Genomic DNA, 138,842 nt, shown 5'->3' on the forward strand with positions numbered 1-138,842 from the left:
TCTTCTTGCTGATCCAAGCATCCCTTGCAAGCTCTCGAGTCAGCCGGAGCTGTTCTCCAGCTTGTAGGGAAGGCAGAAAACGCTGGGAGGGGGCACTGCAGATTGCCCAGGAAAGGGAGTCTGGAAACCTATTGGAGAAGGAATGGCTGAGGGCATGTTTGATAGAGGAGGACTGACTTCTGGGGGCTTCCATGGGCCCAGTCACTGCACTCAGAGGTAGATGAGGGAGTTGAAATACAGGATTTTGATACTGGAGGATACAGGAGGGCATGTCTAGGTTAGGCCAAGGCACCTGCCCAGCTGGAAGACCTGGGATGGGTTAAATAGCATTGCTTGCTGCCCTCTGGTTGGGGCTCAGGGGCATACCTGGCTGGGCTCGGCCTCTATAGCTACTCACTGGTGTTGGAACAGGAGGTGGGCCATGTCAGGCTGGGCTGCAGCACCTACCATAATGCAAGAGAACCAGATCTGGGAGCAGATTCTGTAGAGGACTTATGGGCTTGTCTGTTGAACTATAGCACCTGCCAATTTGCACAGAGAGGTGCGATGGTGACAGGCTGATCCAGGCCGGATCATGGAACTTACCTGAAAGGAACCCAACTCGCAGCCAGGGCTGGGAGAAGGCTGGACTGGACCAGGCTTCACCATCTGCTGACACACATAATAGCCAGGACAGGGCGTAGGCTGTGCCTGGCTGGACTTGGCTGAAACACCTACCAGTGAGAATTGAGACTGTGGTAGGCTGTGCCAGGCTGGGTTGAACGCCCACCAGCATGCACAAGATCTGGGACTGGGAATGGGCCTGGTAGGAGACTTTTGGGAGCTCCCCTTCTGAGCTGCAGCTCCCACTGGTGAGTGCAAGAGCCAGGGCTGCAGTGGATCAGGCTGGGCAAGGCTGTAGCACCCATTGGCATATGTGTGGACTGGGTTTAGGGGAGGGCCAGATTGGGTTGGGGTAGGCTCTAGTCCTGCTGGCATTCTTTTCTTTTTTTTTTTTTAATATTTATTCATTTTATTACAGCCAGATATACACAGAGGAGGAGAGACAGAGAGGAAGATCTTCCATCCCATGATTCACTCCCCAAGTGAGCCGCAACGGGCCGATGCGCGCCTATCCGAAGCCGGGAACCTGGAACCTCTTCCGGGTCTCCCACATGGGTGCAGTGTCCCAAGGCATTGGGCTGTCCTCGACTGCTTTCCCAGGCCACAAGCAGGGAGCTGGATGGGAAGTGGAGCTGGTAAGATTAGAACTGGCGCCCATATGGCATCCCGCGGCTTTCAAGGCGAGGACTTTAGCCGCTAGGCCACGCCGCCGGGCCCCCTGCTGGCATTCTTGAGAGCCAGGATAGGGACAGGCTGGACTAGGCTGCAGCATCTACCAATGGCCCAGATGGATGTAGGCCAGTCGGGCTAGGCCATGGTACCTACCAGTGAGTGCTAAGACTGGGGGCTGGCCATGTCAGGCTGGGATGCAGCACCATCAAAACATGTGTGAGCTGAGCCTGGGGTGGGCTAGGTGGGTCAGTCCACAACTCACACTAGCACACCTTAGTGCCAGGGCAGGGTATAGCCCAGTTGGAATGACCCTCCGGTAACCCTATCAGGCCTGTCCCCCTCCCCCCCCGCCTATGTTCCTGAACATGTTGGTATGATATGCATCACACACTGATCTGGTCTGTTCTGCATCCCATTTGGGATTAAAAAAAATGGGAATAAATTTTTTAAAAGTTTGGTTGTCTGACACTCAGGAGCAGCTATTGGGGTGGTTAACGGTACAGACTCCAGCAGTCAGCATGGTGTGAGGATAAAACTGCCTCTTGCAGCACTGGCATCCCACTTGGGCTCCAGTTCTTGATCTGGCTGGTCTACTTGCGAACTGCCTCCATGCTAATGGCCTGGTAAAGCGGGGAAGAGGAGCCAAGGGTTTGGGCCCCTGCACCCAAGCTATGGACCCGGATGAAGCTCCTGGATCCTGGCTGTTGCAGCCATATAAGAAGTGAACTAGTGTATCAGGCAGCTTTCTCTGTGTCTCGGTCACTCTGACTTTCAAAAAAATAATAATAAATCTTAAAATAAAAAGGTGTGGATTCAGGACTCCAGCGTTTGTCCTAGGGGTTAAGTCCTTGCCTGGGAGGCCACAGCCCACATTAGAGTGCCTGGGTTTGAGTCCAGACTGCTTTGGATCCCAGCTTCCTGATAAAGCACTCCCTTGGGGGCAGAAGATGACAATTTAAAAATTTGTGTTCAGGCCCAGCCACATGGCCTAGCGGCTAAAGTCCTCGCCTTGAATGCGCCAGGATTCCATATGGGTGCCGGTTCTAATCCCGGCAGCTCCACTTCCCATCCAGCTCCCTGCTTGTGGCCTGGGAAAGCAGCCGAGGACGGCCCAAAGCTTTGGGATCCTGCATCCATGTGGGAGACCTGGAGGAAGTTCCTGGCTCCTGGCTCCGGATCGGCGCAGCACCAGCCATTGCGGTCATTTGGGGAGTGAATCATCAGATGGAGGATCTTTCTATCTCTCCTCCTCTCTATCTGACTTTGTAATAAAAATAAATAAATCTTTAAAACAATAAATAAATAAAAATTTGTGTTCTTGGGAGCTGGTGTGTTGGCTCAACCGGTTAATCCCCTACCTCCAAGTGCGGACATCCCATGGAGGTGCCAGTTGTGTCCCGGCAGCTCCACTTCCCTTCCAGCTCCCTGTTTGTGGCCTAGGAAAGCATTACGGGATGACACAAAGTCTTGAGCCCCAGAGCCCATGTGGGAGACCCGGAAGAAGCTCCTGGCTTCGAACTGGCTCAGCTCCAGCCGTTGAAGCCACTTGGGGAGTGAACCAGTCTGCAGAATCTCTCTCTGTCCCTCCTTCTCCCTTTAAATCTGCCTTTTCAATATGAATAAAAGAAGAAGAAGAGTAAGAGGAGGAGGAGGAAGTAGTTGTGTCCTGGCACACATGTGAGAAACATGGTGTTCCCAGCCCCTGGTTTCATGCTGGCCCAGCCTTTGCTTCTTTTTTTTTTTTTTTTCTTAAAATTTATTTATTTTTTATTGGAAAGTCGGACATACAGAGAAGAGGAGAGACAGAGAGGAAGATCTTCCGTCCATTGATTCACTCCCCAAGTGACCACAACGGCCGGAGTTGAGCCAATCCGGAGCCAGGAGCCTGGAGCCTCTTCCTGGTCTCCCACCCAGGTACCGGGTCCCAAGGCTTTGGGCCATCCTCGACTGCTTTCCCAGGCCACAAGCAGGGAGCTGGATAGAAACCGACGCCCATATGGGATCCCAGAGCATGCAAGGTGAGGACTTCAGCAACTAGACTACCACGCCGGTTCCCCAGCCTTCACTTCCGCTGTGGACATCTGGGAAGATAACCAGCAAGTTGTTGTCTCTTTCTCTCAAATTAGAAAAAAAAAAAATAGAGTATGAGCCTGGGTGTGGGCTGGTGTGTGTGGGGATGCTGGCTCTCATCCCTATCAGCTGCTAGCCATGCCTTTGGTTAAGCTATGGACTTTCGGGCCCGGCAGCGTGGCCTAGCGGCTAAAGTCCTCGCCTTGAAAGCCCCTGGATCCCATATGGGCGCCGGTTCTAATCTTACCAGCTCCACTTCCCATCCAGCTCCCTGCTTGTGGCCTGGGAAAGCAGTCGAGGACTGCCCAAGGCTTTGGGACCCTGCACCCGCGTGGGAGACCCGGAAAGAGGTTCCGGGTTCCCGGCTTCGGATCGGCGCGCACCAGCCCGTTGCGGCTCACTTGGGGAGTGAATCATCGGACGGAAGATCTTCCTCTCTGTCTCTCCTCCTCTGTGTATATCTGGCTGTAATAAAATGAATAAATCTTTTTAAAAAAAAAAAGCTATGGACTTTCTCTGGGCCTCAGTTTTCCCCCCTATACAATGGGAATGATGCTGATCATTCTTTGTATAGATGGTTTATTTATTTGAGAGATGGATTTACAGAGAAAGGGGTAGATAGAGAGAAATCTTCCATCTGCTGGTTCATTCCCCCAGATGGCTGGAACAGCTAGGGCTAGGCCAGTCCGCAGCTAGGATCCTGGAACTCCATTCGAGTCTCCCCCATGGGTGCAGGGCTCCAAGCACGTGGGCCATCTTCCAGTGCTTTCTCAGGCGCCGGTTAGAAGTGGAGCAGCTGGGATTCAACCCAGTTCCTGCAAGGATGCTGGTGCTGCAGACAGTGCCCACTGTGTCACAACAGCAACCCATGACACTGCTTATAGTTCTTACCTCTTGGAATTGGCTCAAGCTTTCCCCCTCCATGGCACGTTTACTCCCATTTTTCAGAGCAAGACTTCATTCCTTACCCACAGGCTCAGATTTGAGCAGCATAGCTTATGTGCAAACGTGGAAAATGGGGTAAAAAACAGCAACCATAAGCAAAAAAAAAAAAAAAGCAAAACGGGTAGACAGAGAGCCTTGGGCCCCAGCTGTCTGTGACGAGACGGGGATGCAGGGAGCATTTTCTGCTTCATTTCAATGGGGAGCGGCTGCGTCAGCGTTTCTGAATGTTGTTGTTTCCATCAAGCCTCCCTGTTGAGCCAGGCTGTGATAAACAACGCAGTTCTGCTGCTGGAGAGACCCTCGGGGTCTGCAGGAATCAGCTCCATCCTTTCCCACCACCGTTCCTCCCCCACCTCCCTCGGAGTGGTGAGAGCAGAAAGAGCCATCTTCCTGCAGCTCATCTGCCCTGGACACCCCGCTGCCCAGCCTGCCAGGCCAGAGCAGAGGCCCCTGGTGAAGCCAGCTGCTTCAGGGACCTTTCTGGTTCCAACTGACACTCAACCACTTACCCTTTCATGGCCACCGGCGTCCCCTGTCACCGTCAGGTTTTCTCCTCAGCTAAGATGAAGTTATTCAAGTGTGCCTTGCCGTCCTCTGTTCTAAATCAATCACAAGGTGCCCTGTAAATAGCCTCCCCGAAGATAAATTTTATGTTTCCACAAGGGAAAAGAACGTATTTGGCTTGCAAACACTCACTGGAGAACACACTCTCTCGCTCGCTCTATCTGCGCTTGCTGACAGATAACCTGCCCAGAGCGCCAGCCTCAGCAGGGATGGTGATGATGATGCGGTTGGGACTGGATGTCACCAGCTCCCATCACTTCTCCCTGGAGAAGTCACAGGAGCAAGAAGAAATGGCCCTGTTTACCCCCCGTGCCCCATTCCAGGGTCTTTGCTGGGGGCTGTGGACACACTTTTTTTTGGGGGGGGGACAAAATAACTTCATTTATTGTTTTTTGGAGGAAGAAGAGCAAAAGTTAAGCCTCTGAATTATAGCCAGCTCACCACTGTTCACCAAGAAGAGACTGAGCCACCAATGATCTTTCTAGTACACACCAGAGGGGCAATTGTAAAGTTCACAAATTTGGACCCAGAAAAATAAACATTTTTTTTTAAAAGATTTATTCAGTTTATTACAAAGTCAGATATACAGAGAGGAGGAGAGACAGAGAGGAAGATCTTCCGTCCGATGATTCACTCCCTAAGTGAGCCGCAACGGCCAGTGCGCCTATCCGAAGCCGGGAACCTGGAACCTCTTCCGGGTCTCCCACGCGGGTGCAGGGTCCCAATGCATTTGGGCTGTGCTCGACTGCTTTCCCAGGCCACAAGCAGGGAGCTGGATGGGAAGTGGAGCTGCCGGGATTAGAACCGGGGCCCATATGGGATCCCGGGGCTTTCAAGGCAAGGACTTTAGCCGCTAGGCCACGCCGCCGGGCCCAAATAAATAATCTTTTAAAAAGTAAATATTTGCTTGTTTGGTAGACAGAGCTTCCATCAATTGATTCATTCCCCAAATGCCTTCAGTGGCTGGGGCTGGACCAGCCTGCCTTGGGAACACCCACGAGCTCAATCCAGGAATCCAACTGCATGGGCCATCACTTGCTTTCTCCCGGGGTTTGCTTTAGCAGGATGCTGGAACTGGGAGGCAAAACTGATTCCAGGCCTGGTGCGGTAGCCTAGCAGCTAAAGTCCTCACCTTGAACACTCCAGGAACCCATATGGGTGCCAGTTGTAATCCCAGCAGTTCCACTTCCCATCCAGCTCCCTGACTGTGGCCTGGGAAAGCAGTGGAGGATGGCCTAAAGCCTTGGGACCCTGTACCTGGGTGGGAGACCGGAAAGAGGCTCTGGGCTCCTTGCTTTGGATCAACCTTCCATATGCGGTTCACTCCCAGAGTGGCCAAACAGCCGGATCTAAGCCAATCCAAACCCAGAAGCCATCCATGTTGGGGTTCTCAGCTCCCAGCTTTGACCTGACCCAACTGGACTGTTGTGGGCATTTGGGCAGTAAACCAGCCAATGAAAAGTCTCTATTCCTCTGCCTCTCTGTTTCTCTCTCTCTCTGCCTTTCAAATACAATGCAAATATTTAAATACAAGTTTTAAAAGCCATCCATACCAACCTGGGCAGGGATAAAGCACCCTTTAGCTGACATTTTGGCTGGTTTTGGGGCAGGTCAGGCTGGACTAGGCTGCTGTACCCATTAGCATGAGAGAGAGCCAAAACAGGTATAGGCCAGTCAGGCTTAGCCATAGCACTAGCTGGCAGGTACCAGGACTGAGTGCATGGACCATAATACCCCCTGGCAGGCACAAGATCTGGGGGTGGAAGTGGGCCTAGTGGGGGAACTGTGGGCACTCCCCACTGGGCTGTAGTTCCCACTGGTGAACGTGAAAGCCAGGGCTGGGAACGGGCTAGATTAGTCAAGGTGATAGTACCCTGGTCTGGTGTGGACCAGATCTAGGGGGAAGGGTCGGAATGAGCTAAGCTGCAGCACCCGTAGGTGTGCATGAGAAGCACATGGGATGTGTGACAGATGGCAAAAACCGGGGCTGGGGTGGGTCTGCTGGGGATTATTGGGGGTCACCGTGACTAGGTCATGACACCTGATGATGTGTGCGAGGGCCTGGCTTGTGGCAGGTGGGCTGGGCTAGGCTAGGCTGCAGTACCTGTCCGTTTGTGTGAGAGATGGGGCTGCAGGTAAACTGACTAGGCAGCTGCATCCACTCATATGTGTGTTGGCTGGGGCATATAATGGGCCAAACCTGACCTTGTACTAGCTGGTGCACAAAAGAGTCAAGTCTGAGGTCATCCCAGGTGAGGTTTCTTGGGCGACTCCCCAACTAAATGATTGGACTTAAAATCCTGGCCACAGGGAAAATCACAATGTATGTGGTCTGACTTTGAAGTACACATATTGGGACTGAGCCTCCTCAGTTGCTGATGCCTGTGCAGTGCACAGCATGCCCAGATGCACACGGGGACATGACAGCCAGCTCATCTAGGCCAACAGGGGATGTCAACTGCCTCATCAGCTGTTGGAAAGCAGAACAAGGTAGACCACTCTCCTGGCCAAGCTTTGCAGCAAGTGTCTGGGTGTGTGGATGGACACTGAGGTGGACTGGGTCAGCTAACAGACCTTGGAAAGATTTTCTCAACCCTGGTGCAATGAAGCCAACAATGTCTCAGAACTGTCAAAGCCACTCAAGTAACAACAGCCTCAGAACACTCTTCCCCACGTCGGGATCTCCAAGGCATCATCAAAGGACCATCCCCCATCCCTGGGTGTTAATGTAGTTTGACAGCAGAAAGCAGTCCCCTCCTCATTCCCCCCCCAGGAAGATCAGGAGAATAAAAAGAAAATAATGGAAATACTTGTTGCACCCACCTTCCTCCGTGCCTCAACCCTCTCCACCCTAATGGGAGGCCCACATGATGTGTATTCCTCTCAATTATGTAAATAATATGAAAAAATAATTTTTTTAAAGACAGTACTGTGTAATGCCCCTGTATGAGGTACTTGCAATCATCAAACTCGTAGACACAGAAAACAGATGGTGCTGGGAGGAGTTGCTGGGTAACAGGTGGAAAAGTCTGGACTCTGTCACACAGCAATGCGAATACACTGAACACCACCCAACGACACCTGAGACATTTCAAGTTATTTTTTAAAAAAGATTTATTTATTTTTATTAAAAGATTTACAGAGAGAAAGATCTTCTATCTACTGGTTCACTCCCCAAGTGACTGAGCCAAAACAAAGCCAGGAGTCAGGAGCTCTTCCAGGTCTCCCACATGGGTGCAGGGTCTCAAGGCTTTGGGCCATTCTCCAAGGCATTTCCAGGCCACCAGCAGGGAGCTGGATGGGAAGTGAAGTAGCCAGGACAAACTGGCTCCCATATGTGATATGATACCAGTTGCTGTAAAGTGAGGTTTTAACCATTGGGCTATTGTGCTGGGCCCTGTGTCATGTGTTTTAACTGGAATTGAAACATAAAGGAAACTGTTGTTGAGTTTGGCTTGGGGAAGTCACTGTAGAAGTTGGTGTGTGTGTGTGTAAGGGTGAATCTACTTAGTGGTGCTGCAAGGCTCCTGAATATCTCCCTCCTTCGCAAGACCTGGGCTGGGAGCCTTACGTTTGTGGAATTCCTGTCAGCTGACCCAGGCAGGAGCTCCATTCCCCGTGGCTGGCCTTGGAGAGATGCTAGGATAATTTGCCCCCTCCCCCAGTGTAGGGTGGGCTGGGGTGCAGTGAACTAGTCAGAGCCAACCCAGAGCTTTGTGAGTGCCCTGTACCTCAGCTGAAGGCTTATGGGGCAAGGCTGCCAGGCAGAGGAGGAAGGTGGGGGCTCGGAGTGAAAATAAGAACTGCTCGGTCACCTGTCCAGCAGGGCCGGCAGGGGAGATGGGCAGTCTCCTGTGGATTGTCACCCCTTGGCTGGTGCTGGGAGTTACTGCTCATCAGGGCTAGGGTCAGGCTGGTGCTAGGGAGAACATATCTTTCTTCAGGGCACTTGGCAGGAGCATGCTCAGATGGGCGTTGCTGGCTGCGCTATTCCTGTTCTAACTCAGCAAGTGGGCAGTGGTCAGTGTTCTGGATTCTGTGCTCAGAGCTGTGGGATAAACTGCAAAGCAGCGCTGAGGAAGATGGCTGTGTATAGGCCAGTCGCTTGCCCAGTGCCCAGCTCTCCTAGCCATGCAGCTGGCAGAGTGACCTCTGCAGGTCTGTGGAGGCTGGCGTGTGGGTGCCCCTGAAGTGGGCCATCGGAGGCACTTCCACTGTGGAAGGGAAGAACAAGAAGGTGGGGTGGGGACTTGTTGCCTAGACTCAAGCCACACAGGGACCAGCATTTGAAAAGATGCTATCTGGGGGCCCGGCGCAGTGGCCTAGTGGCTAAAGTCTTTTCCTTGAATGTGCCAGGATCCCATGTGGGCTCTGGTTCTAATCCTGGAAGCTCCACTTCCCATCCAGCTCCCTGCTTGTGGCCTGGGAGGGCGGTTGAGGACGACTCAAAGCCTTTGGACCCTGCACCCATGTAGGAGACCTGGAGGAATTTCCTGACTCCTGGCAGTGAATTGGTTCAGCTCTGGCCGTTGTGGTCACTTGGGGAGTGAACAATCAGATGGAAGATCTTCCTCTCTGTCTCTCCTCCTCTCTGTATATCTGACTTTGCAATAAAAATAAATAAATCTTAAAAAGAAAAAAGATACGCAAGGAATCAATCATATTAAAAAAATGCTATCTGTACTTCGTTGAGGAAGAGTTTACATACAATAAAAGGCACATCGCCTTCATTCCACATGTCCTCTCAGGCCCTTTTCAGTGGGTCTGCCTCCCCAGTGGGCAGCCCACCCTGACTTCTGTCTCGAGTTTCCTGTTCTGGAGTGGCTCATCGGTGGAATCCCATTGTGTGGGGTTTTGGTCTGGCCTTTTGCGATCTACACAGTGATTCTGAGATTCACCCATTCCCAGGAGGGTGCAACCTGTTCATTCATTTGTGTGGCTGAACCTTACCCCTGTGGGATCATAGTCTTTGGCTGCCGTGATTAAAGCTGCAACTCAGATTCTCTGGGCGACTACGTTTTTATGTCTCTTGCACACGTCGGGGAGGAATAGGTCAATTGATTGCTCGGTTTAGATTTTGAAGGAACGGCCCAACTCTTTTCCCTCCTCCCAAAGTCCGTTGCCATTTTGCAGCGTGCAGATCAGCCGCATTATCCCCGAGAGCCACCTCGTGGTGCGAAGTGGTACTCCCTGGGCCTTCGTGGTGCATTTCTTTGAGGTCTAATGACACTTGGCAGGGGGCCGTTTGTACACCTTCCCTGGAGAAATTTCTATTCAGCTCCTCTACCCAGTTCAAGATTTATTTGGGGTCTGTCATTGTGGTACAGTTAAACTGCCAACTGCAGCACTGGCATCCCCTATGAGCACTGGCTTATCCTGGCTGCACCACTTTCAATCCAGCTCCTTGCTAATGCACTCAGGAAAGCAGCAGAAGACGGCTCAATAGCTCGGGCCTCTGCATCTGCTTTTCAAGTAAATAAATAAACGTATATATTTTAAAAAATATATTTGTTTTATTTGTCTGAAAGAAAAGGGACAGAAAGACAGGGAGAGATAGATTTTATATTCCCTATTATGACCACAATGGCCAGGCCCGAACCAGGCTGAAGCCAGGAGACCAGAACTCCATCTGGGCCTCCCACTAGGCTGGCAGGGACCCAGTTACTTGGGTCAGCACCGTTGCTTTCCCAGGCACATCAGCAGGGAGCCGGATGCTAACCAGTGCTCTGATGAGGGATGCTGGCAATATAAGTAGAGGCTTTGCCTGTTTTGCCGCATTGCCTGTCCCCTCTTGCCCAGTTTTGGGTTCTATTTGTCTTAAGTCTCCACATGTTTTCTTTTTGTTTTTTCTTTTTAAGACTTATTTATTTTTATTACAAAGTCAGATATACAGAGAGGAGGGGAGACAGAGAGGAAGGTCTTCTGTCTGATGATTCACTAACCAAGTGAGCCGCAACGGCCGGAGCTGAACTGATTCACTGCCAGGAGCCAGGAACCTCCTCCAGGTCTCCCATACCGGTGCAGGATCCCAAGGCTTTGGGCCTTCCTCGACTGCTTTCCCAGGCCACAAGCAGGGAGCTGGATGGAAGTGGAGCTGCTGGGATTAGAACCAGAGCCCATATGGAATCCTGGTGCGTTCAAGGCAAGGACTTTAGCTACTAGGCCACTGCGCCGGGCCCTCCTCATGCTTTCTATGTGACTCTCCTATCAGGCGATTCCTGAGTACTTTTGTGCTCTGGCCAGCAGAGCCAGTAACGTGGACTGGGAGAGGGTCTGGGGATGAAACACTAACAGGAGACCAGCGATGGTGGAAGTCTGTGCGAAGTCTCACTTTATGCTCCTTCACCTCTCCTTATATACTCTTCCCCCCCACATTCTCATTTAGCAGGATATTGGATACAGATGAGTCCAATTAGTCTAGGTGTTTTTATCCAAGCCCAGTTCCTGTTCCTGCCCAGGTTAACCAGCACTAATCAACTCCTTAGCCAACAACACTTTTGCACTTTCAGTGGGTTGTCTCAGAAAGGATAAGCATAGGGCAGCATGGGGGCAGTGCGGAAGGAGGTCCTCTCTTCCCAGGAGCCCCAGAGCTGCCCACTTGGGCAGCTGCATGTACTATACTGACATATCCACGGCTCCAGCATCCATGCCAGGGGGGACAGGTGTGTCACAAGAGCAGAAGCTCCAAGGGGGCTGAGGGATGCAGGAAGCCCTAGCCTCGCAAAGGACACTCCGGATTGCAAACTTCTGCAGGACCAGTATTGGGGTTTCCCTGAGGCAGTTCGCTATGGCTCAGGAGCCGCATAGTCCTGGTTTCTGACCCAGGCTGTGGTGGATGCTCCTGCCCAGTGCTCTGCCAGCCCTCCTGATTACTCTGTCGTGCCAGGCCCTAGGACCTCAAAAAGCGCATGAGGCAGGCTGGTGGGGCCGGGGCAGCCCTCCACTGACCAAGACCCCTTCAGTACATTCCTCCTGAAGTGTGCCTGCGCTGTCATCTGCACTGCCCGCCAGGTGCCCAGCAGGATCAAGCCCTGGCTGTCCACAGTGTACCCTGCTCACTGTTACACCCTGTATTGGCTACCTTCTTCTTTATTAAGACTTATTTATTGTTTGAAAGGTGTATTTGCAGAGAGGAAAACAGAGAGAGAGGAACAGAGGGAGAATCTTCAATCTACTGGTTCACTTCACAAATGACCACAGAGGTAAGCTGATCTGAAGCCAGGAGCCAGGAGCTTCCTCCAGGATTTCCACATGGGTGCAGACACCCAGGAATTTGAGTCATCCTGCGCTGTTTTCCCAGGCCATAATCAGGGAGTTGAATCAGAAGTAGACTAGAACTGGCGCCCAGATGGGGTGTCGGCTCTGCAAGGCGGAGGGTTTGTCTGCCTGGCCACTGCGCTGGTCCCACTTTCCTTCCTTTCTTTGTTTCACCTTCGCAGCTCTTCTACGGGTAATTCCTGGCCTCCTCCCCCAAAGTGAATGTCCATACTCTCATCTCCTTCTCAGAGGTCACCTCTGGGGACGGCTGGCTGACAAATGGGGGAGGCAGGAGGATTCTTCCACTTCTCAGATGCACCTGTTCTGTGTCCTTGGGCAGATCAGAGCCCGTGAGCTTCTGGAACCTCACTTGGCTGGTGTATAAAATTGGGGGTGGAGGGGACACTGCCACTTATGTGACCGGTTGTCCCTAGTGTAACATCTCACTCTAGCACTCACAGGTTCCGTGCTGGCTGGAAACCCCACTGTTTCCCCAGAGACCCCTGCATAGGCACACCTTCCTTGGAAAGGCCTGGTGGCCAGCAGCCTCCTTCCAGGTCGGCCATTGGCTGGATTCCACGGGACAATGTTCCGTGGTATACTGCAGGGGGAGCCTGTCTGTCCCCTGTAAGCTTTGGGTTTAACCCAGGGCAGGCTCTGCCTGATGGCCGATGCAGGATCACTGCATCTGAGAAGGCCCTTGGGATGCAGAATTCACACAGTTTGGCACAAGCTGGCCCACCCTGCCCTGTGTCTGAAGAACGTGTCCCCAGTGCCTGGCACATGGGAACGGGGAGCCCTCACTGAACCCTGACTGTGTACCAGGCACCGTCCCGACTGTTACAGGGGTTCATTCACCTCAGAAACCCTTGGTGCATGTGGAAAACTGGTTGGGTGAGGACTTTGCTTCAATTGCACTGCCAGCACGCACAGGCATCCATGGTTCAGCTCATTTCCTAACCACAGAGTTAGGCTGGCCACGGCCCGTGGTAGGCAGATGACAAAGACCTCAAATAAAAGTGTAGGACTTTCCCTACCCTTAGTGTTGTTCTCTTCCATTAGCTAAATGCAGACGGCCATGCTTGTTTGTTGTTCATCCCAACGCTTCCCCTGCAGGGCCCACAGGAATCCCAAGATGTCTCCGGTAAATCCCGTGTGTGGAATCCAGATAGCTCTCCTGCAGGCGGCAGCATGGAGCTCAGACCCCGACCTGAAGGACTACGCAGTATCGCCTTCCAAAGGGGCCTTGCTTCACCAACCTCTGCAGCCTCCAGTTTGGCACCTCTCCGGTCCCTCTACTCTGTCTTTACCCTGTTGCTGTGGGGCAGCCAGGCATGTAGGAGCAGGAGCAGTCGTGCCCATAGCCCAGGCCTCCCGTCTCTTGGCTGCCCTATAGGGTCAGCTGTTACTGCCCACTGGGCCCTTTTCTGCCCCTGTGGCTCCCTCCCTTTTCTCTCCAGCCAGCCCTAGTCCTTTTTTTTTTTTTTTGCTCCCACCCCTCTCCTTCCCAGCTGTGGGAGGAAGGCCCCCTCTCCTGGCAGGCTGCAGCTGGACAATGGGCCCTTGTTTTGGGCAAAGAATCTCCACAGTGTCTGCCACCCCGCTGAAGGTCCCTTTGAGGCCAGGATGAAGGGCTGGTGTGGGTGGGGGCAGTGCCCAGGGTGGCCCTGCCGTGGAGATCCCACATGGGGGCTGTCATTCAAGGTCAAAGTCTGCCAGCCTTCTACTGCCAGCCTCCTGTGCGCAAGAGCGCACCTCTCACCCCTCCAAACTTCTGGGGTTGTAAAATTCTGTCTCTTTCATTTTGAAAAGCAAAGAGAATCTTCCATCCAGGACTGCCCAAATGCCTGCAACGACCAGGGATGGGCCAGGCTGAAGCCAGAAATAGAGTAAGGACTCTAATTGGGGGGGGGGGGGTGCAGGCTGCTGCTCCAAATTCCCACCCTGCCCCCCTTTCACTTTACTGGCAGGTGCGGGAGGCCCCCGGCCTCGGTCTAGGAGGTGACTGTCCCCCGTGCCCCACACCCAGGGGCTCCGATCGCTGCGCCCTGACAGCTCTCCGATGGACTCCGCTCGTCCTGCGGCTCCGGCCGGGCCTGGGCACCAGCACCGTGGACAGCTCCCGGTCCCAGGCTGCGGGGGTGGCCGCGCCAAGGCTCTCGCGAGTGCGGGCATTGCATTCAGTGGGAGTCTCGCGAGAGAGGCAGCCCGGCAGGACGCGCGCGTGTGCGCGCCACGGAGCCAGCCGCGGACGCGCTCCCGCTCCGCCCCGCCCCGGAGCGGCTCGCGGCCGGTCCCGCGCCGCATTCTCCGTGCCTCGCAGCTCAGCGCAGCGCGGCGGCCTCTCCGCACAGCCGGCCGGCCGCGGCGGGTAAGTGTCCGCACCTTGGGGTGCGAGCGGGGAGCCGGGGGCTGCAGGCTTCTCGCCGCGACGCCCGCGCCACCGGAGCTGGGGTGACCTTCCCTGCTCGGGCGGGGGAAGGGCGCCCCGAAGCCCCCCTCCCCCTGTCCCCCCACGAGGTGACGTCAGACCAGGATCCGGAGCTGAAGCCCGGGTTGGGGGGCAGGGGAGGCGGGGGGAAGGGACCTGCTGGGGTGAGGGCGGCTGCTGGCAGGTGCGGCTGCACCTCTGTGGGTGCCCTCCCTCGTCCGGTGCCTGCAGGTGCACCGGGCCCTGGTGACCCCCAGCTGCAGAGAAAAGGGTGCCTCGGTGCGGGGGCGGTCCTGGCGGCCGCGACTCTCTCCTGGAGCGAGGGGTGTGTGGGGGGAGTTGTGATGGCAAGGCCTTAGCGGACCTTCTTCCCGCCGGTGCTAGGAGGGGTTGCCAGGAAAGAGGCGAGGGTCTGGGTTGGGAGAGGGTTTGGCCACCGGGGTCCCGCCTTCCCTGTCTCACCGGGCAGGGCTTGGGAAGGGGCCGGGCTAGGCGAGCCAGTGGAGGGTGGGGGGCGCGCACGTGCCGTTGGCTTAGGCCTCTTCCGGGCGCGGTGAGCTGGAGGGCAAAGTCCCCCCGGAGCTGGGTCACGGCGCAGCAAGACTGGGAGCCCTGGAAGGAGCGCCGGCTCTGATCCTATTAACTCTTCCTCTCGCTGCCCCCTCTGAGCCAGGTGATGCCCGGAGGCCAGGTGTCTCCGCACCTCCTCCGCTGCTCCAGGGCCAGGCCGCGCGCCTTCTGGATCCCTTCTGGCTACCCCGCTCCCCACTGCCTCTCCTTCTGGGGGCTGCACTTCCTTCCTCGGCCGCCAGCTTGGAGTCTGAGTTTCCTGGAGGAAGTGGACTCAGCAGGCTTGACGGGCAGGCGCGCGTGCGCGACTTTGGCTTAGCCTAAAGAGAGAGAACATCCTTTTGCCCCATTTCCACCCGAACATAGGGATTGGGTGTGCCCTGCGTCAGACCCCTCCCGGAAGCCCTCCAATCCCCACCCTGCTAGGAAACCGAGGAAGTAGATCCGGTGATGATGAGCACTTGATGCTCAGAATGGATGCCGCGGGGGTGTGAGAGAATAGTGGGACTGAGAGGCGCTGGGTGTTCAGGGGCGCTGCAGACAGTGGGGGTAGCTACCCAGGACCTCCTGCGCGCAGCAGCTGGGCAGGCAGCAAGCAGGTGAGTGCCTGGGATGGGAGAACGGGAGTTGGCAGGCAGCGCATCCGTGGGAGTCTGCTGCTGAGGAGTCACGGTGACTTCTGAGAGAGTGCTGTTTTCTGAGGATGATTCATAGCTCTCAGGCTTGAGGGCTGGGGTAAGGGAAGGCTCTGGACCAGCAAAAAGGAAGTGTTCATTTCGGTGCCAAGGATGAGAGTAGAGGGAATACCCTCTCCCTCCATTATGGAAGATTCTCAGTTGAGGAGCAGATTGCTGTTTGCCTTGTACACCCGCCCCATCCCACATTTCCCCTCCACAAGCGTCAAGGCTGTTCGGGAGACAAGGGGCTGGATCCTTCTGTCTGTGTAAGCCAGCCTCCCACAGCCCTCCCTAAGTGCTCTCTGCTACTGACCTAGATACACAGCGGCGGTGTCCCACACACTCTGCGTCCCCCATACTGTCGTCCTGCCCTGACTTTCTGAGACTGTGGACACTCCTTTGGTGTGGAAGCCTCAGTGTAGGGATGGGTCAGGCTGGAGCCAGAGCTCAGAGTCTCGCTTGTTGAGGTGTCCGTCTTTGTCCCTGCTCCTCTTCCTGGCTTTCCTGGGGGGCTTTGGTGCTGGTCCCAGCTTCCCACCCCTGCCCTTGTCTGGCAGGAGGTTGTGCCTGTCTGTTCCCTATCATCCCTGAGTGTGGCCATCCCTGGCCTGCAGCCACCTCGGAAACCCTAAACCCCGGCATCCTTCTCTGACCTTGGTCCAACTTCAGTTTTACATGCTGGGTGACCACAAGGAGATTTGTATGTCCCTGACAGCTAAAGGAGTATTTATTTATTTATTTGAAAGGATATAAGACAGGCATGGGGCAGAGGGGAAGAGAGAGGTCCTGTAGGTGTTGCTTCACTCCTCCCACTCTTTCTTTTTGGAAAGCTATGAAATATATTTCTAGGGAATATACATTTTATGATTACTTCTTGTACTAGGCAACTTGAAAAGTGCATTCTTTTAAGATTTATTTTATTTATTTATATTTGTAAAATCAGATATACAGAGAGGAGGAGAGACAGAGAGAAAGATCATCCATTCACTGGTTCACTCCCCAAGTGGCCATTATGGTCATAGCTGAGCCAATCCGAAGCCAGGAGCCTGGAGCTTCTTCTGGGTATCCCTTGTGGGTGCAGGGTCCCAAGGCTTTGGGTTGTCCTCAACTGCTTTCCCAGGCCACAAGCAGGGAGCTGGATGGGAAGTGGGGCTGCCAGGATTAGAACTGGCACCCAGGTGGGATCCTGGCGCACTCAAGACGAGGACTTTGGCTGCTAGGCTACTGGGCCTGGCCCAAAAATGTATTTTTATAAAAATTTTGAATTTTGTATACAATTCCATAGGGTCTGGGATTTCCCTACCCCCTTCCCAAATTCCCCCGACTGATTTTCGCCATATTATTACAGTATTATAGTCCTCTATAAGTAGTCATAAGTCCATCAGTCTGTTATTTAAGTGTGCCCTGACGTTGCTGGTACAGATGATGTCAGACGGTCTGGCATCCCATTGTCCAGATATGCCCAACAGTTTCATTGGACGTCCATCTTTGATTTGGAAGTAGGGATGCATACTGCACTGTATCTTTACATCTGGATGTGATAGTCTCTATTGTGCCGTCACTGTACCTTCCCTTAATGTATAAGCTCCATTCCCTTAAATGAAAAGCCACAAAACAAAGTCAACAACAGGTATGAAGTTAAAACAGAAAATTTACAGCACTGTGGAGTCAAAAAATGCACCACTGAATAACCAGCATATTCCTCCCACTCTCTTAAATAGCCATCACAACTGGGGCGGGACCAGGCTAAAATTGGCAGCAAGGAATAACTGGGACTGGAAGCAGTGTTCTCCTGCAGGGTGCTGGTGGTACAGGCTTAGCCCATGTTGCCACCCACCAGCCTCTGATGTCCCCCATCTTATCTGTCCTGTGTCACCCTTGGACTCCATGTTCTTATCTGCTATGCTGCTTGGCCTGCGTGTCCCACCCCAGCAGCAGGGTCCCCCTGTCCTGGGCTCTGTTCTGCATCTAGCAGACCTGGGCATTCGGTTCTGCCTCTTTGCACAGTCTATAGTCACCCCGTCCCCTGGCCCCGCCAGCTACCCACCCCTCCCATCCTGCATACTTGCTTTCTTTTTTTTTTAAGATTTATTCATTTTTATTGGAAAGGCAGATATAGAGAGGAGGAGAGACAGAGGAAGATCTTCCATCCGAAGGTTCACTCCCCAAGTGGCCGCAACGGCTGGAGCTGAGCCAGTTTGAAGCCAGGAGCCAGGAGCTTTTTCCGGGTCTCCCACATGGGCACAGGATCCCAAAGCCTTGGGCTGTCCTTGACTGCTTTCCCAGGCCACAGGCAGGGATTTGGATAGGAAGCGGGGCTGCCAGGGTACGAACTGGCACCCATATGGGATCCTGGTGTGTTCAAGGCAAGGACTTTAGCCACTATGCTATCTCGCCGGGCCCTGCATACTCACTTTCTTTTCCATGGGAGTTTTCCAGCCTAGCCAGCCCCCAGAGTCCTTCACTCCAGAGAGTGGTTGGGAGTGTTGAGGGGGAAGGAGGTTCCTCATCTTGAGCCACCTATGCGGTGCCCCAGATGCCTCTCCTGTGTCCCGAGGTGCCCCTGTCCATCAAGTATTACCCACCTTTGCTTCTGTGTTCATTCTCCCAACCCACCCCCAGCTCTTCCTTTAATTCAGGACTCTGCCCTGGAACAGCCTCCCTTTCCCTGTGTCAGCCTCTACCTGATGCCATTTTGAATTTTTTGTTTTTTTTTATTTTAAGATTTATTTTATTGTTTTGTTGGAAAGTCAGATATACAGAGAGGAGGGAAGACAGAGAGGAAGATCTTCCATCAATAATTCATTCTCCAAGTGGCTGCAACGGCCAGAACTGAGCCAGTCCGAAGCCAGGAGTCAGGAACTTCCTCCAGGTCTCCCACACAGGTTCAGGGTCCCAAGGCTTTGGGCCGTCCTCTACTGCTTTCCCAGGCCACAAGCAGGGAGCTGGATGGGAAGCAGGGCTGCCGGGATTAGAAGCGGCGCCCATATGGGATCCCGGGGCGTTCAAGGCGAGGCCTTTAGCCACTAGGCCACCACACCGGGCCCCCCCCCCCCTTTTTTAAGATTTATTTGAAAGGCAGGTTTTACAGACAGGAGAGACAGAGAGAAATATCTTCTTCTACTGGTTTACTCCCCAAATGCCTGCGACAGCTGATCGAAGCCTGGAAATAAACTCACAAGGGGCCAAGGCTGTTATTTTCTCGTGTGCACATTTCGGTATGGTCGCTGAGCCTCGCACATGGTGTGTGTGTCTGTGTGTACACATCTCAGCCGAGCTCCGTGAGTGACTAGTCTGCCGGACTTCCCCCTCTTCCCCCCAACCCATTTTCCCAGTACTCTGGCATCTTGGCTTCTACCCAGCTACCTCCCGGAAGCTGTGGCCTCCTGGTCCAGTCTGTTCAGCCACACCTGACTGACTGCTCCATGGTCACGGCCATGGTTGGCCCAACTGCCTGGTGATGACAAAGATGACATCTCTGTTCATTGAAGTGAGAAATGGTTGAGTGGAAAGAACATGTTATCAAAATAGCGCCCATGGAGTGATCTCATGTTTGCCACACACGCTTGTATATATGTTGGAAATGATAAATAACAACAAAGCCCCAAATCAAACATTGATAGGTGGCTTCTGAGAGGGTTAATTCTAGAAAAGCTTTCTACTTCATGCACTTCAGTTTCTTTAAACAAAAATTATTTGGAAAGCAGTTACAGAGTGGGGGGAGGAAGAGAGAGAGACCTTCCATCGACTGGTTCACTCCTCAGATGGTGACACAAGCCAGGGCAGGCCCAGCTGAAGCCAGCAGCCTGAAACTCCATCCACGTCTCCCACATGGATGGCAGGGGACCAAGCACTTTGGTCCTCCTCACTGCTTTCCCAGGCATATTGTGAGGGAGCTGGCTCAGAAGTGGAGCAGCCAGGACTCAAACTGGTGCTCCTATGGGATGCCTATGTTGCCCTTGATGGCTTAACCCACTGTGCCACAAAGCTAGTCCATTTTCAGATATTTTTCATGCATAGCTGAAAGACAGTATATTGTAGGCTATGTAGTTTGAAAACATTTTCATTGAAAAATTTGAAATTTATTTTCATTTTATTTGGAAGACAGAGAGATCCTCTATCTACTGACGTTGCCCCCAAATACTGGCAACAGCCAGGCCTCAGCAAGGCTGAAGCCAGGAGCCCAAGATCCAACCTTAACCTCCCACGTGGCAGGGGCCCAAGCTCCTGAGCCACTGCTGCTGCTTGGGGTGTGCGTCACAGGAAGCTGGTCTGAAGGCCAGTAGCCAGGACTTAAGCCAGGCAGTGGGCTGTGGGGTGCAGGTGTCCTGAGCCACGTTTCAACATCGCACCAAATGCCTGCCTTGTTTTTATTTTATTTGAAAGGCTGAGAGAGAGAGAGAACACTAGCTTCCATCTCCAAATTCCAGCAGCAGCCTGAAGCCAAGAGCTGGAAATTCAGTCCATTCCTTCAGTGGCTGCCATGTTCTGAGATGAAGTCCTCCAAGGCCAGAGGGATCTAGACCACCCACTTGGCAATCTGATTTTTGTCTTCCCTTCAATCCCTCTACTGCCTAACTCTCTGCCTGTTTGTATTCCTTGAATATGCCATGCTGTGGCTCTCCTCTGCACGCCTGCTCTCCTGATTCTCTCCTTGGCTGACCCCTGTTTATCCATAAGGACTCAGGCTGATTACTGCCTCCTCTAGGAAGCCCTCCCTGAGTTCTCCGTGGCTGACAAGGGCACAGCAATCAACAGATGGAAAATGTGATGATCTCTCTCAGCACTTTAATTGCCTGTTGATGGAGCTGGATCATCTTTTCTTTCGTGTCCTCCTCCTCAATCCCAGGGTTGTGTCCTGGATCACAGAGAGAGACTGGAACTACATAGGTGAGACTGTCACTGTGTGTTCTGAGGCCTCACACCGGCCCCGCGTCTCTGCCCTGCGGGTTAGGCTTGTCACGGCTTGCCTAATTTCCTGCCTCTCCCCTTCTCAGGGGCCTTTCTCTCTCAGTTTGCTTCTGTCTCATAATCGCAGCTTCACCCTGGAGCCATCAGGTCTCTAACATATGCCTACCAGCTGCAGCCCTGCCTGGACCCCTGTCCCACCCTGTAGTCTTCTCTCTCTCTAGTGTCTTAGCAGCAACTGCTGCTGCCTGTTAAGCTTTATTTTATTGGGAACTAGCACTGTGGCATAGAGGTTCTGCGCCATCACCTGCGATGCCAGCATCCCATACTGGTTGCTTCACTTCCGACCCAGTTCACTGCCAATGTGCCTGGTAAAGCAGCAGAGGCTGACCCAAGTGTTTGGGGTCTTGTACCTATGTGGGACACTCGGAGGGAGCTCCTGGCTTCAGAGCCCAGCTGTTGTGGCTATTTAGGGAGAGAAGCAGTAGATGGAAGATCTCTCTCTTTTTGTCTTCTGTCTGTGTAAGTTGCCTTTCACATATATAAATAAAAGTAAATCTTAAAAAAAGGAAAAAAAGGAACTTAATCTGAAAGGCAGAGAGATTTTTTTCTTTCTGTTGGTTCCCTCCCCCAATGGTGATAAGGGCTGGGGCAGGGCCAGGCTGAAGACAGGAGGCAGAAGCTGAGAGGAGGAAAGACAGAGATTCTGCATGTTGATTCACTCCCCATGCAGCTGCAGTGGCCGGAGCTGAGCCAATCTGAAGCCAGGAGCCAGAAGCCTCTTCTGGGACTCCCACATGGGTGCAGGGACCCAAAGCTTTGGGCCGTCCTCGACTACTTTCCCAGGCCACAAACGGAGCTGGATGGGAAGCGGGTCTGCTGGGATTAGAACCTGTGTCCATATGGGATCCTGGCACATTCAAGGCGAGGACTTTAGCTGCTGGGCTATTGTGCCGGGCCCGTCAGATTTCTTAAATGAGCTGTCAACACCAGCTCTGCATCCCAGCCAGCTAGCTTGCCTTTGGCTGCGGCTCCTACCGCCCCTCCTTGGGGCCGTGTCTGGCTCACTGCTGCTGTGTGTGGTGAGAACTCTCCAGCCCTGGCTGCCTCTGGGTGCACGGTAGTGGCCTCTGTAATGTTTGTCCTCTACTGCTGCCTTTGCAGACTCCAGGCTGCCCCACTGACCTGCTGCCTCCTTGGCTGCTCCTTTTCAGTTTTTGTGAGCCTGTCCTCCTCTGCCCAATTTCTATTTAACAGGTTAAGTACATTGACATGATTCGTGATTCAGAATGATGTCCCCAGTGTCGTTGATTCTAAGGTGGATGTTTTGATATTTTGTGTGTGACATTTTAATGTCTGTGTGTCAGATTTGCTTGCATCTCACAAGCTGGCAGTGTTTTTTCTCTCACCGACTAAATAACGATCTGTCTCAGAAAGGAGGGGATCCTGGGTTGTAAGAGCGTGGCATAAAGGTGCCAGGTCGAAGTACTCCCTCTTGAGTCTGGCACTGTGGCATAGTGGGTTAAGTCTCAGCCTGTGATGCCAGCATCCCATATGGGAACTAGTTCAAGTCTCAGGTGTTCCACTTCTTCTTCTTCTTCTTTTTTTTAAGATGTATTTATCTTTATTAGAAAGTCAGATACACAGAGAGGAGGAGAGACAGAGAGGAAGATCTTCCATCAATAATTCATTCTGCAAGTGGCTGCAATAGCCTGAGCTGAGCCAACCCAAAGTCAGGAGCCTGGAACTTCTTCCAGATCACCCATGAGGGTGCAGGGTCCCAGAGTTTGGGCTGTCCTCGACTGCTTTCCTAGGCCACAAGCAGGGAGCTAGATGGGAAGTGGAGCTGCTGGGATTAGAACCAGTGCCCACATGGGATCCCAGCGTGTCCTGGGCTAGACACCATGCCAGGCCCAGCTGCTCTACTTCTGATTCGCCTCCCTGTTAATACACCTGGGAAAGCAGCAGAGGGTGACTCAAGTGCTGGGGCCCTGCACCTACATGGAAGACCCAGAAAAATATCTGGCTTCTGGCTTCAGCCTGACCCAGCTGTGGCTATTTGGGCCATTTGGGGAGTAAACCAGCAAAGGGAAAATCTCTGTCTCTGTAAATAAATACATCTTAAAAAAACACAATGATGGGCCCGGCGGCGTGGTCTAGCGGCTAAAGTCCTCGCCTTGAAAGCCCCGGGATCCCATATGGGCGCCGGTTCTAATCCCGGCAGCTCCACTTCCTATCCAGCTCCCTGCTTGTGGCCTGGGAAAGCAGGAGAGGACGGCCCAAAGCTTTGGGACCCTGCACCCGCGTGGGAGACCCAGAAGAGGTTCCTGGTCCCGGCATCGGTTTGGCGCGTACCGGCCCGTTGCGGCTCACTTGGGGAGTGAAACATCGGATGGAAGATCTTCCTCTCTGTCTCTCCTCCTCTCTGTATATCCGGCTTTTCAGTAATAATAAAATCTTTAAAAAAAAAAAACACAATGATGAGTTAAGTTTTAAAAGGCTCCACACCTCTCCCTCCAGGAACCATAGCTATTATTTTCTCTTTCTCTCTCTTTGTAAGATGTATTTATTTATTCGAAAGATAGAGGTTGACACAAAATGAAAAAGACACACAGGGAGAATTTCCATCTGCTGGTTCACATCCCAGTGGCTGCAGTGGTGGGAGCTGGACCGGACTCATGCCAGGAGCCAGGAGCGTCTTCTGGGTGTTCCGTGTGGGTGGCAGGGATTCCCTCGCTTGGGTTAGCCTCTGCTACTTTCCCAGGCATGTTAGTAGGGAGTTGGATTGGAAGTGGGTCAGAATACCCAGATGCTGTGTATTCTTGATTCTCTGCCACAGGTCCCATTTGTTATTTCACTCCCCCAGTGCCTGTGTTGCTAGGGCTGAGCCAGGCCAAAGTCAGGAGCCCAGAACTCGATCCAGGTCTCCCAAGTGAAAGGCCCAGGTCCTGGAGCCTTCACCTGCTGCCTCCCACAGTGCACATGAGCCAGAGCCAGATGGGAAGTGGACCTGGGACTCATGCTGCGGAATGCAGCCATCCCCATCAGCTGAACGCTGTGCTGAACGCTGTGCTGAACGCTGTGCTGAAAGCCACACCTTTATCCATTTCTTTGGTAGTGACATTTACCTTTGTCTGGGACAACTCCTCACAGTCTGGTTTTGTCACATTGTTGTCCAGTCAGTATTTCAGGTCAAACTTCTCTGGCAACAGTGTTACAGAAGTGATGGGTGTCCTGCCACACCCACATCACTGAGAAGCACATAACATTCCTTCATCCCATTATCAGAAATGCTGTTGATCCAGTGGGTCTCCCAGAGCCTCTAGATATAGAAGTATGTCTCTCTATGGTGAGTTGGAAGTTTCTGAGGATGGGGCCAGCACAATGGAGGATGGTTAATCCTCGCCTGAGAATGCCAGTATCCCATATGGTGCTGGTTCAAATCCTGGCTGATCCTCTTTCCATCCAGCTTCCTGCTGATGTGCCCAAGAAAGCAGTGGAGGACGGCCCAAGTGTTTGGGCCCCTGTACCCATATGGAAGACACGGAGGAAGCTCCTGGCTCCTGGCTTTGGATCAGCTCAGCTCTGGCCATTGCAGCCTTTTGGGGAGTGAACCAACAGATGGAAGATCTTTCCCTCTGTTTCTCCCTTTGTAAAATTATTTATTTATTTATTTTTATTACGGAAGGTAGATAAAGAGAGGAGGAGAGACAGAAAGGAAGATCTTCTGTCCGATGATTCACTCCCCAAGCGGCCACAATGGCTGAAGCTGCACTAATCCGAAGCCAGGAGCCAGGAGCTTCTTCCGTGTCTCACATGTGGGTGCAGGGTCTCAAGGGTTTGGGCTGTTCCTGACTGCTTTTCCAGGCCACAAGCAGGGAGCTGGATGGAAAGTGGGGCTGCCAGAATTAGAACCAGCGCCCATATGGGATCCTGACATGTGCAAGGTGATGACTTTAGCCGCTAGGCTTCTGTGCCAGATCCCTACTTTAACATTTAATATATTAAGGCCCACAGTTAGGATGCCACTTGAGATATCCAAATTGCACACCAGAGGACCTGGGCTACAGAGCTGGACCCTGGCTCAACTCCCTGCTAATGCAGTGGCGAGCAGTTAGGTCTTTGCCACTCATGTGCCAAGACCTAGATTGAGTTCCCAACTCCTGGTTTTGGCCTGGCCCAGTCTTAGCCATTGCTAGTCTTTGGGAATTGAACCTGCAGGTGTGTGGTCTGTCTCCTTCTCACGCCCTGCTGTGCCCTGCTCCGCCCTGCTCCACCTCTAAAAGCAGTAAATCAGTGTGTGACAATACCCGGCTATCACTGACTTTTCATGCTCTGGTTGTTCCCGATTTGGCTGGTGGTGGTCCTTCAGCCTGGCTCCTGTACCCTGGCTGGTTATTTCATTGTCTGTGGCCATACAGGACAATGCAGATGCACCTTCTGTGTCCCTGTCCTGGCTTGGGGAGATGTCAGGAGCCGTGCACTATAGCCACACTGAAGCCATTTTGAATATAGACCTATGGGACAGTGGAAATCCCCGGTTGGCTAGATGCTTGGGAAAGAAGTTATGAAACTAATCACACGCTTAGCTTCAATTGTTCCTAGCAACTGTTTCAGAATGTGATTGATGCTGTACTTACCAACATCTTGTTACTGATTACCTACACTATTGTCGATATGTTGGTTACTGTTGTTGATATGGTGGCTGCTCAAGAACAATAGGTCTTGAGACCATGGCTTGCGTCCCAGTTTCTCTTTCCCTGAGCCTTAGTTACTGAAGAATATAAAAACCCTCAGTTGAAATCAATAAACTGACAGCTTGATCAGACCTACTGTCTTGCTGTCCATTCTTTTTGTCTCTTGTCCCTTCATTCTCTCCTAGGTGGCTGCGACCCCGTTGACTGTCCTGCTTGGGCCAAGCCACGTGTGTTTGCTCTGACGAGAGAGCTCCCAGCACGATCCACACATTTACTCCTGTGCTGTCACCCAGAAGGCCAAGTTCAGGATGGTCCCAGCAGTTCCAAGAAGCCAGCTGAAGCCCCAGCTTTCATTCTAGTTACTTTTGTCTTTGAAAGATATCTTTTTTGTTTTTGTTTTTTTTTTTTAAGATTTATTTTTTACTTGAAAGGCAGATTTACAGAGAGAAAGAGAGAGATCTTTCATCTGCTGGTTCACTCCCCAAGTGGTCTCAATGACTGGAGCTGGGCCAGTCTGAAGCTAGGAGCTTAGAGCCTCTTCTGGGCCTCCCGCATGGATAGCACTGGTTCAAACACTTGGACCCTCCTCTGCTGCTTTCCCAGGCACATTAGCAGGGAGCTGGATCAGTAGTGGAGCAGCTGGGACTCGAACCAGAGCCTGAATGCCTGCATTGCAGGCTGTAGCTTATGCTGGCTCCCTATTTTATTTTTTGAGGGGGAAAGGACAGGATAGAAACAGGGAAACATGCAGAGAGGAACTCCCTGTGCTGAATCACCCACCACATGCCCTCAGTGACCCCTGGAACTCAGTCCAGATCTTCCACTTGCGGGGAGGAACCCAATCACTAAAACCCTCGCCATCAGCACTAGCAGGAAGCCGGGGCTAGGGGCTGGCGTGAGGCGATGAATCCAGGCACTCCGATGTGGGCCGTGGAAATCTCAGCCGCTAGGCCAACCTCTTGTTGCCTTGCGAAGCCTGCTGCTGTCTCCATACTCTATAAACTGCTGCCTCTTGACCCTTGCTCGTTTTCGGTTGCTTAGCAAATCCTCCCTGCCTCTGTGTAAGCCAGACCTGCTGGTCCTGCCTTCCCTGGGCCCTGTGTCTCTTCTTCTATGTGTTTCTCGACACACTCACCAGTGTCATGGAAGAGCTGGTGGTGGTGTCTTCCCGACTGCTTCCCCGCCTCCTGCCCACGGGTGTTCGAGGCCCTGGCCAAGCCAGCTTCTTTTCCCAGGCTCCCTGTGTAGTTATTGCCCTGACAGCTCAGGTTGGGTCACCTTGACCCACACAGCACCTGCTTTCATGGTGGGGATTTCCAGTAGAGGGTATTGACCTGACCGTTTCATGCCGCCACAGGGACGGCCTGGGCCTTACCCATGTCCTCTGCGGGGGGCCTGGTAGTCAGCAAGTTCCAGTGAGTGAACAACCAGTGGAAGGCAAAAGGGCGGAGACCTTTCTTTGGGATTTTTCTGACACTTGGCTCTTTTTTTATTATTATTATTATATTTTTTACAATCCTTACATAGTTAATTAGGGTAAAAAGGTTCAACGGCTATAGGAAAGTGGGTAAGACTATTATTTCCATATTATTTCCTTCATATACCTGAGGTAAAGGGGGATATTGAGGGAGAAGCCCCACCCAGTTTCCTACCCACCCCAGGTCCCGGATGTGGGGCATGCTCCGAGGGTCTTGCTCCAGTGGTTGTGATAGTTCACCAGTTATGAATCACTGCCAATCTCGCCACTCCAAGCGTGATGAGGTCATTGAAGAATCCACTGATTAACATAATCCATCCTAGAGTCTCCGTTTGCCCAGTATTTCACTGCCAACATATAGCTGAGGTGGTTGATTGACCTGTTCTGTCTTCTGTCTTGGTTAGGGTTCTGAGTCTGGCATTTCGATTGGGGAGATCCCCAAAGAAACTTTGTCTGAGGTGTTCCCAGAGCAGATTCTTGTATGTACTAGCAAGCACAGGGTCTGGCACAGTCTATCGCCCCGATCAGCTGATGGTTGCAGTTGCTGGGTCGGTTCTGTTTTCAGCCCCGACTTCCACCGGAACCAATGGGTGTTGCAGTCCAGCCTGGTTGTGCCCAGCACCTGCTTGGCCCTCACATAAACCAGTGGGATCTGCAGCCTAGTCAGAGTGACCCACAATAACCCCCACCATGCCCGCAACCTACTCTGGTTTGCCAGTATGTGTAGCAGACTAGTCCAGTCTGTCCCACATCCCATTTGGCTCTCATACATGTCGAAGGGTATTAAAGCTTAGTTCCAGTAACCAGCTCCACTGTCTAGCCCACACACATGCTGTTGGGTGTCTCTCTGTCTAGCCACCCCAGTCCCTGTCCTAGTTTTCCTGCCCTCCCGTGGAAGTGGTAACCCAAGAGGGAGGAGCCCACTATTTCCCTCCCGGGTCTCTCCCACTCCCGGATTATGCACTCTCCAGGTAGTTCTGTGGTTTGACTTGACAATTATTTCCCAGTGCCAGCTTCTGCCAGCTGATGCTGTGGCTAAAGTCCAAACAACCCTCACCTACTCTAATTTTGTTTGCACCAGTAGGAATAATCAGCCAGCCTGGCTTTTCCCTGATCTAGTCCACATGAGGCGCACAGGTGTTGTAGCCTTGCTTAGTCTGGTCTGCCCACATCCCAGCTCACACTCTCCAGTGGGAGTAGCTGTCCAGCAAGGGAACCGCCCCATATTCCTCCTGCCGGCTCTGCCCCCTCCCTTCCTGGTTCTCATGCGTGCTGGTTGGGCGCTGTGATCACATCTGGTGCAGGCAGCCTCACCTTGGCATTCTGTATTGTGCACTGGTTTTTGTCGCGACCAATCTTGGTTTGACCCACACTCTGTTCTGGTGCTTGGATTTGCCAGTGGATGACGTGAACTGATTCAGCCTGGTCTGCCCCTGACCCATGCCAAATGTATGCCAGTGGGAAACTTTCCATGGCCTATTCTGGGCTGTTTCCTATCATGCTTCTTGTGCTTACCTCCCGGGTCTGTGTCCTGCCAGAGTGGGTGCCCAGGCTCCTCCATTAGAACCTCTTCTAATGCCAGATTTTGTGCATTCCAAGGGGTCCATGAGCCAGCCCTACTCAGTTTACCTCCTGTCCTAGTAGGAACAGTGGCTTTTCCTGACTGGCCTTCAACCCAAACTGGTTCTTGCTGTTGGACATTTCAGCCCAGCCACGGCTCGTCCATACCCACATACAGCTCACACATGGCTCAGTAGGGGTTGAGACCTAGCCTAGTCAGTCCCACGTCTACCCTGGTCCTCCAGGACACCAGATGGTGTTGGAGTCTGACCTGGCTCTGTGCGTCCATTCCCAGTCCACCTTGTGCCAAGGGAGACTACAACTGTTTCCTGATCAGAATGCAGCCCCCATTCCAGGCCACGTGCCCCTTGGTGGGAACCTCAACCCAGCTGAGATTGTCCCCTTAGCTCCCCAACTGGGCCTGTTCCCAGCCATAGATCACGCGCATGCCAGTGGTTGCTCTGACTCAGCTTGGCTCAGCCCCTCACCTGTCCTGACCTCTGCCTTAGACACTGTGGCTTAGCATCCCTGACTCACGTAGACCAGTAGGTGCAAGAGCCTAGCTCAGCATGACCTGTGCTCCATCTTGGTCTCTAGTTTCACTTGTGGGTTAAGGTTTGCTCAGTCCTGCTTGGTATACCCCGTTCCATTACCAATTCACACATTAGCCAGCTGTTGGAGCTACTCTGCCTAGCTTCTCCGACCCCCAGGTCTGGACCACACGTTCACCAGCAGGAGCTATGACTCGCCAGGGGAGTTTCCCAAGTTCCTCCACTTGACCCACTCCCAGGCCTAGCTCTCATACATGCCTTTGGGTTTTAGGCCAGTGCCCGGCAAAGTCTGGCCTTCCATTTGGCCTTGTATGAGCTGGTGAACGTTGCAGACTTGGCTCTTCTTGAATAGCGTTGCCTCCCAAACCTCTTTCCTACCCATAGTTGGGGTCTTCTGAGGACAAACTTGGTGCCTTGAGGCCAGCAGCAGGTGTGACTGGGGGACAGTGTCCCTGGTGGAACATGACTGGGCCAGTTGAGATGCCAGGGGTCCTGCCTCAGGGCCTTGGCCCAGCAGGGACTTCCAGAGGGGCTGGGTTAGGCAGGGCCCTGGTCCTCAACCTTTTCTGGCCTTCCTTTCCTTGCAGTTCGAGACGAAAGGCTTGGGTAGGCTGCTGGACCAGCTGGTGCCACCATGGCCGGTAAGGAGAGGGATGTGCATGGAGATGGGTAGAAAAGTGTACTTAGGGTGAATGGCTCTTTTCCTTGTCTGCCTGCCTCCCCGGTCTTTGCAGGTCATTTTTGATTCCCTCTTTTCTTCACATGTCTCCTGCCCCATCACCTCAAAGACTGGCCAAGAACCTCAGTCCATTCCGTGACCTCTGTCAGATGCCTGGCCCTGGGGTCAGCAATGGCCTTATCTCGCTGTCCCTCTGACTGAGTGACACTATGGGTGGCCCAGCTCCTCCCGTTGGTCACCCTTGCCATTCTTCCCTGTGGCTTTGAAAGGCTCAGAGGTTAGGAATGTGTATCCTAGTCCTTGCCTCCTGAATGAATGGGGATCGCATGGGGACAGTGGCTGGAATGAATGAATGAATGAATGAATGAATGTCAGGGTGGAGGCTGGCAGCCTCATCTCCAGACCCATCCATCCCGCTTGCTCTGCCTGGCCACCAAGGGAGCTTGTCCTCCACACGCAGCCTCCCTCGGTTCTTATTCTTGCCAGTGATGCTGTCTGGGGATCCTTAGTGACTCTGACATTCAGGGAAGTCCAGGTCGGCTGACGTAGGGCAGTCAGGACAGCTGAGAGGGGCTGCTGAGTGTCCAGGGGAAGAGTAGATGGGGTGGGTGGTGGGGAGGGGAGCCCATCGGTCATGTCACACATGTACCTCACTCATCCACAGAGAAAGTGAACAACTTCCCCCCGTTGCCCAAGTTCATCCCACTGAAGCCCTGTTTCTACCAAGACTTCGAGGCGGACATTCCACCCCAGCACCTCAACATGACCAAGCGCCTCTACTACCTCTGGATGCGTGAGTGGTGGGGGCTAAGGTGTGGCAGGAGTGAGGGTGTGGGGCAGCCCCCCTTCTAGCCCCTGCATGGGCCGGGAGGGGGTATCCTGTGTGGCTCCAGCAGCCTGTGGGTCCCCCTTCTCCGCCTCCCCCACTCCACTCACACATGTCTGGGTAGGGGTCTCTGCAGTGTGATTCTGTTTTTATTTGCTCCTCCCCTTCCTCTTAGAATCAGAGTTTCCAGGAAATGGCTGTGGCTGGTGACTGTCAACAACTGCTCAGCCCTCAGGATTCCAGGTTTCTAGGGAGGCTGCCTTCTCTCCAAGCCCTGTTTTTTTTCTTGCTTTCTCTAACTGATATTGTTCAAAGAGCCTTCTGGTGGGAGCTGGGGGGTGGTGCTGGGGCACACCCCAGCAGCAGAGGGGGCCACGGGCTGTGCCATGACTGGGGCTCCAGGTGGCCCCATGCTGTGTGGCCAGGCTCCAGGATGCTCAGGCTTCCAGGGTGAGAGTAGAAGGCTCCCAACCCCCACCATTTCCTGATAGTTGTTGCAGGTTGGTGGGAGTGGCATCCTCCTTGGGGTGAAGGTGAGGATGGGTAGGTGTTGGCTGTACTGGGGCTGGTGAGAAGGCACCTCATAGACATGGCGGGAAGTGGGCCCGAAAGCTGGCCATGCTGGGAGCCCTGGACACCCATGCCAACTGCATGAGAGCAGCTGGGAGCTGCATCGGGCATGGGAGCTGATGAGCTGGCATGCTTGATGTGTGACATGGCAGGAAGAGGGGCAGGCAGTCAGTCTAGGGACCTGGCTTGGCCTCTGGGTGCAGAAGGTGACGGGGTCTGTAGTTGCTTTGAAGAGGGGAGGAAGAGGAGGTTGTCTGTGATAGCAGCCAGTGTTTGCATCCTTTGTGATGTGGAAGTAGGGAGGTGGGAGTGGTTTTTTTTTCGGGGGGAGCATCCAGTGAGAGAGCTTATGCTGAGTGCAGAGAGGTTGTTGACAGGCTGGCACAGGGAATGGCCCTGGACACTTGGGAGCCACATCTCTGAATCTACAGCCAGCCAGGCTACTCACTGCGTGCCCAGCATGCTCAGGCTCTCCAAAGCTCCACTGCAGGTGGGAGTTGGTGAGGTATGGCATGAAGGCAAAGCAAGGACCAGCTGGTGGCAGAGGAAGAGGAGTCGGCAGTGAGCATGCCAGGGAGCCGTGGGACTGAGAGAGAGCTGCTAGCCAGGAACTCAGCAGGGTGGCGGGGGCTGGGTAAAGTCAGCAAGAGCCTGTTTGTAAGAAATGTTGGGTCAGTGAGTGAGAAGGGCAGATGGAAATATACAAGAAGTGATGCCCGGGTCTTTATGAGGCGTTTCAAGCTGGCGTTGGCGCAGGCAGCCAGGCCAGACTCTACTTGGGCAGCGTCTCCTCCAAAGGAGCTGGATTTAAGGGCTATAAATACCTCCATAAGTCCTCCGTGGGTGCCGCCAGGTGCTTCGGTTCCTGGGCAATGCGTGTAAACCCTTGAGAGGCTCACGGAGTGTTTCCAAAGACGGGACCATGGCAGCTGGCTGTCGGAGGCTGAACTCCAGCCCAGTGCTCAGGGCAGGGGTCGCCCTAATGTCAGACAGTGTCAGTGTTGTGGTATTGCCCTCTGCAAAACCAGGGATCGTGCACCCCGGGACACTGTGGTGCCTCGATTGAGTGAACTGGTATAGGGATAGAGGAAGGGGGCCTGGCCTCACAACCACCTCCAGGAGCTTCTGGTCTGACTGATGGGCTGGGATTTGTTTTGGGGGAGTTGTGAGTTCAGCCCAAGTCTGTAGGGGCCTGAGGTATAGGAGACTGAGTGAGACTACTGTATGCGGAGTGGAGGAAGACTTTCTGCAGGAGGTGGCTTGGTAGTAGCATGAGAAACAGAAAAGATAAAGACCAAGATCCCAGACACTGCTGCCTACCCACCCTAGTTAAATGTGGGGTACATGGCACCAGGGCCTTTTCCTATCCCCTTTCTGTGTCCCCATGCCTTGCAGAAAAGGGTCGAAGATGGGTTTCCTGTGTCTGACCCACGGCATTGGCAGGTGTGGGAGGGTGTGGGGACTGAGGCCGTTATCTGTCGTACGTAAAGAGCATTTCCACTACCCGAGGCTTTGGGACCCTTCAAAGGAGCTGGCTGGGCAGAGCCCTGGTCCCCCCCTATACACAAACACACACAGCGCCCTGGGGTCCCCAGCAGAGGGTGTGAGGAGGGAGCTTGCCCTGAATTCCCAGCTTTCTTTCTTACCATCTGTACTCCTTCTGTGTGTGTGTCTGTCTGTGTGGGGTGTGGGTCTTGTGGTCTGTATATGTGTGTGTTCACCCACACATGTCTTTTCGACATTGCTGGCCCGGGTGGGTATGTATGTGTCTGTCCGTGTGCAATGTGGGTCTTATGGTTTATATATGTGTGTGTCCATGTGTCTGGGCTTGGGTGTCTGCGTGTGCCTGTGCTCCCGGGTCTGCAGTGAACAGCGTCACGCTGGCCGTGAACCTGGTGGGCTGTCTCGCATGGCTGATCGGAGGCGGGGGAGCCACCAACTTTGGCCTCGCCTTTCTCTGGCTCGTCCTCTTCACACCCTGCTCCTACGTCTGCTGGTTTCGGCCCATTTACAAGGCCTTCAAGTAAGTGGTTGGCAATGGCCCCCAGCCCCTAGCCCTGCTGCTGCCCACTTGCTGCCCCGTCTTACCTCTGCACCTCGTCCCCCTCCGTCTCCCCGACTCCTCTGCTTTTGTAGCCCTCCTCTAAATGCACCTCTCATTCACCTGTGGTGTAGCTCCTTGGAAGCTCCAGGCTGGGAGTCAGAATCTTCCTGTCTACACTCTCCCTGCTGCTCCTGCTCCTGCGTGGGGGCAGCGTAGCAGCAGGCCTGCTGTTTCTGCCCTCACCTTCCCTAGGCAGCAGCAGATTTTGCCTGTGGGCTCCCCCGACCCCTGTCCTGGTGGTAGTACGCAGCTGATTCAATGCCAGGATGACCGTTCACCCGTGCGTGTGCCAGCCAAAGGAGCCAATAACCGGGCACCCCGACATCATGCAGGAGATGGCCCAGCCTGTGCCTGACGCACCGCCCTTCTGTCTGCCAGGGCAGGCTGGCCGTCTCACTCACTAGGGTCAGCCTAGTGCCAAATGGGGGTTTCTTTGTGCCAGTGGGACAAGGGCATGTGCCAGCAAGGCTGTCCCTCTCGGTGCCAGTGGAGCATACCTCACAGCCAGCCGGTGCCACTCAGCTGCTGCCTTGGTGTCAATAGGTGTCCTTCCAGAGCCTATGGGACCATGCCCCTACGGAGCTAGCTGGCTGGCTGTCCTGGCACCAGCAGGGGTTCCGTGCCTGAGGGGGTCCATCCTGACATCCGTGGCATGCCCAGCCCTGATGTACAGAAACTCACAAAAGATGTACAGGTGTACGCTGGACCGCTCTGGCCGTCTGGCTGAGGCCTTTTTGGCTTCTTCTGTCTGTGGTTCCCTGGCTCGAGCCTGGAGAGGAGTGGGTGCCTTCCAGGCAGGGAGACCCAGAGCTCAGAGCCTCTCCTGTGCCGCAGGACTGACAGCTCCTTCAGCTTCATGGCGTTCTTCTTTACCTTCATGGCCCAGCTGGTCATCAGCATCATCCAGGCCGTGGGCATTCCTGGTTGGGGAGTCTGGTAAGAGGCTGGGGCGTGCATGTGTGTGTGTGTGCAGAGCGAGGGTGACCCATGACTGCTGGGTGCTTGGCTCTTGGGGAGCTAAGTTATCTCCCTGCAGGCAACACTGAGGGAGGGGACCTAGGCATTGCAGCGAGGGAGGTCTCAGGGTCCTCTGAGGGCAAAGAGAGCTGGGCTGTGGCTTTGGGTTACCAGGGGTGTCACACATTGTGTCTCAGGAGTGGGTCTGAGTGGAAGGATGCACACGTGGAAGGGTCCTCTCCAGCTGCCTTCAGGGCTTGGGGATCAGTAAGAGGGTCTCTTGCTCTGCTGGAGTGAGAAAGGGGAGGGGGCGTTCCCAGGGCCCCTCCTCCCACCGGAGCACCCACAGGCAGCCTCTTCCTCCAGCGGCTGGATCGCCACCATCGCCTTCTTCGGGACAAACGTGGGCTCTGCGGTGGTGATGCTCATTCCCACCGTCATGTTCACAGCTGTGGCGGTCTTCTCCTTCATTGCCCTCAGCATGGTATGCAGTCCCCTGCTTGCACGGTGGTGGGGCTTTGGGAAGGGGCTGTGACCTGAAACGCCTGCATTCCCCCACCACCTCCTTGTGCAGGTTCATAAATTCTACCGGGGCAGCGGGGGCAGCTTCAGCAAAGCCCAAGAGGAGTGGACCACGGGGGCGTGGAAGAACCCCCACGTGCAGCAGGCGGCGCAGAACGCAGCGATGGGGGCAGCCCAGGGGGCCATGAGCCAGCCGCAGACTCAGTACCCCGCCACCCCGAGCTACACATATTCCAACGAGATGTGAGGTGGTTGCCGAGGCCGCTGCCGCTGGGCAGGGCTGCCCGCCGGCGGGGCAGGGGGCTCAAGCCACATTATGTGTTGTGGTGACAAAGCAGGGTTCCTCCCTTCCTTCTTCCTCCTCTTCCTCCCTCTTTGTACAGAGTTATATATCTATGTTGCACCTTGGCCTCTGTCCCCTGCCCCCTCCCCCTAGAGCTGGGGAAGGAAGGGGTTACAAGGGAACTTGCCCCTGGAGGGGCGCTAGCTGTGTCCATGTCCCTTTGTGAAATACCGTGCCGTGGAGGTCTCTTGTTGTGGTGCTAGATGTCTGTTTAGAACCAAACCAGCCCCACCCGTACCCTGTTCCAAACCACCCTCTCTGACATGGCCCCAAAGACTCCTCGTGGGGCTAGGGAGGTGTGACAGAAAGCCCAGCACCCTGTGTTCCCTGTGTCTGCAGCAGCCAGTGGCTGTGGCAGGGACCACCTCCACTTCGGATCTCACTGGGCAGTTCCCGGTGGTGGAGGTGGGACCGGCAGGGGCTCTGCCCTGGCTCTCCTCTCTGCTTGCCCACCTGCCTGCAGCCCCCTCCCCTGCTGCCAGCTCTCGCCCCATCCCTTCTGCAGAATTACCTAATCTGAGCAGAGGCCAGGCCCAGGAAGCTCACAGAGCCTGAGCCCTCTGTGGGTGGGGCAGGCAGCTACAGAGGCCCTATCCAGGGCAGGGCAGTACAGGATGGGCCTCTGCCCCTGCCATGCCCTCATCTCCCGAAGCCCCTCTGCCTCCTTCCTGTCCCTGTAGCTGCTGTGTCCTGTGTCCCCTGCAACACGCTGCCTTCCTCCCCGACCCCGGCCTTGCTGAGCGCTGGCTGGTGGGAGACAGGTGTCGGGCACGGGCCAAGCTGGAGTTCAGGGCACAGATGGAACTGTAGGTTCCTTCTTGGGGAGGCCTGGCTGGGTCCTGGGCGACTGTGTCTGGGCTTGGGGCTGGGCCTGGAGAGCGGCATGCAGAACCCAGGGCAGAGGGAAGCTCACCTGTCCCCGGCACAGTTGGCTCTTGGTCTCAGGTCCATTCTGAGCACCTGGACTCAGGTTCCAGGAGGAAGTGCAGGCCGATCTCAGTTGCTAGCAAGAGGCCCTGTGTGGGATGTCTGCTGAGGCACAGAAGCACAGGTACAGAGGGGAGGCTGGCTGCCTTCAGCTCCAGGTCACTTACTCCCCTCATCCCACAGGCCCTTGCGCACTGTCAGAGTCCCTCATGTTCCAGGAGACTGACTACTTGGGAGTGCCCCAGGCTGGTGGGGTCCCAGTGCCATGATCTAGAGGGGAGGGGTCCTTCCCAAAGATGTTGCCATTGTCCCGCCTCCAGCCCCCTCCTCCCAGGAGAAGCCCATGGACACCCCTCGCCCACTTGTGATGAGGCCCTGCCTCCCCATGTCCCTCTGCTCAGCCCGAGCTATAGCCTCCAGCCTGGTATCGGTGACCGAGCCGACGTCCCGTCCCACCTGGCTTTCCTCTTCCTTGCCTGGCACAGCCCTGTGTGACTGTACCCCAGCTCTTCCCTTGGCGATCCTGGGACCTGTGTGTAGCCCAGCTGGGCCCTGGAACACAGCATCTCTGGGCAACTCTGCACTTTTCCTGGGGAGGGGGCCTGGTGGGGGGAGAGGAAGGTAGGGGGTGGGGGTGAAGAAGGGCCCAGGCCAGGCCTAGGGGGGCTCCCCTGGGGTCTGCAGCCAGCCAGGGGTCACCTATGCACCCTCCTGGCACCCGGTGGGCCTCCTCGTCTCTGGGAGACAGGCTGTCCCCTGCTGGCAGTTGATCTGCCTGAGTCAGTGTGTCTGTGGTGACTGCGTGAGTCGTAATAAAGGAACATTTGGCCCTGTGCAGGCTGCCGTATTCTGTGTCTTTGTGGGGGACTGTGTGGAGCCTGGCTGTGGGCTATGGGTCGTGGGCTGTTGGGAGTAGGTGTACAGGTGAGCGGGATGGGTGGTTTGTTCTTTGCTACCCGTGTTCTTTGTAGCTCCTCTGGCACCCTGAAAAGGCCTTGGAGTGGCAGCAGAGACCTCTGCTTACAGATTCAGATGGTTCATTGTGGGTGTGAGGTAGGGACCCAACATAGAGGACCCTTTCACCCCAGCTGGCTGAGCAGCCTTAGTGACCCAGGTAAGTGGTCAGGGGGTTGGGGAATGAGGCAGTGAGAGAGCCATCGCATGTGCACGCGGCTGCTGCTGCCTTCCAGCTCCCAGTGCTGAGTCTTCACACAGCATGCAGTTCTGGCCCTGGTGTCCTTCAAAAACAATTATGTGGGGCCCGGCGTGATAGTGTAGTGGTTGGGGTCCTCCCCTTGAAAGCGCCGGGATCCCATGTGGACGCCAGTTCTAACCCTGGCAGCTCCACTTCCCATCCAGCTCCCTGCTTGTAGCCTGGGAAGGCAGACGAGGACGGCCCAAGGCCTTGGGATCCTGCACCTGCATGGGAGGCCAAGAAAGATGTTCTTGGCTCCTGGCTTCACAGGCCATTGCGGCCACTTGGGGACTGAATCATCGGATGGAGGATCTTCCTCTCTGTGTCTCCTCCTCTCTGTACCTCTGCTTTTCAAATAAATAAATCTTTAAAAAAAAAAAAATGTGTGCAAGGGCCAGTTTGTGGAGTAGTGGGTAAAACCACTGCCTATGACACCAGCATCCCATATGGGTGCTGGTTCAAGTCTCAGCAGATTCACTTCCCATCCAGCTCCCTGTTTATGGCCTGGGAAAGCAGCAGAGGGTGGCCCAAGTGTGTGGGCTCCTGCACCCACATGGAAGAAGCTCCTGGCTTCAGGTCAGTCCAGCTTTGGTCATTGTGGCCATTTGGGAAGTGAACCAGCAGGTGGAAGATATTTCTCTCTCTCTCTCTCTAATTTTGCCTTTCAAATAACACCAATAAATAAAAAATGAACACAAGACCTGGATGACAGAGAAATGAGCTTGAAGGCGCAGAAAGGGACTACAACTCCCAGAAGGCCTCGCGACGACGCTGCCTGCTCTCTTTACGTAAGGCTGCGTGTAGCTGGAAGAACGGTCCAGATAACGCGAGATTTGGGGCTGGTGCGGGTGAGCAGTGGAAGGGCGGACGGGAGGCGAGTGGGTGCAGGCGGGTCGGAGGGGAGGCCAGCGTCCCGGAGAACGCGGGCGTGTGTGGGCCGGGCAGCCGGTGCGGCCCCACCGGGCCGCCCTGGGGACCGCTGTGGACCGGAGTAGCCAGCGAGGGGGGCCCCAGGCCGAAAGCGGGTCCCGGAAGTGTTTGGAAGGTGGCCTGGGGCTCCACTGGCCAGTTTACAAGGGGAGCACGGGGTCCCTGCGGTCGGTCGGCTAACCAGGGCTGGGCAGCCGCTTGCCCTGCGTACTCTGGGTTTCCTTTGAGGGCGACACTTTGGGGGGCTGTGAGTTACTGTTTGGGGCAGAGTGTTGGCTGGTGGGGAATGGGCCTGGAGCTGGAGGACAGCTGCTACCCTGGGGTCTTGGAACTGGGGTCTCCAGCCCCCTAACCTACCTGAGGCTCAGGGTTTCCTGGGGTTGAAAACACACACACACTTGACCCCCGCTGAAATTTAACCTCTGGTTTTGGAAGGATTTACTCTTATCCCTGGCGAGTGGAACCCTGGACCACGGTGACCCCAGGGTCAGGAGCCCGACCTTGGCACTCTGGCTTCAAGGCCTGACTTTTGTTCTGTGCTTCCTGCGATGCCTGAGGGCCCAGGCCCGCTGGCCTTGTAGGAGACCTGTGTCCCCCTCTAGGTCCATCCCTTCCTGAGCTGTCACTTGCAGGGTGATACCCAGCTCCATCCACATTGACGCAGGCAGAACTCTTAGCTGGCCAGGGTTGCTCCTGGCCCCTCCGGCTACTCCCTTTGGTCGGACAGCCCAGCCCGCTGCAGGAGACACACTTCCTGTCCAGGCACTGACACCAGCACCCTCCTTACCATGCCTGGCCTTCGGGCCTCAACCTGATCCTGCAGCCAGACCTCTGGCCACGCACCCACCTCTCAATTTACCCCCCCCACCTTTAAAAAAATTTATATATTTGATAAGGCGGAGTTACAGAGAGAGATGTATCTTCTATCTGCTGGTTTGTTCTTACGCATGGCTGTAGCAGTTGGGCTGGGTCAGGCCACATTCGTTAGCCAGGAGCTCCAGCCAGGCCTCCTGTGTGGGTGGAAGGGGCCCAAGTGCATGGGCCATCCTCTGCTGCTTTTCCTGGCTGTGTCAGCAGGGAGCTGAAGTGGAAGTGGAGCAGGGTATAGGAGGGTATAGGATGCTGCCATCGGCGGTGGGCAGCCTAACCCGTGTGCTGTAACACCAGCCGCTGGCCCCATTTCTAAGCTACTTCCTGTTCCCAAGCCTATTCCCCAGTGGAGCGGAAACCTTCTGGTGGACTAACAGGTTTGGTGGGGCACTTTTTGTTCTGCTTTCAGATCCTAAATCCTGTCAGCCCCATGGAAGCGGCACCTGCCAGGCTGCCAGGGCCTGGAGCCCCCAGGCCCCACACGGAACCAGGGGAGCCCGCGGAGGAGAGGAAGTTCCGAGTGCTCGTGGGGGTCACAGGCAGCGTTGCGGCCTTGAAGCTCCCTCTCCTGGTATCTGGGCTGCTTGAGGTCCCTGGGGTGAGTGCTTGGGCTCAGTCCTGCTCCCAGTCAGCCCGCTTCCTGCCAGGCGTGGTGTATGAGTGGGGATGCCATATAGGAAACAGGTCCCATGGGTTACAGAGGCAAGTGCTAGGTTACACACAGCATAGGGTACGGGGCTCCCCACATTGACCCTGAGATTCCACAAGGTGCCATGTGGGAGGAGGGCTGGCTGGACAGATACCCCTTGCCCTCTGTGGTCAGCGTGTAGCTCTGGCCTCCCTCCTTGTCACCCGCATGCTGGGCAAGTACCGCGAAAACCTCTGCATGGGTGCCCCAGGAGCCACCTCTGAGCTCCCCACCCTTGGCCGGACCACCCCACCTTGGGCCAGTTTGACATCTATTGGGGGATAGAGCAGAAGTTCAAGGTTTCAGGCTGTGAAGTCCACAGGTCGTGGCCCCGCTGGCTCGTCCAGCCTCTTCCCACTGCCCGCTCCCTCTGCCCTGATGCCTTGCTGTAGCCAGGCCATGCTGCCTTCAGCACACTCTGATCCTGTCTGTGCCAGCTGTCCATTCGGGCCACCAATGTCAGTCCCAGCCTTGTGTGGGTTCTTTTTTTTTTTTTTGGTTCCTCTTTCTTTATTCATTTGCTATCTAATTTTAGGGTGCCTGAGACATGGCTGTTTGAAGTTTTGTTTTGGAAGTGGGGGAAAGAGAGCTTCCATCTGCTAATTCGGATTCACTCCTCAAATGCCCACACTAGCTGGGGCTGGTCCAGGCTGAAGTCAGAAGCCCAGGAAACTGAGCCATCACGGGCTGCTTCCTGGGGCACGCAGGAGCAGAGCTGGGACTGGGCTCCGCCTCCCCAGGCTGCTCTATATGAAGGCCAGGCATGTCCCTTAAGGCAGATGCTGGGCTCCCTGTGCTGGGCTCCCTGTGAGGTCTGGGCAGCTGTATATGGCTTGGCCAGCAGGGGGCTGTGTTCACTCACGGACAGCCTGGTTGGGAAGCCTCACAGAGGCTGGGAAAGCTTGTCTCACTTTTTTTTCCCTTTTTGCCCTTTGCCCCGCCCTCAGGCTGGGATAAGCTGGGAAGCTGCCAGTTGGGGATACCAGCCACGCCTGGGGTTGGGGATGCGGTGTGTGGAATGGGAGGAGAGTGAGAGCTGGGCTCTGTGCTCGTAGGGGTGAGCTGGCCAGCTAGGGTGGGATGCCTTAGCTGGGACGTCCCTGGAGAGAGGGCACCCCACAGCTCCCTGTTCCCATTGCCTGGAACAAGCGAGCTTCCGGCCTGGGGGAGGGCAGGGGCGGGGAGTCCTATCCCAGGAAACAGATGGGCACCTCCAAGCAGGGGAAAATGGCAGCTCCACCACTTCCTGCTGGGGCTGGAGGACAGTGCAGCCTGCATCAGGGTCAAGCCAGGCCAGGCCACCCCGGCCTTCTCGCCTGGGCCCTGTCCCGGGGGATAGGCTGAGCTTAGAACAGAGTTGGAACAGAGCTTGGCTCCTACCACTCCCCCCCCCAACCACCAGACCCCATGTCTGTGACTGGAGCAGCCAGGGGTTACTGAGCTGAGAGAGAGCTTCCCTGGCATGGTGTCTTAGGGTTTGCCTTTCTCGATTTAAGGTGGGAGTGAGCACCCTGTGTCATCCAGACTCCCGTGAGGCTCAGGAGGCGTTACTGAGGACATCCTAAAGGCCACCCTGCCTCGCTGCTGGTGCAGAGGCCTTGGGGTCAGCCTTCGTGGACTGGGGACACATGGGACGAGCCCACTCCTCACCCCCTGCATGTGGATAGCTCATTGGTCTGACTGTACCGCGGGGGCTTGTAGGAGATGATACTGTTGGCCGGGTGATCCCTGTATTACCTATGCTTGCACCCCGCTGCCCCCCCACCTGAGCGCTCCAAGCTCTCCCCATGTCCCTGACAGGTCCCTCCAGCTACCCACACTGTCTCCGAGTTGTGGGTTCCCTCTCTCAAGGGCTTTCCTGAGCTGCCTGGGGACACGCAGACTTTGACTGGCAAATGAACAAGTTGGGTGTGGACCGCAGGAGGCTGGCCTCCCCGCAGGCCTGGGTTCACTGGGATGTCCTGGCATCCCATAGCAGCTATGCTCCAGGAGTCGGTATGGGCAGGGGTGGCAGGGGTGGGCTTGACCACCAGCAGTGAAAGCCTGAGCCCGCAGGATGGGGCAGCAGATGAAAAGGGTCTTTTTTTTTTTTTTTTTGGTTAAGTGTGGCCACTTGGGGAGTGAACCAGCGAATGGAAGATCTTTCTGTGTCCTCCTCTTCTCTCTGTAAATCTGACTTTCCAAGAAAAATAAATGAATCTTAAAAAATAAGATTTATATTTGAAATTGCAGATATACAGAAAGAGAAGAGACTAAGAAAGAGATCTTCCATGGGCTGGTCTGAAGCCAGAAGCCAGGATTCATTTCTGTGTGCAGGCCCCAAGCACTTGGGCCATCTTCCACTGCTTTCCCAGGCACATGAGCAGGGAGCTGGATGGGAAGTGAAGCAGCAGGGACTCGAACCGCTGGCCATATGGGATGTCAGCAATGCAGGTGGAGAGATGATTTACTACACCATGGTGCCAGCCCAAGAGAGGTCTTTCTGGCCTCCATTTTCTTCTGACCATGAAAGAGGAGCAGCACATCAAGTGACCAGAAGATTCTAGCTGAAAGGGCTGGAATGCAAAGGCCATCTGTCTCCGGAGTTCTGGGCCCTGGCAGTTCCTTGTTCTCTGGCGGCGTCAGCTCTGTCAGCTTGTACCCTGGTTAATGTGGCTGAGGACAGGCACAAATGCTTTGCCGCGGCAGGGTCAGCAGGACGGAGGGCTAGAGGGAGGTCGGCCTGGAGCTGGGTGGAGTGTCCTGTCGGGTCATCAGGGGCTGTCAAGGGCAGGACAAGGTGAGTGCTGCTTTCCTAGAGGGCCATGTGCTAGTGCCTGCAGCCCGTTGATGCCCTCCAAATCCCCAGATGAAAATCCTATGGGAGTCTTTACAAAGCTCAGCATGTACACAGGTTGCTCACTGTAACATGGTTTATAATTTGGAACCGGAGCTGGAAACAAACAAGTTGTTCAACAAAAACCCCAGAGTGAGGGCCCAGCATGATGGCTTCACTGCCTAATCCTCCACCTCAAATCTGCGGGGATTCTCTATGGGCACTAGTGTGTGTCCCGGCTACTCTATTTCTCATCACGCTCCCTGCTTGTGACCTGGGAAAGCAGTTGAGGAAGGGCCAAAGGCTTGGGACCCTGCACCCACATGGGAGACCTGGAATAAGCTCTTGGCTCCTGGCTTCAGATCAGCTCAGCTCCTTGCAGCTACTTGGGAAGTAAACCAGTAAATGGAAGATCTTTTTCTCTACAAATCTGCCTTTCCAATAAAAATAAATATCTTTTTTTCTTTAAAAAGTAAAAGCATATTTATATGTATTTAGTTAGTTAAATTTGGGTTTGTTTTTGTCATATGAGAGGCAGAGGACTGCTTTCCTCTGGTTTACTTCCCAGCTGCCCACAGCAGGAGCAGGCAGCAGCTGAGGGTGGAGGGATTGCCATGTGGTCTGTGGCCCGTTTCCTACCACCCAGCAGGGGCTCCCTGTGCCAGGTGGAGATGCTTGTTGGTGCTTCAGCAGGGAGGGAGGGAAGTGGGGCTTGCCGACTGGTTTGGGGTTGATCGGTGGTGGGGGTAGGGAGGTGGTGGGGGTAGGGAGGTGGTAGATAAACCACAGGCAGCAGGTGTGCTAGGCTCTGGCCAGGTCCCTGTGGCTCACACACGGAAGTTCAGGGTGAATTGTTAGACACCATGGGGCGGGGGCAGGCAATTCCCTGCAGCAAAGTCAGCTTCCCCTTGCAGTGCCAACATCTCATTTGGTAGTCTGTTGCGATTCTGATGTGGCTCCTACTAACGTGCCTGGGAAAGCAGCAGATGATGGCCTGGACACTTGGGCCCCCTGCAGCCACGTGGAAGAACAGGATGGGGCTCCTGGCTCCCTGGCCTCGACCTGGCTCAGCTCCAGACGTCTGGGGAGTGAAGCAGCAGGTGGAAAATCTGTGTGTGTCTCCTCCCCAGTCCCTTCCGCCATGCTTTCGCATAAGTCAATCGTTTAAGAAAATATTAGATACAGAAACTGTTCCCAGGAACTTTAGCAGGGCACCAAGCACAGAACTGCTTTTCAGGAGTTCGGCAGTGTGTGGAAAACTGGTTTTGTTCGTTTTGTAATATATTTTAGAGATGCACACACACATACACCCTGCTCCCGTCTGCTGGTGCACTTCCCAAATGGCTGCAGTGGCCAGGTGAGGCTGGAACTTGGCAAGTTGAGACCCAAGTGCTTGAGCCATCACTGTATGCCATCAGCAGGAAGCTGCAGTTGGAAACCGCAGCTGGGACTGGAACGCTGGGCACTCTTCTGTGGGCTGCCCATGTCTTCAGGGGCATTTCTGCCCACCCTGGAGCTTCGATTCCAGCGCCCAACCCTGGTGCTGCCAGGACCCGAGGGGATGTGAGAGGACACAGGAGGGCTCCTGCCCTCAGGGAGTCTCCGCCTTTGCCAGGGCTCAGGATGGCATTTGCTGAAAAGGTCAGAGTGAACCAGCAGCTGCTCTGCATGGCTGGGTGCTTGGGACCCAAACACAGTATGCCTTTGTGTGTGGTGTGCACAGGCAGGCCCCAGCCCCTGGCTGCAGGCACCTCAGGAGGCAGTGAATGAAAATGAAAGAACAAAGCCCTGAGAGCTCCTGACTCAGGGCCAGTGGCTTCCCTGGAAACCAGAAAAACCAGCCCAGGCCTGCCAGGTTCCCCGGGACCTGCCTGTTGTCACACATGCTTCACGTCAGCACCCAGTGAACACATGGGCCCACGAGGCTCCCTGCCACGTGACTGGCACCTGCAAGGGAAGCTGGAGTGTATGTGTGTGTGGCGGGGAGAGGTCTGTCCAGCTGGGTCGCCGGAGGAGGCAGGATGGAGGGCCCGAAGGAGTGAGAGCCAGGCAGTCTGGAAGCAACTTTCCAAATTTCCCAGTGGACAGAAGATGGACCCAAGGAGTTCTGAGTAGCAGAGGGTGCAGCCCAATGAGGAATGGAAGAAAACCTGGGCAAGCAGTAAGGTGGACGGGAGGCCGGACAGGCATGACGAGGCAGCAGGAACAAACTGAGGCCTAGGCACAGGTTGAGGTTTGTTCCCAACCTGTTGAGTTCCCGCCTGGGCTGCTGGGGTGCATGGGGGTTGTGGCTGGTGACCTACAGGGTGTGGAGGGTCATTGGGGAGGGAGGGGGCAGAGGCTAGGAGTGGCTGAAGCTGTCCTCCTTAGAAGGTGGACATGGTGGACTCCACCTGACCGCAGGTCAAGTCCACGGGTGCCTCAGATTCTAGAGAGCCTCTGTCACTGAGCCAGATCCTCAGGCCCACCAGGAACAGACTGTTTATGTGTTAGGTGGAAATAAAGGTTTTTATTATTTATTTATTTTGGAAAGGCAGATTTACAGATAGTAGAGATAAGATCTATCAGCTGGTTCACTCCCCAAGTAGCCGCAACGGGCCAGAGCTGATCCAGAGCCAGGAGCTTCTTCCAGGTCTCCCACGCAAGTGCAGGGTCCCAGGGCACTGGGCCATCCTCAACTGCTTCCCCAGGCCACAAGCAGGGAGCTGGGTGGGAAGTGGAGCAGCCGGTATTAGAACCTGTGCCCATATAGGATCCCAGTGCTTGTAAGGGGAGTAGCCAATTGAGCCATTGTGCCAGGCCCTCTCGTTTTAAAGATTTAATTATCTGTATTTGAAAGGCGGAGTTACAGAGCGAGGAGGAGAGGCACAGAACCTCTCATCCACTGGTTCTATCCTCAAATGGCTACCACGGCTAGGGCTGGGCCCATCTGAAGCCAGGACCCAGGAGCTTTTTCTGGGTCTCCCATGTGGGTAATCACTTGGGCCATCCTCCTTTGCCTTCCCACGGGCATCGGCAGGGAGCTGAATCAGAAGGGGAGCAGCTGGGCTTTGAACTGGCATCCATGTGGGATGCCAACACTACAGGTGGAGGCTTAGCTTGCTACAACATGGTAGGCTTTTCTATTCCAAGATGCCTTTAACCTCTGTTTGCCAAGTTTGACTCCTGCTGGGGCAGGGAGGAGTACTAGGAAGGCTGCCTGGGCTGTAACTGTTCCTTCTACAGGTGGGGAACCCGTCTGGTGGGATGCCCACGCCATACATCAGAGGGCTCAAGTCCCGACGCCACCTCTAAGTCCAGCTCCCTGCTCATGCACACCCTGGCAGAGGAGGGCAACAGGTGTTGGATTTACACCACCAGTATAGGAGCCTGTGTGGAGTTCTAAGGTCCTGGCTAAGGCCTGGCCCAGCCCCAGCTATTTTGGGCTGGTTGTGGGGAGTGAACCAGCAGGTGCCTCTCAAACAAGAAAATGGTTGTCAAGGCGGAGGCCGCCTTGTCTGAGGTCGTCTGTCACCTCTGATCTCTCCTTCCTCCCCCCTTTTTTTTCACACCTACATGTCCTCTGTGGTTAGCCTAGGTGACCATGCCCCCCACTTGACCTTGGCCCTGTCCTGTAACACCCCCCCACGCACTCACAACTGCTCACGGAGACAGCTCTGCCCACTTCCTATCTCAGTCAGGACTGGACAAGGCCTGTGTGGGGCCGTGCTGGGGGATTGGGGGTGAATGGCAGCTCCCCTCAGAGAGGGGTCGAAAGCCCTTTCCTGCTGTCCCTGAAGGCTTGTGCAGTTCCTGGGGCTGGGGTGGGATGTAAGGGAGACCTTCAGGGGAGTGAGGTGGAAGATGACCTGAAAGTTGTGCTGCCTTACTCCCAGCTGCGCTCCCAGGTGCCGTCCACAGGGCCTGGGGCTGAGCTGGCATGGGCGTGGTACGCCCAAGACCAGCTGGGAAGGCAGCCCTCTCTCTGGGGCCTCCCCACCAAGGCCTGACAAGTTTGGGATGTGGAGCCAGCAGCACCCCAGCTCTCAAATTCCCACTTCCCCCATCCCCCCACGGGAAGCCAGGAAGTTGCCTTTTCCTCGTGGAACCTTCTAGTCTGTGTGTTGAGTCACCCCTGCACCTGCTCCTCCTGACTCCCTGGGTGGAGATACCATTTCCTTCTCCCTTCCCCTCCCAGTCACTTCCCGGGGGCGGGGGCACCTCTGCCAGCCTTGGTAGGCTGACCCTGTGTTTCACACACACAGCCACTGCCCGCTGCATGTTGAACGCCTCGTGCTACGTGGGTTATTTAGGAATAAGCGATGGGGTGTGTGGGCTCTGCTCTTCTACCCAGGAGCGCTTGTTCCTAGAAGCACCCAGAAGTTTCTGCTTTCTCACTGGAAGTGGGGGTGGTGCAGCTGCAGGGCCAAACCTAGCACCCTTTCCTGTAACCAGCCTTCTCTCCCCGGTTCTGCCCGCAGAGCGCTGCAGGTTCTACCACGAGTGGTTAGCCAATGACTCATGGTTCAGCAGCCCTGGGCACACCTGGGAGAGCCTGACCTCCAGGCCACTGACAGGAGCTGGATGAGGAGGAGCTGAGGAGGAAGTGCTGTCTCAAGCAAGCCCTCAGCCTCCTGGAAGGTCCCCTGGGCCTGTTGCTCTGTGACTGCTCCCCTCCCCCCAACTTCTTCTCCTTCCCCAGCTGGAAGTTGCGGTGGTCACGACTGAGAGAGCCAAGCACTTCTACAGCCCGCAGGATGTTGCTGTCACCCTGTACAGTGACGCTGACGAGTGGGAGGTCAGTGTGACACCCCACCCCACCCAGAGTCCCCCAGAACTTTGCAGCAGCGTGTTCCCACCAGCAGGGCAGCGAGAGCAGACGGGCTGGTTCCCGTCAAGGCCGTCTGGGCAGAGGCAGAGAGGAGAACATCTGTCAGGCTGCTGGCCTGCGGGCGGAGCTGCGCCATGGCCGGGTGCCCGGGGTCCAGCACCCTTGTGCTGTCCTGGCCTGCCGGAGCTGCCCAACAGGACTGTGTTCCCACCAGTCCCCGTCCACGTGGCTCCCAGCATCCGCGCCTTCCTTCCCACGGCCACAAGGCCCATTCACCGGACGCTGGGCGAGCGGGGGCCTCTCGGGGTCTGCCCTGCCGGGGCGATTTTTAAACATTCTCAGCCCAGAACATTTCTGGCTGGCCTACCACCCCAACCCCCACCTCCAGAGCCCTTCCTCTGGCTTGGACAGTCGGAGCATCCGCCTCCAACTGCTGGGGGAGGGGGAGGACTTGGGAGATTCCTGCCAGATGTCAGTACGCTCAAAAACCAGGCCATAAAGGAAGTGGCTCTGAGGACACTGGGGCATTTGTCTCTTTGGGCCTGGTTTCTCTCAGGCCCCCTGCTTAGCTGTTTGAGGGATGTGGGCCCCTGATATACCTGACTTGCCCCTTCCCGTCACACACACTGTGAGTGGCCAGCTCGGTGACCTGCCCTCTCCCCTCCTTGGCCAGATGTGGAAGCAGCGCTCCGACCCGGTGTTGCACATTGAGCTGCGGAGGTGGGCAGACCTCATGCTGGTGGCCCCGCTGGACGCCAACACCCTGGGCAAGGTGGCCAGCGGCCTCTGTGACAACCTGCTTGTGAGTGACCCCCAGCACCCCCTTCACTTCCCCCCGGGGGCTGACTCCGTGTTTGCTAAGCTGCAGAGTTCATTGTCAGTGCAAGGAAGCCTCTTAGATGGGCCCCTGGCCTACCTCACCATCTCTGTAGCAAGCGGCCAGGATACCTTGGCCCCAGGGCCCTGGCGGGCTGAGCCTCTTCCCTGCGCCTTGGCACTCAGCCTCTTGCTGCTGTCCTTGCCCAGCCGCATGGCCTCCTGGTCAGCTGTGGACGCGCACACAAAAGGCCGAGCTCAGAAGGGCGCTGACCTCCAGAGGGGTCTCCTACGTGCGCTTATGTCCTTTGGCAGCTGCAGCCTCGGCTGAGACACTGTGTTCCCGACAGATAGATAGGGGGAGCTGAACAGGGAGAGAAGAGGCCGAAGGGCTGGGGGCGTGGGAACTGTTGGAGGAGAGGTGCAGGGCACCGCCTGGGACCTGGGGAGACCTCCGGAGCTGTGACTATCCAGCGAGTATGGGTAGGAGGCAGGCAGACAGCAGTTTCCCTCTCACAAGCAGCTCTACGCCTCACCAGAGCAAGTGGTGAAGCTGAGACAGGGTCTGGGGTCAGACACAGGATTGGGTTCCTCTTGGGCCTGCCACTGGACTGTGTGGGTGCTCCCCACAACCCTCTCCCCAGAGGAACCCACCAGTGTCAGCCCCACCCAAGGAGGGGCGTGGGGTGAACAGAGGGGGCCATGCCTTGTCCGGCAGAGAGCTGACCTCACAGGGAACCCAGGTTAGGGGACCAGCATGTGAGACCCTGGCCACCATTCTTCAGAGGGGTCAATATGTGTGACCAGTTTGCCCCACAAAGTCCCATGCTCCCTGCTATCTGCCCAGCCCATGTGACAAAGCACACAGACCCCCAGGGGCCTCTTCCTGTGCCCTCCAGTGCTGTGCACCGTCCCCCAGCCCCCTTGTTCCAGAGCTATTGAGGAATCCCAGCAGTCATGCCATGGCTTCTCCTCCCCCTGCAGGCACCCTCTGCTGCCTTCCTCCCACCCCAACTCTTCCTTTCAGCCCAGACCCTGGGAAGCCTGCTAGGCAGGGGTGGGCTTGCTCTCCCCACCTCTGCGCCTGCCTTCTGACCCATGCAGTGGCCATGCAAACCCAGGACCTCTCCTGCCTCCTGCTTAGCTCTGAGGTGAGGTGGGAGGAGTCTGGGTGTCTGCTTGCTGGGTTGTGCTTTGAGGGGGACACCTAGCGACCCCCAAGCAGTGGCTGGGCTCTGCCAGGTGTTCTCCTGACTTTGGTGAAAGCAGCAGGTGGCCTGGGGTCAGGAGGAAGTGCAACTGAAACACCACTCACAGCCCAGCTGCTGTGCTGCCAGCCCAAGCCTGGGGTAACGCAGGCAGCAGGACTCAGGGCAGTGTGGGGACAGCGCTTCCCCCCTGTCCCCAGGGGAGAGGACAGGGTGCCCAGGGCCAGCAGCTGTGGTCCTAACCCCAGATGGCCTGCACTGTCGGGAGAGGGGGGTCACAGCCAGGGCAGGATGCTGCAGTGGGCAGTGCCCAGGGGAGCCTGTGCCTGGGGCATCCGCTGGAGCTGCTTGAGCCATGGGGTCTTGCACCAGGCCCTGGGTGTCTGCAGGCTGTGGTGCCACCCTGGGAAGGCCCCTGTGTGGGAAGGGGCTTTGTCCCAGCCAGTGAGAGACGCAAAGTCAGAGTTTGAAATCTGAGCCCCTTGAGCCTGGGAGGTACAGAGGTGCAGGTAGCCTGGCTTTGGGAGGCAGTGGGGTTTCACAAGGAGGCAGAAGTGAGCTCCTTTCTCAGGGTCAAAGTGACATTTGGGAGGGAGTGTCTGAGAAGGTGTGAGATGGCCCTGAGGCACAGCTGTGCAGAGACAGGTCCCACCTGCCTGGCAGTCAGCTCCAGAAGAGGTGTGAGCCCGCAGCTGAGGGAGACTTCCTGCTCGGAGCTGAGGCTTGCACGGAAGTGATAGGGCCGCCTCTTGGACAGTTGCCTGAACCCTTCCTAGGGGGAGGTCACGAGGGCCCCCAAGACAGCTCCCTGCAGATTGGCTGCAGCTGGTGCTCTTCCCAAGCTGGGGCCTGCGCTGCTGGCGGCAGGGCCCAGAGCACGGGTGGACAGGGTGGGTGGCCGGCAGAGCAGTAGGACCCCCATCCCCCGCCTTCTTCACAGACCTGTGTCATCCGGGCCTGGGACCGCAGCAAGCCCCTGCTCTTCTGTCCAGCCATGAACACAGCCATGTGGGAGCACCCAATCACCGCCCAGCAGGTGGGCCAACTCAAGGCCTTTGGTTACATTGAGATCCCCTGCGTGGCCAAGAAGCTGGTGTGTGGAGACCAAGGTGGGCATCTCACCAGGCTCACGGCCCTGGCCATAGAAGGGGTTCACAAGGGTGGGCAACCCCACTGTCCCTACTGGGGATGTGGTCAGAGTTGTGTTGGGTGGAGTCTCGGGGCCTGGGCTGTGCTATCCAGGAGCTGGGGGCAATCCTGGGGGACAGCTGAGGCAGGCACTGATCTGAACCCCGGGCTCTGGGTGGCATGCGTGGCAGAGCCCCAGGATGGGGTGCTACAGGACTTGTCTGGCAGACCCACGGCCACAAGAGAACTTTGCTGCCAGGTTTGGGAGCCATGGCGGAGGTGGAGACCATTGTGGACAAAGTGAGAGAAATCCTGTCCCAGCTCGGCAGCTCCCAGCACAGTTGAACTGCGCAGTTTCTGGGCCGTGTGGCCTCTGCACTTGGTCGAACATTCACGTGTGGTGAAGAGGCCTCCCCAGGACCCTGGCTGGCTCCTGGCTGTTCTGGGCTGAAGACTGCAGCCTGGCTTTTCTCTCCCAGGTTCACCTGCTGCCCCTCCCCACCTGTTCCCAGGAGCCCGAAGCAGGCCCCTGTACTGTCCCTGTGTGCCCCTGGCGTGAGGCCGAGTGACAGGAAACCTGGGGGCTGTACCTCAGCAAGCCGGGGGTCTCTTGGGGGCTGGGTCCCCTGGTGGTGTGCCCAAGTGCACCCACAGGACACAGTGTTCCACAGACTGGGCCGGGAGCCTGGGGGTGCTGGGACTACAGTAAAGTGGTGTTTTAGGAGGCTGCAGGTTTCCTTTGGTGGGGGGCAGGGACGGGACCAGGCTAGGCTGGGGGCGTGGTCAGTTGAGACTGGGGGTGGGGCCAAGTGTAGCTGGAATTGCTCTGAGGGCAGTCTCTCCTTCAAATCCCAGCCCTGCGGCTCAGCTGCAGAGGACCTTGCTGGCCCTGTGTTGGCTCATCTTCCTCCCCTACGCTCGTGGAGGTACGGAGCTCAGCGGCTCCCAGCCACAGGGCTGCGTCCCGCTGCCCCTGTGCCTGCCTGAAGCCCCCTACTGCACACTCTGCTGCCCCCACACACTCGGTCTCTGCATGGATGGCGGTGGCCCGCAGAGTCCACGGCTCTGTTTACTTCCTGGTTTCCACTGCCCTCCTCACCCTTGAGCTGTCCTACTCCAGGGACAGAGCAAGGATGTCTGGGCCCCCTCCCACAAGCACATAGAAACGGGGAGAAGACCCTGGCGAGATCACACTCTGCGTCCTTCCCAGAATTAACGACTTTTCCATGTGGCTGCCATCTGAGCTCCTGTTTGCAGCTGGGTTGGAGATGGCTTCCAGGGCAGGTGTAGGGGATACCCTGGAGTGCCCCAAGAACCCCAAAAGTCAAGGCCTCCATGGGCTGCCAACAGCTCTCTTCCAGCACCTGACTTATCCAGTGCTTTAGCATAAGATTACCTTCAGGCATTGAAGAAACTCTAACTGAAATGGCAGCAGCAATAGCCAGCTCTGGGGACCAGTGTGGTGGCACAGAGAGCTAGGCCACCACCTGGAATGCAGGCATCCCACATCAGAGCGCTGTTTGGGTCCCAGCTGTTGTGCTTCCAATCCAGCCCCCTGCTGATGTTCCTGGGAAGGCAGCAGAAGATGGACCGAGGGCCTGAGCCCCTATTACCCATGTGGACGCTCCAGATGGACCTCCGGACTCCTGGCCCAGCCCCAGCCATTGGTAGCCAGTTGGAAGTGAATCAGTGGATGGAATGTCTTTCTCTGTCACTCTGCCTTTCAAATAGATAATCTTAAACAACAATTAAAGAAAAAACTACTTTGGGGGCAAATGTTTAGTGCAGCGGTTAAGGCTTTGCTTGGGGGGCTGTGTTTCTTGCCTGGGTCCAACTCCTGGCTGTGCTTTTGCTTTCAGCTTCTTACTGATGCACACCCTGGGGATAGGAGGCAATGGCTGTAATGGTTGGGTGTCTGCTGCCTGTGTTGGAGACCTGGGCTGAGTCCCCAGTTCCCAGCTATTGGTGGCATTTGAGGGGTGAACCAGTTGATGAAAGATTCATCTCTTCCCCCCCCATCAAATAGATTAAAAAAGATATTAAAACCAGTATACTGACAGCCACCTGCTGGCTGGTTTGGGTGGGGCGGTGGCGATCAGAGAGAACTTAGGTAACAGAACTCCAAGACAGAGCCAGCATTCCGTTTGACTGGTTTCCACCTTCCTGCCTGCTGTCCACATCACTGGTCCTCTCCCTCTGCACCTGCTGCCCAGCAGTGCCTCCTCACTGCCCTCGGAGGCGGCTGGCAGTTACCTAGTGCTTACCATGCCCAGGGCTCCACAGGGAAGAGCAGTCCCTGAGAGACCAGCTGCCCATGGCTAGGGGCTGTGCTGTGCCTACCCAGCAGGACTCGGCCTTGTTGGCCAGAAGGAGAGTAATCTCCACAAAGGGGACTTGGGCCAGCTGGAGCCCCCACTCCCAGGAAGTTGTCACGCTGTCTCCTCCCCCTAGCAATTCCGCATCCTTGTTGCCACCCTTGCACACTCCTCTTAAATTTAAAATTTTAAAAATATGTATACATGAGAGATTTATGTATTTGAAAGGCAGGACAATGGAAAGGGGAGAGACAGAGCTTGTCTGTCGGCCGGCTCACCTAAATGGCTACAACGAGAATTCCTTCTTGGTCTCCCACGTAGAGAGTCAGGGCCTTAGCACTTGAGCCATCATTTACTGCCTTCCCAGCAGCTAGATCGGAAGTACAACAGCCAGGACTCTCTCTAGCACTCTGACCTGAGATGCTAGTGTCACAAGCCAGCAGCTTAACCTGCTGTATCACAATGCTGGTCCCTTACATTTTTATTTTTCTTAAAAAAAAAAAAAAAGAGAGATTTTCTATCTACTGAATCACTCCCTCAAATGCCTGCAACCAGGACTGGGCCAGTCAGAGGTGTGATGGGAACTCAAGACTAGAGCCATCACTGCCATATTGCAGGGTGAGAATCAACAGGAAGCTGGAATTTGGGTGCAGGAGGGAGCCGGGACTTGAACTCAATGGGATGTGGAGGTCCCAAGTGCATCTTTTCTTTATTATTTTATACATTTAATTTTTGGTGATGTTTACATCGTTGATATATGCCCATGTGGACCACTGATTAGGGTTGGAAAGGCCAACGTGTGGAGGAAAGTATATAAGACAATTGCTTCCTATTTTTTTTTCTTCCTTTATTTAGGGAAAGTGGGGAGAGAAGGGGAGAGGGCCACTCCCAGCAGCCCAACTGCGTCTGCACCCGGGGATGTGGGAGGGCCACTCAGTGTTATCCCAGGGTCCCCATGTGCTGAGAGTACTGCTCAAGTGATTTCAGTAGTTTTGAGATGTTGATTTTGTTGCTCCAAGACTGAGGAAATTCCTCCAATATTCTTTGGCTAACGTAATCCACCCTAGAATCTTCACCCAGATACTTGCTATCAAAGCTTGACCTGGAGAGTTGTTGTATTTGTTCTGCCTTCCATCCTCTGCCATGGTACTAGACGTGCTCTGCAGTCCTCCATGATCTGTTATGTCCTCCATGTTATGTCCTCCATGTGCATCAGGGCATGCAATTCACTGCCCAGCCTTCAGCAGCCAAGGCCTAGTTCTGACACATGTATTCCACAGTCAGACCACAGAGCCTGTGATTTTTTTTCCCCGTGGTTGGAATTCTGAGTCCAGCGGTCCAGCTTGGTGGGACTTCAAAAACCTGAGGTGACCCAAAACCTGACTCCTGTGTGTGCCAGCCAGTATGGAGATTCATTCAGCCAGTCACCACATCAGCCTATCACACACTGGTGGTTGCTATTGCCCAGTTAGTTCTGTCTCCATCCCCATCTCTTACGCAAACCAATGGATGTTCTGACCCAGTCCAAGCCTGCCCGTCACACACTCAGCCTTCATGTACACCAGTGGGAACTGCAGCCCAGTGAGAGCAACCTCCAGTAACTCCCCCCGCTCCAGGCCTGCTTCCTGCATGCTGGTATGTGTAGCACACTGGTCTGGTCTGTCCCTCATCCCATTTGGCTCTCATACACATCAGTGGGTGCTGCAGTCTAGCTTAGCCTGACCCACCCTACTATCCAGCCCACACTTAAACTGGCAGGAGCTACCACCCAGCCATGCCCGTCCTCAGCCCTAATTCTCATGCCCATCAGAAGTAGGGTCCACAGTTTTCCTACTAGGTCCACTCAGCCCCGATCTTGCACTTTCCAGGTGGTTCTGCTTTCTAGCCTGACAGGGTTTGCTCCCAGTTTTGGCACTTGTCAGCTGATGCTGGGGCAAAGCTCAAACACCCTGTACTTACTCTGGTTCATGCATGCATCAGTAGATACGGTTGCTTAGCCCAACTGGGCTCTCCTCCAAATCCAGCTCACAGGGTTTTGTAGCCCTGCCCAGTCTGGTCTGCCCCCAGTCTCAGCTCTCACAATCACCAGCTGGAGCAGTGACCCAGCAGGGGAGTCCCCACAACCCCACTACTGCCCACCCCACCAGGTCGTGTGTACTGATAGGTGCTGCAGTCCAGTCTGGCATGGCCCACCAGACCTTGGCATTCACCAACAGATGCAGAAGCCTGAATCCACCTGACCTGCCCCCTGGTTCCAACTCATGCTGGTGGTGCTGAAGCCTAGCTCAGCCTGAAGTGCCTCCAGTCCTGGCCCTTAGTGAACTGGCTGGTGTCGCAGCCCAACCTGACCTGACCCACACTCCTGGCTCCTGGCTTCAGATTGGCACAGCTCCTGCCATTGCGGCCGCTTGGGGAGTGAATCATCGAATGGAAGATATTCCTCTCTGTCTCTCCTCCTCTCCGTATCTCTGGCTTTGCAATAAAAATAAATCTTTAAAAGCAATTATTAAAAAGGAACAAAGGAAGCCAAGGGCTTCGCCCTGGCACTCTGATATGGCATGAGGACATCCCAGTGGGGGCCTAAGTCCCAGGGTCAAATGCCTGCTCCCTGGGCAGAACTTCTTAAGTGGGACTTGGTAGAGAATTTAATGTAATAAATAAGTAAATAAAGGCATGGCCAGGATATCAAGACTTTTAGCACAGGAATTTACCCTTTCCTTATCAGGGGGATGACTACTTACCCCTAGGCATGCCTCTAACCAGCCCTGGAGGTCTTATCTCCTGGGAAAGCACCATTTCTAAATGGCCCAAGTGGTGAGTGTATGCTCTTTTTTTTTTTTTAAGATTTATTTATTTATTGTGTCCGGCGGCATGGCCTAGTGGTTAAGGTCCTCTGCTTGAACGCCCCGGGATCCCATATGGGTGCTGGTTCTAATCCCGGCAGCTCCACTTCCCATCTAGCGCCCTGCTTGTGGCCTGGGAAGGCAGTTGAGGACGGCCCAAGGATTCGGGACCCTGCACCCGCGTGGGAGACCCGGAAGAGGTTCCAGGTTCCTGGCTTCAGGCTGGCTCAGCTCCAGCCGTTGTCCCCTCACTAGGGGAGTGAATCATTGGACAGAAGATCTTCCTCTCTGTCTCTCCTCTCTGTATATCTGCCTTTCCAATAATAAATAAATAAATCTTTTTTTTTTTTAAGATTTATTTATTTGTTTTACAAAGTCCGATATACAGAGCCTCCTCCAGGTGTCCCACCTCAAGTGCTACGCTATCGCATCAGGCCCAAGCCTCTTAGAGAAGCTCCTGGCTCGTGCCTTAGTCCTGTTCCAGCCTTAGTCTTTTTTTTTTTTTTTTTTTTTAAGATTTATTTTTATTGCAAAGTCAGAGATACGGAGAGGAGGAGAGACAGAGAGGAATATCTTCCATCCGATGATTCACTCCCCAAGTGACCGCAACGACTGGTGCTGTGCCGATCCGAAGCCAGGAGCCAGGAACTTCTTCCAGGTCTCCCATGTGGGTGCAGGATCCCAAGGCATTGGGCGTCCTTGACTGCTTTCCCAGGCCACAAGCAGGGAGCTGAGCGGGAAGTGGAGCTGCCGGGATTAGAACCGGCGCCCATATGGGATCCCGGCGTGTTCAAGGCGAGGACTTTAGCTGCTAGGCCACCGTGCTGGGCCCACCAGCCTTAGTCTCTCTGACCATTTGAGAGTTAACCAGTGAATAGAAGATTCTCTGTCTTCCTAACTTTGCTTCAATTTATTTATTTATTTATTGTTTTTCTTGGAAAGTCTGATTTACAGAAAGATCTACTGTCTGCTGTTTCAACCCCCAAATAGCCACAACAGCCAGAACCGAGCTGATCTGAAGCCAGCAGCCAGGAGCTTCTTCCAGGTCTCCCATGTAGGTGCAGGGTCTCAAAGCCTTGGGCCATCCTCTACTGCTTTCCCAGGTCATAGGCAGGGAGCTGGATGGCAGTAGAACAGCCAGGACAGAAACTGGCATCCACATGGGATCCCAACAAATGCAAATTGAGGATTCAACTACTAGACTATCATGTAAGGTCCAGAAATAAACACATCTTTAAAAAAAAAAAAAAGTTGAGGTGTTTCAGAACACCCCCTCCACATGTGACTCAGAGCGACCGCAGCATGGAGCTCTGTGGGGTTGTGTTCCACTCATGTGTGCCCGTCAGTGTGGGCTGTGTCTGTGGGTCGGATCTAAGTCATGTGGAGAGGTTAACTGTGGGTCATGTGCGTGTCAGTTTGGGTGGTGTGTAGGTGTCAGGTGGAGCATGTGGAGGTGTTGGGCGGCATATGTCCGTGGGGACCTGTGGGCACCCCCTGCGCCACACTGCACCACACTTCCTCTCCCCTTGCCTCCCAGCCCCATGTGCTATGATTTCTCAGGCAGCACAGCAACCCAAGGTGTTCACCTGCCGGGGAACAAAGCTCCAGTGACTGACAGCTGTCTACACCACCAGCCTCCTGGTGGAACCTGCCAGACTTGGCACTGCTGGGGGCAAGGCAGTGGGGAGAGGAGGGCTGGAGGAACTGCCAGGTGGCAAAGAGCAGAGCAGTGTGGGGCTTAGAGTGGTGTGAGGGCAGGGGGCAGAGGAGAGATTGAATTCACAGCAGCTCTGGGGGGGACTGGGGACATGCCAGGCCCTCACTGCAGTGGGCAGATCCCCTAATGGCTTTGTGGAGATTCCATGGCGGCTGGTCACCTGTGGGCCCAGGGATGCATCTGGGTGGCAGGAACCAAGGCCTCCGGTTTCATGTCCCTCAGTCAGAGAAGCACCCAGTCCCCTTCAGGGCGGCTTGGAGAGAGGAGCCTGGGAACACTCCTGACTGGTGTCCCAGGGGCCACCCTGTGGAGAGGGCACAAGGGGTGCAGCTCATGCAAGCTGGGGCGGGGCATTCTGTGTGAGGGATAAAGGCAGCACAGGGGGGCTGCTCTGTGTGTGTGTGTGTGTGTGTGTGTGTGTGTGTGTATGCGTGTGTGTTTTGTCCTCAAGGGCCAGGCACTGCTTGGAACTTTCACTTTCACTGAATAAACTTCCTTCCAGTTGCTCACACTTCCTCCTGGGTGAGTCCAAACCTTCCAGGACAAAGAACCCAGGGGGGAGGGGGAGGGGGCATTAACATCAAAGGGCTTTGGCATTTCTTCTGGGTCTCCCCTGAGAGTGCAGAAACTCAAGGACTTAGGGCATCCTCTGCTGCTTTCCCAGGCCGTCGGGAGGCAGCTGGAACAGAAATTGATCAGCTGAGACTCATACTGGTGCCCATATGGGATGCTGGCGCCACAGGGCAGAAGCTTAGTATGTTATGCCACAGCATACCTAAGAAGCCCTCGTAGCATCATCAATATGCCTTGGAATGCCCAGGTGGCTTAAGATGTCTGGCCGCTGGCCAGCATGGAAGGAGCAGTAGCCCCCTCCCCCCAGCCCAAGACTGTCAGAGAAGGGACCCAATTCTCAAAGCAACCCAGTACCCCAGTCCCTGGACTCTCTTTCCTCTAATTCCCCCCTCCAAGCTGTGGCAGGAACACAGCCCACAGCCAGACTGGTTGTTACCAGCCGGCACTAGTTCTAAGCTCTACTTGCACTACACAGCGGCAGGGAGCAGTGTGTAGAAGGTGGGTTTGGAGGTACAGACCTGGCTGTTACATGGACAGGGCTGGGCCATCTCTCAGTTGTCGCCATGGCTGTTGTACTGGCCCACTGGGGCTGCCCCCCAGTTGGAGCTGTGGTTTTGCAGGCCTTGCTGGGCTGCAGCAGGGTGCCAGGGACAAACCTCAGTGCCTGTGTGAGCCGCTCGTCTGCCCAGGCCAGGTTTTCTCTTTAGCGATCCCAACAAAGGGGAGGCAAAGGGGTACCTGGAGTGGGCTCTCAGTGGAGGTGGGGTTGGTATGGGGAGCTTCCCGCCCTGGGTGTGCTGTGAACAAATGCTGCCAGGGGACCTGGGGTGTGGAGAAGACCCCCAACTTGGCCTTACAGGTGACGGCCTCTGGTCAGTCCCCTGTGTTGCCCTCTCCCTCCCATCCTAAGTGGGAAACTCATGCCCGTGTCTCTAAAACTCAAGGTGGTTTGTGCTCGCTTCAGCAGCACATATACTAAAACTCAAGGTGGCCGGGCCAGGAACCTCCTCGTGCAAGTGCAGGGTCCCAAAGACTTAGGCCATCCTCTGCTGCTTTCCCAGGTCATAAGCAGGGCGCTATCTAGATGGGAAGTGGAGCAGCTGGGACCTGAACCAGTGTCAATAAGGGAGCCCGGCACTTGCAAGGTGAAGGTTTTAGCTATTGAGCCATCGCACCGGACCTAACCTTTTAACTGCTGAGTGACCGAAGAAGAAACCAGAGTCTTTTGCTCAAATGTTTGACCTTGGGGGCAGAAAACCACAAGGGGAGTAATGGAGATGGACGATGGATGAGGTTAGCCTGGTCCAAAAGTGCTCTGGGCTATAGTTCTCTGCTAGTGACCGTGCCTGCTCTAGACGCTCCCGAGGAGAGGCTGAGGAAGTTCAAATACCGAGGCAAGGATGCATCTATGAGGCGGCATCTATGCACCAGCGCCTGGTGGCTAGCCTGGAGCTCCGGAAGGCCAGGAAAGATGAGCAGGCCTTGAAGAGGAGGAATATCACCAATTTCCCTCCTGAGCCATCTTCGGAAAAACCTGCCAAAGAGGTCAGCCTCAATCTGGATGAAATCGTGAGAGGTGTGAACAGCTCAGACCCTGACCTTTGCTTCCAGGCCACCCTTGCAGTCAGGAAAATGCTGTCCCAGGAAAGGAACCCCCCTCTGAAGATGATTATTGACATGGGGCTCATCCCCAGGCTGGTGGCGTTCCTGAAGTCATCGTTGCCCTTCTTGCAGTTTGAGGCTGCCTGGGCTCTGACCAACATCGCTTCAGGGACCTCGGAGCAGACTCGGGCCATTGTGGAAGCAGGTGCCATCCAGCCCCTGATTGAGCTACTGGGCTCTACCAGTGCAGCCGTGTGTGAGCAGGCCGTGTGGGCTCTCGGCAACATAGCCGGTGATGGCCCCGAGTTCAGAGATGCCGTCATTTCAAGTAATGCCATCCCACATCTGCTGGCCCTGGTTTGCCCAACTATAACAGTCGCATTTCTGCGGAACATCACATGGACCTTGTCCAACCTGTGCCGGAACAAGAATCCATATCCTTGCGACGAGGTGGTGAGGCAGCTGCTGCCTGTTCTCTTCCACCTCCTGCAGCACCATGACAGAGAGATTGTCTCGGACACCTGCTGGGCCTTGTCCTACCTCACTGAGGGCTGCAACGAGCTCATTGACCGAGTGGTCAACATTGGGGTCTTGCCCAGGCTGGTAGAGCTCATGACCAGCCAGGAGCTCAGCATCCTGATTCCTCCTCTCCGCACGGTGGGGAACATTGTCACAGGAACTGAACACCAGACCCAGATGGCCATCAACGCAGGTCTGCTGAAGGTGCTGCCCCACCTCCTGAGGCACCCCAAAACCTCCATTCAGAAGGAGGCGGCCTGGGTCCTAAGCAATGTGGCTGCAGGATCTCAACAGCAAATCCAGCTGCTGATTGTGTACGACTTTTGCTGCCTCTCTTGGTGGCTCTGCTGAAAAATGGGGAGTTTCAAGTCCAGAAGGAGGCAGTCTGGACGGTGGCCAACTTCACAGTGGGGGCCACTGTGAGCCAGTTGTTCCAGCTGGTCTACTCGGGGGTCTTGGAGCCCCTGGTGAATCTGCTCACCGCCCCAGATCCTAAGATTGTCCTCATCATCCTTGATGTCATCTCTTACTTCCTCCAGGAGGCAGAGAAGCTGCGTGGGAAGGACAGACTATACTTTCTGATAGAAGGGCTTGGCGGGATTGAAAGAATTGAGACCTTGCAGCTGCACGTGAACCAGCAGACCGCGCAGACCGCCCTGAGCCTCATCGAGAAGCACTTTGGCGAGGAAGAAGACAAAGACGGCATTTTATCAATCCAGGACAAATGCTGAGCGTTCTTCATAAAATGATGGCAGAACACCCCAACTTCTCACCCTCAGGGACAACATGTTTATGAAGCAGCTCTCCTATGTCTTAGCGTCTCACTGATACAAAGCTTTTAAAATTCCACATTAATAAAAGGTTTAGCACATTAAAAACAAACAAACAAACAAAAAACCCACAAAAGTGCTCTGAAGGACTGGACCGGCCCAGATCCCTGCAGCTCCTAGGGGGGATGGCTCAGGCACAGCCACAGAAAAGGGGTGACCCAAGGCCTCCTGCAGGGTAACTGCAAGCTCTCCAAGGTAGCTAGTATCTAGGTAGCTGCCGCCCAAATGGGCAGAGGAGAAAGGGTAGGAAACAATGGGAGTTTCCAAGGGGTTGGACCGGGCAGGAGTCACAGGGGCTGATCTTTATTTACATATCAGAAGGTAGCTTAGTGGCTAAAGTCCTCACCTTGCAAGCGCCAGGATTCCAGATGGGTGCTGGTACCCACCCCGGCTGCTCCATTTTCCATCTAGATAACTCCCTGCTTGTGGCCTGGGAAAGCAGTAGAGCATGGCCTAGAGCCTTGGGACCCTGCACCCGTGTGGGAGACTTGGAATTAGCTCCTGGCTCCTGGCTTTGGATTGGCTCAGCTCCAGCAGTTGTGCAAACAGTTCCAGTGTCCATTGGCTGACACAGTTAACCTTAGTGTCTCCATTCGCCCAGATATCTTCTGTCATCGTTTGGCTGGGGTAGTTGTTCAACATGTTACATTCTCCGTTGTCTGCTGTGGTACCAGATGTTCTCTGCAGGCCACAGGGAGCTACCATATGCTCTATGTGCACCATGGCCTGCCGCCCAGTGACCCAGGCAGGCCAGACAACCCAGACCCTGCCAGATGCCCCACTCCTGGGGCTCACCTTGCAGGCGGGCAAAAAAAAAAAAAAAAAAAAATGGCCTCCTGTTCTGGTACCTGGCTGGGTGTGGCAAGGCGTCCTTCCAGGGGCCATCTCACCTGCCCCACCCACCATGCTCAAGAGGCAGCTATTGTGGAGTTCTGAGAAGGATGCCACACCCCAGAAGCCCTCCGCCTGGGAGGTGGGGGTGGGCGGGAAGGACCAGAGGCTCACACCTTAAATACCCCACTGTGGGCCACCTGAAGTGCTTTCGGTTTCTTATCGTTGCAGCTGGCTGGCAGGCTTACCGCTGCTCACTCGATGACGTCTGAATTCTTTTTTAGAAGTGTAGCTGGTTACAGGTGACCCCCCCTCCACAGTGGCCTGGGAATCTAAGAGAGGAGTGCAATGAGTTCTTCCCGTGACAAAAAACTCAGGAGTGAGACAGTGAGCAGCGCTAAGCACAGCGGCAGGTTTTTTTGCATTCTTTTGTTTTTAAAAGATTTATTTATTTTTATTGGATGGGCAGATTTACAGAGAGGAGATACAGAGAGACGTTGCCATCAGCTGGCTCACTCCCCAAATGTTTGCAATGGCCAGAACTGGGCAAATCTGAAGCCAGGAGCTTCTTTTGGGTCTCCCACATGGATGTAGGGTCCCGAGGCTTTGGGCTGGCCTCTACTGCTTTCCCAGGCCACAGGCAGGGAGCTGGATGGGAAATGGAACACCCAGGACACAATCTGGAACCCATGTGAAATTAGAGAATGAGGCAATTGAACTACTGCACTGACTGTGGCAAGGTTTAAGGAGCAGAGCATCTGTGAGGGCCCTCTGCAGAGGGTGCCCCATCACTCAGGCTGAGAATGTGGGGTGAGAATGGTTTCAGGGCCAGGCAGGCAGCCCAGGAAAGATGGGAGAGCATTGGGGCTGGGAGAGCTGTGAGGACTTTATCAGACTGGTTTACCAGTTTGGTGCTGAGTAGAGGATTCCCTCTGAAAGCTTTCCTAGGGGCATAGCCGGAGGGGGCTAAGGCCACCTGCAAAGTTAAGGCATCTACAGGCCCAGCCACGTGGCCTAGCGGCTAAAGTCCAAAGTCCTTGACTTGAACACGCTGGGATCCCGTGTAGGTGCCGGATCTAATCCCAGCAGCTCCACTTCCCATCCAGCTCCCTGCTTGTGGCCTGAGAAAGCAGTTGAGGACAGCCCAAAGATTTGGGACCCTGAACTCACGTGGGAGACCTGGAAGAGCTTTGGATCGGTGAGCACCGGCCGTTGTGGTCACTTGGGGAGTGAATCATCGGATGGAAGATCTTCCTCTCTGTCTCTCCTCTCTGTATATCTGACTTTGTAATAAAATAAATAAACCTTTAAAATGTATATATATGTTTGTTTCTTTGGGGATCCCTCCAACTGAACTGCTGAGCTCAGAACCCCAACCATGAAAAGAAGCGTAAGTTCCATGGTCTGACCGCGGAGTGCAAGTGTCAAAGCTGAGCCTCCTCAGTGGCTCAGACGGAGCAGTGGACAACATACCCAGGTGCACATGGAGGGTATGGCAGTCCATTGGAACCTGCAGAGGACACCTGGTGCCACAACCGAGAATGGAGAACAGAACAAATCGATCAACTACCCTGGCCATGTGTTGGCAGTGAAAATCTGGGCAGAAGGAGACTTTAAGGTGGACTGTGTCAGCCAGCGGATCCTGGAGAGATTTTATCATGCTTGGAATGGCGAGATTGGCAGCAATTCAGAACTGTATCAAAACCACTTGAGCAGTGCCCTCAGATCGTGCCCACGTTGAGGCCTCTGGGATGAGTGGGAGGTTGGGTGGCGCTTCTCCCTTTATCTTCCCCCTTACCCCAGATACAGAAAAAATGTTTATTGTTATTGGAAAGGCAGATTTACAGAGAGAAGGAGAGAATATTCCAATCGTTGGTTCACAAACGGCCAAAGTGGTCAGAGCCAAGCTAATCTGAAGCCTGGAGCTAGAAGCTTCTTCTGGGTCTCCCAAACAGTTGCAGAGTTCCAAGGACTTGGACCCATCTGCCATAACTTTCCCAGGCCATAAGCAGGGAGCTGGATGGGAAATGAAGCAGCCAGGACAGGAACCAGCATCCAGATGGGATACTGGCACTGCAAGGCTGAGGATTAACTTGCTGAGGCATCGTATCAGCCCCAACAAAAACTGTAACTAGGGCACAGTGTGGTGAGCGCAACGGCCGGTGCTGTGCCAATTGAAGCCAGGAACTTCTTCCGGGTCTCCCACGCGGGTTCAGGATCCCAGAGCTTTGGGCTTTCCCAGGCCACAAGCAGGGAGCTGGAAGGGAAGTAGAGCTTCCGGGATTAGAACCGGCACCCATATGGGATCCCGGCACGTTCAAGGTGAGGACTTTAGCCGCTAGGCCACGCCGCCGGGCCAGAAACAAATATTTTTCAAACAGCAGCTTTTGCTTTCTTCTGCTCTCCTCACTTGCCACCACCGCCCCAGACTGCTGTCTACTTGCCACCTAGTCCCCCACCTACTATCCGTGCTCAGACACACCCTCTGCCCCTCTGAGGAGGAGACTGATGACTTTTTCCTCTTCCGGGAACTCCAGATGCCCGTTGGCATTGAGGGGCTCCTTGGCGGTTGGGTTGCTCAGAGCCGCCAGCTCCTGTCCCGTGTCAGCTCTCTGACTTGGTAAGCAGGGAGTCCCATGCCAATCCTGAGATCATGGACTGCATCCCAGTTTTCCTGTTACCTTTTTCCTGGGCATAACGCCAGACTTTGGATCTCAGGTCCAGCTGACACTAACGACCTCTGTTGTGTAAGAGCCCCTTGGGGATGACTTGTCCCTGTGCCTAGGCTGGAAAGGGAGGGCAAGGGAAGGCGGCGCAGTGAGCAGCAGCGGTGGGTGCAGAAGGCTGGCATGCTGATGTTACACCACATGGCTTCATGCGGAAAGAATTCAGAGGCAGAGAGGAGTGGCAAGCCTGTCAGCCATTTTCAGTATTATTTTAATGGAAAGAGAGATTTCCAGAGAGAAAGATCTTCCATCTGCTGGTTCATTCCCCAAATGGCAACAGTTGCTGGAGCTGAGTCAATCCAAAGCCAGGAGCCAGGAGCTTCTTCCGGGTCTCCCACGCAGGTGCAGGGTCCTAAGGCCTTGGTCTGTCCTCTACTGCTTTCCCAGGTGTGTTAGCAGGGAAGTGAAAAGGAAGTGGAACAGCTGGGACACGAACTGGCACCTGCAAGGGATCCTGGCCTTTCAATGGAAGGATTAGCCAATTGAGCTGTCATGCAAGGCCCTGCCAGCCAGGGTTTAGTAAATACAAATATACCTGACAGGTAGGAGGTGGTGGTGATGGTGGAGGGATGGGGTGGGACATCTCAGTGAAGGACTGAGCAGCCAGTTGCATCCAGGCTGGGATAGTATGGAATTGGGTATGGGCCCTCCCCCTGGAATATCTTACACACAGAGGGCTTCCTGGTTGGGAAATTCTTCCTTGAACTTGATCATGGACTTAACCATCTCCACCTGTCCCCAGGATAGCCAACCCCCTGTGCAGCCACTTAATACGGTTATGGAACCAAAGCAAGACTTGAAATGTGTGAACTACTAGCTAGAAGAAGTGCCTCAGCCCAGTGTGGTAACCTAGTGGCTAAATCCTCGCCTTGCATGTGCCAGGATCCCATATGGGTGCCAGTTCATGTCCCAGCTGCTCCACTTCCCATCCAGCTCTCTGCCTGTAGCCTGGGAAAGCAGTCGAGGATGGCCTGAGGCCTTGGGACCCTGTACCCACATGGGAGACCCGGAAGAAGCTTTTGGTTCTTGGCTTTGGATTGGCTCAGTCCCAGCCATTGAGGGTGCTTGGGGAGTGAATCAGCAGACAAACGATCTTTCTCTCTGTCTCTGCTCTCTGTAAATTTGAATTTCCAATTTAAAAAAAAGTCTTAAAAAAGGAAGAAAGGAAGGAAGAAAGAAAAAGGAAGGAAGGAAGGGAGGGAGGGAGAGAGAGAGAGAGAGAGAGAAAGAAAGAAAGAAAGACCCCTAAGGTCCACCCAACCACCTGCACAGCGGGAGCCTCCATTGTGTGCTGGGCAATAACGCTCCTGTGGCCTGTGAGGAAATTGGTCCTCCCTTTCCTGAGCAGGAGCCTGATGCTCCAGTAGGTTACCCAGAGCCCAAAGAGCTGGAGAGCTGCAGGAGAGGCGGGGCCATACATCTTGTTCTGGCTCCTGCCTTCCACCGGAAGATGCATTTGAAGCGCAGGTGCATATATGACGCACCAAGCGGTGACGTTTACTTAAAAGATGAGAAAGCGCGCTCGCACACACACACACACACACACACACACACAGAGTTGAGCAGTGGAATAGACCAGGAAGGGGCAGGGAAGCAGATAGGTAGACAGTTGGAAGGGAATGGTCACGTTGATTCCAGTTAATGCAAGACGGCCAGGGAAAGCGGTTCTTTACAAGACAGGTAGGCGGAGGCGGCTACGAAGGCCGGGAGGTGTGACCTCCAGCTGCAGGCCTTCCTGGAGCTGCTTCCCTCATCCTCCATCAGACAGGCACGAAGCTGGGTCAGGGCCAGGTGTGCTTCCTCATCCTCCCTGGTGAGTGCTCCCTGGGCCTTGAGGAGCAGGGTCCCGACCCCTGCCGAAGAGCCCTTCCAGGGAAACCTCCTGCGGGCTAGAGAGCAGAAGACAGCCGCTTTGGTGGCCTCAGAGAGCAGGTAAAAGTCTTCACACGTGATAAAGTGGTGCCAAAAAAAAAAAAAAAAAAAAAAAAAGGCAGAGAACTCTCAGGAAGTGTAAAGGAATAAAGGAAAGACAGAGAGATGAATAATGGAGTAAGGGAGATAAGAGAATCAGATCCTTGCCACAGCCACCATCTGACTGGTTCCGTTTCCTTGAACGATAGGACCGAGATAACAGCTGGGAGAGTTGTTTTTGCAACACACAGGGGCCACTGCCTGCCCAGCACATGGTCCGCTCAGTACATGGTCCACTGCTTGTCCAGCACAGGGTCGCTGTGTGCCAGGTACAGGGTCGTTGTGTGCCCAGCACAGGGTCCCTGTGTGCCCAGCACTGGGCTTTCTTGTTGGGTTACACAACAAACCCAAACTAGCTGTATGAGGAGCTGTAGCCGCCCAGGCAATCATGAACTTGGGCTGGTAACAGACAGTGGAGTTTGCTGCAATGCAGAGCCAGGGACAACTTCCCTGGCTGCCCCAGGACAGTGGGCTGAGAGCCTTAGACTCCAAGGTCACCTCTGAGCACTGAGTAGTGGGCGATTCCCTTCTGCAAGTCACCTGATTGGTTCTCAGGGCACATGACCTGCTTTGGATTGGCCAGTGATAGGGCCAGCGTGTCACCATGGGAATGGCAGGGGGTATTATCTTCTTCCATTCAGGGTTTGAAGTTCATGGGAAATGTCTCCGTTTTCAGTCTAACAAGAGGATGTTATTTATGGGGATGATAAATGAGTTCTAAGGTTGCAAAGGCCACCTTGCAATTTAAAACAAAAAGAATGTTTTGAATGTATATGAAAGGCAGAGTTACAGAGAGAAAGGGAGAGAGATCTTCCATCTACTGGTTCACTCCCCAAAAGGCTAAAGAGTCAGGAGCTTCTTCTGGGTCTCCCACATGGGTGCAAGGGCTCAAGCCCTTGGACCAGCTTCCACTGCCTTCCTAGGTACATAGGCAAGGAGCTGGGTTAGAGATAGACCAGCCAGGTACAGTGATGGCAGGGGCTGCTGAACCCACTATGCCACAATGCCGGCCCCCAGCTTCGCGATGTTAATTATGTTCACCTAGAGCGAGCTGTGTTAACCACAGGACTCAATGAGCTAAGCATTACAGAGGAACTGCAGGCTAAGGAATTGATCAATCTATATCCAACACTCTAGGAATGGGGCTCAGTTACAAGGTAGACTCTGAAGATTTATTTTAGAGACAATGAGAGAGATCTCCTGCCTACTGGTTTATTGCCCAAAGGCCTGCAACAGACAGGGCTGGGCTGGTTCAGAACAGAGAGCTGGGAAATTAATCCAGGTCTCCTACCTAGCTTCCCAGGGGACTGTTTGAGTGGGAAGCTGGAGTTAGGAACCAGAGCTCTGACTGGAATCCGGATGCTCTGACTGGGGGTCACTAGCAGATGGAATGCCCACCCGCCCGCCCGTTGTCCCTGGGAAACCTCAGAGCATGGGTGGAAGGGAGGATTATGTGGCCACCACTTCCAGAACCAAGGCCTGAGATTTCCCTGATTCAAGGAGGGGTCATTAGATCTCTATTCCTACAACCCTCCTAGAACACATTTTTATCAGATCAAGAAATTTCCATTATAAACATGCAAAAAAAAAAAAAAGATGGTGTTTTACTGTGACACTGCTTGGCCTCAGTCCTCCTGGAGACTAAAGGAGAAACCACTATGACCAGATCACTGGGTTAAGCCACTTTCCTAGCTAATGATGCTTTGCAGAAATTGGGAGCAATTTCCACCCAGATGAGTTCTTAGCCTGTTTTATTAAAGCAAGCCAGCACACAGTGGCTCAGAAAAATCACATTAACCTAAATGCTTGTTAGTTTATGTAAACTAGATAAATCTTTGATAGATAAACTGCTTTAATTTTTTGAAAGATTTATTTATTTTTATTGAAAAGGCAGGTATACAAAGAGGAGGAGAGACAGAGAGAAAGATCTTCTGTCCAATGATTCACTCCCCAAGTAACCGCAACAGCCAGAGCTGAGCCAATCTGAAGCCAGGAACCAGGAGCCTCTTCCAGGTCTCCCACATGAATGCAAGGTGGGCCGTCCTCAACTGCTTTCCCGGGCCACAAGCAAGGAGCTGACTTGTGGCCATAAGAGGCTCCTGGCTCCTGGCTTTGGATCTGCTCAGCTCCAGCTGTTGCAGCCACTTGGGGAATGAGTCACCAGACAGAAAATTTTCTGACTTTCCAATGAAAGTAAATAAATTAAAAAAAAGAAAAAGAGATGCTGTGGGCTTATTGTATGCTTTCAGAAATTATCCACATGTGGTACATAATCTAAGGTTGCTGGGAAGTAATTACAGTTGAAAATGCGTATGTGCTTGTAGTTACAAAATTTTATCACTTTTTAAAAAACATTTGTTTATTTGAAAGCCAAAGTTACAGAGAGATTGAAAGAAACAGAAAGAGTGCTTGGGGGGTACACAGTATTTGCATATCACGCTCTGGTATTTCATATGGACACCGCCTCATGCCCCACTTTGGAACACCCACTTTGGATCCAGCTTCCCACCAATGAGTCTGGGAAAGCAGTGGAGAATGGCTTAAGTCCTGGGGTCCCTGCACTTCCGTGGGAGACCCAGAAAAGGCTTCTGGCTTCAGATCAGCTCAGCTCTGCTCACTTTTCTCTCTCTCTCTCTCTCTGTAACTCTGAGTTCCACTAAAATGAATACATTTTTCAAAAACAAAACCAAACCAGAGAGATCTTCTGTCTGATGGTTCACTCCCTAGATGGCTGCAGTAGCTAGGTCCGGACCAGCCCAAAGCCAGGAGTTTCATACAGGTACCTGGGCTGTCCCCCTCTGTTCTCTCAGCTGCATTAACAGAGAGCCGGGTCGGAAATGGAGCCATGGGGACTTGAACTGGCATTCATACAGGATGCCAGCACTGCAGATGGTACCACAGCACCAACCCCTCTGTTCCTTGATGTCATATCCAGCTCCTGGGGGCAGCTCTCCTCCCGGGGTCTGACTGTAGCACATCCAGCCTCAATGACACAACCGCTTAATTCTTTATCAGTAGACTGACTTTTGGTAACCGTATGTGTATGTGTGTGTGTGTGTTTGTGTGTGTATGTGTGTTTAAGAAAAGATTCGGGCCCAGCACTATAGCGTAGTGGTTGAAGTCCTCACCTTGCACGTGCCAGGATCCAATATGGGCACAGGTTCTACCCCCGGTGACCCCGCTTCCTATCCAGCTCCCTGCTTGTGGCCTGGGAAAGCAGTTGAGGATGGCCCAAAACCTTGGGACCCTACACCCACATGGGAGACCTGGAAGAGCTCCTGGCTCCTGGCTTCGGATTGGCTCAACTCCGGCTGTTGCGGCCGCTTGGGGAGTGAACCAGCAAATGGAAGATCTTCCTCTCTGTCTCTCCTCCTCTCTGTATATCTGCCTTTCCAATAAAAATAAATGAATCTTTACAACAAAAAAAAAAGAGAGAAAAGGATTTACCCATTTATGTGAAATTCAGTATAACAGAGGAAGAAAGTAGGAGACAAGTCTTCCGGCTTTGGTTCACTCCTCAAACGGCCACAACAGCCAGGGCTGGGGTATGCTAAAGCCGGGAGTTTCTTCTGAATTTCCAAGGCGGTAGCAGGTGTTCCTAAGTATTTGGCCATCCTCTGCTACTTTCTCAGGTCTTTAGCAGGGAGCTGGATCAGAAGTGGAGCAGCTAGAACTTGAACTGGCATCCACGTGGGACTTGGTATTTCAAGCAGCTGCTTTACTCACTATGCCATGACAGCCCGAAAATATGTGTTTTATTAAAGTAATATCTTCAATTTGATTGCTTGGGAAAACCAAGTCTAAGGGAAAGTTAACATTTTTTAAAAGATATATATATATATATATATATATATATATACACATATTAAAATATTTTATTTATTTTTATATTTAAAGGCAGATGTACAGAGAGGAGCAGAGACAGAGAGCAAGATCTTCCATTTGCTGGTTCACTCCCCAAGTGACCAGAGCTGAGCCAATCCGAAGCCAGGAGCCAGGAACTTTTTCCAGGTCTCCCATGTGGGTGCAGGGTTCCAAGGCCTTGGGCTGTCCTCAACTACTTTCCAGGCCACAAGCAGGGAGCTGAACAGGAAGTGGGGCTGTCGGGGGTAGAACCTGTGCCCATATGGGATCCCGGCGCGTACAAGGCAAGGACTTCAGCTGCTACGCTATAGTGCCGGGCCCTAAAAAAGGTATCTTTGACAATATTTTAGTAAGCATTTTTAGTAACTATGGTTAAATCTGGATAAACCACCCTTACTAAATGAATGGATCCTGGCTAGTCCGCAAAGGCTAGAGCTGGGATGATCTGAAGCCAGGAGCCAAGAGCTTCTTTTGGGTCTCCAATGCAGGTATAGGGTCCCAAGGACTTGAGACATCCTCCAGGGCTTTCCCAAGGGCATTAGCAGGGAGCTGGCTTCAGCTCAGCTCCAGCCATCACAGCTATTTGGACAGTGACTCAGCAGATAGAAAAACGTTCTGTCTCTGCTTCTCTCTGTAAATCTGCCTTTCCAATAGAAACAAATAAATCGGAAAACAAACAAATAAAAAAACCCAACCATGTACACCTGACCTGGCAGGTAGGACAGGTGTGACATTGATGAACACCTGTGCTGCAGTGTGGGTGCAGGGAGAGGCGAAGGCAGGCCATCCAGGCCATCTAAGTCCTGTTCACCATGACAGAAGCCCCACAGAGCAGCGCAACGACTGGTTGTGGCCATCCTCTGGCTGCATGTCTCCCTGGGAGGGCCAGGCTGCCAGCTTTTTGCCCAGGACCTGCTCAATTCCACCCTAATCCCAGTGGAGGGCCTGGGACACTCTCCTTTAATCAACCCCCACCCCTTTCCCAGGGTTGGTAGACTGAGAATGTTGGGCCCCAAGTAACCCTCACTCTTGTTTGCTCCCAGAGTGGAGATAAGCTTAAAAGACCCGAGGCTGCTGTTCTATTGGCTGACACCCCTGTAAGGTAGACCTTGGCTTCAAAGAGTGAGGACGCAGGGCCCCAAGAACAGGGCACTCACTCTTCACAATAGAGCATGCAGGTGCTCTCCGCAATTAAACTAGCAGCCCCAGGTTGCAACAGCCGAAGCTTTGAGCAGCTCAAAGCTGCACAGAATGAAGGAAAGAGCTGAGAATGCACCCTCAGGAAGGGCCTCCAAGACTAGCCTTGCAAAGGGCTTCCTAAAGATTTATTTATTTCAAAGTTAGAGTTACAGAGAGACAGAGAAGAAGAAACAGATCTTCCATGCACTGATCCAGCCTGGGCTGAGTCAGGACAAAGCCAGGAGCCAGAAGCCAGGAGTGTCATCCGTGAGGGGACAAACATTTGGGCCATCCTCCACTGCTTTCTCCAGGCCATCCAGCAGTGGGCGGGATTGGAAGTGGCGAAACTAAGATGCTCCGTACACCTCCGCACCCTATGGGATGCCAGCTGCATTGCGGATGAGAACTTCACAATGTTGGCCCTCCTGTAAGCAGTATTGAATTTGATTTGTGGAGGAATTTATGCCCCAGGTTATTAATAAAGAGGTCATCAAAGAAAGCCCTCCCTCTTAAAATCACACATCCTGGGATGCTCACTCCCATGCCCAAAGCTGGGACTTTCTAGCCGTGATTCACAGGAACTCACAGTGCCCTGCAGGAGGAAGAAACTTCCCATCTGAGTCACTAAACAAGCAAACAAGTCAACCAGGAACTGTGTGGACATAGCAGGTGGGTGGCTCTGATATCCACAGGGGCTGCAACGTATTATCTAAAATGTTCATACATTTTATACTACAGATGAGGACTATCTTAATATCACATTTACATATTTATATACGATATATAAATATACATAAAATATGGAAAGTGTACCGGGGGAGAAAAACACATGGTCATCTCTTTCAGCATGTCAGGATGTCAAATCCAACAATTAGGGTTTTCAAAGAAACCTGTGTGATTACGTTCTAAGGACTAAAGGAAGATTGGCCAATGGTTTCTCATCAGACACAGTAAACACCTAAGGTAGTACAGAACCCAGTGGTTGAAAGTCCAAAGTTGGAAGTTTTAATAACTGGAATGGAAAGTCTTCTAGAGAGGCTCCACAGTTGGCATGCACCGGAAGCATCCGTGAACTTGAATGTAAACGGACAGAAAATGTGCAACCTGAAGAACGCAGAGAGGAAAGGAGAGAAATGACTTTGGATAAATGCTGAGACACTAAATGTGCTGATGCACCAGTGGTAGCTGATCCAGGAGGAGGAGCAAGAGACAGGAGCATAAAAGCCATGTGAAAGAGGGCCTGGTAGCATCAAATGTTTTCAGCTTTAAAAAATAAAGGTAGGGTACAAATTACATGTTTAGTTCTAGAAAATTTGTGCAATATGTTCATAACGATGGCTGTGGTTGCCACAAAGTGCCTCGTTTACCTTTAAATACTGTTAATGTTTCATGCACGCAGATGGAAGGGGTGGAACTGTGCACTAAAGTGGGGGCTTTAACTGTAGTCTTTGGCAGAGTTGCCTTCTCCCTGCCAGTTCAAAAGTTCAGTCTGTTTTCATATAGAATATATATATACTAAAAAAAAAAATCCAGTCTGTTAAACAACCTTACTCTGAGTCAGCCTCTTCAGATACTCTTGTGCTGAGCAGCAGTGGCTCTGTGTGTAAATGCTATGCACTGAGGATACACAAACAACAAAACCAATAATGTGTACAGGATAATGCCTCATACCAATCAGATGTCCATTTGTTATTGTGTTTGTTAACAACCCTTTATCTCTTAGTGTTATAAACTCCACTTAAAACTGATTAAAGTTTCATTCTTGTCAAAAAAAAGAAAGAAAAAGGGCCTGGTGTGATGGCTCAGTGGCTAAATCCTCACCTTGCAAGTGCTGAGATTTCATGTGGGTACCAGTACCTGTCCTGGTTGCTCTTCTTCCCATCCAGCTCCCTGCTTGTGGCCTGGGAAAGCAGTCAAGGATGACCCAAAGTCTTGGGACCCTGCACGCATGTGGGAGACCTGGAGGAAGTTCCTGGCTCCTGGTTTCGGACTGGTGCAGCATCGGCCATTGCAGTCACTTGGGGAGTGAATCATGGGATGGAAGATCTTCCTCTCTGTGTCTCTTCCTCTCTGTATATCTGATTTTGGAATAAAAATAAATAAATCTTGGGCCCGGCACGGTGGCCTAGTGGCTAAAGTCCTTACCTTGAACTCCCATGTCACAAAGACCAACATGGCTTAACCCACTGATGGGACAACCGAAAGCTCTCACTCATTCCGCAGACTGTCAGGAATCCCATATGAATGTGCCAGGATCCCATATGGACCCGGTTCTAATCCTGGCAGCTCCACTTTCCATCCAGCTCCCTGCTTGTGGCCTGGGAAAGCAGTGGAGGATGGCCCAAAGATAAAAAGTCCAAATTTGTGGGAGGAAAAAAATAAAAACTCTGCCTCCTTCAAAGGCCACAGGGGCTGGCATTGTGTGGCAGTGAGCTAAGCCACATGTGTCCACATGGGAGTGCCGGCTGCGTGGTAGTTCCCACTCAGCTCCCTGCTAATGTGCACCCTGGAAGGAGGCTGGGATTTGCTTTTAAAGATGTATTTATTTATCTGAAAGTCAGAGAGAGATGGAGAGACAGACTTGCCACCCATTGCTTTGCCTCCCAGTTAGTCTTAGTGGCTGTGGTTTGAGCAGGCTGAAGCTGGGAGGCTGGAGCTGCTTCTGTGTTTCCCCGATGGGTGAAGGGGTCCAAAGGCTTGGGCCGTCCTCTGCTGCCTTCCCAGTCCATGAAGTGGAACTCCAGGACTCGAGGCGTCACCCACATGGGATGATAGCACTGCAGGCAGTGGTTCTACATGCTGTGCCGCAACATGGTTCCTTCAACAGGACTTCATAAAAGAAGGTACTTAAATGAGCAATAAGCACAATAATTAAATAACATTCATGTCATTAGTCATCAGGAAAATGCAAACTGAGATCACATAGAGTTAACATCGAATGACGAAAATGCCAGAAATGAAGACAAGAACATGCCTGGTGAGGGTGTGGACAGGGGGAATTCTCAAACACTGCTGCCCAGGGTGCCAGGCTGGAAGCCATTCTGCAGGGTAAGCAGGCATGCCCCTGCGCCGGGACTCAGCAGCTCTGCTCGGGATGTGTGTCAGAGCAAGGAGGTGCATGTATGGCTCAGACAAGGGATGACCTGCCACCACAAGAGAGGCACTGAGGGCTGGGGCAACCAAAAAGGGCAGCTGCCCACGGTCCCCAAAGTGAAGACTGCTCCTTTTTCTCTGCCTGTATGAGAAACTGCTTAATCAAGATCTCAGTCCAGGGCTGAATACTCATCTGCAACACCAGCATCTCATACAGGTGCTGGTTCAAGCCCCGGCTGCTCCACTTGCCACTCAGCTCCCTGTTAATGCACCTGGGACAGCAGTGGAGGATGGCTCAAGCTCTTGGACCCCTGCATCCGTAGGTGAGACCTAGATGGAGTTCCAAACTCCCATGTCACAAAGACCAACATGGCCTAACCCACCGATGTCGGACTGTCAGCCAAAGGGGAACTGGGCTGGCGGCATGTCATGACCTCAGACACCCCCTCAACCTTCCCCCCCATATCTTCCTCTATAACAATGGAGCCTGGTCCCCACAGGGGTCGATTCTGGGCCTGGACTTGCAACTCTTCCTTCTGCCTCTCTGAGTGCACTTAGCTGCCTCTCGAGGCTGCATGCCTATTTCTTTTTCAAGTCACTCCCCCAACAAAATTTATTTATTTATTTATTTTTAAGATTTATTTTATTTTTAATTACAAAGTCAGATATACTGAGAGGAGGAGAGATAGAGAGGAAGTGGAGCTGCCGGGATTAGAACCAGCGGCCATATGGGATCAAAGCGAGGACCTTAGCCACTAGGCCACGCTGCTGAGCCCTATTTATTTTTATAGGAAAGGCAGATATACAGAGAGGAGGAGAGACAGAGAGGAAGATCCCAAGTGGCTGCAATAGCCAGAGCTGAGCCAATTGAAGCCAGGAGCCTGGAGCTTCTTCTGAGTCTCCCACGCGGGTGCAGGGTCCCAATGCATTGGGCCGTCCTCGACTGCTTTCCCAGGCCACAAGCAGGGAGCTGGATGGGAAGTGGGGCTTCTGGGATTAGAACCAGCGCCCTTATGGGATCCCGGTGTATGCAAGGCAAAGAGTTTAGCCACTAGGCTGCCACACCAGGCCCTCCATCAGTTACTTCTGAAACAAAATTTTTCACACATTTAATTAAAAAAAATTAATACCCAGACCCTATATGTCAATTACGAAAACAAACGATGTAGTACAAAAATGTTCAAAAACACACACAGACATTTCACAGAAAACACAAACACCCCATTAAGTATGCAAAAATACCCATGGCCTTGCTGGTCCCAAAGGAAATGAGAAAACAAGTCCTTATATTGGGCCACTCTCTAGAGAAGGTGGGAAGGGTAACAGCATGCTGGGGAACCGACACTGGGACTCGACCTCCCCCACTCCACTTGGCAGAAACTCCAGGCCCAGCAGGGTGAATGCTGGTCCCCTGTGCAACTGCAGAACCAGGTCATGGAGCTCAGTGCCTGGGCCTGCATCCTTCTGAGGTCCCAGCAGCCCCTCCCTCTGTCAGAGAAGGGGGGAGCCCCAGCGCCCCTCGCCTGAGCAAACTTCACCCCTGCATCGTAGGAGCTGCCTTGGGCCTGAACAGACAGTGAGAAGCGTCCTGGTGTCTGTGATGTGCTGGGCAGAAAGAGAGGGCCATGGGGGGAGGGGAGACCCCCGCAAGGGACGACCATGTCTCCACCAGGGTCCTGGCTGCTGGCACCTCTCATCTGAATGTGTCCCTTGTCACTTGGGTGTGGCCGTATTAAAAGGATGAAGTCAGGAGGGCCAGGATGAGTCAGTGTGGGACCCCCATCCTTCCGGTGTCTGACCAGCGCTATCTTTCTAGAAGTCTGTCTTTAGCTTTACCTGACCTAGCACTGAGCGCTCCCGGTTGCTCAGGTTTCTGTAAAGGCAGAGATAGGGGAGGCAGCTGGAGGGCAGCCTGCCCGGCCATAAGCAGAGTGGCCAGGATGGGGCGAAGTGGCAACAGGCAGCATATAGCAAGGTCCCCTATGCGAGTAGTTCTCCCTCCTCATGCTGCGTCCTCAGATATACATATATATAAAATTTTTTAAGATTTATTTTTATTATTTTTATTTGAAAATCAAATATACACAGAAGTAGAGAGACAGAGAGGAAGATATTCCATCCATTGATTCACTCCCCAGGTGGCTGCAATGGCCAGAGCTGTGCTGATCTGAAGCCAGAAGCCAGGAGCCTCTTCTGGGTCTCCCATGGGAGTGCAGGGTCCCAAGGCTTTGAGCCATCTTCCACTGCTTTCCCAGTCCACAAACAGGGAGCTGGATGGCAAGCAGGGCCACTGGGACATAAACTGGCGCCCAGATGGGATCCCAGTGCGTGCAAGGTGAGGACATTAGCTGCTAGGCTACAGCATTGGGCCCATATATATATATTTAAGAATGACTTACTTTATTTGGATATCAGAGTCACAGAAAAGGAGGGAGAAGATCTTTCATCTGCTGTTCACTCCCCAAGTGGCCGCACTGGCTGGAGCTGAGTCCATCTGAAACCAGGAACTAGGAACTTCTTCTGGATCTCCACTTGAGCCACCTTTCACTGCTCTCCCAGCAGCATTAGCAGGGAGCTGACCCACACTGGACTTGAGCCTCCTGTGGGCCTTTGAGCACCCCGAAGGCACCACCACAAACCGTCCAACCCAGCCCCCCATTCGCCCTTCATGCCCTCACCCAAGGTTAAAAACGACTGGGTGTGGACAACATTAGAGTGGGAGATGTCCCATTTAATAGATGGGAAGACTGAGGCCAAGAGTTTTAGGTGTTTCTTCCAGGGTAATTATCTAATCACAGATTCGTATAGCCATTCATTCACAGACACGTCTCAAAAGCCCCCTCCCTGACACCCACGACAGGCCTGCTCTGCAGAGCGGGGTTTTGGGGAGGGGAACCCTGAGCCCCGCCAGGGTTATCCCAGTCATAGTCCAAGGACTACCCTCAAAGCTCCTGGAGGCCACCTTCTCCAGGGAATGCCACCCCCCTTTGCTGCCTGGGCTTCCCAAGGCTGCCAGCCTCAGCGGGGAACAGCATGTGCCCAGGGTGACACAGCTGTGGGCTCTGCAGGGACAGCCGCCCCACGGAGGTCAGGACTGGGCAGCGGCACTGAGGGGAGGACCCAGGCCGCAGGCTCAGGGGAAACACGGCATCCTCCCCCCGGCCCGTGCCAGTGACCCATGATGCCTGCGGCCCCATCCACATCCTGGGTCTAGAATCCTTCCCTGGCATGGGGACTTGGCAGCAGCCAGACGCTGCCGAGGGCCTGGGGGGCTCCGAAGAGAGTGCACACCCCGGCCTGAGACAGCACAGTGGGGGCTACACTTATGGAAGATCGTCCCAGAGAGCAGCCGGCTAGGGCCAACTGGAGGGGGGCAGCCCCTTTTTAAAATTAATATTATGCTGTTAATAACACTGGTTCCCTAAAGTTGTTTTGAAAATTTATCTTAAGTTTTGTTTAACATTTCAACCCACAATACTCCCCCCACAGGGTGTCAAGCCAGTAAGAGGAGAGCTTGAGACTTCAACCATTTCCTGGAAACCAGTATTTAAGCTGAAGAAACACAATGCTTTTGTTGGCAAAGAACAGTCTCCTATGGCCTGTCCATGCTCTGCTTGCGGTGCCCACCCCCGTTTGACCCACCTACCGTGTGCTTGCCACATCCACCACGTGTTGCTGTGCCACCATTGTTTGTTCCGCCCACCCTGCTTACTCCACCAACACGTGCTGCTCCGAGGAGCGGGATGAGGAGAGGGATGGGGTGGGGAAAGGTGGGGTGGGGTGGGATGAAGAGGAGTGGGATGGGGAGGGATGGGATATGGTGGGGTGGGTTGGATGGGATGGGTGTGATGGGATGGGATCAGGTGGGATGGGGCGAGGTGGAGTAGGGGGGCCTCTGCCCTCTGGCAAGCCTGTCCTTCGGCCAGAGCGGTTTCTCAGGACCACTTGCCTAAGCTCCCACTCTGCTCCCAGGTCAACACGGGATGGGGCTCCTGCAGGGCTCACCCCTGGCCTGCATGGCGGGCATAGGTGAATTCCTTGGAGGGCATGGAGGAGGATGCTCAGCACTGCGTCCAGCTTAGGGTGGACCCAGGGCCAGGGACATCTGTGCAGATGTGTGCTGCTCTGGTCCTCCCTCAGCGTACCAGCCTCAACACCAGCCAGGTCTCCCAGGCTGGGCAGAGATGACAATGGTTAGAGAGAGGTATACCTTGCATCTGCGGGCTCACTCGCCAAGTGGCTACTAGAGCTGGGGCTGCGTTGGGCTGAAGCCTGGAGTTTCTTCTGGGTCTGCCACCTGGGCCTGGGGGCCCAAGCACTTGAACCATCCTCCAACGCTTTCACAGGTGCATTAGCAGGGAGCTTTATCAGGGGTGGAGCAGCCGGGACTTGAACTGACGTGCCTGTAGGACAGTACTGCTGCAGATGGTGGCTTTACTTGTTAGGCCACAGCACTGCCTCTTTCCCTCTGAGTGTGGGAGCCTGGCAGGGTGATGTGCCTCTGGGGGCTGGATGGAGGGGAGTTTCTGCTTGCCGGGTACAGCCTTCCTGGGACGGGAGTGGGGAAAATTCCTGTTTGAGGATGGTATTCATGGTTGAGCAATGGTATGCTTAGAGTCTTCAAGATTGTGTACATTATGCTAAGCTTATCTCACAATTTAAAAGCTTTGCTTAAAAACGAGAAGAAAAACAAATTGAAGTACATCCTGCTTCGCTGATCCAGGCTTTCTGCGTGCCAAAGGGCCTCTCTAACGTGGCTTGCTGTGCCTCCATGTACTTTAATATTGTGCCAACTTGGGGAGGTGTTAAGCAGCAAGCTGTGTGGGGGAGGGCCCTATGGAAAATAGAGCACTCTGGGAAGCAGCCCAGTGCTTTCTACCCTGTACCCCAAAACTACAAGGGGTGCCAGCTTCCTTCCAGAAGGAATCCCAGGAGAATCCTCTGCCCGGTGCAAAGCTGGGTACGCAGCTTGGTTGGTCCACATAGCGTGGTGGGTGGCCAACCAACAGCAAGGACAGAGGGCATTCCCAAGCACCTCAAATTTATCGGGTATCCATTCTCTGGCACTGTTCCTCCCTTTTTCAATTAACTTGTTTTTATTGGAAAGGCAGATTTACAAAGAGAAGAGGCAGAGAAGGAAGATCTATAATGCACGGGTTCACGCGACAAATGCCGCCATGGCCAGAGCTGAATGGATCTGAAGCCAGGAGCCAGGAGCTTGTTTCTGATCTCCCGCATGGGGTAGGGTCCCAAGGCTTTGGGCTGTCCTTGACTGCTTTCCTAGGCCACAAGCAGGGAGCTGGGTGGCAAGTGGAGTTGCCAGGATTAGAACCCGGTGCATTGAAGGTGAGGATTAGCCACTAGGCTACCACTCTGGGCCTTTATTTGTTTGTTGTAAAGCAAAACAAAGAGGGAAATACAGAGAGATCTTCCATCTGCTGACTCACTCCCAAGATGGCTGCAAAAGCCAGAGTTAGAATAAGCCCAAACCGGGAACTCTGTTAGGTCTTCCATGTGGGTGCAGTGGCCCAGGCAACTTGGGCCACAGTCTAGTGGCTTGTCAGGTGCATTAGCAGGAAAATGGGGTAAGAAACAGGGCAGCCAGGACTGCTCCAGTACTGGGTGTGACCGGACACAACCGCTGAGAAGGCTGCTCTCTGGGAGAGGCCGGACTGGGGAGTTCTGGGTCTGCTCCGATGCGCATTCTCCTGACAGTGTTATTTCTCCCTTCTCTGTTTTTATGCATTTCACTTAGTTTTTTTTCTTCGTAACTTTATTGCACTGATTGGAACCTCTTTTTTTCCCTTTGAACATTTATTTATTTAAAAGATTTACACAGAGAGACAGAGAAGAGAGAGCTCTTCTGTCCACGGGTCCACTCCCCAAATGGCCAAAATGGCCAAGGTTGGGCCAGAGTGAAGCCAGGAGCCTCTTCCATCCACATGGCATGCTGGCGTTGTCGGTGGCAGCTTCACCCGCTATGCTACAACGCCAGCCTCTGAACGTGGAGGAAACTCTTCAGTCTTTCACCAAGGCCACAACCCCACAAGTTCTCGTTCATTCTGAGCTTGTGGAGAAGTTTTAGCATGATGTTGAGTTTCTTCCACGTCTCTAATTCATGCTGCACCTTTTTTTTTTTTTTCTGAATTCTTTCTCTTTTCAACTGTTTCTGTTCTGCTTTTGGACTTGGGAAGTTCTGCATGTTCACCATGCCAGTTTCATTTCCAGAAGCTTTATCTACTTCACCTTCAAGTATCCCCTCTTGGCGTGGCCCGTGCCAGGGCCGTCACCGTTTTCTCAGTATCCTTTTTCACTTCTTCGAATGCTTTAGGCACATTCTTGCTGTGCGTCGTCCAGCTCTCATGCAGTGCTGCGTGTGGCTCTCTGTCATCGGCTCTTTCTGCTAACTCATACTTCGTGGTTTCCCCATGAATTTACTGATATTTTTAGAAACAATGTGTGGGGTTTTTTTTTTTAAAGTACTTATTTTTGTCTCTTTCAAAGGCTGAGGACTAGAGCAAAAGAGATCTTCCATCCACCGGTTCATTCCGCAGACACCCTCAGCAGCCAGGGGCTGGGCCAGGCTATAGTGTCAGCAGGGGCCGGTGTGGCGGTGCAGTGGCTAAGTACTGCCGGCATCCCGCATCGGAGTGTTGGTGGGAGTCCCAGCTGCTCTGTTCCCAATCCAGCTCCTTGCTAATGCATCTCAGGGGCAGCACAAGATGGCCCAAATGCCAGGACCTCTGCCACCCATGTGAGAGACCACATGGAGTTCCAGGCTCTTGACCTTGACCCGATCTGACTCTGCAGGCTATGTCCAATGATGGAGTGAATCAGCATTTGAAAGACTTTCTGTAACTGACTCTGCCTTTAAATAAATCTCTTTCTTTTTTACAGCTTTGCATGCATTTTGAGATGGCTTTAAAAAAGATTTAATTATTATTTTTATTGGAAAGTCAGATTTACAGAGAGGAGATACAGACAGAAAGATCTTCCTGCTGGTTCACTCACCAAGTGGCCACAATGGCCAGAACTGAGCCAATCTGAAGCCAGGAGCCAGGAGCTCCTTCTTCCGGGTCTCCCATGTGGGTGCAGGATCCCAAGGCCTCAGGCCACTCTCAGCTGCTTTCCCAGGCCACAAGCAGGAAGCTGGATAGGAAGTGGAGCAGCTGGGACACAAACCAGCACTCATATGGGATCCTGGCACATTAAAAACAAGGATTTTAGCCACTAGGCCTTCAAATAAAATAAATGTTAAGATACACACAAGCATGATGGCCCTGCACCCACATGGGAGACTCAGAAGAAGCTCCTGGTTCCTAACTTTGGATCAGGGCAGCTTCTGCTATTGTGGGCATTTGGGGAGTGAATCATCGGACGGAAGATCTTCTTCTCTGCCTCTCCTTCACTCTGTAAATTTAACTTTCTAATAAAAAGAATAAATAAATCTGTAAGCGCACACACACACCACAGGGAGGGTGGTACCGAGGAGGGATGGGCAGGTGGCTGGCTTAGGTAAACACTTGACTTCTTTATCCACCTGTGATGTGGCACACATCAGCCTGACCATCAGTAACTAAGCACCCAGACCACCAACTACCTCCTTATGCTGGGTAGATAAGTGGAAACAGGCTTTTACCAGATGGAGGGACCATCCTGACCCCTGAACAAATTTTGCTTCCCCAGCAAAAAAAAAAAAAAAAAAAAAGGTAGGGGGCCTGCTGTGGTGTAGCAGCTAAAGCCCCCTTTGCCCGTCCTGCCAGCAAGCCTTGGGGAGCCGGGTTGAGTCCCAGCTGCTGCACTTCTGATCCAGCTCCCTGCTGGTGCACCTGAGGAAGCAAGAGGGGTTGGCCCAAGTGCTTGGGCTCCTGGCACCCACGTGGGAGAACTGGCTGAGGCTTCAGAACAGCCCAGCACTGGGGAACCTCTGGGTGGATGGGACAAGGTGTGTGAATGTCACCCAGGGAGCCAGAGGCTCATCGTGCCATTCTCTCACCCTTTATACATCTGAGATTTTCCATTTTCTTTGTGGCTACCATGTGGCCATGGCACAGGTGGACACCGAAGTGCAAACACTCACCCAGCCTGGCAAAGACAATGAAGCACAGAGATGACTCCACCGGCTGATGTCAGCTGGTGTCAGTCACGGCAACGCTGGTGCTGATGTGAAGGCCACGGAAAGGCAGCGGCCGTAGTTGAAGGACAGAGGTCAGCCTGGAGGGAGGGCTCCGGCTGGTCAAGGTCAAGTCAACCAGCCACTGTTGCTAGCTTATGTCCCACCTGCCGCAGCAGCCACAGAACACCCCCTATCCCTGACCCCAGCCCCTGTCCAGGAAACCTAGTGTCCCCTGGGGCCACGTTCCAGGCGCCTGCCATCCTGCTGACCCATGACCTCAGGCTACTGCCCTGTTGGACATAGCATCCTAGCCAAATCAGAAATAAGTACATCCGCCTGGTGAACCATCACGCTGAGAGCTGCTGCTCCCATTTCCCTGACAGTGTCCTGTGGACAGCTACCGCTGGGAGCGAGGCTCCTGCACGCCCCAGCGTGACCGTCTGGGCCCGCACCTGCAATCGGCACGTGAACGCACACTATGTTTCCATCGGCCCCTTGGGACATCCTGGGTGAGTCACGGAGTGTGCTGCCAGCCAAGGTCACTCCAGTTTGCAGTGAAATGCCGTCACCCTGGGCTTCTTTGTGTGTGAGCAGTCGTCACCGACAGGCCGTGCTCTCATGGTCTGTGGCTCAGCTGGACATTGGCTGGTCGAGTCCAGGCGCCAAGCTCCAGGGCTGAGGGTTAGTCCAGGGCCATTCTCCTCCATGTCTCCTCTGCCTGGGCCCCGCTGGCTTCCCATGGCTGTAACAGCCACGTTCCTGCAGACCGGGTGCTGGACGCCAGCCCCAGACACAACAGCTCCTGGGGGCGTGGGAGCACCAGGGCACATGGGTGTCTGTCAGCTCCCGACACAGCTGCCTGTGTCAAGTTCACCAGTTTCTTTTGGGCCAAAGCAGGTTCAAGGGTGAGACTGCTTAATTCTACTACTGAGGAGTAAAAGAGGGGGCACAGAAATCTATCTGCCAGGTTTTTTTTCTTTATTTTTATTTGAAGGGCAGAGTGAGAGGGAGTGTGAGAGAGAGATCTACTGTCTCACTTCACCAATGGCTGCATGGCTTGGGTTGAGCTGAGCCTCCCAAAACCAGGAGCCAGGAACTTCCTCCTGGTCTCCCACATGGGTACAGGGGCCCAAGCACTTGGGTCATTTTCTGCTGCTTTCCTAGTCCATACGCAGGGAGCTGGATCAGAATTGGAGCAGCTGGGACTTGAACCAGTGCCCATATGCGATGCTGGCACTGCAGGAGGAGGTTTACAAGACTAAGCCACATCGCCGGCTCCTGTCTGACCTGTGCTGGAACAGAGCTTTGCCTCAAGGGGCAGCAGGTCTGGCTCTACAAACCTTGCTTCAGCCACAGGATTTTTTTTTTTTTTTTAATTAGCTCGCCTCCAGTTTTATGTGCAGTTTTATGTGTGTGTGTGTGTGTGTGTGTGTGTGTGTGTGTGTGTGTGTGTGTGTAAAACATACAATTAATCATTTTGACACTGTCTAGGAGCTGGTTCAAGTCCTGGCTGCTCTTTTTTTCTTCATTTTCTTTTAAGATTTATTTTTATTGGAAAGGCAGATCTACAAAGAGAAGGAGAGACAGAGAAGATCCTGCATCTGCTGGCTCACTCCCCAAGTGGCTGCAGTGGCTGGAGCTGAGCCGATCTGAAGCCAGGAGCCAGGAGCTGCTTCCAGGTCTCCCACGCAGGTGCAGGGTCCCAAGGCTTTGGGCTGTCCTTGACTGCCTTCTCAGGCCACAAGCAGGGAGCTGGATGGGAAGTGGAGCAATGATGACGCGAAGAAGCACCCATGGGGACTCTGACACATTTGAGGCAAGAATTTAGCCACTGAACCGCTGTGGGGGGTCTCCCTGGTTGGTCTTGTTCTGATCCAGCTTCAAGCTACTACAGGGAGGAAAGCAGAAGAAAATGGCCCAACTGCTTGGGCTCCTGTCACCCACCTGGGAGACCTGGAAAATCTCCTGGCTGTGGATTAGTTTAGCCTAGCTGGGCCCTTGTGACCCTTTGGGGAATGAACCAGAGAATGGAAACTTTCTCTATCTCTCCCTCTCTCTGTATTTCTGCTTCACAAATTGACAAATTAACAAGTTTAAACCCATATACAGTCCTTCTGTGATATTCATTTGTTTACAAACTTGTTGCAGACTGAGCCTGGTAGGCATGGATTTCGTAACCGTTTGTCACCACTCTTATCTTTGCCCACCATCTCTCCACCCCGCCTGGAGTGCCCAGGTATGCGCCACGGCCGGCCGGTCAGCAGCCCTGCCAGGCTGGCGCTCAGCCCGGAAATGAAGGCTACTGTTGTTTGGAACACCTGAAACCCATGCTGGATGCCTGCATTGAATCATACTGGCTGCTCTACTTCCAATCCAGCTTCTGGCCAGTGCTCACCCCAAGCAGCATCCGGTGATGGTCCAGGTACTTGGCCAATCCAGCTACTCAGGCAGCAGACCCAGAGGAAGCTCCTGGCTCCTGGCTTCAGCCTGGCCCAGCCTTTGGGCAGTGAACCAGCGGATGGAAGCTTGATGTCCTTGTGTCTGTCTGCTACTCTTTCAAGCTCTCTCACTCTGCCTTTCAAATAAAATGAAAATTAAAAAAAAATATTAAAAACAAAACTGCCCGTTTGCTCCCTCCCCTGCCCCTGGCCAGCAGCCACCAGCACGCAGCTTTCTGTTTTGTTTTTGTTTTTTTTAAGATTTATTTATTTTATTACAAATTCAGATATACAGAGAGGAGGAGAGACAGAGAGGAAGATCTTCCTTCTGATGATTCACTCCCCAAGTGAGCGCAATAGCCGTTGCTGCGCCGATCCGAAGCCGGGAACCAGGAATCTCTTCCAGGTCTCCCACGCGGGTGCAGGGTCCTAAGGTTGGATTGTCCTCGACTGCTTTCCCAGGCCACAGGCAGGGAGCTGGATGGAAAGCAGGGCTGCCGGGATTAGAACCAGCGGCCATGTGGGATCCCAGCATGTTCAAGGTGAGGACTTTAGCCACTAGGCCACGCCGCCAGGCCCAGCTTTCTGTTTTTATGAATCCGGTGTCCAGGAATACACAGCAAAATGTGGGAGCGTGGTCAGAATCTCCTTCCTCAAGAAGGCAGGTGATCCGCTTCCCCAGAAACAACAGGAAGAAATATCAAATTTGGAAGCAACGAGTTCACCCAATTTTCCCTAAACCTCAATCCTTCCCACCCTGATCAACCACGTAATCATTACTAAAAAATAAAATTAGGTGTTTTTTTTTTTTTACAATTTATTTATTTTATTACAAAGTCATATATACAGCGAGGAGGAGAGACAGAGAGGAAGATCTTCCATCCGATGATTCACTCCCCAAGTGAGCCGCAATGGCCAGTGTGTGCCGATCCGAAGCCGGGAACCAGGAACCTCTTCCGGGTCTCCCACACGGGTGCAGGGTCCCAATGCACTGGGCCATCCTTGACTGCTTTCCCAGGCCACAAGCAGGGAGCTGGATGGGAAGTGGAGCTGCCGGGATTAGGACTGGTGCCCATATGGGATCCCGGGGTTTTCAAGGCGAGGACTTTAGCCGCTAGGCCATGCCGCCGGGCCCAGCTCTTTTTTTTTTTTTAAGACTTATTTTATTTTATTTTATTAGAAAGGCAAATTTACAGAGAAAGCAAGGCCTCTTGTCTGCTGGTTCACTCGACAATGGCCGGAGCTGAGCCGATCCAGAGCTAGGAGCCAGGAGCTTCTTCCGGGTCTCCCATATGGGTGCAGGGTCCCAAGGTTTTGGTCCATCCTCTACTGCCTTCCCAAGTCACAAGCAGGGAGCTGGATGGGAAGTGAAGCAGCCGGGACAATAACTGGTACCCATGTGGGATCCTGGCACTTGCATGGTGACAATTTAGCCATTGTGCCATTACACCAGGCCCTTTGTTAGTTTTTGATAATAAACATTCTAATGGGTGGTAAGGGTTCTTGTTTTTTATTATTTAGAAAAAGTATTTTTTTATTTGAAAGGCTGTAGTGGGCCTGGCGCCATGGCCTAGCAGCTAAAGTCCTCGCCTTGAACACGCTGGAATCCCATATGGACGCTGGTTCTAATCCCGGCAGCCCTGCTTCCCATTCAGCTCCTTACCTGTGGCCTGGGAAAGCAGTTGAGGACGGCCCAGTGCATTGGGACCCTGCACCCGCGTGGGAGACCCAGAAGAGGTTCCTGGCTCCTGGCTCGGATCGGTGCAGCAACGGCCGTTGCAGCTCACTTGGGGAGTGAATCATCAGACGGAAGATCTTCCTCTCTGCCTCTCCTCCTCTCTGTTTATCTGACTTTATAATGAAAAAAAATAAATAAATCTTTAAAAAAAATAAATCTTAAGAAAGAAAGATAGAGAGAAAGAAAGAAAGAAAGGCTGTGGCAGGGAGAGGGAGGAACATAAAAAAAGGTCTTCCATCGGCTAGGTCGCTCCCCAAATGGCCAGAACTGGGCCAGGCTGAAAGCAGGAGCCAGGAGCTTCTTCCAGGTCTCCCAGAGGTGCAAGGGCCCAAATGGCTGGGCCATCTTCTACTGCTTTTTTCAGGCTAAAAGCATGGATCAGACATGGAGCAGCCAGACCTTGGATTCCCAGCCATATGAGATGCTGGCACCACATGCAGAGCCTTAGGCTACTATGCCACAGCACCGGCCCTAACCTTAAAAAAATGATAATAGTGTAGAACGATCCTGCATCCCCTTCACCCAGGCCCCTCTGAAGGTCTCCCTGGTGGTAAGTCTACAGGGGATGTCCTCCCCCAGCAAATCACCGTCGATACTGTTCATGTATTCAGAGTGACCCGTCAGCCAGCAAGTCAGCTCGCTTCTCCACGGAGGGTCATTGCATCACTGTTTGACACAAAAAGCAACTCAACCACAGCTCCAACCTCAGCAGCAGGGGAGTGGCTTCACCACTAGTGACACGGGGGACAGTCACAACGCATGGCTGTAAAAAGAACGTGGCGGCTTGTGTGTAGAGAGACATGAATACCTTTTTTTTTTTTTTGGCAAGTGCCTTTTGGGTATAAAGACGCAACACCCCCCCTCCCCGGAGAGGAAGCGGTCACACATTGGCTGCAGGATTTGTCTGTGAGAGAAACAGGCTGTGGGCTGGGATTCAGCGAGGGGGTGGGGCAGGGGACTTCAGTCACTCTGTCTGAACTGGCCAACATTGCCATGTAGCAGGTTACGCAGCAACTTGGGATGTGTGCATTCTGTACCAGTGTGCCTGGTTCCATCCAGCTCCCTGCTAAGGTGCCTGGGTCGCACTGGAGGATGACCCAAGATCTTGGGTTCCTGCCATCCAGGTGATGGAGTTCCTAGCTCCTGGCTTCAGCCTGGCCCAGTTCCTGGGCTATTGTAGGCATTTGGGGAGAGACAGAGAGTGAGTTTCTATAGGCTGGTTCACTCTCCAAATGGCCACAATAGCTGGAGCTGAGCCAGTCCAAAGCCAGGAGCCAGGAGCTTCTTCCAGGTCACCCCTGTGAGTGCTCAAAAACTTGTGCCATTCTCTGCTACTCTCCTCAGAATTAGCAGGTAGCTTGAAGGGAAATGGAGCAGCCAGGACTAGGACAGGCACCTGTGGGGGATACTAGTGCTGCAAAGCAGAGGGTTAGCCTATTCAGCCACCACCATGCTGGCCCTCCCAAACTAAACACATCTTAAAAGAAAGAAAGAGGGCCTGGCACAGTAGTCTAGCAGCTAAAGTCCTTGCCTTGCACACACCAGGATTCTACATGGGTGTCGGTTCCAATCCCAGCAACGCTGCTTCCCATCCAGTTCACGGCTTGTGGCCTGGGAAAGCAGTCGAGGACAGCCCAAAACCGTGGGACCCTGGTCCTGCTTGGGAGACTCAGAAAAGGTTCCTGGCTCCTGGCTTCAGATCGGCTCAGCGCCAGCTATTTCAGCCACTTGGGGAGTGAATCATAGGACAGAGGATCTTCTTCTCTGTATCTGTTCTATGTATATCTGCCTTTCCAATAAAAATCAGTAAATATTTTAGAAAGAAGGGGGGGAGAGAGAAAGAAAAATAGAAAGAAAAAAGAAAGAAGGAAAGGAAAGGAAGAAAGAAAAAGAAACAGACAGGAGAGGGAGAGAGGAAGGGAGGGAGTAAGGAAGGAAGGGAGGGTAGGAGGAAGAAAGAAAAGGAAAGAAAAGAAAAAAGAAAAGAAAACCAGGCCTGGCGCAATAGTGTAGCGGCTAAACTCTTCGCCTCGCACGCAGCAGGATTCCATATGGGCGCCGGTTCTAATCCCAGCAGCTCCACTTCCCATTCAGCTCCCTGCCTGTGGCCTGGGAAAGCAGTCGAGGACGGCCCAGAGCTTTGGGACCCTGCACCTGCATGGGAGACCTGGAAGAGGCTCCTGGCTTCAGATTGGCTCAGCTCCAGCTGTTGCGGACGCTCGGGGAGTGAATCATCGGATGGAAGATCTTCCTCTCTGTCTCTCCTCCTCTCTATATATCTGCTTCTCCAATAAAAACAAATAAATCTTAAAAGAAAAAAAATAAAAGAAAACCACTTGTAGGCTGAGAGTGATCAGGACCATTTAGTTTCTTTGGCAGTTGCTGAGTGTGTGGCTGTGGGGCGTGGCGGGGCGGGGAGTGGCGAAGAACGCCATGTTGGCTGTGGAGTTGTGTGTGTCAGAACCGAAGACACGCAGCCCTCCCTGTGCAGGGTCATTGCCTAGAGAGTGGAGATGGGAGTGACCAGGGTTTCCCAGCTGTGGGCGTGGGAGCTCGCGGGAGGGAAGCCTGCCACGGGGTCTTGTTTTGGGGGTGGCCTGCTTTGCTCCCCTGTGGATGCTACTGCATGAAGATGTGGTCAGGTAGTAGCAGTTACACCCACCGCTTTCCACAATGATGACACAGTGAGAGAAGGACATGCAAATCGCCCTCACTGCTGCTGTGACCACAGGGGCCCTGCGGACCAGCCCTGGAGGAGGCTGCCCTGCAGTCTCTGTGACCTGCCTGTCCCACCATAGGTAAGTCTGTTTAGAACATCCTTCCCTTGGCTCTCCCACTGCACGAGGTAAGCTGGCATGGAAGCGTGGAGCCCAGCCCTTGTGTTGTCCTCATCTCAGCTGCAGCTCCTGATCCCAGCCCCCAGCCCAGTTTTTGTGGGCACACAAGGAGTGGCCCACGGGTGGGCATTGTGGTTGGTGCAGTACATTAGGCTGCTGACTGCTCGGGGCAGCTGCTTACCATACAGGAGCGCTTGCAGGGTTCAAGCCCCGGCTACGCCACTTTGTAATGTGGCTTCTTGCTGACGCACCTGGGAGGCAGCAGAAGACAGCTCAAGTACCACCCGCGTGGGAGAGCTGGATGGAGATCCTGGTTCCTGGCTGCTGTGGACACGAGGGAGTGCATCAGTTGATGGAAGATCCTCTCGCTCTTTCATAGTTCAGGGCTTTGGGCTAAGACCCAGAGCCTCCTCTGGATGCAAACCCCAGCCATGCTGGACACATGACTCACAACTCCCAGACGGTCTGCCTCCCCTCCTATGCCAGCTTCTTCTGAGCAGTCCTTAAGCCAGGTCCCACGGTCATGTCCCCATACCTCCCCCTACACCCAGGACCAGGCTGTGAGTGTCTGGGGGTGCACCAGGAGGGTGGAATGTGTGGAATGAGGAGTGGGCCCCTGGGGAACGCAGGATTCACACGTGACAGGCTGCTGCCTGGGAAGGGAAGGCGGATGAATTTCTGGTCACCTTTCTTTTCCACCCACAGAAATCGGAATGATTGGATCGCAACACAGGATGCGTGTAAGAAAGCTCCCTGACTCCCATCGTCTGGGCACTTAGGCTACATCCAAGCATTCCTTGCTTATCAGGGGACTCGCCACCAGCCCCTCTGCAACCTCAGCTTCAACAGAAGTTTCTGACTGTCGGGGGAGGTGTCTTGGGGTGTCCTCCTGGTCTCCAAGGTCCAGGCCCACGGGGCTTACAGGCCAGGGTGGCAGAGGCTGGACTATAGGACCCTGTGTCCAGGGCTGCCAGGGAAAATGCAAGATACCTGGTTTGAAGCCCGACTCAGTAGCTCAGTGGCTGAGGTCCTTGTCCTGCATGCGCTGGGATCCCATATTGGCACCAGTTCGTGTCCTGGCTGCCCCACTTCCCATCCAGCTCCCTGCCTGTGGCATGGGAAAGCAGTCAAAGATGGCCCAAAGCTTTGGAACCCTGTACCCACGTGGGAGTGGCTCCTGGCTTCAGATTGGCTCAGCTCTGGCCATTGTGTCCACTTGGGGAGTGAACCATCCAACAGAAGATCTTCTTCTCTGTCTCTCTTCCTCTCTGTATAACTGCCTTTCCAGTGAGGGGAGAATAAAGGGTACCTGGTTCAGGCATGGTGGTGCAGTACCACTTGTGCTGCTATTCCCCATTAGAGTGCCTGGTTTGAGTCCCGCCTCCTCTGGTTTCCTCCTCAACTTTATGCTGTTGTGCTTGGCACAGCAGCAGAAGGTGGCCCACATATTGGGGCCCCTCCTTTGTTCCGTCTGTCTTTCAAATATAGACATATTTATTTATTTATTTATTTATTTATTTAAGATATATTATTTTTATTGGTAAAGCAGATTTTTTAAAAAGATTTATTCATTTTATTACAGCCAGATATACACAGAGGAGGAGAGACAGAGAGGAAGATCTTCCGTCTGATGATTCATTCCCCAAGTGTGCTGCAACGGGCCGATGCACACCAATCCGAAGCCGGAAACCTGGAACCTCTTCCGGGTCTCCCACACGGGTTGCAGGGTCTCAAGGCTTTGGGCCGTCCTCAACTGCTTTCCCAGGCCACAAGCAGGGAGCTGGATGGGAAGTGGAGCTGCCGGGATTAGAACTGGCGCCGATATGGGATCCCAGAGCATTCAAGACGAGGACTTTAGCCGCTAGGCCACGCAGCCGGGCCCGGTAAAGCAGATTTTTAAAAATGTATTTATTTTTTTAAATAATCTTACTTAGTCGATTAGGGTACAAAGGGTTAAGAGCTACAGGAAAGTGGGTAATGTCATTGTTTCCACACTAATATCATTTTTTTCCCTGTATCTGGGGTCAGGGGAGAGACAAAGGGAAAGCCCCACCCAGCCTCCCACCCATCCCAGGTCCCCGATGTAAGGCAGATTTTTTCAAAGACAAGGAGCTCTTCCATCTGCTAGTTCACTCCCCCAGCAATCTCCACAGCCAGAGCTGAGCCGATCCAAAGCCAGGAGCTAGGAGCTTCATCCGGGTCTCCCACATGGGTGCAGGGTCCCAAGGCTTTGGGCCATCCTCGACTGCTTTCCCAGGCCACAAGCAGGGAGCTGGATGGGAAGTGGGACTGCCGAATTAGAACATTTTTTATTTTTTAGATTTATTTATTTTTATTGGAAAGGCAGATTTAAACAGAAGAGAGACAGAGATGTTTCATTTGCTGGTTCACTCCCCAAAAGACCTTAACATCTGGCACTGAGCCAATTTAAAGCCAGGAGCCAAGAGCTTCCTCTAGGTCCCCCGTATAGGTGCAGGGTCCTAAAGACTTGAGTTATTCTCTAGGGCTTTCCCATGCCATAAGAAGGAAGCTGGATAAGACGAGGAATAGCCAGGACTTGAACCAGTGCCCATGTGGGATACTGGCATTGCAGGCAGAGGATTAGCCTAGTATGCCACTGTGCTGGCCCCATAAATCTTTTCTTTTTTTTTTCTTTTTAAGGTTTAGTTATTTTTCTTCGAAAGACAGAGTTAAAAAGTGAAGGAGAGTTAGAGGTCTTCTATCACTGGTTCACTCCCCAAACAGCCGCAACGGCCAAAACTGAGCTGGTCTGAAGCCAGAAGCTAAGAGCTTCTTCTGGGTCTCTCACATGCATGTAAGAACTTGAACTGTCTTCCACTGTTTTCCCAGGCCATTAGCAGGGAGTGGAATCAGAAGTGAAGCTGTTGGGGCTTGAACTGCCACCCAAATGGGATGCCAGTGCCGTAGGTAGAGGCTTAACCTGATACGCTACGGTACTGGCCCCCTATAAATACATCATATAAAATTAAAAGATAAATCATGAGTCATTACTTTGATATCTATACATTCCAGTTGTCCCATGGATGATACTGTTAGGGAAAAAACTACTGCATGTTAATCAGTAATGAAAACCCAACTTTTGGCTGGCCTCTGGCACCCGAACCCGGCTGTTTCTGCTGGGCACCTCCGGCAAGATGAGCGCCTTTCCCACACTGGCCTGCCCCCAGCCTTTCTCAGACCTCATCCTGTTCCCTCCACACAAGCCTTCACAGCTCCTGGAGGCCAACTCTTCACTCCGCCTCCACCAGTCCCTAGCATCCTCACCTCCCCCACGCTCCAGGACCTCTAAGCACCAGGGTCAAGGTCCTGGGAATCGCCAGAGTGCCTCCTTTTCCTCCATCCACATCATCTTGACTACCTCCCCAGGAGAACAGCTTCCTCCCCGACTTCCCAGCAGGTACACCCATCATGCCAGCAGAAACTATGAAACCTTCCTGCCAAACCTCCTGCCCATCTGACTCCAATGCGCCCAGCGTTCTCTCTGAAAAGACACAAAGCAGCTTGGCCATGGCCGGTCCATAGGAAAAGCTAGATGGAGACAAACTTGAAACCCAGGTAGACCCGCACAGGGTGTGAACCAGGTGCCCCACACACCCCTGCCTGCGCTGAGAATGGAGCAGAACCCTCACAGCTAAGGGCGTTTGGCTGGGACGTCCCAGTTCCATCTCCTCATTTCAGTTCCTGGGTTCTCTGGACCCTGGGAAGCAGCAATGACGGCTCTAGAATTTGGGTCCCTGCCACTTGTGTGGAGACCTGGGTGGAGTTCCTAGCTTGAACCTGGCTTAGTCTCCCACCACCGTAGGACATACGGGGAGCGAATCATCAGGTGTGAGCGCTCTCTGTCTCCTGTCCAATAAGCTAAAGAATGTTTTATGAGCACACAGGTGTGCCCTGTGGAGGCAAGGGTGGAAGTATGCCCAGAGAGGGTGTCATGCTGTCCCCAGGGAAGGGAATGTGCTAGCCGGGCATGGCTGGGCCAGCTGGCTTTTGCTGCTGATGATGGGGGAGCGCTAAGGTGGATAGAGGCTTAGGGCAGATAAGGCAACTGAGGCCCAAAAGAGAGATGACCTGCCCAGGACCACAGAATGAGTGAATTGAGCTGAGAACTGCGAGGACTCTGGGCCATTAGGACAGGAAGGACAGATCCTCCCTCACCATGAACAACACTCCCCAACCCCTGCTCCGATCCCGTCAGCCCACTGCAAGCCTTTCCCCCCCACCCTGGCTCAGTCCATGTGAACCTGGCTGTTGCTACTGCGTGCATTTGCAAGGTCAGGGCTCAGCGGCCTGCAAGAAGGTACTGGCTGGCCGCTTTCCGGGTTAAACACAGCAGTTTAACACATTATGCCAAGGCAGGTGCCATGACACTAATGCCAGCATCCCTTAAAGGTACTGGTTTGAGTCTCAGCTGCTCCACCTCTGAGCCAGCACCCTGCCTATGGCCTGGGAAAGCAGTGGAGGATGGCCCAGGTCCTTGGGTCCCTGCACTCATATGGGAGACCCGGAAGAAACTCCTGGCTCCTGGCTTTGGACCAGCCCAGCAGACATTTGGGGAGTGAACAAGAGGATAAAACTCTTTCTCTGTAAATCCACCTTTCAAACAATTAATATTTTAAAATAGGTACTTTAAACATTTATTTGAAAGGCAGAGCCACAGAGAGATCTCCCATTGGCTGGTTCACTCACCAGATGATGTAGTAATCTGGGCCGGGCCCAAGAATCATGTACTCCCTCTGGGTTTCTTCATGTGGGTACCAGGGCTGTCACCTGCGGCCTGCCAGGGAATATGTCAGCAGTAAGTTGTATGCGAAGCAGAGGCCAGACTCACTCCCAGGGCCAAGTGACTGCTTAACCACTGCACCACCAGAGCTGAGCCGGCATCTTCCCTAGGCCCTGCCCAGTAGGATCACCACATTCGTTGCCTGAGTAAGCCTGGCATCTGGAACCAGGGCCAAGTTGCTCTAGTGAACCACACTGCCAGGCCCACACGGACTCACACACACCGCATGGAGCCTACTTTTCTTTCTTTCTTTTTTTATAAAGATTTATTTACTTGAAAGGCAGAGTTACACAGAGAGAAAGATCTTCTATCTACTGATTCACTCCCTCAAATGTCTGCAACAACTGAGATTGGACCAGATTGAAGCCAGGAACCAAAAGCTTCTTCTGGTCTCCCATTTGGGTGCAGGGGCCCAAGCACCTGGGACATCGCTGCTTTCCCTGGTGCATCAGCAGGGAGCTGGATTAGAAGTGGAGCAGCCAAGATTTAAACTCTTGCCCATGCAACAGCCTTCTCACCTTTGTTAGAAGCAACAGGGAAATCCTAATGGGTTCAGGCTAAATGTGGAACCCCAAGGAACCTTAACAAGGAGGGCCTGGCCTTGAACCTGGGGTGGGGGGTGGGAGATGAGGCTAGAATCAGAGCGCTGGGAGGGTCTAGCAGCCACGCAGCCACATTCAAGCTGGTAGGGCCTCTTTTCTCCCTCTCATCCCTCCCCTCCTGCGAACCAGTGTCCCCTAGGGAGCCTCTCTGGGAGCCGACTGGCCTTGAGAGAGGCCGGCTGCTCCTTATCTGTGTTTGGCTCAGCGCTGGCTTCCTGGCGCCTTATCTGGGCGCCTTGGGCTTCTCCCAGTTGGTTATCTCCTCCTCCACCTCCTCCTCCTCCTCCTCCTCCTCCTCCTCCTCTGGCTGCGCCCTGCCTCCAGGCAGCTGGAGCAGAGCTGAGGCCAGCAGCCCCCATGCTGGTCACCTGGCTCTCCTCAAGGCTACCTGCTCCTCACTGGTGGCTCCCCTGGGAACAAATCACGTGTCTGGGCAGCACTCCCTGTTTGCGAACCAGCCTGGGCTTCTCTCACCTCTTTGGTGTGTCCTTGTGTGTGCGCAGGGCGGGCTTGCCAGCTCCACCACTGAAAGCAGCTTCCCGTGGCTCGCTGTAACACAAAGGCCATCCTGGTGCACCCGCTAGGAGCCAGGTGAAACTGATCATTGTCCCCCTCACCCACTCCCAGCTCCGCCCTCGCTGAGAATGAACAGCCCTGGACCCCACGTGACGCCTAGGCCTTCTCAGGGCCAAAGCAGCTGCTGGGCTCCCCATGGCTGATGACTGGGCTCCCAGAATTGCACAGTCACAGGGCCTGGCACACGGCAGGCTGCCTTACCTGCCTTCTTCCCTGATCTGTTTGTGCTCACAACTCACTCCTGCTCACACTCACATCCACACTCCTGCCTATGGCCACATTCACACTCACACTCCTATGTTCACACCCCCTTTCCCCAGGGCATGTCCCCTCCTAGCAGGCTGGCTTTCCAGTCTCTCTCTCTCTCTCTCTCTCTCTCTCTCTCTCTCGATCTCTCTCTCTCTCTCTCTCTCTCTCTCTCGATCTCTCTCTCTCTCTCTCACACACACACACACACACACACACACACACACACACACACAGCTCTGTGCTCAGCAGGGCCCCAGCTGGGCTTGATCAAACACTGCCATCCTTGGGAAACTGGTCCTCACAGCCTCACTGTGCCCAGGCCACCCTGATCAGGTGGTTGGCCCTCACCTCTGTGAAGTCTTTCTGCTGACACCACTCAGCCCATGCTAAGCTGGGACTCCCCTGGGCTCCCATGGCGCTTCTGCTGCCTCCTACCCCTAACACCCGTCACTGTATGGGGAGCCCTTGGTCACGGCTCCACCTTCCCAACTGACCCTGGCCCCCCCCCCGCCTCACTATGCCCCCCCCCCGTACACAGTCAGGGGTCAGCATACGCGTGTGGCACCCAGTGACTAGGACAGGGCAGGGTGGTAGAGGGAAGGCTCCCAGCAGGGCTCTGGCCAGAGCAGGGCTGTAACCCGTCTCTCTTGCTTTGGGGCCAGCACAGCCCATCCCCCACCCTCTTCCTCTTCTGACCGTTGGCTGAAGGCCAATACCAACCCAGACCAAAGCCAAACACAAATGTGTTTTTCTGACCTAGGACCCACATTTATCTCCTCTGCTTTCCCAAAGGTGCTCTGGCATTTCCTAGAGCCACACACAGTTCAGCTGACTTACCCAGAACTCCTGACACCCAAGGAGTAGGGGTACTCCACAGGGACATGGGTGGCTCAACTCGACTCCAAGAGGTGAGGTGTGTGGACAGCCCAAACCAACTGATGTGTGTGCAGGTGTATGTGGACACGTGTGTGTGGGTACATACCTATGAGTGTGATGCAAGCATTGTGTGCATACATGTAAGTGCATGTGTGTCTGTGGTGCATATGTGGAGATGTATACTGGTTGTGCATGCATTGTATGTATATGAGCATGTGTGTGGATGGTGGTGTGTGTATATGGGAGTATATATGTTGATATTGTGTGCACATGAGTAGGTGTGTATGTTTGTACATGTTTGTGTGTGTACCTTGCTGTGTAGATGTGTGTGTTGGGATAGAATCCTGAAGCTGGATTTTACTGGGACCTGGAGTGGAAGGGTGTGGCTCAGACTGATCTGTCAGGCCTGCCAGAAGACCCCTTGCAGCCCCTCACTCCAAGGTAGCTCAAGCGGATTCCCTGAAGCACTTGGGTGGATGCCTGGGCACTGCCTGTCCTGATCTCCCACCATCTCCCACCTCCCTCCCTTGACTTAAGGTTTCCTTGTCATGACTGTTTTTTTCATATTTCTTATTTGAAAAACAGAACTACAGGGAAAGAGAGAGAGAGGGAGATCTTCCATCTACTGGGCGACTTTCCAAATGGCCACAATATCTAGAGTTGGACCAGTTCAAAGCCAGAAGCCAGGGACTCCATCCAGGTCTCCCTTGTGGGTACAGGGTCTCAAGCTCTTAGACCATTGTCTGCTGCTTTTCCAGGTGCACTAGCAGGGAGCTGGATAGGAAATGGAGCAGCCAGAACTCGAACTGGGGCCCATAGAGGATGCCGGCATGGCCGGCACCTGTTTAACCCACATCACGGCTGCCCCCATCCCTGCTTTTACAAAATCAGCTCACAGGAGCATGGGAGTGTGAAGCTGGCCATGGTGTCGCAAACACCGAGCCCGGTTACTTGAACAAACGCCACGAGTCGAGAGATGGATGCTTGCAATCAAGCGTTTGTTCAAGCGAGCACACACCAAACAGGACGGGGAAGCCACCTAGAGCGCCCTTGACTTCGGTCTCGGTCTCGTGGAAGTCTGCTAGGCTTTGGTTCCAGCCTAGTGGGAACCTGCTGGGCCCTTGGCTCCGGTCTCGTGGGAGCCTGCTGACTTCGGGTGGAAGCCCAAGAGGTTTGGCTGCATTCTAGTGGGAGCCTGCTGGCTTCAGTGACTGGGACCAAGGCATGGGTTTATATACAATTCAGCGGGTCAAGCAAGCAGTTGTTACAACGTTTTGATTGGTTATTACATGTTATCTATCAACAACACTTGCTTTCTCTAGTTCTGAGAAACATGTTTTTTTACATATTTATCAAGACACATTTTCTTCTTCTTTTATCATTTTTACCGTAACTTGTTTTTCATGACATGCTTACGTACGTTAGAGCTTCTTAACAGGAGTGATAAGAGAGGGCTTACGTACACTGGGGTTTCTTGACAGGAGTGATAGGAGAGGTGGCCCCATTTCACCAGTAGCTTAGGAAGATGGAATCACCTCTGTTCAAAAGCTTCAACATACACACTATATCCATCATTAAGTCACAGCATTATTTACATAAAAGGTCTATTATTATAGCTATTTCTGGGTCATCAATTTCAGATAAAAGTGTAGTAATATTAAGGATATAATTAAGCTTATTGATAATATTACTACCCATATCTCCCATAGATTCATTTTTATCTATACCCTTTTAAGTATTATTGATGGAGCAGTACAGATGCAGATGGGAGTAAATAAACACTTATAACCAGACTGTTCCTATCACTGCTCCTATCAGGAGGCCTCACTCCCTGTAGCTAACATCCTGATGCCTATCGGCTCCTCTGGAGGAGGCTGGATTCCAGGAACCTCAGGTCTGCACCTGCACGGGACCCTGGACTGACAGGACGCACTTGGCCATCATCAAAGTCCCCTAAAGGGCACATCTCCAACTAGCAAGCTGGGTATGAGCTGAACACGCACCTGTCAGCTCCAAAGTCAGCCTGTAAGAACCGTCAATGCAGGGCCGATGCTGTGACACTGGCACCCCCTAGGAAGGCAGGTTCCATTCCTGGCTGCTCGCTTCAACCCCATTCCCTGTTAAGGCACCTGGGAAAGCAGCAGATGATGGCCCAAGTGCTTGGGACGCTGCACCTGTGTGCAAGACCCAGGTGGAATTCCTGGCTTCTTGCTTTGGACTGGCCTAGTCCTGGCCAGTGTAGCTCCCACTTAGAGAGTAAACCAGCATATCGAAGATCTCGCTTGCTGATTATCTCTCCGTATCTCTCCCTCTCTGTGACTCTGCCTTTCACATCAATAAATAAACCTTTAAATGAATAAATGAACGCATACATGCATGAATCTTTGCTCCCTAACCCCACAGCGAGCCTGGGAATTAAGCAATATCTTCCCAATGCCGTGCTCTGAGCTTTCCAAGGAGGTATTCCTCTACCACCCATTTTGGGAGTACCTTAGCAGTCCCCCCAACCAGTTTCATAACATTTTCAGCCTGTTTCTTTCTTTTTTTTTTTTTTAAGATTTATTTATTTTTATTACAAAGTCAGATATACAGAGGAGGAGAGACAGAGACGAAGATCTTCCATCCGATGATTCACTCCCCAAATGAGCGCAGCTGCCGGTTCTGTGCCGATCTGAAGCCAGGAACCAGGAACCTCCTCCGGGTCTCCCACGTGGGTGCAGGGTCCCAAAGCATTGGGCCGTCCCGGCGCGTTCAAGGCGAGGACTTTAGCTGCTGGCCACGCCGCTGGGCCCCCAGCCTATGTTTCTCCCAGCTACCACCACTCCAAGCTCTGGGCGCTGGCTCCCCTGGGGCATGCAGCCCCAGGTCCCCATAGGGGACATGCCAGGAAGAGGTGGGAAGGCACAAACGGCCAGTCCTGGGATGACACTGACAGTCTGGGGCTTGGAGGAGAGATGACCATGGGTCAGGGAAGTGGAGGCTCTAGCCTCTGCATGCAAGAATACAAAACGTTTTGCTAACCACTCCCAAGCCCGGAACAAGTCCCACAGAGCATGTTAATCCTGGTCCAATCAATCACTGGACAATGTTACTCAAGAGCGGAACACACTCCAGCCAATCAACAACAGCGCCATTCCGGGGAGGCACGTCACTTCTGAGAGCCAACCAAGCAGCAGCGGCCTCACTTCAGCGTGGCCACCTCTGAAAGTCAGCCAATCTCCGAGCGCCAAGGCTGACACTCAGCTAATCTGCAAACACTGGCTTCTGAAAAACAGCCAATTGCCAAGCACTATGCTCTCCAGACTCTATATAAAAGATCCCTTCTGAGTCAGGGCACAGTTCGGGGCTAACTGTGGTGGGGGTGGGACACCCAGGGCCCCCCTGGAAAAATGACCTGGGACTCCTGGGGTGAGGCTGGTTGGAGGGGATCAGGAAAGGCTTGCTGCTGGAAGTGAAGCCTCGGGGCAGGACGAGGGTGGGTCCTGGCCCCTCAGTATCCCTCAGGGTCAAGGCCAAGGCGGGAGATCATTGGGGTGAATTTCTGGGGGCGTCTTGGAAGAGGAGGCCTGGGTTTACCTGGTAGGATAACGGGGGGGGGGGGGGATTGCTCAGTCTTCCTCCTGAGGTGGCCCTGGGAGGGACTGGAGTGACACCCGCCCACACTCCACGTCAGAGTACCTGGATCCCAGCCCTGGCTCTGTCCCTGATCCCTGGGGAGCCCTTCTGTTCACATGGGAGAACCAGATTCCTTTCTTGGCCCCTGATTTAGGCTTGTTCCAGCCCTACCTATTACTGGCTTTTGGGGAGTGAGCCAACAGGTGAGAGTTCTCCGAGACCAGCACCGGCATCCCATGTGGGCACCAATGCATGTTTCAGCTGCTCCATTCCCCATCCAACTCCCTGCTTATGGCCTAGGAAGGCAGCCAAGGATGACTCAAAGCCTTGGGATATCGGGAAGATGCTCCAACTCCTGACTTCAGATCGGCTCAGCTCCTGCTGTTGTGGCCTTTTGGGGAGTGAACCAGCAGACAGAAGATCTTTCTCTGTCTCTCCCTCTCTCTGTCTTTCACCAGGAAGGCAGGGAACTGCTGGGAGGGTGGCTAGCAAGGGAAGTGAAAGCCTGGGGAGGTTGCTGGGGTGACAAAGCAGTGCCTAGGCATCCCCACACCTGTTAGGTCCTAGCATGCCTCTCCCAGGCATCCCTCTGTCTGCCAGGGTCTGGTGCAGACAGGGCCATCACCCCAAGGCGCCTAGCTGAGTACGGGGCAGCACTCCCCTTGGAGGGTTTGAGGGAGGTGACTAGGGACCACAAGAGAGTCCCAGGACCGTGTAAGTGTGCCCTCTCTGGTGGTTGAGTCTATAGGGAGCTGATTCAAATGAGATGCAAATGAACTCCTTGCTCCTAACTGATGCCTCAAGGACACCAAAGTCACTGCACAAAGCTTCACCCCTCATCTTCAGGAGGTGTCTCTTCTTTCCCAGCCTCAGTTTCCCCAGGTGAACTGGTGTTACAAACTTGCTTGGTGGCGGGCTCGGACTTGAAAGGAAGCAGGTTCAACCCCTGGTCAAGGACTGTGGGGTTCTGTCTAACCAGCAGAGGACTGCACTGCATCCCCCATGCACTGTGGCCTGGCAGGTATATCTTGGAAAGCTGCTTCCCAGAACTGCCCACTCTTGAGTTTCCTCCTTGATTTCTGTTGCTATTTTGGTCTGCAACCCTGCAGCACCTCTTCCTCTGTTTAAACAGTGTCTTCTGGATAAACAAGGCCAGCCGTAGACAAAGGCAGAACTCCAGTGCCTTCAATTCTGTCACTTGATGTGTGGCATCATGTGCTTAACATTTGAAACAGCATCCAAGAGGAGCTAAGAACATGACTGCTTGATAAACGGAACTTTGAGCTTGTTATCATCCCTCTCCACTCCTGCTAAGAATTATCTTAGACTGGGTGTTTTATAAACAGCAGAATTTTATTGCTGGGAACCGGACTTTGTGGTGCAGCCACTGATTGGGATGCCAGCATTCCATGTGCATGAGTGTTGGCGTCCTGGCCACTCTGCTTTCCATCCAGCAACTTGCTGATGTGTCTGGGAAAGCAGCCTGCAGGGACTGCGTGGCTCAGTGGGGCTCGGGAGCTGGGGTGGAGCAGCTAGCCAGCTCAGCAGTGCCACGGCTGAGCAAGGGGACCAGAGGGATGGCTGCCCAGGTGCCAGTTGCCTTGCAGCCTGATCCTGCCATCTCCACCCCATGCCACCCTACCCACTCTCACCGGAGCATGCAGGTGCCGAGGGCTCAAGTCCAGGAGCTTGCATTCTGATTCCCACCTATTGGAGTAGAAGTAGAGGTGGTCGGGCCCGGCGGCATGGCCTAGCGGCTTAAGTCCTCGCCTTGAATGCCCTGGGATCCCACATGGGCGCTGGTTCTAATCCCGGCAGCCCTGCTTCCCATCCAGCTCCCTGCTTGTGGCCTGGGAAAGCAGTCAAGGAGGGCCCAAAGATTTGGGACCCTGCACCCACTTGGGAGACCTGGAAGAGGTTCCAGGTTCTCGGCTTCAGATTGGCGCAGCACCGGCTGTTGTGGTCACTTGGGAAGTGAATCATCAGACGGAAGATCTTCCTCTCTGTAATCTGACTTTGTAATAAAATAAATAAATCTTTCAAAAAAAAAAAAAAAGAAGAAGAAGTAGAGGTGGTCTAACGTCTTCAGACCCTGTGGAGTCTGCATGTTTACCAGCTAGCACTCCTGCTGCAGGGTCCCAGGAGAAACTTTGCCAAGATAGGAGGTGGTCAGTTTGGGGGCTTTTTGTCCCCACAGTTTGAGCTGCATTGACTGGCAATGTGGCAGTGGCATTCCTAACTGGCATCAGAGATTGGCAGCTGGGAGTGGCGTGCTGTTGAGTTCTGTGTGCACGGGGCTATACTCTGGACTTCTCTGGCCTGGCTGGGCCTCCATTTTATCAGGATACTTCAACCTCAAGTTCAACTATGACATGGACCTTCTTGGGGAGAAGTTGGGATCGGGGCGTAGAAAAGCCGGGAACTTGACTTGCCCCCAGAGGAAGATCTGCAGCCCCTCCCCAGTCTCGTTGCCTGCTTCGTTGAGCTCCTCCACTTCTTTGAGCTCCTGCTTTTTTTTGCAAACGCGGACGCTGGCGTGGGATGAGGGAAGCAACTGCCAGGGCCCAGAGCCTTGGCAGCAGAGCTGGGCTTTGAACTAGCTATTCCCAGAACTTGGAGTCAGCACCAGGAGTAGAAACTGAAATTCTGGCTCTGCCTCAGTGCAGTGCTGGGTAACCTGCCTTCAAAGGGAGCCACCCTGGGCTCTGTTCACCACCCTCCTGGCAAGGAGGACAGTAGGCTGGGGGAGTGGTCATTCCGAGTTGAAATTTCAGGGTGGGGCCCAGCGCGATAGCCTAGCAGCTAAAGTCCTCACCTTGCATGCCTGGTATCCCATATGGGCGCCAGTTCTAATCCCGGTGGCCCTGCTTCCCATCCAGCTCCCTGCTTGTGGCCTGGGAAAAGCAGTTGAGGACAGGCCAAAGCCTTGGGATCCTGCACCCACATGGGAGACCCAGAAGAAATCCTGGCTCCTGGCTTTGGATTGGCTCAGCTCCAGCCGTTGCGGTCGTTTGGGGAGTGAACCATTGGTTGAAAGATCTTCCTCTCTGTCTCTCCTCCTCTCTGTATATCTGCCTTTCAATAAAAATAAATAAATCTATACAATGTAGTTAATGAATAAAAAATAAAATTAAATTAAATTTAAAAAAAGAATGCAAATTAAAAAAACAATGAAAGAAAGAAATTTCAGGGTGGGCCTGGTGCAGTGGCTCAATGGCTGAGTCCTCACTTTACAAACACCTGGATCCCATATGAGTGACAGTTTGTGTCTCAGCTGCTCTAGTTCGCTCCCAGCTCCCTGCTTGCGGTCTGGGAAAACAGTAGAGGATGGCTCAAAGCCTTGGGACCCTGTACTCACATGGGAGACCTGGAGAAGGCTTCCGGCTGTTGTAGCCATTTGGGGAATAAACCAGCAAATGGAAGATCTTTCTGTCTGTCTCCAATGAAAATAAATAAATCTTAAACAAGAAGGAAAAAGAAATCTCAGGGCATCCCTGCAAAGGAGAACTGGTGGCTGTTGGTGCAGCTGTCACAGCTCCAGGGACCCAGAGGCTGTGTGACATGCATGGGGTGTGGGTGCCAAGCCTATCAAGATGAACACCTTAGCTCAGCTCCTTGGCACAGAGCAGGCCAGAGCGGAGAAATGAATGGCAAGCCCTCGGGGGACCTGTGACACGGCAAAAGTGAAGGGAGCATCAGGTGCGAGTACAAGGCGTGTTCCCCGCAGCCGATACGTGCTTGCCCGTACATGCATCTGCACGGTGTCTCTGTTCCAGGTTCCTGGCTCTGAGCCACCTCTGCTCTCGGAATCTGCTGCCGTGGGCATGACTCATCATTGATAAGGGGTAGGGAGAGGAGAGGCCGGTGAGAAGGAGGGGATCCAGACAAGGCAGGGCTGAGTTAGCTTCAGGGTGAAGGCTGCTCACCAGTGAGACCCAGATGGGGAGGGAGGCCGGGTTATGAAAGTTCTCAAGCTGTGAGGGTCCCAGAGCCTGTGGCTCTTGGCAGTGCTGGGACCTGGGGGCACCTGTGGCTCTAGGCAGCCCCTTCATTTTGCTCCCTTTAGCTTTGCATAGTGGCAGTATCGTAGCCAATGACGTTTATCCGTGGTGCGATTATTGCTAATTGAAAACTTTTCCCATTTTGTTTCCTTTATAATAAGTCAGTAAATGGTAGCCAAGTGTTTCCCCGAGTCCCAGCTAATTATGGGACCAGAGGATGAGGACTTGGTGGTAGTATCTCCCAATTTATAGTTGGTCCAGCTGAAGTGTGGGTAACCCAGGCGCCCTTTTTCGGGCTGGCATCTGAAGAGGAGCTAACCTCTTTGCTGTGGGATCTGTTGCTGTTTGCCGATAAGATGGCATCAGAACCATGTCATGGGCTTAAGCCTCAATGCTGGAGTCTTTACAGCCGGGCTTAGGAGCGAGTGTCTGGCACAGCGGGTAGACCCTGTCTGGGCCCGGGTTAGGCCGCCATCTCTGCTTTGGTTCCGGCTTCCTGATACTGGGCACTCAGGCTGGCAGCAGGGTTTGGTACAAGCTCCTGGGTCCCCACCACCCATGTGGGAGACCTGGATGGAGCTCCTGGCTCCTGGCTTCAGCCTGGCCCAACCCTGGCTGTCGCAGGCATTTGAGGAGTGAACTAATGGGTGATCTTTCTCTCCTCTTGTCTCTCAATCTGACATTGAAACAAATACAATAAATTCTAACAATGTAAAACAAAAATAAACCAGTGTTGAACAAACCTCCCAGAGGAAATAATTACGAAGAGAAGGTCCTGGCTATGCTAGACATTCCCAGCCACTGCCACATGACAGGTGACCCATGAGGGATGGTTTTGGAGTCCAGGAGCCCAAGGTCAAGGCTTTTAGCAGGTTCGGGGACAGACAAGGACCTGTTCCTCATCACCAGCACCATCCCTGTGTACACAAAGTACACAGGGCCAAAAAAGCCCCGTGGGGTGCTTTCACAGGTGCTCAAAGGGGTCCTCGCCACCGTGACTTGATCACAGCCTCAGTGTCCGCCTCCTCACGTCGCTGCTGTGGGGGTTCGGCTTCAGCAGACACTGGGGGGAGACTGACCCAGCGTGCAGACTATAGCAGGTGCTGCTGTAGGCCACGTGGACTCTGGGCTTCAACCCCCCGAGGTACCCGCTCTCACGTGAGAGTGCATGCTGGCCCCAGCAATGCTCAAGTCTGATCGGAAGGACAGGTCTCTGGGGGTGCTTTTGGGTTTCACTGCCACAGACTCCAGGGGCCACATCGATGCACATGATGTGGGATTTGGTCCAATTAAAATCAATGGAGGGAGCAGCCAGGCAGCCCAGATGCCGCTTGCAACAAATGCATCCTATGTCAGAGTACCACGGTCCGAGTCCTTGGAGCTGCTTCCAGTCCAGTCCAGTTTTTGCTAGTGCACACCCTGGGAGCAGCAGGTGAAGGCTCAGGCGGCTGGGTCGCTGCTGCTCACGTGAGAGACCTGGATGGAATTCCTGACTTCGGCCTAGCCCAACTCGGACTGTTGCAAACATCTGGGAAATTGACTTGGCAGGTGAGAAATCTCTGTCTCACTGCCTTTGAAATAATAATAATAAGCTGAGGACAGGCTGGTACTGGTGGGTGCCAAGCAAGGGGAATGAAGTAACCCAGGAGTTGGCATTTGGCTCCATAGGATAAGCAGCTGTTTGGGAATCCTGCATCCCATATCACAGTGCCAGCTCGAGTCCCAACACCTGCGTTCAATTCAGCTTCCTGTTAATGTGTGCCTGGGAGACAGCAGGTGATGGTTCAAGTACGTAGGCCCTTGCCATCCACGTGGAAGTCTCAGATGGAGATCTAAGCTGCAGGCTTCAGGTTGGCCGACCTTGGCATCTGGGGAGAGAGAACCAACAGATTCTGTCCCTCCTCTATCACTCTGCCACATATAAAAAATTGGGCCCGGCAAGGTAGCCTAGTGGTTAAACTCCTCTCCTTGCTTGTGCCGGGAAACCATCTGGATACCAGTTCGTATGCTGGGCATTCCACTTCCCTTCCAGCTCTTTGTGGCCTGGGAAAGCAGTTGAGGATGGCCCAAAGCCTTGGGACCCTGTACCCATGTGGGAGACCTGGAAGAAGCTCCTGGCTCCTGGCTTCAGATTGACTCAGCTCCAGCTGTTGTGACCATTTGAGGAGTGAACCAACAGATGTAAGATATTTCTCTCTGTCTCTATAGATCTGACTTTCAAATAGAAATAAATAAATCTTTAAAATATATGTAGCATATATAATAAAAATGGAAAATAGATCTAAAGAGGCATTTCTCCAAAGAAGACTTACAGGTTTGTGACAAAATGCTCCCCGTCACCTATCCGCAGAAAAGTACCAAAATCATTAATGAGCTATCACTCCATCCCAATAAGAACAGCTGTTATCTAAAAAACACAGTCAGTATTGGCAAGGACATGGAGAAAAGCAAACCTCTGCCTACTTTGGGAAGGAATGCAAGGTAGTACCCAAAATCAAAAATAGAACTATCATGTGATCTGGCTCGCCTGTTACTGGGAAAACGCATGACGGAAATGAAGCCAGCCTGCGGGAGGGACTTCTGCATTCCCTCTGTATGCTGCGGTCCTCTCCCCAACAGCCAAGCCATGGGAGCAAACCGAGTGCCTGTCAGCTGATTAAAGGGAGAAGACAGCATGATGTAGCAGTGGGACAAGCCTGCGACCAGCTAATCCCAAAGCAGAGTGCCACTCCACCTGCTGCCACTCCGCTTCCCATCCCGCTCCCTGCTGCTGCACCTGTAAAAGCAGCAGAAGACAGTCCAAGTGAGGCCCCACCACCCACAGGGAAGACCCAGATAGAGCTCCTGGCTACTCACTTCAACATGCAGCGTGAACCAGAGGGTGAACTCTCTCTCTGTCACTCTGCCTTTCAAGTAAATAAATGGATGTTTTAAAAGATGTATTTATTTTTATTGCAAAGTCAGATATATAGAGATGGGAGGAGAGACAGAGAGGAAGATCTTCTGTCTGATGATTCATTCCCCAAGTGACCGCAACAGCTGGAGCTGAGCCAGTTTGATGCCAGGAACCTCTTCCCGGTCTCCCACGCAGGGGTAGGATCGCAAGGCTGTGGACCATCCTCGTCTACTTTCCCAGGCCACAAGCAGGGAGCTGGATGGGAAGTGGGCTCGCCAGAACTAGAACCAGCGCCCATATGTGATCCCGGCGTGTGCAAAGTAAGGACCTTAACCACTACGCTATCGTGCCAGGCCCAGGCTTCCCCAGTTTTAAGGTTACATATCAAATCTCCTTCTACCTCCCTCCAATAGGACTATCCCAGATGAAGTGTAATGGGCTCCCTGTGAGCTGGGGCTACATGAGGTCATGGTGGGACCCTCAAGGTCCCCCACATGTCTCATCCCTACAGTGAGTTGTTGGAGGGGCAGCTGGGATTTGAACCAGTGTCCATATGGGATGCTAGCGCTGCAGGCAGAGGGTTATCCTGTTAGATCAGCATACCAGCCCTGGTAGCACTTTTTATGGAGCCTGAGCTTTTGTGCCTAGTATACACGCATGAACACACATGTGCACCCTGTGTATCACTCACCATCACCTCCCCACCCTACAGATGGAGCAACTGAGGCTCAGGTATGCTCAAGGCCTGGGCCCAAACCACGCAAGGGGCATGAGGGCCATGAATTAGGCTCACACAGTCTGAGCAGAACACGGCTCAGGAGCCTATAAGGGCTGCCCTCCACGCCTTCACCTACTGGGTCTCAGCTGCGTGGCCGTGTCTCTTACCAGTTTTGCTCTGTGCACTTATGCACACTTACAGGCCAAGGGTCCTGTCTGGACAGGTATATGCACATAGGCGCTCACCTGGGCCCTAAAACTGCCCTCTCTTGTGCCCCATGGCATGCTCCCAGAAGGGGGTGTGAGGCTGAATCTGTATCAAGAGCTTTGATTTCTGGCCCTCTGCTCAAGCTCCCTGGGCAGGTGCCCATCCCTTCCCCCAACCCCCGGCCGCTCCTGAGCAGTGGGGCAGTGGGACCCACAGACCCTCGTCCTAACGTGCCAGCACCTGAGCCACTACGGACATTCTCCTTAGAAAATAAACATTCGCCCTTGCCAAGTGGAAATGGTTTCAAAGCCCAAAAGCTACTGCTGTAGATTTGTCAAAATCGGTCAATACCTGGCTCTCAGCTACAGGCCCAACACCAGGATGCAGAAAACAGCTACAGCCTTGGGTGCCCCTTAGGCCAAGAATGGAACAAGCATGAGACGTGAGATGGGCACCCGAGTGGGCGAGATGTGCAAACGGGTGCCCAAGTGGGCATTGAGGCAAGCCGTCAAGTAGGCAGCCACCTGTGACACCAGCATTGCAGATGAGCACCACTTTGAGTTTCAGCTGCTCCACTTTGGGTCCTGCTCTCTGCTACTGTGCCCGGGGAAGGAAGCCGGAGGTGGCCCACGTCCTTGCGTCCCTGCCACCCATGTGGGAGACCTGGATGGAGTTCCCGGCTCCTGCCTCAGACAACCCACAGAGAGTGGCTGGACTGGTGTCTTCAGCCTAGGCCTCCCATTGGTCACTGTTCAGAGCCTATTTCCAACCGCATCAGTCCCCACTGTGTGTGCTGGGCATCCACTCTGGGGTGCACAGTGCCCCAGTGAGCCAGGCCTGGGAGCTGGAGAGGGCAGCATCCTTGGGGACCCTCCAAGCAGTTCTGCCCTCTCTTCCCAAGGCAAACTCCCCAGGGGTTGGCAAAAATCAAATGTGTCCCTTAGACAGATTTTAGGAGTCCACAGAGGGGCGCTCTACCATCCTGGCCGAGTGGGTCACCCCCACCCACCCAGTCACACAGGGCCACCAGGCACCAGTGATGGATGCCAGAGCCTGGAAGGGGGCCGCTAGGAGAGAGCCTGGGATCTGGGAAAGCACAAAGCACAAAGCTGAGCTGGGACAAGGACACCGCCTGGCTGGGACTCCTCCTGGCACTGTAGCCAGGGCCCTGGGCGCCCTGGGCGTCTGCTGCAAGCCAGGCCTGCAGTTACATCACTATCCCCCTGAGCCCAGTCTTGCCCGCAGGCGACCTGTCCCCAGCCCTGCACAGAGGGGAGGCACACAGGCTCCTCCTACTCCCACCTCTGGGTATCAGGGGATTTGATGAAAAAAGGTTCAATCAGTGGGATTGTGAGGGGTTGGGGATGGGAGAGGGTGGGGTCTGCACCTCAGCTTCCTCCTCCGTGAGTGCTGGAGGCCGTGTTAGCATCCTGTGCTCTTCCACCCACCTCACTGCTCCGCTAAGGGAGGTAGATTGGCAGCCAGGACATTGGCAGCCTGACCCCTGGACCCGGCCTCTACCCTTGGAGAGTTCTGGATCTTGCCATCCCTCCCAGGGGCCTGGGGCAGAAGTTGAGGTGACAGGGGAGAGGACAGCTACCTCAGGGTGTCTTAGCAGAATTCCCCTCCCTTGTAGCAGGTTCCTGCCTGCCACCTTCAGGGTGTGTGCCAGCACTGGGCAAGGAGTGCCGGGTCGCCTACCCAGGAGGCCACCACGCCCACAGGCCTGGCTCTCTCCTAGCCTGGGTCCTTGGCCAGGGATAGGCACCCAGCAGCCTCCTACCCCACCCGCTCCATAGAATCGTAGCCAGGGATGCTTGCCCAGGCCTGGGACCTGGCTCTTGCATCTGCCAGGCCCTCTAAGGTCGTGTCTGGCCTGGCTTCCGCTGAAGCCGAGGACACTGGTGATTGGCCAGAGGCCGAGTGGGCCGCCAAGGAGCTTCCTTCATGCCAGCAGCAGCAGCTCCCCTTGGGAGGTACAGGTGCGCCAAATCCCCTGTTGGGAGAAGTTGTGCGGCCAGAGAACAGGACCACTCCTACCTAGACAGGCAAATATTTTCACAAACATTCTTATCTGTTCTACCAACCTGTTTGTCTTTCCTAAAGAAGCCAATTTAGTTTTTTTGTCCAAAAGCTCTCTTTGCCCGCCACTCTTAGAGCAAAATACATAGTAAGCAATTTTTTTTTAATATAGAGAAGGAAATTTATGTTTTAAAAAATATATATACAGGGCCCTGGCAGCGTGGCCTAGCAGCTAAAGTCCTTGCCTTGAATGCACCGGGATCCCATAGGGGCGCCGGTTCTAATCCCGTCAGCCCCACTTCCCATCCAGCTCCCTGCTTGTGGCCTGGGAAAGCAGTCGAGGACGGCCCAAAGCTTTGGGACCCTGCACCTACGTGGGAGACCCAGAGGAAGTTCCTGGCTCCTGGCTTTGGATCAGCACAGCACAGGCTGTTGCAGTCACTTGGGGAATGAATCATTGGAAGGAAGATCTTTCTCTCTGTCTCTCCTCTCTGTATATCCAACTTTGTAATAAAAAAAATTTTAAAAAGATGCAAAATATCTTGGGGCTGGCACAATAGCTCAACTTACTTATCTTCTGCCTTGTAGAGCAGACATCCCACATAGGTACCAGTTCGTATCCCAGCTGCTCCACTTCCCATCCATCTCCCTCCTTGTGTCCTGGGAAAGCAGTGGAGGACGGCCCAAAGCTTTGGGACCCTGTACCTGGGTGGAAGACCCGGAAGAGGCTCCTGGCTCCTGACTTCGGTTTGGCTTCAGCCGTTGCGGCCACGAAGAAAGTGAACCGCAGGTGGAAGATCTTTCTGCCTCTCCTTCTCTCTGTAAATCTTCTTTTCCAACAAAAATTTAAAAATCTTTTTTTTAAAATGCAAAATATGAGCCCGGCAGCGTGGCCTAGCGGCTAAAGTCCTCGTCTTGAACGCGCCGGGATCTTATAATAAAAATAAATAAAAATAAATAAATCTTTAAAAAAATAAAATGCAAACTATCTCATTACTAATTTGTATGTTGATTATATGTTGAAATATGTCAGGTAAATCAGATTAAATGGAATATATTACTAAGTTGAACTTTACACGTTTGTTTTTACTCCCTTATTATCGATTAGAGATTTATAAATGACATGTAGTTCACATTGTGTCTTTGGGTGTTTTGTTTTGAAGATTTATTTAATCTGAAAGGAAGAGTTACAAAAAGAAAAGGACAGACAGATTTTCCATCCATGGCTTCACTCCCCAAATGGATGTAATGGCCAGAGATGGGCCGATCCAGAGCTGGGAGCTTCTTCCGGGTCCCAAGGACTTGAGCCATCCTCTGCAACTTTCCCAGGTGATTAACAAGGAGCTGGATAGGAAATGGAGCAGCTGGGACTCAAACCGGCACCTTTGGGTCTATTTTTACTAAGCAATATCAGCATGTCTCTAGTTACAGGCCCTGGGCAGCCTGGACAGCAGTGGGTGGAGGAGGAAGTGGAGGCGCAGGGCCAGTCCGCAGGTTGCTGCTAAGCCCTTCTGGGCTCCCAGCTCCACTTGGCTGGATCCTACCCTCCTCCACAGGCCAGTGGGGCCAGCAGAAGGGTGGACAGACTTCTGGGTCCTGCTGCCAGAGCTCCGGGAACTCAGGGAAGGAGCTCCGTGTGGCCAGGGATGTGAAGCCAGCGTGGCCAGGGGCCAGGAACCATGGTTGGCCCTGGAGAGCCGTTCCCATGGCCAAGCTCACACACGGGCTTTGCAGCTGCCCAGGGCTAGGCCTCCCTACTCGGCCCCTCCAAGTCCTTTCCCTGCAGCAGCCAAACCCTCTGCTGGCCGAGGTGGAACAGGCACCCCCCCGGCTGGCCCATCCCCTCTACCCCCTCCCATTCCCCAGGCTTGGCTTGATTGAAAAGACTTTTCTTGCTGATCATTCAGGGTCCCAGGCTGAGGTCCGACCAGTGCATAAGGCTGTCCCCGAGCTTCCAGCAGCAAAACAAACAGCAGGCGTGGGCGGGCAGCTGAGGTTTCTGATTAACAACCCACACCTGGCCACTGAGAGGGCCCAGACCGGCAGGGGGGTGACCCAAGGGTGACCCGTGTGGCTGATAGGAACTTGACAGCTTTATGGTCCTGTAATGCTAACCAGACCTGCACACAGTTAAACAACCTTATCTAGCATTCCTGCTCCTTCTGCTACATAAACTTGCCCGTCGTCCTCACCCTCACACTCTGGCCGTGCCACGTGTGCCAGGCTCTGTGTTAGGACCCCACAGATACGTGGGCAAGCCTTCATTCTACTGGGATGAACTAGAGTTCCAGGTGTGGTTAGGACCTGCTGTCGGCAGGTGAGGGAGCTGGGGACTGAAGGGGTTGCAGGAACTTGCCCAGGGCCACACAGTGAGAAAGAGGCCCACATCGGGGGCTGGGCTGGGTCTTGACTTTCCTTGACTGGATTCTCCTGCCCCTCAGACACTGCCAGCCAGTCCAGCCCCATGTCTCTTGTCCCAGACCCAAGATGTGCCTGACTTGGGCCTCAACAGACAAGAAATGATGACCGGGCCCGGCGGCGTGGCCTAACGGCTAAAGTCCTCACCTTGAACGCGCCGGGATCCCATATGGGCGCCGGTTCTAATCCCGGCAGCTCCACTTCCCATCCAGCTCCCTGCTTGTGGCCTGGGAAAGCAGTTGAGGACGGCCCAAAGCCTTGAGACCCTGCACCCGCATGGGAGACCCGGAAGAGGTTCCAGGTTCCCGGCTTCGGATCGGCGCGCATCGGCCCGTTGCGGCTCACTTGGGGAGTGAATTATCGGATGGAAGATCTTCCTCTCTGTCTCTCCTCCTCTCTGTATATCTGACTGTAATAAAATGAATAAATCTTAAAAAAAAAAAAAAAAAAAAGAAATGATGACCAAGCTTGTGGGGAAAAGAAAAACAAAGTCCAGGACCCAATGGGCACCCTGTGTCAATGGCTGTGGCTGAGGTCATTGTCCAGGCTGATGGGCTGGTGTGGCGCGGCGGGCAGAACCTGGTTTTGCATGAATGAGAATAGAAGTAAAGGCATTTCACAGAGTGGAGGAGGTAAGTATCGGGGAACCGGGTACCCAAGAGACAGCGGCAGGCTGAACACAGCCCATGGGGCTTTTTATGTTTTTTTGGTTTTTTTTAAAGACTTTATTTCTCTTTTTTTTTTTTTTTTTTTTTTTTTTAAAGATTTATTTTATTTTCATTACAAAGTCAGATATGCTGAGAGGAGGAGAGATAGAGAGGAAGTGGAGCTGCCGGGATTAGAACCAGTGGCCATATGGGATCAAGGCGAGGACCTTAGCCACTAGGCCACGCTGCCAAGCCCAACTTTATTTCTCTTTATTAGAAAGTCAGATATCTAGCGAGGAGGAGAGACAGGAGGAAGACCTTCTGTTTGCTGATTCACTCCCCAAGTGGCCACAACAGCCAGAGCTGCGCCGATCCAAAGCCAGGAGCCAGGAGCTTCTTCCACGTCTCCCATGCAGGTGCAGGGTCCCAAGGCTTTGGGCCATTCTCAACTCCTCTCCCAGGTCACAAGCAGGGAGCTGGATGGGAAGCCCGTATGTGATCCAGGTGCATTCAAGGCAAGGACTTCAGCCGCTAGGCCACTGCGCCAAGGTCGCCCCCCCCCGCCCATAACGACTTTTTATTCTTACTTTTTTTTTTTTTTTTTTAAAGCAGACTAAAGGAAGTGAGGACTCTACATGGGTTTCTTTTTTTTCTTTTTTTTAAAGATTTATTCATTTTTATTACAGCCAGATATACACAGAGGAGGAGACACAGAGAGGAAGATCTTCCATCCGATGATCCACTCCCCAAGTGAGCCGCAACGGGCCGATGCGCGCCGATCTGAAGCCGGGAACCTGGAACCTCTTCCAGGTCTCCCACGCGGGTGCAGGGTCCCAATGCATTGGGCCGTCCTCAACTGCTTTCCCAGGCCACAAGCAGGGAGCTGGATGGGAAGTGGAGCTGCCGGGATTAGAACCGGCGCCCATATGGGATCCCGGGGCTTTCAAGGCGAGGACTTTAGCCGCTAGACCACGCCGCCGGGCCCTTATTCTTACATTTTTGCTCATTTATTCAAGAGGCAAAGACACATAGCCAGAGAGTCCACCTGCTGTCTCCTAGGGTATACATTAGGAGGGAGCTGGAGTGGAAGATGTAGGTCCTTGGCCTTGAACCAAGGGATGCAATGTCGTCCCAAAAGCAGCGATGTTAGCCCTGGCACCAAAGTCCACCACACATGGGGACTTCAATACGGTGACCGCTACAGGTTGGAAACCTGCCTTGAACCTGAACCCCCAAAGTGGAGGTGGGACCAGGTGAGACCTGGGAGAGGTGATCGTGCCCCAGCCTCACAAGTGGGTTAATCTGTTAGCCCCAGGTTCGCGGCTTTCTCAAGTGTGGCTGTGTTACCCTGCCAGCTTGCCCAGGTCTCTCCCCAGCTCCCTGCCTCTCACCACGTGATGCCCTGTGACGACCTGGGCACACTGCCAATGGCCAGGTCATCACAGATATAGCCCGGAACCGTGGGCCAAAACAAACCTCTGGTGTACTGGTTGGGACATCGCTAGGGACACCCACATCCCGTGTCACAGTGCCTTGGTGCAGTCCCAGATCTTCCACTTCTGCCCCAGCTCTCTGCTCATGCACACCCAGGGAGGCAGCAGAGTATTCAGCTCAAGTCCTTGGGCCCCTGCACCATCAGAGACCTGGATGGAGAGACCAATCTTCATGTCTGTCTCTCTACCTTTCAAATAAATAAAAAGTTAAGAATAAAATAAACCCTATCTTTGCCATGTCCCTAGAACATAGCATCCACAACGTGGTGCAACCAGGACAGATGGCTCCCATGGAACTGTCCCTGGTGCCTGGTCCCTGTCAGTCTGGGAGGAAGCTGCTGTCTCTACCTCCTGCCCCTGATGATCCGTGCAACTGGGTGCTGGACGAGCTGAAGAGCTCTGGGATGGGGGCCTGGGCATGGGGCATGAGCCTGATCAGCCAGTGTGGCAAGGGATGTGGGTTCTGCGCCCAGGTCAGGCACCCTGACGGATGCCTCCCCTTGGTGTGAGAGGGCTGGGGACAGCATACGTGGAGTGTGTGCTGGAACCCAAGGCCCTGAGGCCTCCCAGACAGCGGCCATTTGGGTCCCATACTCAGGGTGGGCCTGGGCTGCTGCTCTTGACTCTCTTGGGTTGTGCCAGGCCTCATCAGATGCAGCCCCTGGTTTCCTTCTGAGGCCAATCTCCCTGGGCATCCTGTCCCCGCAGGTGCATCCTGAAGAGCAAGTCCCTTTGAGTGAAACGCTACACTGAACACTGAGTTTGCTTGCTTTTGAAAAACTTTAAAAGTGAAATTTACACCAGGGTACCCAGGGACTGGCTCCTGGTCACAGTGCCTGGAGTGTGGGGGTCAGCCAGGCAGGACAGCCCATCGGTGTCCTGCAGCGTGCAGGGAGGATCAAAAGTGACTCAGCTCCAGACAGACCCTGTTAGTGGCAGGCAGGTGTTGGCATGATTGGCAGCCTCTGGGGAGGGACAGCCAACCTGTGTGCCCACCTCCCATGAGCCCACAGCCCGGCTGAGCAGTGGGCAGTGCTGCCTTCCTATAGTCACATGGGTCCCAGGCACAGGTAAGAACAGGCTGACCATAGGCTGATGGATCGGCTGTTGACCTAGCTGAGTTCAGCACCTCACTGGACACACAGGGAGCCTTTCTGGGCTTCTGGTAGGTGCCACTCACAAGAGCCATCGCGGGCAAGGTGAGCCTTGGAGGCCAGGAACCGCAGGCCTGTGTTCCCCCAGTTCATCTCAGGCTTTTGGCCCCTTTAGGGCTGTCCTGGGTGTTTCCATCTTGTCACTTCAGCATCATGATAGGAGTGATGAAAGAGCTGGGCTTGGAACAGGCATCAGAGTGGGCTGGAGAGAGCCAGGAGCAGAGGGCTTATGCCCAGGATGAGTCTTGGTTGCTGGGTCATGGGAAGAGGGCAAAGACTTGGGCCTGTGGTCTTGGGTTGAGCGTCTCACTGTAGCTGCCCACTCTATTCCCATTCCAGAGGAGGAAGGCAGCTTGAAGACCACACCTCAGAGCGTGGGGATGCAGAGGGATGCGGGTTCATGGCCACCTGCAGCCCCAGCATCCCATGGCAGAGTTCTAATTTGGAGTCCTGGCTGCTCCATTTCTAGTCCAGAAAGCAGCAGGAATGGTTCAAGTGCTTGGACCCTCTGCCACCCATGTGGGAGACCTGAGCGGAGTTCCAGGCTCCTGGCTTTGGCCTGGTCTCGCCACGACCATGGCAGCCATCTGGGGAGCAGACCAGAAAGTGAAAGATCTCTTTCTGTAATGCTGCTGCCTCTTATCTCCTGTTTCCCCTTGGAGCTTTTCCAAGGCAGGAGACACCGAAAGGGGCTTAGGGACTTCTGGCCAGGCAGAGGGCATCTCTCGAGGAGCCTGGTTCAGTCTTGCCCTGGCCAAAGCTCCTCAGTAGATATCTGACCACCGCCTGTTGGGCACTCATCTACCTGGGGTCATGGCTCAAGGTCAGTGCCCCCTACCATTCCAGGCTGGCTTCTGCCTATTTGGACCTATTCCCTCTAAACCCCACACCCGCCAGCCCAACATGCTCCCTGCCCTATGCCCAGCCCCAGGAAGACCTACCTCCCTGAGCTGGTAAGGCCAGTGTCTGCTGGGGTGGGAGGGGTCACCTCTTCCCAGGTTTCCCCCACCTGCAACACCACACCACTGTCCACCCCCCTTTCCAGGTGGACAATGCTCCACCATGCTAGGGAGCCCAACCCCTTGCCTGCCTGGGGAAGGGCCTTCCCCCACCACACCCCTGCTCTCTGCTCCCTGGCAGCCAAGGAGGTAAAGCTGGAGAGAGTCCAGGGCCCCCAAAAGAAGGGGGACAAGTCCCTTCCTTTGAAAACCCCTGCCAGGGGGAACTTCAGTGGGGGGGCTGAGCTACCCTCCCAGCCTCCCCCAGCCCTGCCTGTTTCTTGGGGACCGAGAAGGTGTCAGGAAGGTCTCCAGTACTGCTGGGAGAAGCTCCATCCTGGGAGGGGGACAGGGATCCTCCCAGCCCCAGTGCTATGTTGGTGAAGGGGGTGGGGGCACCCATGGGTGCAGGGAAGCTGTCTGAGTTCCTGCTGGTCTGGGCTTGCCCCAGCTTCGGCCCTAAGGTCATAGAGATCTCTTGGAAATCCTTTCCCAAGGGAGCTGTTCACAGCACACAGACCTGGCAAGGTATTAATCACTGAGCTAATTGGAACCTGAGGTGCTGCAGATGGCCTGGCCTATGGATGGATGGATGGATGGATGGATGGATGGATGGATGGCGGGAGGAGGGAGGGGGCCACGTGGGGGTAGGATGGGCTGCCAGCTGGCCCAGCAGGCTGCTTGTGGAGATGTCCCAGGTACTCTCTCTCCATCCCTCATCCTGGCCCAGGGTTCTCCCTGGCTAGGAGAGAATTTAAGTTAAAGGCTCCTTAGGCACTTGGGGACAGAGCACTTTGCTATGAGGAGTGACTGCAGAGGGACCCTGTCTGGATGCAGCCCAGGCAGGTGCTGGGTCCTTCTTCTATGCCTTACCATCTCGCTCTGAGCACATGGTGGTGGGTGGGGTAGGAGTGGGGATACACTGGGACCAAGTGAGTTTTCATAGGGGCCTCAGGGCTTCCTGTCCCAGACTTCCCTCCCTCTGGCACAAGTCATGCACAGCACTCAGACCCACTCAGGAACAACTCTGGCCACTTAGCGCAGAGGCAGCAGCTCTTGCAGGTGGCTGTGGGTGGGGGTGTCCCAGTCCTGCTCTAACCCTGCTGGTTTCCACACCCGCTGGTTACACTGCACCTGCCTGCAGGCTGCTCCCTGACCTCCCCCAGCATGGCCTCCTCCGTCCACATTTTAAACTGCCCATGACCTTAACTGTCCCTATCATCTGCTCCTCCCTCTACACCCCCTCCCTGGTCACAGGGAATGAAATTGAAGACCACTGCAGGTGGGGGTTTGCTGCAGTTCTTAGTACACCATAGAGGAGTGACTGGTTTGAAACCAGGCTCCAACTCCCTTGCTCATGCACGCTCCCCGAGCCTTGGGCTCCTGTGAGCCCACTTGGGCGACCCACATGGAGTTTCAGGCTCCTGGATTCTGCCTGGCCTGCCCTGGCTGCTGCAAGTATTTAAGAGATTTTTCGCTGTCTCTCTCTACCTTTCAAATAGAATTTTTTTAATTTTTTTTAATTGCAAAGTCAGATATACAGAGAGAAGGAGAGACAGAGAGGAAGATCTTCCATCCGTTCCATCTGTCCATTGATTCACTCCTCAAGTGACTGCAATGGCCTGAGCTGAACTGAACTGAAGCCAACAGTCAGGAGCTTCTTCCAGGTCTCTCATGCAGGTGCAGGGTCCTAAGGCTTTGGGCCATTCTCAACTGCTTTCCCAGGCCACAAGCAGGGAGCTGGATGGGAAGTGGAGTACCCAGGATTAGAACCAGTAACTATATGGGATACCAGCGCATGCAAGACGAGGACTTGAGCCGCTAGGCTATGGTGACACACTCTAGAATTTATTTTTTCTTACGATGACTTTATTGGGGCAGGCACAACAGTTAAGCAGCCTGTTAAGATGCTTGACTCCCACATCAAAGTGACTGTGTTTGACTGCCCAGGTCTGGCTCCTAACTGCAGACCCTGGGAGGCAGCGATGCTGGTTGAAGTGACTGAATTCCTGTCACCTACACAGGAGACCTGGAAGGAGTGCCCAGCTTCAGCCTGACCCTGGTCTGGTCACTGCAGGCCACTGGGTGACTGAACTAGGGGATGGACTGTCTCTATAAATGAATGAATGAATGAATGAATGCATGAATGAATAAATAAATAAATGGCTATTTTGGTGCAAAAAAAACTAAGCATGGACCCCACAATTTTCTGCACCAAAAGAAACCTATCTTTTTTTTTTAAAAAAAAAGATTTATTTATTTTTCCTGGAAATTCAGATATACAGAGGAGAGACAGAAAGGAAGATCTTCCATCCAATGATTCACTCCCCAAGTGGCTGCAATGGCCAGTGCGCGCCGATCCGAAGCCAGGAGCCAGGAACCTCTCCAGGTCTCCCACACGGGTGCAGGGTCCCAAGGCTTTGGGCCGTCCTCGACTGCTTTCCCAGGCCACAAGCAGGGAGCTGGATGGGAAGTGGAGCTTCCGGGATTAGAACCAGTGCCCATATGGGATCCTGGCGCGTTCAGGGTGAGGACTTTAGCCACTAGGCCACACTGCTGGGCCCAGAAACCTATCTTTTGCTTCAAATCCCAAGTCCTTTTCGAAGTCCTGTCACAGTTGCCCCTGTTGTACGAGTCCCCAGGTGTGAGCTGACATTGGACTGCATCCCTGCTGTGGGTGTCATACAGCAACCAGCCTCCTGGGGCTGCAAACTTTAGAATCCTGTCTCTTCAGTAAAATAATAATAATAACCCAAGGCTCAGAGAGGCGAGGCAACTCCTCCAAACTTGCACAGCCTAAGTGACAGTCAGGGGACCCCAAAATCCCTGCCCCTCACGGGGTGGGGGGGTGGTTGTTATGATTTCTTTGCAGACCTGGCGCCTTTCCCATCCTTCCCCTCCCTCCCTGCCTGTTATCACCTGCAGGGGAGCTTGCATCATGACAAGTCCCAAGGATCCAATTATAGGGGGGCTCCCCAAGGAAGAAAGCTGAGGCAATGGCTCCCCTGGGGACCCCAGAGCTAAAGTTTTAATTAGCCTTGGCTGTGTTGCCTGAGACCCTGACCCACTGGCAGCTGTGCCAGGCCTGGGCAGGAGGCAGGGCTGGCGTCCCTCCTAGTGGCACAGCTAAAGCTTCCCTAGCCTGGAGGGAACCTCCACCCCCTCCCCAAAGTTCTCTGCGTCCCCCTCAGCATTACCTCATTGGATCCAGCAAATGGACTAAGTGACCCCTTACATGGCTTACTTACATTCCAGGAGTTCATATTTGTGAGACGTTGCAAACCATGCCTAGCACACGGTCAAGGTTTGTAAATTCACTGTCACAATAAGTGTGCAGGGTTGGCCGCGGGAGTCATGGCTGTCCACCTCCCCTGGGGGGCCACCTGGTAATGGGAGTACTCCTGGGGGGGGGGAGCGGTCCATGGGCATCTCCAAGGTGGAGAGCTGGGAGCTAGGCATACTGCACGGTGGGTTAAAGGGAGTGAACATGTACAGAGAGCCATGAGCATCCTACACACTGCTTCCAGAGCCAGGGGCTGTCAACTCGTCCCACAGATGCAGCAACAGAGGCTCAGAGAGGTGAGAGCCGAAAGGCAGAGCAGGGTTGAGATCCGTTACCCTAGAAACCTCACCCCTTCCCAGCCCTCTGCCCAGACCCCAACAGGGACCCCAGAATGCCCTCTGTGCTCCTAGAAGCCCCCACCCCAAGTGCTCTAGGTATGGGCATCGGCCACGACTTCAGGTATAGGCCCAGACGATGATAGGCATCCCCAGACCTCGTGACCCTGACCCTGACCTTGGTTCTGGTTCCCTCCCTGCCGCCTGGCTGTCACTTGCCCCTCCCAACCGCAGGCGGCCCTGCCAGCGCTGAGCCAGGCTGGCCCTCCTTGGACGCGGTTGCCTGGTAACCAGCCCTGAGTGACGGAAACCCCTGCGGGCGCTAATGAGGGGGCAGCGGCCAAGGAGGCTCGGCTTGGCGCAGGGCCCCGGGGCCTGCCCACGGTAGGATGGGGAGCAGGGGTGGGGGGTGGTGCCCCGGGAGGGTCCAGCCAGGCCGGGAATGGGGTCATGTACATTCCCAGCTCCACGCCTTTGGAAGGAGATCCCAGACCAAAGCGAGGGGCGGGACCGGGCTGCAGTGGGGCCCCGCCCAGACCACCATCCTGGAAACAGCTGGGACTGCTCCGGGTCGGAGGAGGGGCTCCCCAGAGAGAGAGGCCCTGGATGGGCAGGGAGAGAACGTGCCTGGGGGACTGGCGGGAGTCCAGCTCCTTCAACGCTGCTGCTGCTGCTGTTGCTGGTAGGAGGAGGCATGTCAGCCCCTCCACTCTCCTCCACAGACCCCTGCCTGGTCAGGGCTTCCTGGAAGAAGGTAGTTGGCAGCAGTGGTGGGCAGGTGGAGCTCATCCAGGGGACGCAGAGTGTGGGGTGTGAAGAAAGAGCAGCCTGGTACACAGCCCGATTCCCATTTGCCTGAGATCAGCTTGCAGCTGGCTGGCCTTAGGGGTCCCCCAGGGTCCCTGGCCCAAGCTGAGGGGAAAACACAGGAGCAACCCCCATGGAGGGCCTCCATAACGTGTCCTGGGTGACACAGCTTGGGGGCCTCCACATTCCAGAGAGCAGCTGTAGCTGCTTGCTCTCCCGCAGGAGGGTCACCACAATATTTCTTCTCAAAGATGTATTTATTTACGATTTGAAAGAGAGAGGAGAAGTCACTCCCCAGGTGGCCTCACTGGCTGTAGCTGGGCCAGGCCCAAGATGGGAGCCAAGAGCTTCCTCTGGATCTTGTGGGTACAGGTGGCCCAAACACCTGGGGACATCCTCCACTGTTCTCAGGCACATGCGCAGGGAGCTGGATGGGAAGTGGAGCAACCTGGACTGGGGCTGGTGCTCCGATAAGTGATGCTGGTGTTGCAGATGATGGCTTAGCTCGCTGCACTGCAACCAGCCCAGGGTTCCTAGGTGACTGTGCTGTGGCTGGCAGGTGCTGTCCTCTGGTGTGGCCCTGACAAAGTTTACACCCCCTTCCCAGCCTTCTGGATCCCCTCTGAGCCGCTCTGAGGATGTCACCAGGAGTAGGCATGAAGCCGCTTCCTGTCTGGAGGGCCCCTCCCTACTCTCTATCCGGGCTACCTCAGGTTGCCCTGCAGAAGTCCTGCCCCCCACCCAAGTCCTGCCCCACCTGCACTGCTCGGAACCCAGGCTCATGGCAACCCACGGCCCAAGCAGTGCTGCTACAGAGGGATCCCGGCTGCCCCTAACTGTGCCTTCCAAACCGAAAGAGATTACAGTTCCAGGGTGGGGGTGGAGGGTAGGGTAAGATGCTCAACTCCTCCCTTTCCGGGGTGTGTAGACAAGACTTCCTGGAAACCCAGCTGTCAGGTCCCTGGATCCTGGGACAAGCTGCAGCCACGCCCACTGGATGGATGAGCAACCTTGCGGGGAAGGGGAGGGAAGGAGAGGGGCGGGCCTGGCTCAGCCTGCTTGCTTTTCAAACTTCTGCCTCACAGGGTTGTCAGAATTAAATGAGATAATATCTCCCAAGGGGTCAGCTCAGGGCCAGGTGCCAAGCAGGAGCTCCAGGCCCTACCCACTCCCTGCCACTCCCTGCTGAGCCAGTCCTCTGCTGGTGAGGGGGGCAGAGAGATGAAGTAGCAGTGGTCATCTGAGGGTCCTGCCTGGAGGAGAGGGGTCTAAAAGGAGGGGGGGCACTGCTGTGCATCTTTGAGAAAGGCACTGCACATCTCTGATCCTCCACCTGCGGCTGCCAGAGCCACCTGGCCCTCCTCCAAGGACAAGGGCGGCAGGTGCGGCCTCATTAGAGGAGCCACCACCTTGTGATTAATAGCCATGACAGCTGAGATTCAGCAACATGACCTTTCACCTTGCCTTTCTGGGGAGCAGGAGGAGTCATCCGCGGAGGGTGGGGTGCAGGAGGGAGCTGTGTGGGGAGCTCCCCCATGGGCCTTCATGAGGGATGGGAAACAACTAGAGCATCCACTAGATACACCCGCGAGGCCTGCACCCCTCACAAGCAGTGTAGGGCTGGGGACTGCAGGCTGAGCCAGAACAGCAGGAGGGGGACAGTGAAGCTGGGGGGCGCGCAGAGCGACTGAGGGGCCTTGGGCTTGGCATGACCCCTGCTGCCAGCGCACAGACCCACTCTGGGTGCTGAGAGGTGGCCTCCAGAGCCCCAGGCCGGGGGACACAAGAGCAGAGTTGCTTCTCCAGCGGCTCCAGACTTGAGTTCTTTTTAAAAGTCTTAATTTATTCGAGAGTCAGAGAGAGAAATCCTATCCATAGCTTCATTCCTCCAAATGCCCGCCACAGCCAGGTCCGAAAGGAGCCAGGAGAGGAGCCAGGGTCGCCCCAGTGGGGGGCAGATACCCCATCACCTGAGCCACCAGCATTGCCCTTCTGGGTCTGCATTAGCAGAAAGCTGGAGCCAGGAGCCTTGAATCCAGGAATGCCCTCCTGGTACCACGTGGGACTTGGGCTGGACATTACAGCCTGAGGCCACATGCCACTTACCACCACGCCCCCAGACCCTGTTTCTAAGGGCGGTGCAGCTCTAAACTGAGTGGTTCCTCCTCCCACATGACCTCACTTCCTCGTGCCACCTCCCAGCTCCTGTTGCTCCTGGGACCTGCAGCCTCAGCTTTGGTCTGGCTGGGCTCTGACTCAGACAGCAGTGACCTCCGGGTTGCCAGGAGGTGGCCTGGGTGGTTTTGCCTGGTGCCCTTGCTGTGACCTCTGCCTGGCAAGCCCACCTGCCCTGCCCTCCCCACTGCGCACAGCTGTCTCTGGTCCTTGGACAACCTGGGGAGCCAGGTCCCTTTAGAGAAGGTGGCAGTACCACCTTCTGTCCCAGGAGGGGGCAGCCAGATCAGACAGGGGCAGCCCTGTCAGGCCCAGCCCCTCCTTACAGGAGACAGGCTCAGCTTTTTGGAGCCAGTGCTAGCCTCGAGCCTCCTAGGTGCAAATGCTTCGCACCTGTCTTAGTGGGAAAGTTGGGTTACCCGCCCAGACTCCAGCACTCTCATTCCTGGCCCATCCCAGGGTTGCTGCACCCCAACAGGGACTGGCAGAACCACTCCCCTCCCCCCCTATTTCCAGCCCAATACCAAAGGGCGCCGAGGCACCCAGTGGGTGCCAATTACTTGAAAAACATTTCACACCAGAGCCGCCTAAGAACAGACAGAATTCCACTTTTTGCAAAAAAAAAAAAAAAAAAAAGAACCAGCACCCAGCGGGGGTCAAGCCGTCAGGCACAGGGTCACGGAGCCCAAAGGAGGCGGCGGACAGAGCGCAGCGAGCGGTCCCGCGCAGGCCCTCGGCAGGGGCCTTTGGGACCGCAGGCTCCCAGAGGCCCGGCCCCGGCTCCGCGCCGCCCCCGCCGCCACAACCCGCCGGCCGCTCCGCCCCCGCCCCGCCCCCGGCCCGCCCCGCCCGGGACCGCAGACGGCGCCCGGCGGCGGCGCGAACGGCCGCGCGGACGGTGGTTCCGGGCTCCCCCGCGCCTCTCCGCGCCAGGGCCCCGGCGGGGCTGGAGGATGCAGCCGCGACCCGGCGCAGCGACCACGGGAAGGTGGGCGCCCTGCAGGTAGGAGCTCGCCGGGCTCGGCGCGCGCGGAAACTTGGGCCGAGTTTGCGGGCGGCGCGTGGGGAAGGGGCGGGAGGCGCTGCCCCAGGGCGCCCCTACCGGCCGGCGTGGGACGCCACGCGCCCCGGCCCGGGCCAGGCGGGTGGCGGGCCCCGGGCCCCCGGCGGGAGGGCGCGCTGCGGGGCAGGGATCGGCCGCCGCGTCCACTTTGCCCAGAACTTCGAAGCTCCCGGGGCCTGATGGCGCCCTGGGGCTCCGGCGTGGAGGCCGAGGGTGCCCGGGTGCCCGATGCCGGCGCGGGGCCGGGCGGAAGGCGCGCAGGCCGAGCCCTCGGCCTCCTGCTGGGCCCGCTCACGTGGATGGAGCGGCGAGGGGCTGAGCCTGGGGGGCTTGCGGGCGCAGAGGCGCCGCGGGGGCCCTGGACGCTCCCTGCAGGGACGGGACGGCCCTGCGGCTTCCTCGCCACCGCTTGACTCACCCTCTGGCCGCAGCCCAGGCTGGCGGGATCGCCCCAGGCGGCGGCTGCCCGGACTCTGCGGCCGGACCGCCGTCCTCCTCCCCAACCCCCCTCAGCCTACTCCCGTCCGGGCTCGGGGACCTCCCGCCAAGGCATGGGCCGGCGTCGGTGCGCGGGCCTGCGGGCGAGCACACGTGTGCCCCCGGGGCCGAGCCGAGGGGACAGCGGCTTCTGCAGGCGCCGTGTGCTTGCAGATGGGGCCCGTCACGTCCCGTGCAGCCTCGGGTTTGCATGCGTGGCGCCGGCGGCCTGTGTGTGTGTCAGCCTGCTGGGGTGCACGTGCACCCCGGGGCCGCCGAGAGGGGCCTGGGGACACCCGGAAGCCCTCCGGCGATGCTGGGGGGACAGCCCCACAGCGTAAGCCTGAGCTGTGGAGCCTGGGCCTCAGGGTTACAGGCGAGAAGCGGGCTGGAGAGGTCAAGTCGCACGCCCTTGCTGCCTCTGGCCCCAAGGGTCCACGTGGGAGCGCCCGCCGCTACGCGGGAGTCTCGCGGTCTTGCTAGTCCTTCCCAACGTCCATCTTGAGCACACCCTCCCCCCGGAGGTGGAAGTGGGCGCTGGGCCCCTGCTGCCCCAGGTTGTGGGCGACGTGAGGGGCCACTCCCTGTAGCACCTGCCTCCTCAGCAGGCCGGGCCTGTTGGGGAAGGAGGCACCACCTGGATTTTGGGGGTTGTCCGGGACAGAGAGGGGCTTGGCTTAAGGGGTGTGTACTGGGAGGAGATTAAGTCACCCTCCACACTGGGCTTCTTGCTGGCTCCCTGGAGCCCCCCTGTCACACACACATCTCCTTTGGAGACTCCTTGGGGGCCCAGGTGGCTGTGTCTGTCAGCTGGGTCCCAGATGGGGGTCCCCGGAAATCTCCAGGGCTAAGGGCACACCAAGGCTGAGCTCTGGAGAGGAGTACTCCTGGGGCTCTGGCAGGGGAGGGGAGAGCTGAACCAGCTGCTAATTGATGGGGGAGAGCATCAGGGGCTAGGGACCCCGCCCCCCCAGGCCACGGGGTGGGGGTGGACTGCAGGAGCCAGCAGGGAGGGGGGGGCCAGTCCTTGCCCAATGGTGACCGGAACCCAAGGCACTTGGCAGGTGGCCCGAATCACCCCAAGATGGAGCTGATTCATCTTTTCTGAGCTGCAGGATGCCCGCATGCTGTGGGAGACAGAGGCCAGGCCGTGTGGCCCCTGCAGGTGGACCCCTGGGCATCCACTGGGCAAGGAAGCCATGCTGGCCTTCCTGCTTTTCTGGCACTTGTTTTTCTAATGTTAGAACAAGCTTGATGCACTGGTTCACTCCCCCGGTACCTGCCGCAGTCCATGGGCCAGGTGGAAGCCAGGAGGCAGGAGCTTGGCCCAGGTCTCCTGTGAGTGGCAGGAACTCGGTTACTGCAGCCATCCCCTTGCTGCCTTCTAGACAGGGAGCTAGACTCGGGCAGCTGAAGCCACGATGTGGTACATGGGTGACAACGGGCATCTTTGCCAGTTGGCCAAATGCCCACTCCCACCCCTGCACTGGCATCTTCCTTCATGTACCGTGGCTTACCTGGTAGGCCCGGCCTCCCTCCCTGTGCCACACTCCCTCTCCAGCCTTGGAAAAGCCCCAGGGCTGGGGATGCCAGCAGACTGACCCCCCAACCCTCCGCTGTCCCACAGCACCCTCTGCTGGACAGCCTGGACCCTCCTGCTAGGGGCGGGGCCTAGGCCAAGCCCCTCCCCTGAGGGTGGGGCCTGTCATACAGAGCCAGGCCAAGCATCACCCCCTTGGCTCTTGGCCTAGGGACCTGACTGGGTTCGAGGCTTGGCACTGCCCTTTGTGTAATGAGACTGGCAGGTTGGGTTTGGGGAGAGTGAAGGCGTCACAGTAGCCTGTGTTCCTGATCTCCACTTCTGTTGGTGGCGGGGAGGGAAAGCCTAGCAAGGGATCCCCCAAGGCTGTGCCAAGTCTGGATCCCCAAGAGGGGGTCTGAGAAGCCCCATGAAGGAGTGTGGGCTCAGGGTGGGGGTAGCATCAGCACCATGGGGGCCTGGTCCTCACCGCTCTCCCTCTCTCTCCCAGGTCGGCAGTGGAGTAGCAGGGCCTCTGAGGGGCCCAACACCTCCACAGCGATGGCGGAGAAGCGGCCCCTAGGGACCCTGGGGCCCGTGATGTATGGCAAGCTGCCCCGCCTGGAGGCAGACGCTGGGACTGGGCACAGCCTGCCGCCCTCTGCTATTGGTAACCCAGATGCCTGCAGCTACAAGGGCACCTGCTTCTCCTGCCCGGTGGCTGGGCCCCCCAAGACGGGGTCTGAGCGGCTGTCATCCTGGACCCCATACCCACCCCTGTATCCCAGCAGCGTGGCAGGACCCCCACTTCGGGCTGACAACCTGTTGACCAGCTGTCTGCTGTACCGCCCACCAGCGGATGGCTCTGAGAAGATTCAGGAGCCAGGCCCCGCGGAACTCCTGCCCTTTGGACCCCAGGCACCATCCTACCCAGGCCCACCGCTGGCTGCCCCCAAGCCCGTTTACCGTAACCCTCTTTGTTATGGGCTCCCCGCCTGCCTCGGGGATGGCACGGCCAAGAGGCCACTGGATGTCGACTGGACACTGGTGACCGGGCCCCTGCTGTCCACAGCTGACCCGCCCTGCGCACTAGTCCCTACTTCCAGCAAGGGTCAGCCCCTGGATGGCACTTTTTTGCGTGGGGTGCCAGCGGTGGGGGGATCTGTCAAGGACACGTCGGTGGGCTTTTCCCCATGCCAGGCTTTCTTGGACAAGTATCGGACCGTGCCTAGCCCGGGCTTCCTGGCCTCCAAGTACACAGGGCCGTATTCTGAGGACCCCAAGCAAGCAATAGCTGAGGGGTCCTCTTCTAGCCCTTGGACCCAGCTGGCCCCACCCCTAGGGCCCCCCTGCCAGGATACGGCACCTGCCCACTACGCGCTGCCCCACGCACCTCAGGCCCTGCCTTGCCCTCCAGCCTGTCGCCACCCGGAGAAGCCGGCCAGCTACAGCTCCATGCTCCCAGTGCCACCTCTGGGGGCCCACAAGGGGACTGGGTACCAGTCTGGCGGGCTGGGCAGCCCCTACCTGAGGCAGCAGGCAGCCCAGACCCCTTACCTGCCTCCAGTAGGACTGGACACTTATTCCTACTCGTCCGCCCCACTCACAGCTCCCTCCCCAGGCCTCAAGCTGGAGCCGCCCCTGGCCCCACGTTGCCCACTGGACTTTGCCCCCCAGACTTTGGGCTTCCCGTATGCCCGGGATGACCTGTCCCTCTATGGGGCATCCCCGGGGCTGGCTGGGACCCCACCTTCCCAGAGCAGCGTGCAGGCTGTACCACAGCCCAGCACCCTCCAGCGCCCATGCCAGCCCATGCCAGCCAGCCATCCGCCATGCCCGGAGCCCCCGAGACCTGCTGAGCAGTCTGAAGAGAAGACGTGGCTGCCCAGCTGTCGGAAAGAGCGGCACCCTGGGACACCCATTGGCATTCGGGACAGTCCAGCACCCCGAACCTCACCAGCCCTCCCTCCCTGTGCCCGGGAGCGCCCGGCAGCCCCGCCAGAGGAAGGTTCTGGGCCCTCCAGCTCTCCGCCCATGCCCATCATCGACAATGTGTTCAGCCTGGCACCCTACCGGGAGTATCTGGATGTGCAGACGCCCGAAGCCACCACCGAACCTGAGACCACCCCGGCCGCTAAGGACAACTGTGACAAAGATGGTGGTGGTGACAGCGGGACCCTACCTGCCCAGGAAGTGCCCCCGGAAACTAGTTCCATGAGGGAGGAGGTGGCGCTGGACTTGAGTGTGAAGAAGCCTGCAGCAGAGGCCACCTCTGTCAGGGTCCCCAGCCCTGCTGTGCACAAGGAGCCCACAGCCTCCACAGATGGACCAAAGGTGGGGGATGCAGCGTCAGATGGGCCAGACTTGAAAAAAGCGACCATAGAGACAGCCGGGACCATGGAGGACACACCAAGGACCAACTTCCACAGCTCTGTGGCCTTCATGTTCCACAAGTTCAAGATCCTCCGCCCAGCACCCCTGCCCGGAGCTGCGGTCCCAGTCCCGCCTCCACCTGCGCCCCCACCCCCACCCTCCTCTGTCGCTGCTCCTGCACCCTCTTCAGTGCCCATCGGACTGCAGATCCTCACCCAGCCCTTGCCTGTGGCCTGCTTCAACTTGGCACTGCCCAGTCCACCCATAACTGTGGCCTCCCCGGCCTCTGCCACCATGCCTGCTCCAGCTCCAGGTTCCACCCCCAGCCTGGCTCCAGCTCCAGCTATCCCAGCCTCCACAGACTCATTAGAGCCTCACTTCATGGGCTTGCACACCTCCCTGTGTGATGCCATCTCGGCCACGGTGGCCCACTCCCTGCCTGAGAAGCTGCAGGAGTGGCTGGCATGCGCAGGCCCCTGGGGCAAGGCAGCCTGGCGGGACTTCCAGGGTGTACAGGGGCTCCTGTGCAAGGTGCAGGCCCAACTGCAGAGGTTCGAGCGCTCACAGAAGTGCCCCTTCCCGCACGTGGTGCGGGCCGGCGCCATCTTTGTGCCCATCCACCTGGTGAAGGAGCGGCTATTCCCACGCCTGCCGCCGTCCTCCGTGGACCATGCTTTGCAGGAGCACCGCGTGGAGTTGCGGCCCACCACGCTATCGGAGGAGCGCACACTGCGGGAGCGTGCCCTACATGGCTGCCCCTCGCGCCTGCTGAAACTGCTGGCGCTGCGCCAGTTGCCGGACATCTACCCAGACCTACTGGGTTTGCAGTGGCGGGACTGTGTGCGCCGCCAGTTGGGTGAGCACGGGGCTGCCCCAGCAGCTGCCGGAGCTGTGTGAGAGCGAGTGGGAGCAAACCTGTGCACCTGTAGGCTTGGTGTCCAAGTGGCACGTGCTCCCATTCACAGCTCATGGCTGGCACCATTGCACCCTCTGGTGTCCACCCACACAAAAGTATATCCAGAGGTGGAAGTGTTTTGTGGCTTTTCCATATAAATGGTATATTGTACCTGCTGTCCCTAACTGGCTTCCTTTATGTCCTGGAGCTCACACCATCCCAGCACAGGCATTGCCTGGTGGCGTGGCCATTCCCTGGCCCTTGGTTAGTCCAGGTTCTAGGTCACTAGGAGGTGAGGGCCCACCTGCTCATCCCTGAGCCCCAGGTACCATGATGCAGTGCCAAGAAGGTGCCTATACGGCCATCTCTTTTTGTTGTTGTTGTTTTTTCTCAAATTGAAAGGCAGAGTTACAGAGGGAAGAGACAGAAAGATCTTCCACCTGCTGGTTCATTTCCCAAATGGCTACAACAGCTGGAGCTGAGCCAATCGGGAGCTTCTGGGTCTCCCGCACATGGGTGTAGGGTCTCAACCTTTGGGCCATTCTCTACTGCTTTCCCAGGCCACAAGCAGAGAGCTAGATGGGAAGAGGAATAGCCAAAATTGGCACCCAGATGGGATACAAGTACTTGGAGGCAGAAGATTAGCCAGTTGAACCCCAGGCATTTGTTTCATGTGTAGTGAGATGGCCTGCGGGTGGAAACAACTCCCAGGTTCAGGTTGCTGCTTGTGTGTGCAGAGCCTGGCCACCTCCTACTCCTATAAGACCGGAACCTACAAGAGCCCAGGGTGTGGAGCCTGCCTCCAACATGTATTCGAAAGGCTGTGTTAGAGCTTTTTGGGCCTGGTGCCGTGGCCTAGCGGCTAAAGTCTTCACCTTGAACACACCAGGATCCCATATGGGTGCCAGTTCTAATCCCAGTAGCTCTGCTTCCCATCTAACTTCCTGCTTGTGGCCTGGGAAATCAATAGAGGATGACCCAAATCCTTGGGACCCTGCACCCGCATGGGAGGCCCAGAAGAGGCTCCTGGGTTTGGCTCGGCACGGCTCCAGCCGTTGCAGTCACCTGGGGAGTGAATCATCAGATGGAAGATCTTCCACTCTGTGTATCTAATTTTTCAATAAAAATAAATCTTTTTTTTAAGAAAGAGCTTTTCATCTGCTGGTTCACTCCCCAGATAGTCACAGCAACGGAGACTGGGCTAGGCCCAAGCCAAGATCGTGGAGTTTCTTCTGGATCTCCATGTGGGTGCAGGGCTGCTCTCCCAGGTATAATGGCAGAAAGCCACATCAGAAGTGGAGCAATAAAGACCCAAACTAGTGCCCTTCCTGAGCCTCCCCTGTCCGTTCTGGTCACAGCGAGTCTGTGTGGGAAAGGGTGGAGATGGCCCCAGCCCTGCACGCTCCATCCCAGCTTGGCGAAGAGCCGAGGCACCACTCCCGGGGCTACAGTCTGACCCGATGTGTTCATTTTCCAGGCGACTTGGACACAGAGACTGAAGCCCCCGTGGCCAGAGTCGAGCCCGAGAGCCTGGCCCTGGCTCAGAAGTCAGCAGCCCCCAAGGTCAGGAAGCCTGGGAGGAAGCTGCCGACCCCAGTCCCGGAGAGACCAGAAAGCACTGGGGGAGGGGCCTGCGGCGGCTCCTCTCCCCCTTCCTCCAGCGCCAGCCCGCCCAGCCCCTCACTGAAGACACGCTTCCGCAGCCTGCTGGAGACTGCCTGGTTCAATGGGTTGGCACTGCCCACCTGGGGTCACAAGGCCTCGGCACCAGACCGTTGTTCGGCCCAGCCACGGCTGCTGGACAGCCGGAGCCCTCCTCTATAGCCTCTCTCTGCCCCTGTGTCTCCCTCTCCCTGGGGCCTCCCCAGGCTGGTCTGAGAGCCCCCTGAATGTTGACTTTGGATGTTTCTGAAAAGGGACTACGTCCCACGTGCACTTTGGATTCTGACAGCTCTGGACTTGCCGTGTGGCTCCCATGTCCACGCTGTGTGACCTGACCCATCTGTCCACTTTTCTGGATCCCTCCTCTAAACCAGGACGACACGGCCTACCTCCCAGAATGGGAGAATGGGGAGGGGTAGTAGGAGGGATGCCCGACCCATGGCTACTGCGGTACCAAGGAATGGAACCTTCCCACGGAGCAAGTGTGCCACAAGACTGGTCCCATGGGATTTGGGCCATCACATGGTATAAGCAACACCCCCTTAGCTGGAATCCCTCCAGCCTAGCTCCCTGAGGAAGCCGCTCATCCCCACTGCTGCTACAGGGTCTCAGCCCAGGCCTGGCACCTTAATCCTGGACTTGTGCCACTACCCCCGAGCCAGCCCCGAGCAGTGGCTGAGACAAGAGCTGTTTTTCTGGGAGCCAGCTGCAGGGACTTAGCAGGGCAGGGGAGGTTGCTGGAAGGGTCTGTGATAGGCTGGGGTGCTAGACTCAATGCATTAAAGCTGTGGGTTTGGGCACCAGAGCCTGGCTGTGTGTGGACTACAGATGGAGTGGGTGCCTCGCTGTGTCTACCTCACACCAAGAGGCTCCCATTGGACGCTGCCAAGGATCTCCAACTCTGTGGCCACCAGACTCGCAGCTCAGGGAGCCACCCCTGGTGGCTGCTAGTGGGCAATCCCAATGTGCAGGAGATATTCTGTCCAGCTGGGAGAGCTGACCCTGCCATTCCAGCCTAGCATCCTTGTGCCCAGGTGCCATCTGTCCATCAGGAGCTTGGTGATGCTGGTGCATTGCCCACTGGCAGTAGCACAGGCTGCTGGGTGTGCTAGGATCTGAGGTCAAGGGTCATGTCTAGCAATGGCTCCCTTGCTGGCAGAACCCTGACATGGCCAGGGCCTTCCCATACCAATAGGGAAGTTTCTGGGGTTCAGTCCTGGAGCAGCACCCCAGTGCCCAATCCCAACCTGGGAATGGCATCCTGGGATTGGTTCTGCCCTCATCCTGGGCCCACCTTGGAGATCCAATTTCAATATGGGAATTCTTGGGTGGAGCTCAGGCCCCAGCACCTGGCCTGCTATGCAGGATAGTCATTGTCGGAGGGCAGAAGCTTCTGGGAGGGCTGGTCAGTACAGCCCAGAACCCCTGAAGTGGACCAGGCAGTTACGCAGGGATAAATAGCCTAAGCACATGTCTAGAAGCATCCTGGGAAATAGGGGTGGGCTGAGCCCAAAGGCAGCACCTGTCACTCATCCTGGGGCCTGGGAACACCAAGTGTATCTGCCAGCAGCTTTCCCGTGGTGATGGGGCTTCCTTAGGCTGGCTTAGCCAGGCAGGAAAAGTGTCCTAAAGCCTGGGATTGAGTTGGATGTTCAGGAACCATACTTTATTTGAAGAGCAGAGAGGGAGTGGCAGAACTTCCATCTGCTGTTTAAATTGCTGCAATTTGCAGTGCTGGGCCAGGCAGGAGCCAGGAGCTCTATCCAGGTCACCCACCACGTGTGGGTGCAGGGACCCATGCACTTGAGCCACCCTCTGTTGCCTGTCCTGGTGCATCAGCAGGCAGCTGGATCAGAAGTAGAGCAGCCTAAATTCCAGTCGGTGCCCATATGGGATGCTGCAGGCGCCCCACAAGTAGCAACTTATGATCCGCTGATGCGCAGGTTCTGATTAGACCGCAGTGCACGGGAGGGGGGCTTCCTGTGAGTGAGTGTTTTCTGGGAAACGCGGGCCTGGGGGTACTACGTGCTGCATTGTGGGTGCGCGCAGCCCTCAGAGCATAGCGGGAGGGCTCTGGGAGACCCCAGGCTGAAGGAAGAGTCCCCACTGCATCATGCCCAGATCCCAAGAGTGCCCAGGGAACATCCGCTCGAGGTCTTACCGGTTCAACGTCCCAGTGGTAGCTCAGGGGCAATGGCACTTCCTGCCCCGGCAGCCAAGCACCCCAGGGCACAGCCAGCTCTTCAGCATCTGGGGCAGGGAGGGTGAGCTCCCTTAGGGTCAGGCCAGCTGGAGGGTAGGAGTGAGGGCGAGGAGCCTAAACGGTCCCTCCAGGATGGACCCTTACCAAGACAAGGCTGAGCGTGGCCAGCAGCAGGCCTAGGGCGAGCAGAGCCACTGCGTAGCTAGGGATGGAGGTGCCAGGCAGAGCGGGAGTTTCAGTGCAGGGGGAACCTGTGGGACAGCAGGCAGGACCCGCCTGGGTGTGGCCTCTTCCCCAACACCATGAAGGGTCCTGAGGAAGCTGGGCACCAGGAACGGAAGGGAGGCCTTCCAGGAGGAGCAGGGCAGCGAATGTGAGGGAGGAGGCAGGTGGACAGAGGACACAGAGGCACTGACCGGGACCTGGGAAGACCACCTGCGCAGAAAGGTCTTTGGCCGCCTGCAGGGTGGGCAGGTTCCAGTGTGCCAGGGCCTGCACCAGGGCCTGGGATGGCGCTTCCCCAAAGAAGGTGGCTCCTAGCTTGGCTGTCAGGGGGTCCAGGCTGGCAGGAGGGTCAACAATGGGCTTCAGGGGCTCGGTAAAGTCTCCCAGCGTCCCGTCCCCACCCCTGGGGGCCCAACACCACCACCAGGGACTCACCAGAGATCCTCTACCACCACCTGATCAAAGTTCCGTAGGAGGCTGAGGACCATGGTCAGCTGGGGTTGAAACAGCAGAGGAGGAGGAGGAGGGTCACAGCTCCACCCGCACCTTGTACAGCCGCCCTCCCCTCCCCCAGGCCTCCTGCCCCACTCTCCCCTCCTGCACCCACCCATCGTGAAGCCTCACCCATCCCCTCAGCCGCTCCTGCAGTTTCTGGGACTCAGGGCTGGTTTTATCCTCCAAGGCCCAGGTAGAGGGTTGGGCCCAGATCCTCAGCCACACCTCACGCAGCACCCACTCCGCCTTCTCCCCTGGAGAGACGACCACGTGGTTGCACCCAGCCTGCCCCACCTCACCCCCGCCCTGGGGCCCACACTCCCAAGCTCCATGCTCCCGTCCAGCCCTCAGCCAACAGGGTTGCCAACCCCAAACAGCTGCCTCCCATTTCTGTGTGGTCCGTAAGCTCAGTGCACATCTTACATGTTTACAGAATGGAAAAACACAGCCAAAAAGAAATGTGCACTTCCTGCACACCTGGCTCTGGGGGCACAGCGGGGCACTTCGAGGGCCTGACTTGGTGCAACACATCACTTGCGCAGGGATTAAATGAGATCTTGAGTAACTAGAGACTGGAGTGGGCCATCTTGTCTCTCAGATTCCAGCTCCTCACCCCTACCCAACTCCCCTCCCACAGCTGCCTTATCCAGTTCTGTCTGTAACCCTGGCACACAAGTGCTTGTCGTTGAAGAGAGTCTGCTCATTCTCCGCAGGTGGAACACTGAGGTTACCAGGTTAATGGCTCTGGGGCACCCAAATCAGAAAGGAGGGAGGAAATTATCTGTGTTTGCAATGATGATGTGATCTTATAGGTACCTGAAGACGCCAGCGAGAAAGTGGGGCATAAATACATTCAATAGAGTTGCAGGCCACAAAAATCCAGAATGGAGAAAAGACGGGAATTTCAATAAATGGTGCTGGGACAACTGAAGAGTCGCACGTAGGAAAACAAAGCTGGGGGCCCGGCATGATAGCGTAGTAGTTAAAGTCCTCGCATTGAACGCGCCAGGATCCCATATGGGTGCCAGTTCTAATCCCAGAAACTCCACTTCCCATCCAGCTCCCTGCTTGTGGCCTGGGAAAGCAGTCGAAGACGGCCCAAAGCCTTGGAACCCTGTACCTGCGTGGGAGACATGGAGGAGGTTCCTGGCTCCTGGCTTCGGATCGGCACAGCACCGGCCATTGTGGTCACTTGGGGAGTGAATCATCGGATGGAAGATCTCTGTCTCTCACCCCTCTGCATATCTGCTTTTCCAATAAAAATTTTTTTAAAAAGTCTTTAAAAATGATTTATTTTTATTAGAAAGTCACATATACAGAGGAGGAGAGACAAAGAGGAAGATCCTCTGTCCTATGATTCACTCCCCAAGTGGCTGCAATGGTCAGAGCTGCGCTGATCCGAAGCCGGGAGCCAGGAGCCTCTTCTAGGTCTCCCACGCAGGTGCAGGGTTCCAAGGCTTTGGGCCGTCTTCGACTGCTTTCCCAGGCCACAAGCGGGAGCTGGATGGGAAGTGGAGTTTCTGGGATTAGAACCAGCACCCATATGGGATCCTGGCACTTTCAAGGCGAGGACTTTAGCTGCTAGGCCACCACGCCAGGCCCATAAAATAAATCTTTAAAAAAATGTGGTGCAACATAGATTTTATCTAGCAGCATAGACAGAGGAAGCTGAAGGACTATCGGAAGTGGACAGACACAGGAAGACTAATAATAGCACACGTCCCCTCCTGTGTGCTGCCGTTGGCCACAAAGAAGCAGAGCATGGAAGAGGGGTTCCTGAGGCCAGAGGGGCCTGGAGCAGGCAAGAGTGAGACGGGGAACTGGCGGGGTCACTGGGGTCCACTGCTATGACGTACAGTGGGGAACCTATGCATCAGAGACCCAGAGCATGGAGCAGATGGCCCTGGCATGTCCCCTGCCTCTCGTCCATGACGTGTCACATCCCCAGCGGCACCCACCCCACTCACCATCAGCCACGATGCTGTGTTTCTGCAGAATGGGGGTCACGATGTTTTGGGCCAGGTGAGTGGCCAGACCCCGGCGCCGGGTGGGGAGGGTGCTCTTGAACTTGAACGCGAGGTGAACAGCCACACCCTGGCCCATGTCACTAGGGAGGCACAAGGGGAAAGGTCCCCCAGAAGCTAGCTCTCACCCTCAGAGCATCCCTGAGGCCAGATTCATCCCCACTGGTGACCCCCAAGCCTTCGTCTCCCAAATGTGTCCTGGCTCTGGATCCAAGGGTGGAGCGGAGCGGGCTGCTGGTGGGCGGGAGGGACCGGCCTACCTGAACCGGAGCAGGGGTCCTTCCTGCGGCTGTGCCTTGTAGAACTTTGCCACAACGGGCGTGACCTGCGGTAAGTGCTGACGGTTGGGTTGGCCCTGGGAGACACCTCTCCTGTGACCCAGGGTGGAGTGAGGCTAGGGGTCTGGGTCCAGAGCCTGGTGTGTTCCCCAGCCCCTTACAGGGCCTCCCCCTGCCTGCAGATGGCGACCCCCACTGTGCACCTGTCACTGCCCCATCCCAACCCCAGGCTGTGAGGGCTGCCTCCTGGGGGTCAAGGTGAGTGTTCCAGGTCCCCGGAGGAGGGGGCAAGAGACCACCTCACCTCAAGCAGAATCTGCTCTTCCAGTAGGGCAAAGGAGGCGGAACCAGGTTGGAGGAGCTGGGGCTGGAAGGGGCTGGTGAGCGTGAAACTGATGCTGACTGTCTCCAGGGCCAAGTCGCTCAGGTTGGACCCTGCAAACCACGGGCAGGAAGCCCCCGGGGCCTCCCCCAACCCCCACCTGCCCCCACTTCCCCTCCCAGGAAGCTGCCAAGAGTGCTACTCACGGTCACAAGTGAGACTGTTCTCTACCACTGGCAGGTCCCCCAGCATCTGCCCTGAGGTCTTCACTTGGCGGTACAGAGTCCAGAGGATGTCTCTGGCAGATGGGCTGGGCCCAGGGCCCCAGAACACCAGGGAGGCATTTACAACTGTGGAGCCCAGAGTACTGGGCGAGGCAAGTCTGCGGGCGAAGGAGGGGGGGTGCCTTCTGGGGTGACCCAAGGCAGCTTCATCCCTGAGGCCTCTGCTACTCCCTTGGAGGCACAAGGCTGAGGACTTACTCCCTGAACCCTTGGTGTGGGGTTCCCCCCCCCAAGCATGGAGCAAGAACTCAGCAAGAGGAGGTCCCTTGGACACTCCGGCAGGGCTCCTGGCCCAGAGAGCTCTCCGCAGGCTGCAGCAGCGCCAGCAGGGGCTCCTTGCAAGCCCCAGAGGCCACTGCCTCTGGGAGGGGCCTCGCTAGCCAGCAAGGGGAGCATGTTCCGGAGAGGTAGTAAGCTCTGCCGAATTCCTGCCCTGGGAGGCAGAATACAGGTTCCCAGGCTCCCTGGCCCAGAGCTCACAACCTAATCCTCCAGTGTCTGCGGGGCTGGGGTCTTCCTCCCGCCCCTCGGAAGGGAGCTCAGTAAAGGGAAGGGAGAGGCATCATTTGCATGTCATTTGCATGCCTCTCTCCTAGGGGCCTGAAGCTGCCTGTAATTGGACCTCCAAGCAAATGGAAGTTCATCTGAGGTCACACAGCACAGGAAACAGGAGACTCAGGGTTGGTTCCCACAAAAGGGACATGTGTGGCGGTCCCAGAAGCCGCTTACTGCACTCACCGAAACCCATGGAGTCTGACATCCCGGAAGCTGGGGAAGGCCACGCCATACAGGACCTGGAGCTGGACAGAGCAGAGGCGTGGGGAGCTGGCCTGTGCCAGCCCCCCGGGCTTCCTCCCACCCTCCCCATCTCAGACTGCTCTCCTCAGTGACAGCCCAGTCCCTAGAGACAACCTGTGGATCACCTTCCACTCGAAGGCTACAACTGTCCAGGGGGTGCCCTGCACCCCGCACGCACGGCAGCCACCCTGTGACAGCCCCTCCTCCTCCCATCTCCCATTCTCTCTCCCTTCTCTGCCCCAAATCTGTCTCTACCCAGCCTCGCTGCTGATGTCCCAGGGACCTGATGCCTGCCATGCCCTTGCCCTGGGAAGCCCCTCCCCCTTTCCTTGGTGGTCCTCTGTGTATCCCGGAAGAGTCCCCTGTGCCCTCCTCCCCAGGGTGAACCCTGGATCTCCTGCCTGGATCTGGAGGTGCTGAGGACCATTGGGAGCCCCTCTCGCCTCTGGTGCTGGGGGCCACAGTGCTGGAAAGCGTCTCACAGGACCACTTCAGGAAGCTTGTGGGAGGGGCTGCTGCCATGGCCACTTGCTGTGGCTCCAGCATCCCATAGGTGTGCCAGTTTATGTTCTGGCTGTTTTGCCTCCCATCCAGCTCCCTGCTAATGTGTGTGGGAAAGCAGCAAGAGTGCGTGGATCCCTGCACCCACATGGAAGAACCCCTAGGAAGCTCCTGGCTTCAGCCTGGCCCAGCCCTAGTTGTTGTGGCCATTTGGGAAGTGAACCAGCAGATGGCGATCTCTTTCTCTGCCCCTCGACCTTGCAAATAAAATCAGTCCACTCAGGACAG

At 54.8% G+C, this 138,842-nt stretch overlaps 4 protein-coding genes and 1 pseudogene across 12 annotated transcripts; all 5 read left to right on the forward strand.

Annotated features, from left to right (window-relative positions):
* The first annotated feature begins 14,397 nt into the window (after nucleotides 1-14,397).
* On the forward strand, nucleotides 14,398-35,169 carry SCAMP5 (secretory carrier membrane protein 5). 2 transcript variants are annotated; one of them, XM_058665477.1, is made up of 7 exons: nucleotides 14,398-14,482; nucleotides 29,570-29,623; nucleotides 30,326-30,454; nucleotides 32,924-33,080; nucleotides 33,996-34,097; nucleotides 34,485-34,602; nucleotides 34,693-35,169. In XM_058665477.1, exons 2-7 carry the CDS (start codon nucleotides 29,617-29,619, stop codon nucleotides 34,885-34,887), a joined length of 708 nt encoding a protein of 235 aa, XP_058521460.1. In that variant the 5' UTR covers nucleotides 14,398-14,482; nucleotides 29,570-29,616; the 3' UTR covers nucleotides 34,888-35,169. The 2 variants fall into 2 exon arrangements, with proteins under 2 accessions (XP_058521460.1, XP_012785114.2); XM_012929660.2 differs by lacking the exons at nucleotides 14,398-14,482; nucleotides 29,570-29,623; nucleotides 30,326-30,454 and having other exon boundaries at nucleotides 32,629-33,080.
* A 1,709-nt stretch (nucleotides 35,170-36,878) lies between these two features.
* On the forward strand, nucleotides 36,879-51,699 carry PPCDC (phosphopantothenoylcysteine decarboxylase). Of its 4 annotated transcripts, none has more exons than XM_004594696.2 (6): nucleotides 36,879-37,024; nucleotides 39,315-39,503; nucleotides 47,090-47,185; nucleotides 47,892-48,020; nucleotides 50,183-50,351; nucleotides 50,630-51,699. In XM_004594696.2, the coding sequence occupies exons 2-6, from the start codon at nucleotides 39,336-39,338 to the stop codon at nucleotides 50,713-50,715; spliced, it is 648 nt and encodes a 215-aa protein (XP_004594753.1). In that variant the 5' UTR covers nucleotides 36,879-37,024; nucleotides 39,315-39,335; the 3' UTR covers nucleotides 50,716-51,699. The 4 variants fall into 4 exon arrangements, with proteins under 4 accessions (XP_004594753.1, XP_058521464.1, XP_058521465.1 ...); XM_058665481.1 differs by lacking the exon at nucleotides 36,879-37,024 and adding an exon at nucleotides 37,918-37,953; XM_058665482.1 differs by lacking the exon at nucleotides 36,879-37,024 and adding an exon at nucleotides 38,199-38,242.
* A 7,407-nt stretch (nucleotides 51,700-59,106) lies between these two features.
* LOC101528982 (importin subunit alpha-8) lies at nucleotides 59,107-60,773 on the forward strand. Its single transcript, XM_012929691.3, is given in 3 exon segments — nucleotides 59,107-59,235; nucleotides 59,238-60,260; nucleotides 60,263-60,773. Coding segments are annotated over 3 exon segments (1,560 nt in total). The 3' UTR covers nucleotides 60,671-60,773.
* Nucleotides 60,774-104,345: 43,572 nt separating this feature from the next.
* On the forward strand, nucleotides 104,346-104,427 carry LOC131480600 (U4 spliceosomal RNA; annotated as a pseudogene).
* Nucleotides 104,428-120,737: 16,310 nt separating this feature from the next.
* Nucleotides 120,738-132,229, forward strand: C6H15orf39 (chromosome 6 C15orf39 homolog). Of its 5 annotated transcripts, none has more exons than XM_058665487.1 (3): nucleotides 120,738-120,837; nucleotides 127,006-129,723; nucleotides 131,240-132,229. In XM_058665487.1, the coding sequence occupies exons 2-3, from the start codon at nucleotides 127,056-127,058 to the stop codon at nucleotides 131,584-131,586; spliced, it is 3,015 nt and encodes a 1,004-aa protein (XP_058521470.1). In that variant the 5' UTR covers nucleotides 120,738-120,837; nucleotides 127,006-127,055; the 3' UTR covers nucleotides 131,587-132,229. The 5 variants fall into 5 exon arrangements, with proteins under 5 accessions (XP_058521470.1, XP_058521469.1, XP_058521471.1 ...); XM_058665486.1 differs by lacking the exon at nucleotides 120,738-120,837 and adding an exon at nucleotides 124,315-124,438; XM_058665488.1 differs by lacking the exon at nucleotides 120,738-120,837 and adding an exon at nucleotides 124,346-124,423.
* Nucleotides 132,230-138,842: the final 6,613 nt, after the last annotated feature.

Source organism: Ochotona princeps, chromosome 6 (genome assembly GCF_030435755.1).
Source record: "Ochotona princeps isolate mOchPri1 chromosome 6, mOchPri1.hap1, whole genome shotgun sequence".
In the NCBI taxonomy this organism is placed as follows: domain Eukaryota; kingdom Metazoa; phylum Chordata; class Mammalia; order Lagomorpha; family Ochotonidae; genus Ochotona; species Ochotona princeps.

What these genes read in the sequence shown, in the direction of transcription:
- C6H15orf39 (XM_058665484.1), top strand. Translation starts at nt 126,092, where the DNA reads ATGCCCGCATGCTGTGGGAGACAGAGGCCAGGCCGTGTGGCCCCTGCA. An exon ending in AGGCCGTGTGGCCCCTGCAG is followed by an intron (nt 126,141 to 127,005) that starts GTGGACCCCTGG and finishes TCTCTCTCCCAG; the next exon opens with GTCGGCAGTGGAGTAGCAGG. An exon ending in CTGTGTGCGCCGCCAGTTGG is followed by an intron (nt 129,724 to 131,239) that starts GTGAGCACGGGG and finishes TTCATTTTCCAG; the next exon opens with GCGACTTGGACACAGAGACT.
- SCAMP5 (XM_012929660.2), top strand. Translation starts at nt 32,785, where the DNA reads ATGTCTTTTCGACATTGCTGGCCCGGGTGGGTATGTATGTGTCTGTCC. An exon ending in ATTCCTGGTTGGGGAGTCTG is followed by an intron (nt 34,098 to 34,484) that starts GTAAGAGGCTGG and finishes CTCTTCCTCCAG; the next exon opens with CGGCTGGATCGCCACCATCG. An exon ending in CCTTCATTGCCCTCAGCATG is followed by an intron (nt 34,603 to 34,692) that starts GTATGCAGTCCC and finishes CTCCTTGTGCAG; the next exon opens with GTTCATAAATTCTACCGGGG.
- PPCDC (XM_004594696.2), top strand. Translation starts at nt 39,336, where the DNA reads ATGGAAGCGGCACCTGCCAGGCTGCCAGGGCCTGGAGCCCCCAGGCCC. An exon ending in GTGACGCTGACGAGTGGGAG is followed by an intron (nt 47,186 to 47,891) that starts GTCAGTGTGACA and finishes CTCCTTGGCCAG; the next exon opens with ATGTGGAAGCAGCGCTCCGA. An exon ending in GCTGGTGTGTGGAGACCAAG is followed by an intron (nt 50,352 to 50,629) that starts GTGGGCATCTCA and finishes CTTTGCTGCCAG; the next exon opens with GTTTGGGAGCCATGGCGGAG.